The following is a 133,280-nucleotide window of genomic DNA, read 5'->3' as shown; positions in this document are numbered from 1 at the left end:
GGGCACCAAAAGCAGCTGACTTGGGCCCTTGGGCCCAAAGCCCATGCTAGTGTTAACAATGTAATCTGCTCAATCTTACTGAGCACCTTTGTGCCAAGCAGACAACCTCAAGTGCGTTTCAATGGAAATGCTAAAGAGACCCTGGATTAAAGCTCTCTCTCCTCAAAACCACAGGCAGGGACACTATTGACTTCCTCAACTGCTGCCTCAGGATATTATCTGGGAGAGAGAATACCTGAGGGTGTGAGTCATTAAAGGGGCCCTGAGAGAAAGGGTGGGGCTGGGAATTTACCAGAAGGAAAAGCTCGCTATTTCACTGAGCAGCATAAATCATTTTTCTCTGCTCTACAACTAAAGTGAGAGAAATATTCTTCAGATTGGAAACACAATTGTGGTTATTGTGTTAATGCCTATCCTTCATTGAGCACGTGATATGTGCCTGGAAATGTTCTGTGTTCCTTCATGCCTTATTTCATTGCATCCTCACAACAACCCATTCCAGCAGGAATAATTAACTGACTTATAATTAACTGAAGCTCAGAGAGATTGAGTAACTTGCTAAATGTCAAACAGCTAGTAATTTGTAGAGCCAGAATTCAATCCCAGGTCACATGACCTGAGAACCTGTACTTGACCGTTAGGCTCTGCAGCTAGAGAATCCATTTGAAGCAGTGGCCTTTCCCACTGGGAGGAGAGAGGCTGGGAGAGCATATTAACTAGACACAAAAAGTGAAGAGAGAAGGGCTCCGTATTGATAGAAGGTACACAATGGTTTGTTGTATCTGTGTAGATACTTATCATTTACAGCTGTTCAAAATCTTTTTAGTCCCATCGTGCAAAGGTAGAATGAAAAGCCTTCCCAGCCTCACTTGCCTTGAGTGTGCCCACAGGCAACTTAAGTTCTGCCAGTGGGCACCATTTCGAAATGTGCTCCGTAAAGAAACAGATGACAAGCAGGGCTCCATTTTGCTGGGGCCACTGGTCCTAGGGGCATCTGCTTCTCTGTGAAAGCATCCGCCTTTCAGCTTTGCTAAGGAAAAACAAGTTAAAAGGGTCTTTAGCAGGCTTGGGGTGCTAAAGGGGAAGAGCAAGCCCTGGGCACTGGAAGGGACTCCCAAACAGGGAACCCTAACAGTTCTAAACCCAATTCCAGTGGATGAGCGTGGTGGGGGGATGGTTCCCACAACACCAAGAAATTCTCCAACACCAGCAGGGTGTCTGACAATTCACCTCACTCTGACCCTATCTACCTGGAGGTGGCATCAGATCCTACAGGTTAAGGGCTTAATCCTACAAGACTGACACCCACCTTCAGATATCAATCATAAGTCCAGATTGTCACCTGTACTTCCGACCAACTGACTATAGATAGGAAGTTCCCACAATCTTTGCCCTGGGTCCAATTAATTTGCTGGAGTAGTTCACAGACTGAGAGAAATATTTTACTTACTAGATTACCAGTTTATTATAAAAGGATATAACTCAGGAATAGCCAGGTGGAAGAGATGCATAGGGCAAGGAGCTATGTGGAAAGGAGCTAGAGCTTCCATGCCGTGTTCAGGCGTCACCGCCCCAGCACCTCCACCTACCTGTTCATCAACCCGGAAGCTCTCGGAACCCCATCTTTTTGGGTTTTTATGGAAGCTTCATTATATAGGTATGGTTGATCGACAGTTGGCCCTTGGCAGTTGATTCAATCTCCAGCTCCTCTGCCCTCCTTGGAGTGGGTAGGACTGAAAGTTTCAACTCTCCAAACACAGGGTTGTTTCCCCTGGCGAGCTGTCCCATTCTTTGGTTACCTAAGCATTTTCCAAAAGTCACTTCATTAACATAAAAAGATACTTCCCCCACCCCCTCATCACAGGAAATTCCAAGGGTGTTAGAAGGTCTGTTGCCAGGAACGGGGTAAGACCAAATATCTATGTTTTATCATAAATCACAATATCGCAGATCCCTTCCCCAGTGGAATGTCTTCCCCATGGCTCTTCTCTGCTCCAACTCTGGGTTTTGTTTTTTGACTATTCCAAGTTGAGCACAGTCTTGAAAAGCGGCAGTTCCTTTGCCCATAGTTGCACCCTTTCCTTTTCTGGTCAGGGTTTGTTTTTCCACAACTGGGAGTAGAGATAAGGGTTTCCCTGATGAGTAAAGCAGATTTGCGCCAGTGGGTGGGTTTTGTACGACCACAGTAAAAAAGTTTCTTACCACTCCAAGTTTGTCTTTCACATCCAGACAAAATCCAGACAAAATGCAACGCCTTTTTATTTCTTCATCTGCAAAACTTGACAATTGGTCCAACCCTCACAGGCTCATGATTACTTAGCATGAAAGTGTTTTGTGAACTATCAAGTGTTAAAAGACTAGCTTTTATCGTTGTTGATGACATGATGATAATAATGATGCATATGAGGGGAAAAAAGGGGGTCACTCCTTACTTTTCCCAAAGTTCACACTGTGAACTTTGCACCTTGGCTCATGACTGAAATCATCTCTCCTAAGACTAATAAAGTTCTACTCATCATTGGACCACCAACGGCTAACCAATCAAGTATCAAAGGTGAAGACGGCAGGCCTGCAAGAAATCCAAAGGGAAGAGCCTGGAGTAGACTTCCCATTAGAATAGTGGTAGATGCGACAGGGAAGCTGCTGCGTCTATGGTAACGCCCTGGGGAAAAAGGGAAGGCTACAAAACTTTCATCAAGTTTTTGGGGAAGTTAGAAAATAAAGATAAAAAATATGAATATAAAATATAAGAAAATAAAATCACTTGTAAACTTAGCAGCCATTATTTGAAACTTTTTTCTGTTTGTTCATTTAAATATTTTACCAAATATAGGAGAGACGGATTTGTAAACCCCGGAGCAATGTTCTGCCTATCGGAGACTGCCGCTGTACGGAGACCCCAGGTGAAGCTGCCATCCCCATGTCTGACCAGGAGGCAAAACCTTCAACTGAGGACTTAGGTGATAAGAAGGAAGGAGAATACATTAAACTCAAAGTCATTGGACAGGACGATAGTGAGATTCACTTCAAAGTGAAAATGACAACATATCTCAAGAAACTCAAAGAATCATGCTGTCAAAGGGAGTTCCGACGAATTCACTTAGGTTTCTCTTTGAAGGTCAGAGAATTGCTTATAATCACATTCAAAAGAACTGGGAATGGAGGAAGAAGATGTGATTGAAGTTTATCAGAAACAAATGGCAGGGGGTCATTCAGCGCTTTAGATATTCTTTTTACTTTATTTTCTTTTCCCTCAGTCCTTTTTTATTTTCAAAAATAGTTCTTTTGTAATGTGGTGTTAAAAATTCAGTTGAAAGCTAACCCCCCCACCATGTCTTTAAAACATCTGGTAATTTGAATTCTAGTGCCTATTTATTATTGTTGTGTTTTCATTGGGCTGATTTTTGGTGATCAAGCCTCAACCCCCTTCATACTGCCCTCTCCTTTTTAAATATTACATGTGTGTACAGGGAGGCCACCTTTTCCTGGACTGTGCATTTTCAGGCTTGCGATAAATGAGGTCGACCAATGCAAGTGTTCATAATGACATTTCTAATTGGCCCCAAAGTTCTAGCATGTGATTGCTTCACTCCTGGACTATGACTTTTAGTGGGAGATGGAAGTTTTTCAGAGAACCAAACTGTGGAAAATGACCTTTCCTTAACTTGAAGCTACTTTTAAAATCTGAAGGTCTGGACCAAAAGAAGAGGAATGTCAGGTTGGAATCAAGATGACAGATAAGGTGAGAGTAAAGACTAACTCCAAAGATGGCTTCGCTGAAGAGAAAGCATTTTAAAAGTAAAGAAAAATCTTGTCAGAAGATCCCAGCAAAGTTCTAATTTTCATTTGCAGTTAATAAAGTTATTCATGCAGAAGTGTGTACAACAGAACACTGCTTTTTTATTTTATTTGTACTTTTTAGTCTGGGATATGGGTTTTAAATGGATATTGTCTATACCAGCTTCATTAAAATAAACAAAATATTTGTAAAAATCAAAAATAAATATTTTACCAAATATATATATAGAACTTTCTTTTTCCTAGTAAAATTTAATGTTTGAATCAAATAAAGAAATATTTATTAATACAAATCTCCACATCTCTGTATCTCATACATGGAATTTTTAACAGTTTTTGTTGTTGTTGTTGTTGTAAAATATACATAAAAATCTACATTTGACCGCTTTCAGGCGTGCCTGTTTAGTGACATTAAGTACACTCATACTGTTGTGTAACCATCACCACCATCCACTGCCAGAACTCATTCGTCTTCCCAAACAGAAACTCTTTACCTGTTAAACACTGATGTTCCCTTCCCTCCTCTCCCTAACCCCTAGTAACTACCATTCTCCTTTCTGTCTCTATGAATTTGATTATTCTAGATACCTCATATACAAAGGAAATCGTGCAATATTTGTCTTTATGTGACTGGCTTACTTCACTTAGCATAATAGCTTCAAAGTTCATCCATCCACATTGTAGCATGTGTCAGTTTATTCCTTTCTAAGGCTGAATAACTTTCCATTGTGTGTGTGTGTGTGTGTGTGTGTGTGTGCGTGCGCGTGCGTGCGTGCGTGCGCGCACATCCCTATTTTGTATATATCCATTCATCCTCTGATACACATATTTGGCATTTCTTCCACCTTTTGGCCATTGCAAATAATGCTCTATAAACATTGGTGTATGGATTTTTGTTTGAGTCCCTGCTTTCTTTGGGTATATACCCAGAGATGGAATTTCTGATAGCAGACCCCTTTTAAAATCAGTGAGCCACCCCCTCTCTTTTCTATGGGTCTAGTCTGATGCTAATTGGTTTTGAGGTTGAATTTAATTGGAAAACTGCTATTCTTCTTGCATTTCACATGTTACATCTCTGGTAATTTTTCTTGATTTTCTTGATGCACATCCATTAGAAATTTCTTTACGGAAGATTCTGTTGGTGATAAACTGAGTTTTTATTTATTTGAAAATGTCCCTTTTTAAACTTTTGTACTTGAAAAAATTTATCTGGGTATATGATTCTTAGTTTACAGATCCCCTCCCTTTTTGTGGGGGGCATTTTGAATCATTCCAGTGTCTTCTGGTTTCCACTATGACTGTTCAGAAATATGTTCCTGGTTTAGTTGCGTGCCTCTGTAGATAAACCGTTCTCTCTAGCCTTTGAGGTTGTTTCTTTGTCTTCATTGTTCTGAAGTTTTATTAAAATGTACCTAGCTGTGGATTTCTTTATATTTATCCGTCTTGGTATACATTGTGCTTTCTATATTTGTGGATTCTTGCATTTCATCAAATTTTGAAAATTCTCAGCAATTTTTTTTTCACATATTGTCTGGCTCCCATTTTTTTCCTCTTCTCCCCTCATAGGAATCCAATTTGATAGTTGTTGGATCTCCAGAGTCTTTGCCTCTTAATTTTTTTATCTGTTTGTCTCTGTTTGCTGCATTCTAGGGCATATCTTCAGATCCATTTTAGCACATTATTTCTCTCTTTAGCTGAATCTTCTGTTAACCAAGGATTGCAGTTTTAATTGTAATGCTTACAAACAATTGTGGGGGTTTTGATGTTGTGTTTTTTTCCTAAATCTTTCTGGGTATTTTTAATAAACTCTTGTTCCCTATGCAGTTTTTCTGCCCCATCATTTATTCTTTAAGCATTTCACAATAGTTTATTTAGATTATCTGATTATTCCATACTCTGAAGTCCTTAGAGATTTAAACCTCTTGATTATCGTTCCTATTTATTCACCCTCACAGTGATTTGAATCCTTATATATTTAGTGATTTTTTTGGTAGGTTTATATTTGGCTGAATTTAATCCAGAAGCCTGAATTGAGGTTGCTTTCCTCTAAGAAGGATTCAGTTTGCATCTCCTGCACTCCAGGGAGCATTAATAATCTGGGGCCTCCTAAATTTTTCAGTGTATGGTTTATTTGATCAAAGGGACGGAGAGCGGGTCTCACACGGAAACTAACGTTTTTATTAATTTTAACATCTAGTGCTGCAGCCTAGACAAGCTTCCTTGTACGCTCCCTCTGCAAGCAGGTGGACTTTATTCTTTCTACTGAGAATGTAGCCTCTTTGAGAGCTTGGTGGGGAATAGGGGTGTCTCTCACATTTAGCTCTTCAGTCCTCCTAGCCCCTAGCACTTCCTCCCTGGTTCTCCTCCAAACTTCCATATCCCCGCCCAGTCCTCAAAGCTCTAAGTTCCTAGGTAGTTGACCTTTCTGTTTACTTGCTATCTACCTTTTGGGGGTTTTTTTAATTGTTATTGTATTTTTTTTTACCTTTTGTTTTGTATTGTTTTATTTTGTTGGTTTCAGGCGGACGCTCTTGGGAGATTACCTTTATTTTGGGAGAGCTCACTAAGGAATTTTTTAAATATTTATTTGTTGTGTTTCATACAGTATGGCATTTAAGTTTTCTGCTATGGGAGGCTTTTGATAAATCGTGCTACTGGAAGAGAATTTTAAAACAAATAAAAAAAGTGATTATATGGTACATGTTGTTTTATAACTTGCTTTTTTCCCATTTGATATGTAAAAATCACCTGTCATATAAATGAATATAGGTCTAGAGCACCATTTTAATGACTATATAGTCTTCTATTACATAATTTATTTCATCTTTTTTCTTATTATTGGATATTTCAGTTTCCTTTTTTCACTATTTTAAACAACACTTCAGTGAATATCCTCATAGCTAAATTTTTGTGTAATCAGGATTTTCTTCCTTCTTGAAGTGTTTATAAAAGTAATATATGCTTCCCTGGCCAATGTGGTTCAGTTCATTGGAGCATCATCCTATAAACTGAAAGATTGTGCATTCGATTCTCAGTGAAGGCACATACCTAGGCTGTGGGTTCGATCCTTGGCCAGGACACATGAGAGAGGCAATCAATTCATATTTCTCTCTCACATCAATGTTTCTCTCCCTCTCTCTCCCTCCCCTCCCCCTCACTGGAAATCAATAAGTATGTTGTCCAGTGAGGATTTAAAAAAGTGATATATGCTAATATAAAATATTCATATGCTAAGGAAAATGAAAATTCTCCATAATCTTTTTCACCATCACCTTAATGAATAACATTTGGTCTCTAATTGGAATCTCTTAATGAAACAACAGGTGAGAATTACTAAGGTCTAAAATATGAAGGAAAAGAGACTTCACCCTCTGCTTTCCACCCCTCACCCCAACAACTGGGCATAGGGAGCCAGAGCAGGATACTAGGGATGGGCTGAAGGTAACCAAAGACAATCAGGAGCAAAGAACTAAAGGGATGACAGACACCCAAATAGAATCCAAAAGCCTGGGACAGCTGGGGTCAGGAGTGCCAGGCTTCAGGAAAGACCCACGCTTCAAAACCTAGGAATCAACTCTGCCTTGCTAGTCCCCTCCTGCTAGAAGCGGAGGGTCTTCTCAGGCATTCATTCCAGGCTCCCACCCCTGCCCTTCTTTCTTTTAAAGGGACTTGGTTTATTTTGAGTTAAAAAACAGTATAGACTCTAACCCTATCCCCAAGCATATGCTCTACAGTGGCTCACTCGTGATTCTCAGGGTCTTGTCCCAATCTAAGAAATACATCCAGGTCTTTAAACACCCCTCTAACTCCTTTCTCCCTGTTCTCCTCAAGTGGAGCCAAGATGTTGAGCTCAGGATCTTCTCCCTAGAGATACTCCTGAAAGGAATGGTGCTCTCTCTGATGGCTCATAGCTCCTGACCACACTTTTTTGAGAACCTGCTGCACTTGCCTTCAGACTCTATGAAATACCGCCCTACCTCTCCAATAAAGTCTACTTCAGATGTATTCCGTCAACTGTGCAAGGGAAAGCCCCTGAACCACTAAGAAGCCCAGCCTCCTCTTTTCTCCCAAAGAGTGTGGAGCTCCAGCTGGGATGATCAGCATCTTAAAGAAGCCCTAGAAGTTGTGGTTGTTCATTTATTAATTCAATTCAACCAATATTTGGTGTGTGCCATGTACTGGCTTTTAAACAGACTAAGGTCAAAAATTCCTTAAATAGCTCCAAAATAGCATGGACTGACTCCACCAGAATTCACAGTGTAGATTCTGGAGTTCTCAGTTGCTCTAAAGATCGCAGTTAACTACTGGCCACTTGTACTCTGACCAGCAAAGCCCAGGGACCACTGAACCGAATGGGAAGTGCATACCAAGATGAGTGCCTTCCGGTGAGAGCTGGCACAAGACCTAGAGGTATGGATCTGTCTGCGAAGGACCGAGAGCCCAAAGCTGGCTGTATCTGCTTTCCACAAGCTCCAGCCACGATCAGGCCTCACATGGGTAAAGTAACTTTTTGTCTACCCTAAAACCTTAAGACTCCCCAAGCTCCTGAGTTCTGAAAAGCCCTTGTTCGGAGCATATACTTGTGGGAAAGGTGTTTTAACCAGGGAATGTGCATGGGAAGAAAGAGCAGGGAGGCTCTGAGGTGTTTGCCCTGCAGCGTACACCACCGTGTCAGCAACCCTCCAGCGGGGCCATCCATCTAGACAACCACGGTACCCCCGGAGTAGCTGTTGGTCTTGACAGCAGACAAGTCACTACCAATGCCAGGAGTTTGCCTCTGCAAGAGCAGCTGCCAGAGGCTGGGCAGGAATGCAGACAGGGGCCCTTCAGCACACTGTCGGGCTCTTCACACCTTCCTCAGCCACTTCCACCACCAACTGAGCGGTACAGTCCTAAAGCCTATGTGAAAATAGGAAGGCCTGATGGTTGGAGCTGGGCTCTGAAGTCCCACACTGACTTGGGCAAGGTAAGCTATCAGTGCCTGCATTTTCTTATCCATAAAGAACTAATGAAAGCAGTACTTATGACTTTAAGGTCGATGTAAGAATTAAATAAGCTCATATATGAACCTGGCACATGGCATGCATTACAGAAGTGTTAGGTATGATCTTAGGGTGCCAGTGGGAGAGCTGAGCCCTCGGACCATAAAATCCTCCTCAGCACCATGCCAGCTCCAGCTCGGGCCTGGAAGGTGGTGGAGCTGGGAGCCCTGTGGGAGGAGAAACACCAGCTGCTGGAGTGGGTTCCTGGAAAGTGAGGGCTCCTCCCTGGCATCCTAAATGCCAGTGATGCCTAAACAGGCTGTGGTATATAGCAGGTTGCTCGAGGAAAAGCTAATTAGAAAAGACAAACAATTGCTGGGAGGTGTGGGAGATAAAGGGACTAAATTGTAATGGAAAAAAATACAATAAAGATTACATTAAATAAGAGGAAAGAAAAAGAAAAGACAAGCAATAAGCTTCCGTTCTGCCCAGCCCCTTTGGGGCGGGACTACACAGACAGGCGGAACTTTAGAGGCTCCAGGGCAGTTCTTGAAAAAGAAAGTTGTTCAGTCACTCAGGGTAAGGAAGTAGAATCTGTGAAGGCGCTTAAGTGGCCTCAAGATTGACCTTTCTCCCCACCCCAAGACCCCTCTCTACCAGAAACCCCATTTCCAGAAGTCAGTCATTTCCTGTGAACTCACACGTTCCAGCCTGATGTCCTGCAGCAACTTATGGTGAGTGGGGAATTAGACACAGGATGCCCTTTGGACTTGCTCGGGGACCTCCCTGTGCCTGGGCTGAGGCCAGGGGACAGCGGGACCCACAGGGGAGGCTGTGGATTGTACAGACCCTGCTGAGTCACAGGTGTCACGGTGGGGAGGGGTGACAGGGAGCAGCAGGAACTCAGGGCCAAGGCCAGCTGGTGACAAGGCCCCCTCTCTCAGGCTCAAGGGTGCCCAGGCCCCCCTGGTGCCCACTGAAGTGTTAAAGAAACTGAAGTTCATTGGAGAAGGTGGGTTCGGCGCAGTGTTCCTGGCACGACATGAGAAATGGGGTCGTGATGTGGCGGTCAAGATCGTGAACTCGTGAGTGCCCCAGCTGTTGGCTGGCCAGTGTCTCGCCTTGGGGGCGGGCCACTGTCCTTGGGGGCCTGAATGGGGAAGGGAGGGATCAGAGCGGGACCCCAGCTCTTTCCTGGAATATAGGGAGGGAATATCGAAGGAGGTGAAGGCCATGGCAAGTCTGCACAGCGAGGACGTGCTGCCACTGCTGGGGGTCACTGAGAGGCTGGAATGGGACTACACGTCTGGGCCAGCTCTGGTGACTCGATTCATGGAGTATGGTTCCCTGGCGGGGCTGCTGCAGCCCCAATGTCCTCGGCCCTGGCCACTTATTTGCCGCCTGCTACAAGAGATTGTGCTTGGGATGTGTTACCTGCACAGCCAGGATCCTGTGCTGCTGCACCGGGACCTGAAGCCCTCCAACGTCCTGCTGGACTCAGACCTGCACGCCAAGGTCAGCCTACCACACCCCAGCTCAGCCTCTGGGCAAGGCCCTGGCCCAGAGCTGTTCCAGCCCCACCCACTGTAGCGTCTGCTACAATCCTGTCTACTGGCTACCCTCAGCATCCTCCTCTGGACAAAGGGCTGCCCAAGTGTCAAGGCCCACCCAGAAGCATTAGCCTCTACCACAAGGGACAGAGGCCCTGACCACTCGACTACACCTTCCAAAGACCCACGGCTGACAGCTCAGGAAACTCAGACCTTGACCCAGCCCAGTAGAGAGGGGACCCAGACCCCCAAACCAAGGCCCCCATTGGTCCCACTGTTCCCCTAACCCTCCACACCCCCTTCACAAGGCTGGATCTGGTTTGGGGTGAGGGAGAGAAGGAGAGTCTGGAAGCTGCCTAACTCCATCCTTCCCTTCCTTTGCAGCTGGCAGATTTTGGCCTGTCCACATTTCTGGGGGGCTCAAGGTCAGGGACAGGGCCTGGGGTGTTAGCGGGCACCCTAGCCTACTTGGCCCCAGAACTGTTGGCTAATGTGAATCAGAAGCCTTCTATGGCCAGTGATGTCTACAGGTAACGTACCCATGCCAAACACAGGTTCCCAATTTTTACACCTCTCCGGGGCCTTCTAGGGAGAGGTGTACTAGAGAGGAGTTTCGCCAGATTGGGCTTGGCCTCACCTTTGTGTCTCCTGCAGCTTCGGGATGCTGATGTGGGCAGTGCTCGCAGGAAGAGAAGTTGATGGTAAGACATTAAGCAGACTCTGTGGTCCTTAACCCCAGGTGCCTTTCTCCTGAAAGTCCCCAAGCCCTCCTCTTTCTGCTCACCTGCTCAGACCGTCCTACTCCCTCTTCACCTCCCCTTGGACTACACTCTCTGCCCCTTTCCATGATAGAGCAGGTGGCCCCTCCTACCCTAAATGCTTTTTCTTTGTGCCCCCACCCCAAACATCAACAGCGACCCCGACATCACTGGTGCAGGGAGCCGTGTGTGACAGGAAGGTCCAGCCCCCCCTGACAGCGCTGCCCCGGCCTGGCCCTGAGACTCCAGGCTTGGAAAGACTGGTGGAGTTAATGAAGCGCTGCTGGAGCCATGAGCCCAAGGGCAGGCCTTCCTTCCAAGGTGAGCTAGCCATTTAACTGGCAGCTGAGCGGAGCCTGGATCTGTCAACAGGACACTTTCCCTGGGAAAAAAGTTTTGCTCACCAGCCACTCACTCTGCCTTCTCTCCAGAATGCAGACCGGACACTGAGGGAGCCCTCTGCCTGGTACAAAGTGGAGATAACGATGGTACAAAGATGGATGCTGCCGTCTCCACGGTGAGTGGCCAACACCAAACCCAACCTGAGACCTAGGCGGAAACGGCACCTCACGGCTCCCTTAGCCACCCAGCAACTCCCTACTGACCACTGTTCTTTACGCCTTGACCCTCACCGCAATCTCCCCACCGCATTCCTGAATTCCTAGGCAACAGATTATGGACCAAGAGACTCCGTCCTTGGGTTTATTTACTCTGGCTCTCCCACCTCCATGCCCAGCAAGTTCTCCCTGTCCTTGCAGGTAAAGAAGTTCCTGTCTGAGCACCGGAACAGCAACAGCAGGTTGTCTGCCCCTGAGCCAGGCCCAGTAGAAACAGAAAATGATGGTCCCGGGGGAGCCACAGAAAACCTTGATTCCATCATGGCCTCCAACATGCTGGACAAACTGAATCTGAAAGGGTCCCCCAGTTCTGTTCCTGAAAAATGTGCAAACCTTCCTGAGAGGATTGAGGCATGGAAAGAGCAGGTTCAGCGTACCTGCACAGCAGGAATGTCTTCTGAATCAACAACCCAGCCTCCCTCAACTTCAGAGACCTCATCATTCAAAAACCAGATGCCCAACCCCACCTCAGCTAGGACGCCAGGTCCTGGATCCCAGGGAAATCAGGTGAGACCTTGGCAGGACTAGGGGATGCAAAACCTGTCCCCTTTCCAGGGAAAACTTGGGGCCTAGGGGCTATGGTCTGGAAACAAACCCCAGGACAGTGAGCCTGAGAGCACTGTGTCGTTCACAGGGGGCTGAGAGATGTGGCACCAGCCGGCCTCCCGAGGAGCCAGAGCCAAATCCAACACCAGGTACCCACCTCCCACTCCTTTTCCCCAGCCCAGCTCCTCTACCGGCTCTGTCCTCAAGACAATATAGAGATTCAGGGTACCTTGGGGGAAAGCAGGAGAGAAAGGACTGGAGGCCATCTACCCCACACCTTCTTATTTAATAAATGAAAAAACTGGCACCCACGGGGATTGGATCCTGCTGAAGTCACAGTAAAGCCGGGACTTGTCCCTGGGCCTCCCGGCTCCCCAGCGCCAGCTCTATGAACCCCCCCAATTCCATTGTTGCTATGTTAGTCCAGAGGGCCTCCCAACAGAAAAGAACCAAATGTCAGGGTCAGAAACATCAGCTGCCACCACTGTTGAGCTTCTACACACCCCGTTCTGAAGGGGCAGCCAGCAGGGGAAAGGCAAAGGCACATCCGACACCTTCACTGGGAGGTTCTGAGACCCCATCTTTGCATTTCCCCAGGGTGAACACGAGGTGCCGCTGCCCCTCCACTCTGCTTCTCCCCTTAACTGAGTTGCTGACCACTCAACCCTCACAGCAACACCGCTGTTTCTCTTAAAGGGCCATCGCACTTTAACATCATCCAAGACAGCAAATGGGTGCAGATTGGAAACAACAACTACATGCAGATACCGAGAGAAACTGCTTTTCCCACATGGAAACTGCCACCTCAGGGCAGGGGGAGGGGCAGTCAGTATGCCCCCCACAAGTAGCCTTGAAAGAAGTGCCACAAGAACTTGACGCCTGGACTGGGTCACAGGGCCAGTATAATAACAACAGAATTGAGGAAGCCTCTAAACTGCCTCCTGGACTTGAGGCAGCTGACCAAGACTTTCTCTGAGGGCCATGAGACCCTGCACTGGAACTTTGTGCCCTCAGCCATCAATAAAGCAGGGCAATTTTAACCAAAGTACTATGCAGGAGGCTAAGGGTGGAGGAGGCACTGCAGTCTCACTTACACAGGAAGAGGAGTGCAGAGGCCTGGGGGTGGGCAATGTCATGGCACATGAGGTCAGGGCCCAGCCGGTGGCAGGAAGGAATCCAGGAATCACAGAGGCCTGGCTCCTGGGCCCCACTCTAATCTCAGGGCAGAGCACTTCCTCTAGAGCGGGCAAGCCCCCACCCTAAACCCGAACTGTGGGGATAGATGCTGTGGTACCACTATGCCCCCTCCATTTTCTCCTGGGCTACAGAGACTCCGCAGTGGGGTCCTAGGGAGGGAGGTACCCATGGAAATTTGCAGACCCCAGCCCATCTTGCGCCCTGCAGGAGAGACCCCTCCAGTCTCTCGGAATTAGCCCCCATACTATCACACTTCCTCCACCACACCTACTTTTGAGGTAGGAGCCTTTTGGCTCTCAGCTTGTGTCTGGGAGTGGAAAGCTATGGCTCCCCAAAGCAACCACAGGCATGTCCCCTCCCACGGAACTGGAGATGGCGGGAGAGTGGACAGTTCAGCTGGGGCCGCAGCTGTTGCTGTCCAGGCACTTGGGGTGGAGGAGGGAATGAGCGCTTGCCCCCATCCTGACCTAGGTCCTACCCCGCATCTAGTACCACTGTTGATCCCTACTTTCTCTCCAGCCTTCACTCCAGCGCTCCCTCAGCCTCCCCGCATCCACGCGTTCCACTTCTGTTTTAACACTTGCCACTGAGTAGGCCCACCCCACGCATCTCTCCGGTGGTCCACATTCTCCTTCCTCAAGTGGGCTGAACGGGGAAGGCGGTAGTGTCAGGAGAAACAATTAGAGTGGGGGAGGGGGCCTGGGGAGTCCCGCTCAGGCACGGGAAGGGCCGGGCTGTTTCGTCGGGGAAGTGGGAGGGGGCCGAGGCACCGGGAGGGAAGCGCCTGTCGCCCGGGGCTCTGCGCCACTAACTTATAAGCGAGCAGAGACTCCGCAACTAGCCCCCGGGCTCCTGCCCAGGGCCTAGCAACCTCAGCTGCAGCAGCCTCCCAGGCGGTGAGTTGGGGAATAGAGGGAACCCGGAGCTCGGTTGCTTCCCCCTTAAATCCTGTTCTCCTGGAGCTGAGGCTTTTGCTCGGGTACCTCCGCAGTCCGGGTTTGAGGGGTGAGGAGCGAAGGACTGGGCAGTGCCCGCACCGCCAACTTGGGAGAACACTGGGAGCTACAGGGTGTGCCTGGAAGGAGATGGGTTCCCGCGAGGCGGGGAGGGCAGTGGCTGGTACCAGGTGAGAGGGGCACACACAGCTGGGGCTGGCTGGGGCCTGCTGGCAGTAATCCGGCAACGGCCCTCCCCAGCCCCGGGGTCTGCCCTCCGGCGGTGCAGCGCGGGACCAGGGGAGGCCATGGCCCGACTCTTCAGCCCCCGGCCGCCGCCCAGCGAAGACCTCTTCTACGAGACCTACTACAGCCTGAGCCAGCAGTACCCGCTCTTGCTGCAGCTGCTGGTGATCGTGCTCTGCGCGCTCCTGGCCCTGCCTGCTGTCGCCTCGGCCAGCGGCAGGGTGAGCCAGGGCCCCTGGTGCCTGAGCTGCAATGCCGGTGGGAGGGACACTGTCCAGGGGGCATTTTCAGTGCTGAGGCTTGCGCGGTCTTCCTTCCGATGTGCCTTCTTTGCTGGGACCCGGGAAAGAAGTGCTGAACCTTTCTGCAGAGACCCTGAGCAAGTCATTTCACGTCTCTGGGCCACACAGTCTCTGGGTCAACACAGGGAGGTATCTGAGACCTGGGTGCTTCTGATTTCTCTCAGGGTACTGACAGACCTTATGAGCTTCTGTGATCTACTAGTTCTAGGATAAATCCAACACTCAACACCGGATTTTCCCATTTTCCAGGGTGGGGGGGAATTACACTGGGCCCGGTGGGAATCCGTTTCCTGGTTTTCTTTCCGTCTAAGGGGCTGCGGGGCAGTTGTACCCACAGACTCCCAGAAATCACCTTCCATCCACTCTCATTTAGTCCCAAAATAAACCAATCTCCAGTTTCTTTTGGAGGGAGAAAAGGAGTTTTTAAATCCGTTTCTGGAAACATCCTCCTTCAAGTTTCCTTTACACTCTTCTGAGGCAAGGTGGGAAAAATTCACTGGACTCCATCAGTCCTTGCTCATCCACCTCAAAGTCCAGGAAGAGGTGGGACTAAGGGCGAAGACACAAGCAGGACTTCTACGCCCAGAGGCTGTGGCGAGAATACAGCCCCTGGGGGCAAGGGAGGTTTCTGGCGCCCCCTGCTGCCAGAGCACTGCTTCGCAGGGCCCGGAAACTCCGAGCCGTACGCCTGGGGCAGGGAATCTCCTGAGCAAATTGGCCAGATTTGGATGCGCTCATTTCTAAGCATCTTCTGTGAGCTAAGATTTTTTCACTTGCTGCCGGATCCCAGGCTGGTGCTATGATTCCTGTTTGACATATGAGAAAACTGAGGCTCAGAATGATCACGGATACACAACTGGCCGGTATGAGGCTGGAGTCAGAACTTCTAGGTAGATGGCCGAGGGCTCCACCGCCTCTGCAGCATGCAAGTGAGATATCAGGTTGAACTTTATGAGAGTGCTAGTTCTGTAAATTAAAATCAGATGATCAGCGATTCATGTGGTTCAACCTAATATGAATGGCAAGCGGAAGTGCCCTGCCTCCTTTTTGTACCTGGGTTTGAGACACTTTTCAGAACTGGCATGAGGGGCTGCCCATTTTTTCTCTTCTTGAACGAGCTCCCCAAACTCCACACGCGCACCTCCCTGCAGGAGCTGACCTCAGATCCGGGCTTTCTGACCACGGTGCTTTGCGCGCTGGGTGGCTTCTCCCTGCTGCTGGGCCTGGCCTCTCGCGAGCAGCAACTGCAGCGCTGGACACGTCCCTTGTCAGGCCTCGTGTGGGCAGCACTGCTCGCTCTAGGCCACGGTTTCCTGTTCACTGGGGGCGTGGTGAGCGCCTGGGACCAGGTGAGAGGGGTGGCGGGTGGAGCAGGGAGTAGAGGGACGCCCGAACCTCGAACTTGCGCCCAGGACCGCAGCAGCAAGCAGCCCGGCAGTGTTAGCCTGAAGCTTCCCACTCCTCCTCCCCTAGGTGTCCTTTTTCCTCTTTGTCATCTTCACTACCTATGCCATGTTGCCCTTGGGCATGCGGGACGCCACCGCTGCCGGCCTTGCCTCGTCACTCTCACACCTGCTGGTCCTCGGGCTGTATCTTGGGCCTCAGCTGGACTCAAGACCCGCGCTGCTGCCCCAGGTGAGCACGCAGGAGTACCACTGGCTGTGCCCCAAGGCCAGCTCAGCTGGACACTACTTTGTTCTTCTGGTCATTCACCAGCAGTTTGCTGAGCTCTGACTCTATGGCAGGATGCAACGCTGGACACAGGGCACACATATGGATAGACCCAGACTATGCCCCCTTGTAGCTGGTACACTGGTGCAGGGCCATGTCTGCAGACACCAGAAAAGGGTTCTGCGCCCATGAGGAAGGAAGTTAGACAGGGGTGGTGGGAACAGATGTGCATGATAGAACGGTCACAGAGACTGCAAAAGTTGGAGCGTGAGTAGTTTTGTGCTGTTGTGTGTGTAGGGGTTGGGTAGGGGGCATAGGCTGGTATTCCAGACAGAGGAAAAGTATGTGCAAAGGTTTCTAGACCACGTTGGTGCAGCAGCCAAGAGTCTGGAGCTGGGGAAAGGCGGGGTGGGGGGCAGGGGGCGGGGCGCGAGGAAGGGTGGGTAGGAGAAGCGCCACCTATGGATCCCACTGTGTGGTGCTCACTGCCTCCAAAAACTTGGGTCTCTAACGGTAGTGTCTTCCCCAGCCCCTCTGGAGACCAACTCTAGCTACACACAGAGGTACCCCCACCCCTACCCGAGTCTAGCGCCCCCTGAGGCTGACCCTCACCCACAGTTGGCAGCAAACGCGGTGTTGTTCCTGTGCGGGAATGTGGCCGGAGTGTACCACAAGGCACTGATGGAGCGTGCACTGCGCGCCACCTTCCGAGAGGCGCTTAGTTCCCTGCACTCGCGCCGGCGGCTGGACACTGAGAAGAAGCATCAGGTCTGCCCGTCGGGGCAGGGGTGGGGGGCGCGTGCCAGGAGGGGCCCGGTCTTGGAAAAGGGTTACTTAAATCACACAGCCAGGCTCCTTCACAAGCCAAATGACTTTGAGCAGGTCACCTGATTTGTTTCCTTTGTCAAAAGTAGCTGTTGCCCAGCTTTGAAGGTTGCTGGCAGGCTCAAACATACTGAAGTTCTTCAAAGCCTTTTAGAACCTTATGACACTAAACGAATCCTAAGTTTGGCATTGGTGCCAGAAGTTCAATCCCCAAAGGTGATCAGTGCAGGATGGGGCACTGGAGCATAGCTATAAGTGGTGGGGAACACCTAGTGGGGCTGGAGAAGGGTGTGGGCCCCTAGGGGTTTGGGAAGCTGGGTTCCTGGCTTTAGGATGCAGGAGAGCTGGTTCTCATAGTGACCTCCCTCAGGAACACCTTCTCTTGTCCATCCTCCCTGCCTACTTGGCCCGAGAGATGAAGGCAGAGATCATGGCACGGCTGCAGGCCGGACAGGGGTCGAGGCCAGAGAACACCAACAACTTCCACAGCCTCTATGTCAAGAGGCACCAGGGAGTCAGGTATGGGCAAGGATGGCTGCCAGGGAGGGGGCATAGGCTGAGACCCTGGCCCCACTGACTGCAGTCTGCCCTGCCCAGCGTGCTATATGCTGACATCGTGGGCTTCACGCGGCTAGCCAGTGAGTGCTCCCCAAAGGAGTTGGTGCTGATGCTCAACGAGCTCTTTGGCAAGTTCGACCAGATCGCCAAGGTCAGAGGGGGCCGCCTTCCCCTGTTTCAAACCCCCCACTCTGGAGAGCCTGTTCCAAGGGCAATTCTTAACTTCTAAGACCCCAGTCCCACTTCAGAGCCCATGTGGGCTCCCGGATACACCACTGAAAATTAGGAAACCCTTGCGAACATCCCAGTTATGGAGCCACTCATCACACACCTCAAATCTAGAGACACCTCTCAACATCTCCACTGGTACCCTAACCACAGCACCCCGAATATGCCCGGAACCCCAACACAGGTGTCTCTGGACACTAAAACCAAATGTAGATATTCAGATGCACTAACCTTAAGAGGCCCCTCCAAGGGAAATCTCTGGCCCAGCCACCTGCTTAGACCCCAGGGATGCCCCCAAGCAACCTAATCTTGGGTGTCCCACCGCCCCCCAAAAAAAACACCTCAAACATGAGGCTACTTTTATATGCTCAATTCTGAATACACCCTACACATGCCAAAGCCGGGGAGAATGACAGACATCCCAACCCTTGAGAAACCCTCCTGAGGACAGTGCCTGCGTGAGAGGCCTCAGCCATTCCCCTAGCAAGTTAAAGGAGTCCCTAGATCTGCCCTAGACACTCCCAACCTCAGAAGTTCATCAGAAACACCACATTTGCTCCCTCTTTTCCCAGCTTCCCCCGGCCTCCTCTGGCTTCTAATCAGGTGCCCCTCTCCCCCCTGCACACACACACTCCCAGGAGCATGAATGCATGCGGATCAAGATCCTGGGAGACTGTTACTACTGTGTCTCCGGGCTGCCCCTCTCCCTGCCAGACCACGCCATCAACTGCGTGCGCATGGGGCTGGATATGTGCCGAGCCATCAGGTCAGCGTGGGCAGGAGGAGCACTGAGGGATGGATGTGGGAGATGAGCGGGCAGGGTAGTGAAGTCTTCCGGAGAAGGGGAGGGGTGTGGCCTAGGGAGGGGTGTGGCCTGGGTGGGGCTGAGGACAGCTCTCAGATTGTCCCACGCACACCCTGCTCAGGAAACTCCGAGCAGCCACCGGTGTGGACATCAACATGCGCGTGGGCGTGCACTCGGGCAGCGTGCTCTGTGGAGTCATCGGGCTGCAGAAGTGGCAGTATGATGTCTGGTCCCATGACGTCACATTAGCCAATCACATGGAGGCGAGTGGCGTGCCAGGGTGAGACCTGGGGCTCCGGGAGGCTGCAGCAGGAGACCAACCAAGCCTCCCCCTGGTTGCCCGCCTTTTCATAGTTCCTTAAAATGAGCAGTCCCATTGGGGCTCAAGAAGCTCCTCGGGCGCAGGGAGGGAAGCTGGGAGAGACCTCTTACGGCACAGGCCCTTGCTTGGCGTCGGTCTTCAGGAATGATCCTTGAAAGAAAAGAGAGATTGGAGCCCTTCCCTAACTCTCATGATCTCCTCCTTCCAGACGAGTACATATCACAGGGGCTACCCTGGCCCTGCTGGCAGGAGCTTACACTGTGGAGGCTGCAGCCATGGAACACCGGGACCCATACCTGCGGGAGTTAGGGGAGCCTACCTACCTGGTCATCGATCCCCGGGTAAAAACCTAACCGGAAACCCAAGGGCTGACCCACCCTAACCACTCATAGCCACAGGCCCAGTCTCTTCTCCAATGCCAGAGATTGAGTTCCTGTTGCATGTTGCAGGGAAGGGGACACAAATTTCTAAGGGGTCTGGGGAGGGAAATGGGGGAGGGTTTGTAGTCTTGACTGTCAACCTTCATATATCCCAGGCTGAGGAGGAGGATGAGAAGGGCACTGCAGGAGGGCTGCTGTCCTCCCTCGAGGGCCCCAAGATGCGTCCATCACTGCTGATGACCCGCTACCTGGAATCCTGGGGTGCAGCCAAGCCTTTTGCGCACCTGAGCCACGTTGAGAGCCCTGTGTCCACTTCTACCCCTCTCCAGGTATGTTCACCTCCATCATGAGCCCCAGCATTCACATAAACCCACCCCCGCGGCCCATTCCCCGCTTCCTTGCCCCTACCACCAGTGAGTCACCTGATGACATCCCAAGTCCTGAACTCTCTGGCCACGCAAGGCACCAGACCTTCCTTGCCCTCTGTCAAGAAAAAGGGCAAAGAGGACTGCCCTCTGAGCTCACTGCAGAGAAGTGAGAGTCCCATAGGCACCATGTGCATTGCTCCCCAACCTCCATTCAAGAAACCCCTCCCCCTGGTACCGCAGTTCCTCCTGACTCTGAAGCGAGGGCTCACACCCATTCCCCCCAGGAAGTGTCTCTTTTTAACTCAATTCCAGTGACTGCATGATCTCTTCTTCAGTCCCCTCTAGGACTGGGAAGGTGGGGCAATTGGTTGTTGCCCCTACTTTTCAGCACTCACACACAGATAAAATGAGGTGACAGTGAAAATCTCCCCTGGCTCTGAAGAAGGAAGTCACCATGAACAGGCAGGCGTGAGGGAGGTAGGGGAGGGAGTGGGCCTGCCTCCTGTCTAGGGACAGCGAGGGCAGGGCCGATTACTGGCAGATCCTAGGCATGGAGCTTTCCCGTAATCACTGACCCCCAGCTGGTGGAGGAGCCTGGATCTCCCCCTCCTCTAGCTCTTGGGGTTGGTGTTTGTTGACGAGTGACCAGAACCTTCATGCAGGAGCTAGGCTATGACCCCAGAGGCTTGCCTGGGATTAGGTTCCTCAACCTGTTCTCCATCTTACTGATCTTCCCCACACCTGATAGGCATTCCCAGCTACCTTCCTGCAGATCTTCCCAGAACCTTCTCTACTGGTAGACCTGGTCGGATTTATGGGGTGACTCCTGGTATCCTTTCTGTTTCATCCCCCTCCTCTCCCATTGAGCAGGAAAGCAGGCGGAGAGCGGTGGCCACTGGGGACTGAGGGGACCATTGGCAGCTGTGGGTCCTGAGAGTATGTAATTTCAAGCCCTAACATAGAGTAGGGGAGAGGTCAGAAGAGCAAAGCTCCCAGGAGGGAGAGGAAGGAAGAACCCAAGACCCAGCTGATTGTTTCAGGATGAGGCCTCCAGGACGGGGGTAGAGTAAAGGGGGTGTTGCTGGGAGCCGAGGGACGTGAGACAACATTGAGTGCCACCCCTGCATGGGGGTGCAGCCCCGAACCCACACCAGACCTTCCCAACCCTGACTAAAACGCAGGCTAAGAAGTATCATGGTGGAGGAGTAGGGGCCCCTTGTTTTATAGACAGGATGTGACCAGCCCAGAAGTTCACCTCAGCCCCTGAACGTTCAGGGTCCCGGTCACATGTTAGAAATCCTGAGAATCACAATCGGCTTACTCTTAAACAACGTGGAATTTTCAGTAGGTGGGGCCATGTTTGTGTTGGTGGATCCCATTCGTCTAGTCATTCCTTCCATAATTTTGAGCACCTTCTATGTGACAGGCACGAGGCTAGTTCTTGAGAAGACAGAATTTGGTGCTGATGCTCAAAGAGCTCTTTTTCCCTCTTTTTAAATAACTTACAGGCATTGTGGCGTTGGGGAGGTGGGGAGGGCGGGCAGGTAAGGAGTTTGAAAAAACTTAGGTCCCAGCATAGATGCATAGATGGACTCATACCTAGAACGTACCTCTCAATCTTTCTGTCTCTGTCTCAGTCTCCGCCTTGGCTGCTGTCTCTCTCCCGGTCCTCTCACATACATAAGGTTTTTGTTTGAGGGGGATGAGGTGGCCCCTATGACCCTGCTTCCTTCACAGGAGCCCAAGGGATCAGGGAAGAAGGTCACCCCCTCTTGCCCAGGGCCAGGACTGCATCATTTCACCCTCTTCCTTAGTGCTTCTCCTCACCCGCTTCACTTGCCATTTGTTTTCTTAACTCTGCACACACTGTGCAGTCATTTTAGCACAGAAGAGAACAACTGAAACCAAGTTTGTTTCTCTTCCTCTTTTCCTTTCTCCTCCATTTTTTTGTTTCCCGTCCCCACTACCTCCCAGCTCAGCCTAACCATCACAAAAGGTTAGAGGGGAGTCAAAATGCTCTGTATTGTCACTTCAATTCACACCAGTGAGGGTTTCTGCCATTCTAGGGTGACAGGAAAGTCCCTGACTTTGGTATTATGTGTCTCAGGGAAAATGAGACACAAAGAACCAACAACCACAGAAACCTATAGAGAATACAGGGTTGCCTTGTGATAGAAACTTTGAGGAAATCAGAGTATGAAGACCCTGGGAGTCTAAAGAGTCAGGAGGGAGAGCATTTCAGATTTTGTTCCCCCACATATTTGTCAGTTTGGCTCAAATAAACCCTTACAATTTTTTTTAATAAATAAAATAAAAAGAGTCAGGAGGAATCCCTAAGGAGAAAATGTGATTGGAACTTCCCCTGAAGAGCAGGTGGAATTTGGTGAGAGAAAAATCATTAGAGGCAGGGGGAAACAGCCATATCAAAAGCTCAGGGTCAAAGACGTGCGTAGATATGGAATGCCTCGCTCCAGGGAGGTCCAAGGACCCTCATCATCTTCCCGTCTTCCCTTCCCTGTGTTCTCCCAACAGGAGAAGGCCTTGGCTTCCTTCAGCCCCCAGTGGAGTCTGGACCGGTGAGGAGGCCTGAGCAATTTTGACAGTGGGGTTGTCTGGGTGACCGACCTCCATCCTCGGGGTGGGGGCGGGGGTCGCTTCTGCTTTGCCCAGATGCTTTTGAGAGTCTCCAAGGTGACAAGCCAGGCTTTCACTGTGCAGGAGCCGTACACCCAGGGGCCTAGACGATGAACTGGACACCGGGGATGCCAAGTTCTTCCAGGTCATCGAACAGCTCAACTCTCAGAAGTAGGGAGAACGGGAGAGCGCAGGGAGGGCTGGAGGGCCTGGGCTCCTGTGGTAGGGCAGGGGAGGTGTTCCCCTGGCGACTGCGAGGGGAGGGAGGGTCTCTCCTGTCCAGCCTGAGGGAAGAGTTGCCTAACCATTCCCTCCTGCCTTGCTCTTTCCTCTTTGGGGCTCACTGCTATCCACCTCCTGCCAGACAGTGGAAGCGGTCAAAGGACTTCAACCCACTGACGCTGTACTTCCGAGAGAAGGAAATGGAGAAAGAGGTGGGCTGCAGGGGTTGGGGGGGCGCATCAGAGGATGCCCTGTGGTCCCATGTCCCCCCCGCCCCCCAGGACTGCTCAGTTTGTGATCCTGGGAGTGAGGGAAGGGCTTGTGCCTCTCTCTAAAAGAAAAGGCACACGGTAGATTGAATTACTGAGCGGTGATGGGAGAGAGGACAGCTGCTTGGAGAAGCCACAGCGGCTACCGAGAACTGAATGAAGGGTGGGGCCATGAGGCTGGGGACCAACTCTTTGCCCGGAATTGACACCTTCATGATGATGAGCAGCACAGGTGACCCTGTCTCCACCCTGACCCCCTCCTTCCAGTATCGACTCTCTGCCCTCCCCGCCTTCAAATACTATGCAGCCTGCGCCTTCCTGGTTTTTCTCTCCAACTTCATCATCCAGATGCTGGTGACAAACAGGTGAGACAGCCCCAGAAAAGGGACCCGGATTCTCAGAAAATGAACCCTCTGGCTCTTTCTGATCCCTGACACCCACTTTCTTCTTCTGCCTACTTCCCCTTGGCACCGACCCACAGAGGAAATGGAAATGTGCATTCTGGGGAACCATGATAAATAACCACAACTCCCACTTATTATTGTACATCCTGTGAATTTTCTACATCCTGTGGACCCATGCATTTTCACATGCCTTTCTCTAGAGCCTAACATTCCCATGAATGAGGTTTTGTTTCCACTAGGAGGCCCAAATCTCATAGCGAACAACTGTAGAAAGTAGGTCCTCACTCCTAGTCCACTGCCAGGAGGGACAAGGACTTGTTTAAAATTCAGCCAGGTGGAAGAGCTTTGGCCTCACGCCTCAGAGACCAGTCTGATGCAGCCTCAGCCACTCTGTGAGCCCCCCACCCCTCCCAACATTGTTCCCATCCTATTAGTTCCTGTCCCACCCAAACACTCTCCTAGACCCCTCAGCTTTCCCATTTCATCATATCATGTCTTTTGTCAGCCCAGACCCCATCAGCAGCCAGTTCAGATCCCCTGAATCACTTCTCATTTTTTCCAGCCAGAGGATACAGCGCCCTCCCACACACAGGGAGCCTATTCTGGTTCTTCAAAGCCTCCCTCTTGCCTCCCTTTAGGCCCCCAGCACTGGCCATCACCTATAGCATCACCTTCCTCCTCTTCCTCCTCCTCCTCTTCGTCTGCTTCTCAGAGCACCTGACGGTGAGGTGGGCTGTGGGGCGGGAGTGGAGAGCTGGGGTTATGACCATGACCTGGGCCCCGCACCATGGCTGAGACTCCCATGCTCCTTCCACAGAAGTGTGTCTTGAAAGGCCCCAAAATGCTGCACTGGCTGCCCTCCCTGTCCGGCCTGGTGGCCACACGGCCCGGACTGCGAGTCGCCCTAGGCACTGCCACCATCCTCCTCATCTTTGCCATGGCCATTGCCAGCCTGGTGAGGGCAGAAGGGGCCCTGTGCACCCCCATCGGGGCCTGCTGGACCTGCCACGGCTGAAAGGGGACCTCCGGGTTTGGGAGGGCAGCGAGACTAAGGCTGTGGTTTGCTGGGAAATTTGAACAAGTAATGAAAAAAATGACAATCACTCATGATCTACCACCTGGGCATAATAATTGTTAACACTTTGGTAGACATCCTTCTTTTTCTTTTTCGTTTTTTAATGTAAACAGCTCATCATTTCTTAGCTCGCTCGCTCAGATTTTGCGGTGGAGTTTGGCTGAATTTTCAGAACTCAGAATCACTTCTAGAACCCTCTTCCTGCAGGGCACCTTAGGGCTCATACCCAGCCAGGAAGAGGGAGCCCACGCCCAGAGAGGCTGAGTGGCTGGCAAGAGATCACACAGTGGCTCTTCGGCAGTCTGGTGCTCATGACACCCACTCCCCTAATCCCTGCTCCCTCCGCCAGGGAGGGCCCTCACCAGCCCCAAATAGTGAAATCTGCTCCTTTGGAGGAGTCTGGCCCTGACTTGTCCCTGGCTCAGCTGAAACCCAGCACAAGCCACTATTGTGCCCAAGGAGCCGCCTGCCCACCTTAGCTCCTCATCTCCTTCTGCAGTTCTTCATACCGGCAGCGTCAAGCTGCCCTTTCCAGGCTCCCAATGTGTCTTCCACGGCTTTCAACCTCTCCTGGGAGCTCCCTGGGTCCCTGCCTCTCATCAGCATTCCAGTGAGTGTCCTGAACAGCCCTGAGTCTCCTCCTGAACTTTCCTCGGCTCCTCCCCAACATCCTTAATTGAAGAACACTCTGCCCTGTGGATTGGGACAGACATAAGTCACACGTGGTGTGTGTGTCTGTTTGCGTGACACCCCCTGCCCCCCAGATAGGACCTGGGAGGGGAGGACAGGAGCCCTCAGGCGGCCCCCCACCCCTGCCTGTGGACATGGCCCACCTCCTGACCAGCCTGTCTGGCCCCACAGTACTCCATGCACTGCTGCGTGCTGGGTTTCCTCTCCTGCTCCCTCTTTCTGCACATGAGCTTCGAACTGAAGCTGCTGCTGCTCCTGCTATGGCTGGCGGCCTCCTGCTCCCTCTTCCTGTACTCCCATGCCTGGCTGTCCGACTGCCTCGTCACCTGCCTCTACCAGGGCTCCTTGGACTCCAGGTGCGCATGGCCGCTGGAGAGGGGTGCCCAGGCCCTCTAGGACTGGGTGAGGTGCGACAGGGCAGAACCGCCCTCACTTCACTGACCTGACCCAGCTACAAGGCAAAGCAGGCGGGAGGCTGAGGACTCCATGGGCACTGGGGGGAGGGCGAGGCCATCATGAAGGGACAAGACGAGACACAACCCTGACCCCTGGCCTCCTCAGGCCGGGGGTGCTGAAGGAGCCCAAACTGATGGGAGCTATCTCCTTCTTCATCTTCTTCTTCACACTCCTTGTCTTGGCTCGGCAGGTAAGTCACCCAGTTCAGCCTTCCAGGGCCTCCCTGTGAAGGATGAGGTGGGGGTCCTCATATTTGTGACTTGGTCCCTCTTACCATTTCCTTACTCTGGTGTCTCCAGGGTTGAGCCCAAGTGCTGTACCCATTGGAAGCTTCTAAGTGAAATTTTTTTGTTCCCTTTCTTTCTCTTTCACTCCCCAAGGAGAATGCTCTCAAATTCTCACTTCCCTCTACCCACACCCCCGCCACCACCAATCTAGGAAAGCCCATGCTTAAGAAAATATTTGCTACCAATTCTGCCTACCTTAATCTGAATCTAGTTTCAAGGTAGTCTCCCCACGCTAGTTGCACCTGAAGCCTTATCTCTCAGCTGTGAAGTGGTATGGTTTTAGGCATCATGGAGCTGGGGGGCAAACGCTCGGGATGTGGGGTTTCCCCTTCACTGTGTCTCCCCATGGCGGCCCGGTGACCCTCCCCAGAATGAGTATTACTGCCGCTTGGATTTCCTGTGGAAGAAGAAACTGAGGCAGGAGCGGGAGGAGACAGAGATGATGGAGAATTTGACTCGGCTGCTCTTGGAGAACGTGCTCCCTGCACACGTGGCCCCCCAGTTTATCGGCCAGAACCGGCGCAATGAGGTGACTCCCCATCCCTGACTCCTGAGCCCCAGACACCATGGGGACTTATTTCAGATGAAAGTCTTGGCCCTTCACGCAGCCTCTCTAAACTCCCCCGGGGCACACTGAGCAGCCGCCCAAGCCCCTCCGTATCCCTGTCAGGTGCCTCCCATTTTCACAAGATCTTAGGCTCTGTTTTTGGTGAGCACAGAATCTCTGCATTCCAACTTCTTAGAAAGAGTGCTCTCTCCAGCTCAGGATCACTCTAAACCTTTCAGAAGCCTTTTGAATGTTGTTGAGAGTTTTGTGGAGGACAGAGTCCACTCACCTCTCCAGACCTGCACTATAATAGTATGGTAGCCAATAGCCGTGTGTGGTCATTTAAATTTAAATTAATCAAATGGAAAATTCATGTGACAGCATGGATGGACCTAGAAGGTATTATGTTAAGTGAAAAAAGTCAGACAGAGAAAGACAAATGCCATATGATTTCACTTATATGTGGAATCTAAAGAACAAAATAAATGACAAACAAAACAGAAACCGGCTCATAGATACAGAGGACAAATTGATAGATGCCAGATGAGAGGGGGTTTGGGGGGCCTGGGTGGAAAAGGTGAAGGTATTAAGACATAAAAATCAGTAGTTACAAAGTAGTGATGGGAATGTAAAGTACAGCATAGGAAATATAGTTAATAATATTGCAATTACTATGTATGGTGCCAGGTGGGTACTAGACTTATTGGGGGATCACTTCATAAATTATATAAATGTCTACACTATGCTGTACACCTGAAACTAATAATAGTGAATGTCAACTGTAATTGACAAATTTTTTAAAAGGTGAGACTGAGAAACCATAGGCCCCCACTCTCAATTCGTGACCTTGCTGTGTTGCCTTAGGTGTGCTGTGTAATTTTCAAGTTTCGTAAGTAAACCTGTAGCTTAAAAAGAAGAAGGAGGAGGAGGAGGAGGAGGAAGAGGAAAAGGAAGGAAGGAAGGGAAGGGAGGGAAAAATTCAATTCCACAACCACAATGGCCACATTTCATGTGCTCAACAGCTGCATGTGGCTAGTCGCCACCATATTGGAGAACACGTCTACAGAACATTCCCATCATCACAGAAACTTCTGTTAGATGACACTGCTCTAGATCCTCAAATAATGTTGTTATAGTCAGACCATCAGAAGTTCAGAAGGCCACCCTCATATTTGTAGCTTCTTATTCGTACCACCACCACCCCTTCATCCTCTGCTATGGAAATACTCTTGTCCTGTATTGAGGGGTGTCAAGAGAAATAGTCCAGAGGTTATTTTACAACCTTATGTCCCCACCGGCTGCTGTCTGCTCTCAAGACCAGAAGTAGCTCTACTTCTGGTTTTTTCTCTTATAGACGCTGGGAATCTTGTAAGGGATCTTGTTTCTGTCTTCACATTGGCTACTCGGAAGCTCAGACACAGAATCTAGGACTAACATGGGTTCCCTAACCCATTAAGTGAATCAGCCTCAGATCTGATTCCATTTTTAACATCTTACCCTTATTTTCCCTTTGCCCCATTTTCCCTATTATTGCTTTATTTTATCTTGCAAATTGTAGATCTTTATAAGCTGATTTAACTTACTTAACACATTTCAGCAATAGATAGGATATAAAGATAATTCCAGTTGTGTGAGTCCCCTTTCAAGAAGTGATTTCCTTCACATTGCTACGAGGTGATCTTTACCCCAAACCTGTATCTTTCCTGGAATCACAATGAAACCCAATCTTTGACTCCTGAGTCACTTCCCTAGGGTAAACTAGCCCTCCCCCACCCACTCCATGCTAATCTTTCTTAAGCGGAGGTGGAGGTATGGGGACACAATGACAGGAGGGGAAGAACGTGGCCAGCCTCATTGGAGCCTCTCACCCTCCAGGACCTCTACCACCAGTCCTACGAATGTGTCTGTGTCCTCTTCGCCTCAGTCCCAGACTTCAAGGAGTTTTACTCCGAATCCAACATCAACCATGAGGGCCTAGAGTGTCTGCGGCTGCTCAATGAGATCATTGCTGATTTTGATGAGGTGACAACTCCAAGCGTTCCTCACATCCTATGTCCGGGACCCTAGAATTCCCCACCAGTCCCTCCTCCTAACTACTTTGCTCTTCTGGCCGTGAAGCCCAGTCTGCCTCCTTGAGCCTCCCCACCCCTCCTCTGATGCCCCAGCTCTGCCTTCTTCAGCAGTTCTGTTCACTACCAACTCTCCCTCCTGCCACCATCCCTGACCCCACAACTAGCCCTTTAGCCTCCAAAGGCCTGGGGCTGGGCTTTGGGGAGAGAGGAGGGAGAGAACAAGGAAGACTGGGGACACAGCCTCATCTCTATACAGCTGCTCTCTAAGCCCAAGTTCAGTGGGGTGGAGAAGATCAAAACCATCGGCAGCACCTACATGGCAGCTACGGGCTTAAATGCCACCTCCGGACAGGATGCACAGCAGGTACAGCATCCCTTCCTTACCTACCAACCCTCACCCGGACTTTCATTGGTGGGTCGGTAAATGGGCCTTATTCCTGTGCCCTCACTGACCCATTCTGGTGGCTGGCCCATTGCCAGGATGCTGAGCGAAGCTGCAGCCACCTTGGCACTATGGTGGAATTTGCAGTGGCCCTTGGGTCTAAACTGGACGTTATCAACAAGCACTCGTTCAACAACTTCCGCTTGCGTGTGGGTAAGAGCCTTTCCTGGCTGGGACAGTCTGGGACGTCCTCCTCCTCTTCCCAAGCTCTCCCCACCATGTCCTCTGTTAGCTGCTCCCAGCAGCTCCACCCTGGACCTCCCTCCAGACTCACCCCTCAAGATGGAGCATGAAGCTGCTAGGCTGAGAGCTATGAGGTGCACCCTCTCCCCTCCCCACACTCCTCCAGCCCCACACTCTTCTCCTCTGAGTTCCCCAGGCCCTTCTTCCTAGTTCCTTGAGCTTTTTCTTCTCCTTAAATCTCCCCCCATCTTTTCCATATCTTGTCAGGATTGAACCATGGACCTGTAGTGGCCGGAGTGATAGGGGCCCAGAAACCACAATATGACATTTGGGGCAACACAGTGAACGTGGCCAGCCGCATGGAGAGTACAGGAGTCCTGGGCAAGATCCAGGTGAGGGAGCCGCATTGGAGGCATGGGGGCAGTAGATAAGGTTGGGGCCATCCCCATACTCGTCACCCTCCTCCAATTGCAGGTGACAGAGGAAACAGCCCGGGCTCTGCAGGCCTTAGGCTACGCCTGCTACAGCAGGGGTGTTATCAAGGTCAAAGGCAAAGGGCAGCTGTGCACCTACTTCCTGAACACAGATTTGACACGAGCTGGACCTCCCTCAGCCACCATAGGCTGAGATCCCACTTCCTACTCTTCATCTCGAAGATCCTCAATAAAGAGACTGGTATGTCTGGAGTAAATTGATGAGAAGCTGCTGGTATCACCTGCACGCCTCTCAGCAGGACTGCTTTTTCCCAGGTCAAACTGAGTGTGAGTGTGAGTGTGAGTGTGAGTGTGTGTGTGCGCGCTCACAAGCACGAGCCTGAGAGCATGGGAGGGAATGATTCTTTTTCATAAGCTCAGGAAGAAAACTGCCTCAGCCCCCCTGCCTGCCTGCCAGCCTGATTTCAGTAGTTTATAAACCTGGGAAGTACGAAGAATTTTAGCTGCATGACTCAAAACAAGGATTTGTCCTTTCCTGCTCGCCATCCACAAATATTGGAAGGAATCTCCAGGAAGAATGTCATTTGACCTTTATTCATTTGGCAAACACTAAATAAGCTCTTATTATGTGCTTACTATGCAGCATGGATAAGAGGCCTTGGAAATAATCTATTAGATCCCTCCCCATGTCAGCTGCTCTTCTAAAATGACCTACCATGCTTTCCAATGAGGACCTGTAGACAGTTTTGAGGTTCTCCTGTTCGCAGGCCCCTCATATGTCCCCTTGCTTCCTTCTGCATCCTTCTGTTCAGATGCTAATATTATGTCGGTCTTGAAGCATTCATGGTTCATTCCCCTGCTCATATTTTGGGGTCCATGAGGGATATCTTGACACCCTAGCATTGTTGCAAAACAAAAGCATGGCTTTTTGGTTGCTCTTTTCTTTCTTTTCTTATGGGAAATATTCAAAAAAGTACACCACTACTGCTGCTGCTGCTGTTACCCAACAATGGACCTGTGGTGGGGGTGGTGTCCAGATGCTGTCACCGAAACAATGCCCCCCTTCCCCTGCGGTTCCTTGGTTGTAGGTCCTTTGCCCCCTATCCTTAGAATTATGGCTCTCAATGGCAGAGTTTGGTGAAAAGGAAAGAAACTATTTATTCAAAAGTTATACAGGTTTGATTAATGGCTAAATGTCGCTCTTAAATCTCTAAACCCCTTTAAAGCACCCACCTTTTAAAACACCCACCAACATACAGTCCTGCCTTCCCCCTTTGCCCAGTCAGGCCAGTCAAGCGAGTCAGGGGTACCGTCCTTCAGACGAAAAAGAACAGAAGTCCGGGGCTTGGCTAGGCAGGCCTCTGGCGGTTCTCAGCACCATCTGCTGCGTTGCCGCGATCTCCAGCTCTTAATCCATAACTATGTGGCGCCTTCTCACGGCCCACTAGCAAGAGTCCTTTCTCTCCTCTTTTCTTCCCTCATGGTCTTCATTCTGTTCCCCAGAGGTTGTATCCCTTCTTCCCTCCCACAGGCCCTGTCTCTCCTCCTCCCTCTCCCAAGTTACATTCTGTATTATAAATTTTTCAGACCTTCCTGGTTAGCCTTATTGAGATGTAAAATAACCTTTTGCAAATGCGATCTGAAGCTATTGTGTATTGACATGCAAAATAACTCAGTGGCCCTGCTCCAGGTCTCCCATCCCCCATGGTGGCCGCCTTGGGGTGAGGAGAATATCTCATATTTTTCTTGGACACCCCAATTTCTGGACCCTGTTACAGATACCCTTTGGGGTCCTGGCTGTACCCTGTTACATTACCATCTTCCTAAAATATTGTCAGAACAGAGGCTCTCCAAGACAACAGCCATCCAGAGGAAAGAATGACTCATCCCTCTGCACTTTGGGGAATCTTCATTTCCTAAGCACGACCATAGTCACAGAGTACCCTCAGCTCCACCCGGTGCCAGAGTGCGTTTGGGGGGCTGGCTAAATGCTGATGAGAATTCTAGGGGACAAGATCTGCTGACTTGGTTCTCAAGTGAGGCCTCTTTGGGAGATGGAGGGAAGAAGGCCAGTCCCTTAGAAACCTGCCCCTGAGAGGATGAAGGTTAGTGGCAGGAAGTTGGAGTCATGCCAACAATGATCGCTATCGCTGGCTTCGGGGTAGAGGTCCCAGAGCAGTGCTAAATTTTCTCAGAAAGTCAGCTGAGTCAAGGCGTCTGGAGTGATGAGCCCACATGGGTGGTCTTCCTTGGTCATGTCCTTCAGGAACCTGCAAACGTGTGTTCTAAGTATTACCTGCAGGCTACCTGCCTCAGAATGGCGGAGGGGGAGTTGATTTCTACGTCTGTCTTTGTGTCCCTTCAAAAATTGAAAACCATGGGAAACTAGAAGACGTGCATCTCAGCTATGGAGACAGACCTCCATTAACACACCCAGGAGCACCCCAATTCCCCATAATACACATGCCGCACACGCACAGAGGGTTAACTCAATTTCAGACTTCGGTTTTAATTGCAAAGCTGCCCAGGGGAGCCAGGATCTCACTCCGCCCTTACTTGTCTCTCCCCTCCCTCTTCTTCCTCTCCTCCTCCACACGGTGTGCAGAATTGGGTCAGGCCAGCGTCGGGGCATTCGCCAGGAGGAAATCAAGTGTCCTTCCACCACCGCTCTCCAGGCCTGGTTGAGTTCCCGTCACTGGAGAGGTTCGCTGGAGACAGTGAGGCTCTCGGCTGGGCTAGACTCAGGAGGCGGGGGTGGGGCGTCCCTCACGGTCTGGCCCAGGGTGACCCCACGTCGGGTGCTGGACGCCTCTGAGCCAGTGGCTTCCAACAGCTTGGCAACGAAGCCCAGGCCGGCTGAACGAAGCAGGCCACCTCCTGCGCACGCATACAGCAGGGGGTTCACGCTGCTGCTCAGGAAGGCCAGTGCGATGAGCACAGAGCGGGCCAGGTGCAGCTGCTCCCCCACGGGCCCCTCTCTTGCCTTCCTGCCGGCCAGCGCGCGCCCGGCCTCGGCCAGGTTCACTAGGTGGTAGGGTAGCCAGAAAGCAGCGAAGGCCAGGATGATGAGCGCCACCAGGCGGCCTGTGCGGCGGCTGCGGCGGAAGCGCCGGGCCCGCAGCCTGCGCCCGATGTCTAAGTAGCTGGCCACCACGGCCAGGAACGGCAGCAGGAAGCCGGTGAAGGCCTCGAAGAGCAGATGGAAGGCCATGTGATTTTTGCTGGAGTATACCGGGAAGCAGATCAGGCGCCTGTTTTTCTCTACCAAGGTGCGGTACACGATGACGGGTGTGGCCAGCAATAACGCCACCACCCAGATGACTGCCAACAACCGCCAGGCACACGCCTTGGTGCGCATCTTCTGGGACACAAAGGGTAGGGCCACTGCCAGTGAGCGGTCCAGGCTCATGGCTGTGATAAGCAGAACACTGGCATACATGCTGACTCCGCAAACATAGTGGAACAGGCGGCAGCCAGCCACTCCAAAAATCCAGGTGCCTCGGGCCAGGGAGTGGAGGAAAAAGGGGGCAGTGAGCAACACGGCCAAGTCAGCCAGGGCCAAGTTCAGCACCAGCAGGGCAGTAACAGAGCGCTTTCGCATCCTTACCAGGATGCTCCACATCACAAAACTGTTGCCAGGGAGCCCCACAGCCAGAGCCACTGAGAGCAGGATGATAGCCAGCAGAGAGATGAATGTGACAGCTTGTGAGGAAGGTGGTGCAGGAGATGTAGTGTTCATGGCCATTGCAAAGATCTGGAGGTTAAGGTGGACATGCGCATGAGGGTAGGGGTCCAAGAGTTTCCTAGCGCCCTGGACACACATAGCCTGAATCCTCTAGTCTTTCTCCAAATCAGCAACATCAGATGCACCCTTGCCATATACTGCTCTCATCACTGCCAACTGACCTGTTTTAGGGGATCTGGCTGAGAAGAAGGACTAATTTCCTAACTGGGCCACACCACAGGGCCCCTTCCTGCGCATAGACCCAATTGCAAAATACACAGTAGCAGCAGCAGTAGCATTTCCAGACCCTTTCAGCCTCTTTTCCTTAGGAGACCCTCAAACCCAAAGCCAAACTGGGGGAGGGGGACTTCCTTACCAATGCTGCACCTCTCAAAAGGCTAACTCCTCTGTCCCTTTCCAGGGTCTTAGCCCCCTCAGTCCCACTGATGTCTCCCAATTCCCTACCCACTCTCCCCAGAGATACCCAAGGTCCACCAGGAATAACAGGGATGGGAAGGAGTTCGTGAAAAGAAGAGAAGTACACACCCTCCCAAGCCCTTTTACCACGGGTCAGGCTCTCTTTAGAAGTTCCTCTGTACCTTCTCTCATGGCTGCACCCCACCCCTCCACCGCCTCTTCTACTCCCAGGATCCTTACTTACAGGTTTTGCTGGGTACTGGGTGGAAGCTAGTGCCAATCCCAGGGTCAGGGCAGAGTGGTGTAGCCTATCCCCAGATCTGTCTCAGTGCCAACGGTCTGGCTCCAGGTCTGGATGCTGTCAGCTAAGTCAGCCAGAGAGGAAGTACCACGAGCAGGGGAGGGGGAGGATACATCTTGAGGGTGGGGCTTAAACTTCTACCCCTCCCTTCACTAGAAGGAGGGATGTTCTTTGTGTTCCAAAGGGGCCAGCAGGGAGGACCCTCAGGGGTGGGACCAGATGAGAAGAGCCCTAGAAGGGGCAGCGGGAGAGAAAAAAGGGGTGCAGGAGTGAGCAGGCTGGGGTGTGGCCTTATATGCAGGTCTAGACTGGATAATTGAACAGAGTAATAAATTGTGTCATATAGGAGGAGGAGAGAGGGAAGCCAGAGAGGGGAAATGGGCTCAGATTGAGAAGGCAGAATGTTGAATATATTTTGTGTAAACAAGGAGATTTTTAGATTAATAGTAAGTATAGGTTAGAGCTGTGGTTAGGTTCGAGGTTTGGGTTATGAAATCATGACTTAACGAGGTCAGCAACTTGTCCCTGGCTTGGGTTCAAGTATGAGTGTAGTTGGGGGAAGAAGTCCCTCTCCCAGCACCCTGGCCCTCCCCTCATTTAAAATGATTGGTGCCATTCTAGGTTAATCAGTGTTCCTTTGTCTTGATAAAAGCCAAAGTCCAAAGGGTCTCCTTAACTATCACACAGAATGTCAGCTTCTTCCCCTTCCCCCAACCATTTGCCTTGTGCTTGCCCATGTGGCTCCACTGACACACGAGTTTGGATTTAAGATCCGGGCACTGGGCAAGGTCAGGACCACATTTTTCCTACCTTCCCACAGCCTCCTCTCCAGTCCCACCTTCAACACACAAAGGAAATAAAGGCTGAACATAGGGAATAGGAATGAGGGAGTGGGGGGCGGTGATGCTTCTTCATACCTGCTCTGCCAAGAGGGGAAACCAGAGCTGTGGAAAGGGAAACAGCCCCCGCTCCCCCCGCAAAGGGCCACTCTTCCCTTTCCTCCTTTTCTTGAACTCTCCTGCAGAAGCTAAGAACTGGAAAGTCTTTCCTTCAGTCTGACTTCCTGCTTCCCTTCCAACTCTGTCACTCTCAGGAAGTTTGCAGAGTGTAATGGTGCCTCCCACTTTCTCTGCTTTGAGAAAAGCCAAAGCAGAGATCACCCAACAGCTGCTAGGTAGGAGATATGATGAAAAGAAATGGTCTGAAACTACAGCGAGCAGCCAGGGTTGAGAAAGGGCTTTCTGACCACAGATGGTGTGTGGGACATGGAATATGTAACAGGAAGTTAGCGATCCTCTCCCACAGTGCATGAAGACAGGAAGGAGCTTCAGCAGTCGATGCAACAGTATAGGAGCGTCTGACTCAAAGCTCTGGGGTCAGTCAGAGGTTCCTTCTGACACAAAGTAGACTGTCTTTGCTTCCTCACCCAAGCTGCTCCCCACATGCATCTGTCAGTGACCTCCCGTCCTCCACCCCAGGCTAGACACTCTAAGCATCCTCACCCCCAAGTCCAGAGCTCTACCTGCAACCCATTTTTGGTGGCCCTGGTATGACCCTGACCCTGAGGGCTGGGTTTCCCTTGCTCTCTCTTGGCCTCTGTCTGGGTGGTGTGAACAGTTACTAAAGCAGAACTGGGGTAATGGTCAGATTGACCAGAACTCAGATAATCAGCCATCTAAGTCTGCCAGGGACCGAGTGGACTGGGATAAGAGACCTCCACTGCTAAGACAGGGGAAGTCTTGGGCAAACCAGGGTGAGGTGGTCACCCTAGTGACCACATGTGTATACAAGTGGATGCCCCCTACAAAGAATCCCATCTTGCCTCCCCAGACTCAAAACTGTCAGGATCCAGAACAGTTTTGAGGCCTGTATGTAAAGAGGTTCCAAAAGGTGGGGGCTGGGAAGTGTGGGGGAGCGCCTGTAAGGAACAGCTAGCAGTGTCGGGAGGAGTCAAGACTTGGCAGAGAGAGAAAGGAGAAAGGAGAGGTGGCGCCTCCCTGAGAATCTCTTCCTGTCCTCCAAATATCCACACCACCCCTCACACTACCTCATCTCTACGCCCCGAACATCCTCTGGGTGACTGAGTCCCTGCCCTTGGGCTCCTTTTTGAGTCAGGGGACCTTCTAGGGAGAGTTGGATTCAGAGAGGAAGATAAGCCTCAGACTCCCAGGGCCTCTCAGACTTGTAGTGCCAACTACAAGACAGGCAGAGAAACTTTCCTTTCAAACTCCATAGATAGACTTTCCCCTTCCAGAGCCTGCTTCCTCCCACTTGGCTCTTACAGACCCCAGAGAATGGATCCCATCCCCACCCCACATCCAAGCACCCACACCTTTCCTTCCTCTTTCTCCCTTTATTGACAGAGTGGTTGTATGGGTTGGCCTGAGGGAACCAGGCCACCAGGTCTGGAGAGGACAGGTCAAGATGTCACTGAAGGATAGCCCTGCCCAGAGTTGGCCTGACCCAGCAGGGGAACCAGGTGGCTTCCTTGCAACTCAGGCTGAACCACCAGGGACAGCACACTGTTGGCCCTGCTGTAATGGCTGTACAACGTCTTTCACAACAGGTACTGGCAACAAGTTAGCAGCGCTGGCACATGGGCACATGCCAACCTGCAAGTGCTCACATTCATTACCATGAACCATCACCCCAATGCAATCCCTCAGTTTGCAGGAAACTGGGCCTGCCCCAGGCGTATAATAATTCTGCCCCAACAGATCCAAACTAGTCAGAAGATTCCCAAACTCTCAGGAGTGGTTCTCTTGCGTTCTGAGGGGTGATTGAAGAGGACAAGGAAGAACAGGATTTGGTGTCAAGGGTCCCATTCCTGACTCTCCTTTGCCACCCCACCCCCTGGGTCTCCATTGCCCTGAACCTGCCCCACCACTTTGAGCCGAGGGGTAGCTCGGAGCTCCAAGGTCCCCTCCCTAGAGCGGCCGCCTCCTCGGGCCTCTCCGGAGCCCTCAAAGAGCCGCGTGAGAAAGCTGGGACCTGCGCGGGGCAGCAGATCACCAGCCGTGAACAGGTAGAGCACTGGGTTGATGCTGGAGCTGAAGAAGGCCAAAGCCGTAGTTCCAGCTCGCGCTGCCTGGCCTGCGCCGCCCAGCTTCGCCAGGGCCCCTTCGGGTGGAGCCAGCGCGGCTACCGCCTGCACAACGTTGACCACGTGGTAGGGGGCCCAGAACAAACCGAAGGCGAGAACGATGGCGCTCACCAGCCGGCCCACCCGCGTGCCGTGCCGACCGGAGCCCCAGCGGGCACCCCGCAGCCGCGCCAGTGTCACGCTGTAGCAGCTGAGCACCAGCCCGAAGGGCAGTACGAAAGCGGTCAGAGTCTCCAGGCTCAGGTGGATGGCGGTGTGGACCCGCGACGGGTGGCACAGCTGGCACAGGCTGTCCCCCCAGAGGTGGCGGTACACGGCGGCTGGGACGGCCAGCAACAGAGCAGTCAGCCAGACGGCAAGCAGCAGGTGGCGGGCCAGGGCCGGGCTACGCAGCCGGGGCGCAAGGAAAGGGCGGGTCACGGCGAGGCAGCGCTGCAGGCTGAGCAGGCTGGTGAGCAAGACGCTGGCGTACATGCTAAGGGCGCACACGTAGTACACGGCCTTGCAGCCTGCCTGGCCCAGCGGCCATGCCTGCCTCACCAGGAAGGCCACAAAAACTGGTGTGAGCAGCAGGACCGCGCCGTCGGCCAGCGCCAGGTGCAGCACGAGAGTGGCCACCAGCGGCCGCCCCCTTGCAGGCCGCCAGCACGCCAAGCTCCAAATGACAAAACCATTGCCCGGCAGCCCCAGCAGTGCTGCCAGAAGCAGGAAGGCGGTGCCTGTGGCCCTTGAGGCCGGGGAGCTCAGCAGCGTCTCGTTCCCTGGGGGACGGTAGCAGTCCATCATCCTTCTGCACCTACAGGGGGCTGGAAAGAGCCATAGAGGGCATTCAGGAGGTGGGGTCAAAGCCTGCGGGATCCCTGATGCCAGATGAAAAGGAACTGTGCCTCCCTCTCCCACTTCCCTGCAGCCCACCTCTCTTCTGTCTGGGAGCCTTGACTTCCCCGGGGATCCCAGCCCCAACTCAAACACTTCTTGGAACCCAAATCCCCTGCTCTCAGTCAGCTCACCTGCCCAGTCCTCACTCTCAGGCCGCCAGCACCTCCACCTCCACTCCTCTGCCCTTCTTTGTCCAGCCCCATTCTTTGTACCTCAGGGCAAAAGTGAGTGGTGGGGAGTAAAGGCACTTGGGCAGATCTACTTACCGAGCTGGGAGCTAGCAGAATAAGGGGTCCGCGAAGGGCCTGGGGAGGCTGAAAGGCAAAGCAGCCATGGGCTCGGTGCCTACTCCTGTCCTGTGCCTGCTAGGTTCTCAGAGGGTGAGGCGAGAATGGGGAGGGACAAGGTGGGGCCTTTCTTGGGGGCCCTCCCTCACCCTACTCCTTCCCATCACTAACACGTCCAGGCGTGTGAGGTTCTGCCTCTCAGGCAACAGGAAAAGCTGAAGGGGTGCAGATAAGATTCCCCGGTCATGTAAGTGAAGGAGTAGAGACGCTGCTGAATCCTGACCCCCAGCTCTGGTCCCAGACCTCCCACCCCTGCAGCCCTATGCTTTCTTGCCCCCCTGGTCTTCACTCAGCAGAGAAGGGGACCCAAACTATTCACTTCCCCTGCTGCTCTTTCTTTGCCCGTTTCTTGGCTCCTGACCCTGCTGAGTCTCCTTTTCCCTCAGCTTCCTACCTCTCACCTCTTGCCTTGGGCCCTGCCCCAGTCATCCCACCCTCAGGTCTCTCACTGGGTTGCCAATGACAGCTTTCAGTGTAAAGCGTGGTGCCAAGATCTGTGGGGGAATCGGAATGAATGGAGGTGTAAGGGGCGTATAGCCTGCCCGAGGAGTTACAGCGCCCAACCATGAAGAGACCGCATTACTAGGCTGCACCAGGATACAAGACAAGGGGAAAAAAAAAAAAAAAAGGAAGGCATGCTGAAAAGAAGCCTTCTCTGGGTGAAGGGAGCAGGCAAAGATTAGATATGAAGACATTTGAAGGAACCTGGTAAACTGATAAAGTTGAAGGAAGGGGAAAGACCTCTGTCAGTCAACAGCCAAACTGGGGGTTCCTTGGCAGCCAGGACACCAATATCATCTCTATTTGGGTTCCCTCCAAAGCACCATCTGAGTTAATGGCATGGGTACAGGTAATCCTACATTTGGGAGATTGGCTTGGGAAGCAGGAGTGAGAAGAGGAGAAGAGAGGGAAGAGGAAAGCCAAGGAGAGCGGTCCGGAGCTCCTTCTGTAGGCCTCAGGAATGTCCAAGTACAGAGGACGCCTTCGAGAAAGAGGAGGCATTGACACGCATACCCACTTATAGCCTGCGTTTGTCAGGGTGCCGGCTGGACTGCCAAAGCCTCAGGCAAGGCTACTGGGCAGGAAAGCAGAGGGACTGGCACTCACGTGAGGAGTTCATTGCCAGTGAGACTCTGAGCTTCCACACAAATGTCCATCACAACTGCAGCTGAAATCAGAGCTGGGACACCAAAAGCTAACGTCCTGATGCCATCAAAGGACCCCTTCAACTTTCACACGTTCTTCATGCCCATTAAGTGGCCACAGGGGGAAGGTGAGAGAGAAAGTGGCTGATAATCCAGTGTGGCTGAAGCAGGCAGTTCTGCAGAATTAAACTGAAGAAATGTTGAGCCAACTGCTTCCTCTAGACCATGAAGGAAAGAGCAGGAAAGCAGGAAGGCCAGAGTCCCAGACAGGATCCTGGTGATCCAGGGATCAGGCCCCATCCTTTCCTCACACCCACCCAGACACTGGCCTCACCTCCCATTTCTCCAGGCCCTGCCCCTGATCCCATCCTCAATCCAGCCTCCCTTTTCCTAAAGCTGCAGTTTATGGATTTTTCAGTAGGTGGCAGCATGTACCGCGCAAATCACATAATGCAGCTTCCGTACCTAGAAATTCCCTCTGTATAAAGAAAAACACCAGAGATCACATTCCATCTTCTTACATAGTTCCCATTTATCTCACATCACATGCTGCCACCAGAGACACATCCACACAAAGCTTCCTTGGCTTTTGCCTGGCAAGTCTGGGCCTTTATCTTCCCTCCAGGACCCCATCTAGGCCCCTCCTCTTCTCCCTCCCCTTGGACTTTGCCCTCCTGACAGGCCAGACAGGGGGCCAGAGTCCGGGCTTGACTCATCCCCCCAACTCACTGGGGCTGACGTCCCAGCTCTGTAACAGAAATCATCACCGCTTCAGCCCAGCACAGCAGAGAACGACCTAGCCTAGGGCTCTCTTTCCCTCCACCATGGAGTACCTCTCTGCCCTGAATCCCAGCAGCCTACTCAGGTGATTACTCATCTTCCTCTCCACTGTCCAATTCTGGGGGTAGGAGCAGAGCAACAAAACTCCATTCAGCCCGAGGATGGAGTTGAGGGAGGGCCCCCGAGAATTCAGCCCGAGGAAACTCATGAACCTGTACCCCCCTCCCCCAACACCAACGTTCCACAGCGGGCTTGTCCAGCTTCTGAGCCACCAGCATCCACCTCCACCCCAGGGTCTCTCCCTCTGTCCCTAGGCTACTCTAATCCGAAGATCTAAATCCCTGCCTCCCTAACTCTCCAGCCACCCCACCCCCATCATTCCCACTACACTCAGCACACCCCTCACTCCTTCTTGACCTTTTTCCCGAACTACTAGGTCAGTATCCAGTATGAGCTCTGAGTTTGGCCGGAGGGTCTGGACCTCAGCTTCACCACCGCAGCGACCTTTCCGTGTCTGTGATCACAAGCGGACCACCCGGAAAGGTCTGACAGCTGCCACCCGACAGGAACTGCTAGACAAGGTGAGTGAGCCAAGCCCCTGGGTTCCTCTCTCAGGGGCAGCCTAGGGGCTCGAGAAGAATGAGAACCTGGAATGACCAGCAGAAAGGACTGAGATAGCGCAGCGCCATCCTCTCTGATAGCTAAAGGGGACTTGGGGGTGGGAGGCAATGATCCCTGCTGCATTTGGGTCAATCTATTTTTTTAGCCCAAGGAGTGGGTTTTTCTTTGGGGATAGGGAAGGAGTAGAGAGATGGCTGGAGAGACCGAATTTAGAAGTCAGTATGGCATGTGCAACTAATTAAGTTCAAATCCTGATTCTGCCACTTCCTAGTATCAAACCTTGGGAAGTCATTGACCCTTATTAAAAGGTCAGTTTCTTCATCTATAAAAAGGGAATAATAATACACCTTCTTAGGTGGTTGAAAGAAGAGGGTAATATATGTGAAGTGCGACATAGATACATGGCACCAGCGTAGCCTCAAAAGATTGTCATCGTTACTGCCAAGTGCTGTGGAGAACTCGGGAGGGTGGGAGAGGACAAGGTGTGACACTGGGGATGAGATGCCGTCGTGTCAGGCCCCATCAGCATGCCTCGCACCCCTGCATGCCCTTTCTTCAGGAGAACCTGCTAGCTTTTCTTTTTCTTTCTTTCTTAATCCTCACCTGAGGATATGATTACTGATTTAAGGGCGGGGTTAGGGGGAGGGGAGAAATATCAATGTGAGAAACATCCAACCCAAGAGTGTGCCCTGACCCGACAGGGATCAAACCCAAGGCCTTTTGGGGTATGGGATGGCGCTCCAGCCGAGCCATCTGGCTAGGTCCCCTGCCAGCTTTTCAATTCCAAAGCAGGAGTGGCTTGGAGGAAAGCAGGGGGAAATAACAATGACATGGTCGGAACAAAGCAGGAGCAAACAGGAAAAAAAGGTCAGCTCCTGGTGAGGGTCCCCCAGTGAAAGAACACTGAGCCCCGGAGCCATCTGAAGAGATGGCTAAGCACCAGGAGGTAGAGTTGGGATATCAGTGTTTTGGGCCCACCAATGGATGCCGGGCAGCTGGAGAGAGAAGGCGCACGGGACAAGCGCTGCCATTTCCCTCCTGCTTTGCCACTGGGCAGGCACTAGAGATCCTGCTGCTGAGTGGAGCGCTAACCCTGGTGCTGGAGGAGGATGGCACCGCAGTGGAGAGCGAAGACTTCTTCCAGCTGCTGGAGGATGACACGTGCCTGATGGTGCTGGAGCTCGGGCAGAGCTGGAGGCCCAGCAGGGTGAGCGCCTCGTACTGGGGCTGCGATAGGCCAGCGATCCTTCACGTCTCTCCCAAGCCTCTCCTCCTGCCTATCCCTGGGAGGCAGGGGTGATGAGAGAGAGGGAAGGATTTATCAAGGACACCTTATAGTGGACTAACCGTCCAGGCAAGGGTGGGTCTGTCCCACTGCTGGTGGGGATTAACGGTGGGTGTCAGTGGGTGAGGATCCATTGCACTCATGGGGGTGCCCTACAGAGCGGGGTGCTGTCATATGGCCTGGGCCGGGAGAAGCCCAAGCACAGCCAGGACATCGCCCGCATCACCTTTGATGTGTACAAGCAAAACCCTCGAGACCTCTTTGGGAGCCTGAACGTCAAAGCCACATTCTATGGGCTCTACTCCATGAGTTGTGACATTCAAGGACTCGGCCCAAAGAAAGTACTCAGGTCAGAGACCAACATGTTTTACTTCCCCATCCCTACAGTTGCAGTAATTCCTTCTCCGACACTCACCTAACCCATTAGTTCTCCCTTGTTGAGAGCCCGCAGCTCCCAGCTCTACGGCTCCCTCCTGGCCCCCTGACTGCCTTTTGTCTCTGCCCTTCAGGGAGCTCCTCCGATGGACCTCCACCCTGCTGCAAGGCCTGGGCCATGTGTTCCTGGGAATTTCTTCCACCATTCGCCATGTACTGGAAGGGGCCGGGCAGCGGCAGCAGCAGGGTCGCCTTCACCCCTACTGAAAAGGGGCTCAGAGCTTCTGCCCCTAGACTCATTCCCAGAGACGGCTGTCACCATGGTGACATTAGGCTTGGGACTTGCAGACACTGCAGACTAGATAACTCACCTGGTCTCCCCACTGTCCTCTGACCTCATCAGCGTAATGCCTTACACCACTAGCCTATTCCCATTTCTGAAGAATGCTGTCCCTTCCCAGCCATCTTTTCAGCCCCCCCCCCTACCCTGAAAGGCCACAGGCTTGTCCCAGGCATCTCAATACCACCCTGACTGCTGCCACCTCTAGATGTTCTTACAGCTCCTCTCCCTGAGCTCCCCAGTCAGCGAAGACAGCCCTCTCGGGCTTTATCTTGAGATCTCTACTTCTTCATACCCTTTCCAAGAATAGCAAAGACATTTCCAATAAAAATATAAAATTGTTTACCAATATAATTGTTTGACCTTGATGACTTCAATTTAAATTAATAAGGGGACAGGACAGACACTCCCTTTCCTCCTCCGCCATCAACACCCACTCCCAGACCCCAACGCCTCAATCTTCAAGGATTGAGTTCAAAATCCGCCTCCGCTTGGCCACCGCTCCCTGCTGCTGTTCCCAAGCCTCTCGACGCTTCAGGAAAGTAGTCAGGGCCACGTTTCGTGCCACGTGGTGGCCAAAAGGGTCTTTTATCAGCTCCTGATCCCGCTCCCCTGCAAAAGGAACCATTCATGTTCAGTATCAGAATGTACTCACCACCTGTGCCAAAAGAGACTCTACTTGGAGTGAGGGTCCCTCCGTTTTCCTTGGACCCTCGGCCTGCCTTGGGATAGAGTTAACCCCTCACTCTCCAAAGAACAAGCGGGGAGGAGGGGTGGGAGCACAGGGCTGCATGACCAGCAGAGGAGAAGGGGAAAGCAGGCTTCTAAGCACCACGGCCAAGACCACCCTTTGGAACTGAAGTCTCTGCTGAATCTAAATCCATCCTCCAGCCACCCAGCCATCTGGAGTGAAGAAAGGGAAAGCATGACAAAGTCAGAGAGACATGCTGCTACTTACCCAGCTCAGCAGCAATTTCCTTTCGGGCCCCCAACGTTGCTCCACCCCAGATGGCATCCAGTACACGGCTGCCATGGCGACTGCAAGCCAAAGCCACGTATTGTCCCTGCATTGAGACAAGCAAGATAGGTCCCTCCAGGGCCGGCCATGAAAGTGGGTCGGGGAAGGCAGGAGGGAGTGAAGCTTCAGAAGTTTAGAGGCTGAGTCGAAAGGGTCTGGAAAGGCATATCCTCCCCAACTCTGAGGACCAGTCTTGGGGGAAACTCATGTTTTCTAGATGGAAAATGGCAAGTAATCAAAGCAGAAGCCAGAAGTCTAACCTTTAGGGCCTTGAGCACACGGCGGCGCTGCTTGCGTGTCACAGAAGGGCTGGTCAGGACGGCATCGAGCACATGGGAGCCAGCAGGGCTTTGGGCCAGAGTCAGAAGCTGTGGTCCTGTCAAGGCGCCCAGACTTTGAAGTAGAAGGCCAGGAGTGGAGAAGTGCAACAGATGCTGAAGCAGAAGAGATCCAAGGACTGTCACTTCCCCCAGGGCCCTGGCTGTGGCCATTTCAACCTGAGAACAGAGACAGGAAATCAGGAGGCAGCCACCAAACTGCTACCTCCACTTGGAGGAAGCCAGAGATCTCGCCACCCTCACCTCAGCGGTGAGAGGCTTCCTAAGCCTCCCTGGGCCTGACGCCCAGTCAGCCACCAGCTTGGCCTCTCCCCTACCTTACCTGGTGCTCGGCAGGCACTGAGCCCTCCTCATCCACCAGTCCATAGTACACCTCATAAGCCATCAAAGTGGCAAAGAGAGGCACACAGGCCACTTGCCGAGAAGAGGGCTCTGCACAGTGGAATGCCTAGGTGAGAAGACAAAACATAATCAACCTGAGAACCAACTTTAACCCTGACTTTGCAGACAAGAAAAGACATTCAGGAATAGTGAGAATGCCTAAGTCCACAAGAATGTAAGCTGCATGAGGATACAATCTCATCTGCCCTGATGTATCCCCAGCCTCTATACATGTTAAAAGGGGTCGATAAATATTTGTTTCTTAGATAAACTTCTCTCTTTGTTCTGGGAGAGAATTTTCATTCTAGGGCTACGAGATGGCCTTGGCTTCATTCTCCCCCGTTATCTGTGAACTCCCTGGACACTGAGGCTCCTGGGTCCCCAGATACAATGACTAAAGATTCAATAAGTCCTAAGAGGTAGGATCTGAAGGGATGGCATAAATGGATTGTGTGTAACCCCCACTCACCTCTAACAACAGCTGCAGGATCTGGGCTTGGTGGGTTCCAACTCTGCGGCAGGCCCCCACCAGGGCAATGACTACCCCTGGGTGACCCTGTGCCAGCGCTGCTTCCAGGGCAGGGCTCAGCTCCTCAAACACGGGGGACAGCTACGGGGAGAGAGGGAATAAAGAATCGTTGGCATCCTGGTAACTGGGGGCTAAGTTATTCAGAGAAATCTTTCTGCCAAAAACAACTAAAAATGCTAGATAAAACCTAAAAACATTGCCAATATCAGGACTTTGGTTTGGCTGGAAAAGAAAGGTCCAGGACAAGGGGGGTGTCTTAGAGGAGCTGCCTCACATGGGAAAGGGACTTTAAGTGACCATACTCTCAGGGTAAAGAATTAGACTCAAATCTGTCCTTCCACCCCAACTCCCAACCCATGACGCCCCAGGGAAGCATGCCCTGGCAGTAAACAGCAAAGGAAAAGAGATGCTATGGCAACAGTCCCAGTGCTCATCTGGATTTATAGTCAGGTACCCAGTCTGGGTGGATCATGGAACCTCAAGCTGCTGACATGGGTTAAGCCAGTATCCTGGTGACATCGGCATTTGAGTGAAGCCAAAGCAAATCCTTTCGGGGAAGAAGGCACCTTTACCCTAAGTTCTGGGAAACTCCCTGGAATAACTTTTCAAGGGGAATAGCCAGCACACGGTAAGAGATACAGAGGGGGGCACACCATAAAATAAGGCCCAGGGAACAAGAACAAATAAAAACAACAGTATACAGAAAGAGACCCAGGCAAGTTCCCAACTCACCAGCTCAGAGGTGGTGATAGCATCTAGTAAACGCTGTAAAGGGAAGTTGGCAATAGGATGTGCAGCCAAGGTCTGCAGCTGCCCTTGGAAGTGATCCTCAAAAAGGCTCTGGAGCCTTGGGGGCTCCAATACCAGCAGCACCTGCTCCAGGAGTCTGGAGCTCGTCTGATCCCGCAGAAATAGCAGCAGGGGGCTGGAGACAAGCAGAAGGTGGTCTTAACTCCACTCCATCCAAAATACCTACATCACATCACTCATTTCTCACAGCCCCATCATCCTTGGCTAATCCTGAGGCCCTGACCATACCTGCCATCTGCTGAAGAATTGCGGTTACTCAGATAGTCAATGACAGCAGTACACAGGTGGGCACAAAACTGGGGCAGTTTGCGGTGTAAGATCTGTAAGGCCACTTGAAAGCAGAAGCTGGAGATCTTGTCAGTGATAAACACTGTGGAAAAAGAGCAACAAAAAATAAAAGCAACTTTCCCAAAATCCAGACGACTTGTACAACCTCAAACAACAAGGTAGAAGAGATCATGGACAAAGGATCTATAGAGAATCTTTGCAACACCAAACCAGGTCAGATTTGAAAAGAAGACTGATCTAAACAAGGGCCTTGTTTGAAGATAATCACCTCCAGAAAAGTAGATCCTAGGCCCTCCTCCTATTTCTCTCCTTACCAGCAATGTCCTTCAGAAAGCAGGAGCTCAGACTCTGAAGACAATTCAAGAAGGATTCAGGAACCTCGAAATCAGCTGGTTTACATTCCCGAGTTGGGGCCCTTCGTGCTTCTGAAGGAAGATCAAAAATGTGTGCACTGGTGAGATCACAAACCACCATCCAGGAAGAATTCCACAGATTTTCAACCTTTTTCATCCCATGGCACACAAACTAATTACTAAAATTCTGCAGCACACCAAAAAATACATTTCTTCCCAGTGTGACAAAAAATAGGTATAACTTTGATTCCTTCACACAGGACAGCTATTGTTGTGTTGGCTGTTAGCATTTTTAAATTTGACAATCTAAGGGAAAAGAGACCAGTGCCCCGACTAAATAGTCAGGTACTACATGTTTGAAAAAGTCTTGTGGCACACTGGTGTGTCACAGCACACCAGCTGAAAATCACTGCCGTAGATGGACAAGCTTAGAGATGCAAAACACAACTGAGTATCTCTTCTCATCTAGATGACTAAATTGAGACTACGTTTGTTTTAATTTTCCTAAGAAACTGCCACCAGTTCCCCCATGGCCCATGATGATAGTCCTAACTCCCCAGCCAGGAAATCTAGATGTTCCCAAACCAGGCCTTATCTAATTCTCTAACCTTATTTCCAAGAGTTTTTTAAAAGTTAGGTCACTGCCTATGAGTGCATCATGCATTCAACTTAGTGGGTCTCAACCAGCACCTTTTTAATATAACAGAATTTTAAAAAGGAAAGAAAATATCAGAGTGGGTTGTATGTAGTAAGGGTATTATTCCCTGACCTTTTGCTTTAATCCAGTATGTGCATAAATACAAATGTACAGAGTCATGTTTAGCTTTCCCTAAACACACCTTACCTCAGGGCCTCTGTGTACACTAATATTTGGCCTGCTAAGCCCCGTCCTCGTTTCTAGGCTAATTCTTCAAGGTCATAAAGAATCTTTCTTCTGCTTACTCTCTCCTTCTGGACTTCCCAAACTCTCCTTTCCTCTAGGTCCATTTCCCTCTCTTGTAATACTTACCAGGTGACTGGGAGCCACGGGGTCTGGCTCTCTCAGACTCCAGAAGAGTCCCTCCTAACACTTGCAGTAGAGTTCTGACCACGAAGCTGCCATGTGTGTCTCCACAGTAGAAAAGAAAATCATCACACACCTCAGAGGCTAGTCCCAGGACCAGCTCCTCCAGGGTGTCCAAGGGATCATCCTTCCCATCCTCCTCCACCACCTCCTCTTCCTCCGCAGGGCTCCCCAATAATCGAGGCAGCTGCAGCAGAGCACTTTGCAACACATGGACCCCGCATCGATGACAGGCCACAAAGCGCAAGTTAGAGCGCAAAACAGCCAATACTCGACACAGAGGTTTCAGGGGACTGAACCCCAACAGTTCCTGCAGCATCTCGCTGCCAGTCCGGTTTGTAGCCAAGGCGAGGGCCTGAGCCTCCACTTCCTTCAAAACATTTTGCACCATCAGCTCTAGAAAGACAAGGAAAGAAAAATTTTAGAGACACTGACAGGAGGATAAGATTATGTTCCATCACTTAACCAAGGGGCTGGAAGTGTGGAAAGAGGATACGGGAAATGAAACTCAAGTCTCCACGCCCTGAGAACCCACGAAAATTTCCTTGCCTGTATTGGATTTTATAGTCAACAAGTCCCTCTCCTGGTCCCACTGGAAGGTCCTCCCTACCTCGTTCTTCCCCGGTCTCCGGGGCCTCTTTCAGCGCCGTCAGCGCCCGGCGGAAATACCCCAGCGCTTCGGGGCTCAGGTGAGGGTGCGAGTCTACAGCCGGCTCCGAGCGCCCCTCCGGAGGTAGGCTGAGTGGTCGCTGGCGGCCTGAGGCGGAACGCCCTGACCCTTTGGCCCCGCGCCCTCGTTTGCTGCCAGCTGGGAACCGGCGCCCAGCCTTATGGGGGGAGCGCGGACCCAGTGCCATGCGCGCTTAGTTCCGTCTCGGCCCCCGAAATCTGTCTCAGCTGCCGTCGGCAGCACTCAGCCAGGTGCAGGCCAGCTCCGCAAGTTTAGAAACGGCGGCGCGCTCGGGACGCGGAGTTCACGTCATAGTCCCGCGACGACCTTCCGGTGCGCCGGGGAGGACTGGTACCCAGATCGCCCCGCCTCCCGTGTGCCACCTCTCTGACTCCTCCCTCCGCGTGGACTACAAAAATCCCCACCCAAACATCGACTTGCACCCCAATCCTGTACTCTGACTCAGAGGTAGTCATCTGGTCTCTTCCCCGCGGCCAGGATCAAAGCTCGCGATTCGGAGCAATCTGCGAGCCTGGTGGGGCCAGGAATCCAGGCACAGGTGGCAGGTAAGGAACGCGAGCTCCTCCCACTTAGGGTTCAGGGTCCGTGGACCTTGGTTCACAACCCAGCCCAGAAGTCGAGCCTCTGGGCTCGACCTGACCGGGCCAAGCCAGGGGCCAGATTTCCAGGTAGCCCTATGCGTGGACGCGTCACGAGGGAGTGCCGCACCAGAATCTCTCATCCAGCCAGCCTCACTCGGAGTTCTGGTAGGTGTCCCGCCCTGGACAGTCCCACCCAACCCCTTTTTCCATTTCTGGGCATCCCAAAGCGGACGGCCTGCCTTGCCCTGGGACCTACACCTAGTTGTCCCCCTCTGAAACTTCTCTCGCCTCACAGGATCCCAACTCCTACCACTGTCGGGGGTCCCCCTCCACATACACAATCTGCAGCAGGCTCTCCTCAGAGCAAATCTTTGCTTCCGCAGATCTGACCCCTTTGCTTGTGAGTTATTCATGGCAGCTCCCATGAAGGGCCAAGTGTGCGTGGTGACTGGTGCTTCCAGGGGTATTGGGCGCGGCATCGCCTTGCAGCTCTGCCAAGCAGGTGCCACAGTTTACATCACTGGCAGACATCTGGATACGTTACAGGCTGCTGCTCAGGATGTGAGTGCTTCCTCTGAGAACACGGGGCAGAAATCACCTGCAGGATCCCTTCCTATTATTCACTCCTCCCAAGCCCTTTCCAGAAACCATAATACTCCTCAATAAAACCTGAGTATTTTCTCAAGTGGGATAAATGAACCCCATAAATAACTTCAGGTCACATTTGCCACCAAGTGAGTTTTATGAGAAAACGTTCTGTTTGAGAGCTCCAGGAATTTTGGAATTGCAACTAGAGTTATAGACCTCTGTTTTTCTCTATTTTCAACAAGACTTTATTGAGCTGTACACTTTTACTTGACTTTTCTACTGGTTTTCAGTTACATAAATACTTGGGTACACTTAATTCACTGGGTGAAGCACTGGGGTTAATAAGGTGTAACTTCTACTCTTAAAAGCTAGAGTCTAGCTAGAGGCAGAAATGGTTCACTTCAATGTATTTGGTAAGTGATAAGAGGCCAACGTGCACAGAATGCTCCGGCATCGCAGGGTGAGTTTTGATATGACATGGGAGGGTAGTTGGGGAAAGCATTCTGGAGGAAGTGGTTCAGGAACTGAGTCTTGAAAGGTAAAAGTTATGTCAAAGAAGCTAAGACCACCATACCAGCTAAGGGAACTTCACAAGCAGAGGGACAACGGTGAAAGAGTGTGGCTATCGTGATGGGCTGGGATAGAGTAGGAGTTCCACATGAGTCGTGAAGGGTGGGAGCTAAGGGCACGTGAGATGAAAGTGGCCAAGGACAAGGAAAAAGATAGATACTCATTGCTCCAGAACAGCCTCCATGCCCTAGTTGTCTCATTTCCTCCACATGCAGAGTACAATGCCTGGCATGTGGTAGGGCTCGGTGAATGTTTGTGTTTTTTACACCTGAGATCCCAATCCACCTTGCTCTATAAAGAGAGGATCTCACACTCCTGAAATTCCTCACATACACATCAGAGGGTGATATTGCCAATCATGTTCCCTCGGCCGCTGGCTTTGGTTCCTGTGATGGCCTTCTCAGCTCCCAAGCTGGGAATTAAGGGAAACTGGGTTAAATCTACTCTCATGAGCGACTGTGAGCTCATATCCTGTCTGTCTCTCTCCAGGCGCAATCCCGTGGGGGCCGGTGTGTGCCTGTGGTGTGTGATTCAAGCAAGGAGAGTGATGTGCGAAGCCTGTTTGAGCAGGTGGATCGAGAACAGCATGGGCGTTTGGATGTGCTGGTCAACAACGCCTATGCTGGCGTCCAGGTACTCTGAACTTTGATCCCAGCCCCACACTCCTAACCACCTACTGACCCGAGTCCTTATCCCCATTCGTTGTCCCTTCCGTGATCCAGCCCCTCATACCTTCCTGCCTTCAGACCATCCAGTTCATCACTCTCTCTTTGCTTTCCAGACAATCCTGAACAATAAGAAGGCATTCTGGGAAAGCCCTGCCTCCATTTGGGATGATATCAATAATGTAGGACTCAGGTGGGTGTTTCCATTGCCCCGCTGCAAGGGCCTGGGCTCCTCTCACTCACTTAGCCAGGCCAAGGGCTCAGATCCTTTCCTTTTCCCTCTGATGTCCCATCTCTTTTTCTCCCATTTGTCCCATTTGTTCCACTCAACTATGAAGAAGTTCTATCCACGTGAATCTGTACCTGGGATTGTCAACTTTTGTCTTGTTTCTGTCAGTAATTTTCATCTGACCTTGCCCTTCACCTCTCTTCTGCCTTACTCTCTGCCCATCCAAATGAATGACCCAAAGGGGGCCTCCTTACCTCAATAATGCACACCACCCACAGTCTAAAAATAGTTAGAGGAAGACATGGTTGGGTTCATTTTTTTTTTAATTTAATCTTTATTGTATTTTTTTTTTCCATTACCATTTAGTTCCCTTAAACCCCTCTCCCCCCGGTGAAATTGTTTTGTTGTAGATCAGGAGAAGGACAATAACAAAGACTGAGTGCCAGCCATCTTAGCCTCCAGAGCCTCACTCTGGACCTGCAGGCACGGGCACTCCCAGGTCAGAGCTGGGAGGGCAGGGGTGTCCCAGGCTTACGTGCACAGGTGGTACAGCCGTGATATGAAACACAGCATTTAACGTTCGCTCAGCATGATATACGTTAGTCACGTCTGTGTTTATTATTTTTGGAACTATGGTACTCTGAGAAACCACACTCCCTGAATATGATCAGCCACCTGTGACTGTAACTAAGATATTATCTGCAAATCTAAGATTAAAGAGTTTAAAAACACCTGTGGCTTCTAGTGGCAATCCCAAGAGAGTAGAATGAGAGTCCAATTGTGATTGCCAGAGTAGAAAAAAGGTTATGAGGACAGAGAGGGATGGTAGCCAAGAGGCAAGAAAAGAAAATCCAAACAGCTGGAAATAGGCAATGCCACATCGTTAGTCCTCCAAAGGGAGGGACCTTTCACACTCATCTGTTGCAGGTCAGGGTTTTCAGCCTACAGGACAAAGTCTCAGCCCTGATGAATTCTTAGGTTAAGGTCACTTCTTCTTGGAAGCCCATCAACACTGCCTCCCCCACAGATATGAACAAATACTGTGCCTTTGCTCTGCACTGCCTTAGGCTGGGCTTCCTTTAGAAACCATAGCTTCCTGTACTTGTTTTCACTCGGAGGTTCTTGTTTCCTATGCAGAAGACATTTTTTTCCAGTTACCAAGTTCATGTGTATTATTTTTTTAATTATGGAAAAATATGAGTATCAGTATGATCTTACTCTCTCATCACCACCCAGTTTTCCCCTTGACTGAGATATAGCTACTGTTGATAGTTTAGTATTCTACCATTCTTTTAAATATCTGACCTGGAGTAGGTACCATAATTTATCTAACCCTTTATCTATTGCAATAGTGGAATTCTTGGGGGGAAAAAATGTACTTCTTAAAGATCTAATAAACATTATAAAACTGTCCTCCAAAAAGACCGCACCAACTTATAAACTTGTGACAATAAAGGAGAATATCTTTTCCATGTCTTCAACTCTGCTAAACAATCAGACCACTCAGTCAGGCCACCTTTGCCAAAGGCCAAAGATATCCAAAGGTGGTTTTAATTCATACTTTTTATTATTTGTGAAGTTGAGCTTTTTATTCATTTATTTATTGGCTCTTTATTCTTTTGTGAGCTATTTGTGTTATTTATTTATATCAATTTGGTCTTTTTCAATCCTCATGCAAGGATATGTTTTTTAATTTTTTTATAGAGAGAGAGGAAGGTAGGGGAAGAGAGAGGGAAAAAAAGTCAATGTGAGAGAGAAACATCAATCAGTTGCCTCCTGTAGGCACCCTGACCAGGGGTCGAATCTGAAACCTTCTGGTGTACGGGACAGTGCTCCAATCAGCTGAACTGCCAGGGTCAGGGCTATATTTACATCAATTTGTAAGGGATCTTTTTGGAATAGGTTCTTCTGATAAATGTTTACAAGTATTTTTCCCAATTTATTACTCATTTTTTGCATACATGCTCTCCCTAGCTCTCCCGATATACATAAACATGAAGATGTATGTATTTGTACATTTTTATATATGTCTTACTTTTAAGAAGTCAAATAGTCAATCTTTTATAGTTCCTATCTTGGTATGCTGCTAAGACAAGCGTTCCCCACCTCAAGTTTATGAATACGTTGTCATGCTCTCCTTTAGTGCATTCATTTTTAAATATTCAAATAATTTATACTTTTGGAATGCACTTAAATCATAAATGAGGCAGACAGCCAGTCCCACCCACCTAATAAGTGGCCTATTGTCCCAAATTCATTTACTGAATGATCCCTCTTTCCCTGTTGATTTGAAATGTTCCCCTTATAATTCATTGAATTCTCACTTACACTGGATCTAATTATGGACTATTTTGTTTCATTGACTCTCTGTATATTGTGATGCTAGTACTGCATTCTATTTTAACCATTATGTCACCGTACATGTTAATATGGAGTGGCAGGATCGGGGGCGCATGTGCCCCCCCCATAAGATATTACTCTTCCTTTCTCAGAGTTTCCCTGACTATTCCGTGTTTATTCTCTTTGAGCTTCAGATTATTTTGTTAGTTCCTCTGAAAATATTATTGGGATATAACTCAAACTGACCGAATCTGTGTAGAATTGATGTTTTACATGTTGATTCTTCTGAATAAATTATGCCTGTACTTTTTTTTTAATAAGACAGATTTTATCGTTTTTCCACATAGACCTTACATGCTTTTCCCCCTGTATTTTAGGTTTGTTACTCCATTACACCTTCTAGAGAGTGCTATTTCTCATCCTTCAGTGGTTCATTTTACCAGTGTTCTCTCAGAAGGTGGCCTCAAGCCCTGGATCCCCCAGGTCTGCAGCCACCTGTGCCGCCTTCTCCTGGCCGACTACAGCCACGAGAAGGCAGAGGAAGCTGCCCAGGCTCCTGCGCCCAAGCCAGCACTGAACAGGGCCCATTCTTTCCTTTCCCCACCTTCTAGAGGCCACTACTTGTGCTCAGTGTATGGGGCACGACTGATGGTACCAGCTGGCCGGGGACTCATTGTGGTCATCTCCTCCATTGGGGGTCTGAAGTATATCTTCAATGTCCCCTATGGCGTGGGCAAAGCTGCGGTAAGGGCCCAGTGGCACAGGGTTTGGGGAGGTATAGGACAGTGGCGGTACCCATTTAGCTTGGGAGGTAAATCCCCAGTGGTCAGAGTGGTAAGACCAGCTGGCCGTCAAGCTCTCCCTCTGCCCCTCCATGAACAGTTCCTTCACCTGGGCTCCTCTCTGCTGGCCAGAGTCAGCAGTGCACTGGGAAAGGCAGACAGCTGACCCAGAGCACCTGGGAAGGGCACGGGGCTGGGACATCCTCAGAGCAGAAGCAGGGAGGGCAGGGGAGGAATGTGGCATGGCCAGGTGCCCTGGCTCTCACTCCGCCTTTTGTTCGTCTACAGTGTGACAGGCTGGCTGCTGACTGTGCCATGGAGCTGCGGCGCCATGGGGTCAGCTATGTGTCTCTGTGGCCAGGGTTGGTGCAGACAGAACTGCTGAAGGAGCATGTGCAGAGGAGTGACAATGCTGAGAATCCCCTGTTTAAGCAGGTTGGCGAGGGGAAGCCGAGGACAGCAGAGTGTGCAGGGGAATCAGCCTCTCCCTCCTTAACATCAAGACAGTAACAACAGCAAGGAGTAAATGCTGGGGATTTTACCATGGCAGTAAATTACATGGCTGAGCACTGTGCACATATTATGTCCTTTAATCCTGTAAGGAGATGGTATCTCCTTTTTATAGTGAAACTGAAACCCAGAGATGTAAGAAACTTGCTGAAGGTCAGCTCATGGTCTTGACCCCTATACTGCACTAACCTAGAAGGTCAACACAGTTGGCTTCCCCAGATCCTTCCACTTAGGAAAGACAGTGGGTCCTGCTGCTGGGGTACAAGACTCACACGAAGGTGGGGAGGAGTGGCCGTGGCACCTTCGAAGATGCTGAGTCTTACAGGTGGGGGGATGAGGGCCTCTGTTCTGGAACCGAAGCTGAAAGCAGGGAAGACACTTGGGCAGTGCTCTGGAAAATTAACCCTTCACTTTGTTGCTCCTATGTTTCAGCTCAAATCTTATTTTCCATCGGGGGAAACCCCAGAAATGAGTGGCAAATGTGTGGTGGCTTTGGCAACAGGTAAAGAGATGAAGAGCAGCAGGTAACAAGAAAAGGCCTAGAGGATCTGCAGGGTGATGGCAGCCTGTTCTGGGTCTTGGCTCAGGAGGTAGTTGAGGAATAAACCCTTCTCTTCTCTGGCTTCTGGAGACCCAAAGGGTCAGGATTCCCATTTTGAAGACTGGGAGCTTCAAGAACTAGCTCCTAGGATGTCTGGCCAGAAGCCAGAGGCCCAGTAACCTCCCTAGGAACAGACAGAAACAATTATGGGCTCCTAAGCCTGTCTCAGTGGTGCCCTGTCCCATTGGGCCCAAATCTTGTCACCCTGGACCACTCCCATGCCATCTCGGCTGCATGTGTGCCCACAGACCCCAATATCCTGAGCCTGAGTGGGAAGGTGCTGCCATCTTGTGACCTTGCTCGGCGCTACAACCTCCAGGATGTGGATGGTAAGAGCTCTAGTCCCCCAGCCAGCCTGGACCTCTCTTCTGTTTCCTGCTCACTCCTCCCTCACTCTCTTCCTGTTCTTTCCTCCCTCACATCCTGCTCAGTCTCTTCAGCTCAGGTGGAGGTTTCCAAGGAGTGAGAAATGAGGGTCTAATCCTTCTTTTACTTCCTGTTGTCCTCAGGCCGCCCTGTTCAGGACTATTTGTCTTTGAGTCAGATTCTCTCCTATACCTTTCGCCGGGACTGGCTGGTCTCCTACTTGCCTGGCTTCCTCCGTGTGCCCAAGTGGATTTTGATGCTGTATGCAAGCAAGTTCTAATCCTCCTGCCCTGAGGTCACTGCTCTGCTTATCTTTTCATTGGGATTGGATGGCTGGCCCTATCTCAGTAGAATAAAGCAGCCTTCCCCATGTACCACATGCCTACAAAGAGAAGACCTCTGCTGTGTGTGTTTGCTGAGCCTTGGGGCCCTGTTGGTCCTTCTTTGTACCTTGGTTTTCCTTGCTCCTACATTTTACTTTTAGCCTTTGTATTGAAAAATGATCTGGGTACTAATTAGGTCTCATTTCTCCTTCAACACATTTTTTGAGTGCTGATTCTGTACTGGGCCGAGGGTTAAATACTTGAGAGAAAGACTCGAGGATACACAAAATATGTGGGCTCCCCAGGAGCTCCATCACTGGGACAAGGTCCCTTTCCTCCAGAGCTGTTCCTGCTCCCCCCTGGGGAACGGTCCATCTCAGGGGCACTTGCCCTTGGGCAGGAAGGCCCGTTTCTCATACCCCGGCTGGGGCTCGGCGCCCCTCCACAACCAGAAGCAGGCCCCTCTTGGTCTCACGCTGTTTTCCTGCCCCTTCACTTCACCATCTCTTCAGGGATGCTTGCTGCCTTCTGGCTGGGCCTGATCCAGTGAGGGCGCTGTCCTCGGTATTGATGATTTCCTGGAATTTGGGAGGAAAGGACAGCCCAAATTCAAGCGAGGGGCATAGGTATAAGTGATGGTACTAACACACTCTCATCCTTCCTCTCGGGATGATACCACCTGAATTACTTTGTGAAGAACCCTTTAGGGCAGCCTTGCCTGCTCCGGGGGCTGTCCCAGCCTGAGGCAAGGCAGCAGAGGGTGTGCTCCAAGAGGAGCCGAGGGCCGCTCTGGGAGAGCCTTCCAGCCAGCAGCCTCAATGGCCATTGCAGTAGTGGGAGGGCTGCTGTAAGTCAGAGGCCTGAGACCATCTCCAGTCTTCAAAAAAGGCAAGGCAGGAGGGGAGGCTTCCCAAGGCTGCCCGGAGTGCCTTCAGCAGCTGCAATCTTCCTGTGGCTTTCTGGGGACAGCCCCACTGTTCCTTCAGCATGCTGGGGCAGCCCACTGGCTTGTGAGAGCCAACCATGCACAGTTCTGCGAAGTCTGCAGTCAGTGACTTCACGGTAGTTGCTTGAAGTCAGCCATGGTAAGAGCGTACATACCAAAGCAATCAATAAGAGCTACCAAACAGGGTGGTTGTTTTTTCGGGGGGGGGGGGGGGTGAGGTGGGGGCAGGATTTGAGAGAGAGAAAGAGAGAGAGCAAGCACATGCTGGAGCTGGCTTATCAGCACATGACTAGAACTGTATACCTAAACCCCACCATTTGCCCGGGCAACCCATTCGGATCACAGTAATAAGATTTCCTCACCACGCTCTCACCCCTTCCACTAACTACCATAAATTCCTGCTGTCTCCTGAGGTTGGTGAGGGGCAGAAGCAGTTGTCTGTATGCTATAATAAGAAAAATAAGCGTCTCAGGATCTCCCACAGCTTTCTACAGCCACCATTAAAAGCCATCAATAGAACAAATCTTGTGTGAAGGCCACAAGGTATTATGGGAAGAGCATGTGCTTTAAAGTCATCCAAATGTGCATACAAATCCTAACTACCACTCTGGGGATTACATGGAATAAAATAATTACATGAAATAACTTTATATAAGCACCAGGAAATACATAGCTACTGAAATAGCCAAATCCTTCTCTCGACAAACATTTAAGAGCATCCTCTGCACTGGGCACCATTCTTGGTCTTGGGAGATCAGAGGATATGACAGACCAGACCCCAGCCTACAAACAACATTCATTTCAGCCCTGGAATATCTCAGGAGTCATCTACACTTTCCACTTAGTGAAAGAAGTGAGCAAACTGGTCTTCCAAGACTCCAAACCACATGCAGTTAGACCTTGAGTTTCTGGTATCCCAAGATACCAGAAGGAACAGTGTTCTTTATAGTCCACCATCCTGCTTTCCTCCAACAAGACTGAATTAATCTTGGCAACATAAGCAATAAAGAGTACAGAGCTCTGAGACAGTGAATTTTGATTGGACGTAGGAGAGATTCGAGAATGAGAAGCCCAATAGTGGAGACTCAGGACATGTCAGGGATCGATATTCATTGAAAAAAAAAACAAAACAAAACACAACCCGTTTATTTAATGCCTATTCTATGCCCAGCACCATGCTAGATACCAGAGAAAACTAGTTAAATTTGGCAAGGTGAGTCTTATAATAAAGTTTACACAGAGTATCCTGAGACTACAGGAGGAGACAACTAGCTCCATTAGAGAACTGAAGGAAATGATACTGGCCAGAGATGTAAAACATGAGTTGAGAGAAGAGGTTTCATTTTTTATTTTAATTAAAAAAGGCAGGTACTAAGATATAAAAATGTGGCGAAACAGAACAGGTAGAACTTTGGTATGGCTTAAATGGAGATGTGATACGGAATCGATTTCCAGGAAGATGAGTAAAGACAGGTGATTGAAATTTAAGTCCTGGTCAGTAGGTTTCCACGGAGGCGTTCATCTTAGATGCTGAGTGACATACAATTAAGGAAGTACTCCCAGAGGAGGCCAGTGGGTGGGTTGGGGGTGGGGACAGATAAGCAAGCTAGGCCCCCAAACAACTCTGCAGCGTGAGGCCTCAGGGCAGCCCCAGCCTGGGGCAGCCGCCCATCATGCTGTGCCCAGCGATGAAGCAGCTCCAGGGAGCCCAAGGACAGCCATCCAAGAACCGAAGGTGTCAACCTTGAAAGCACCCTGAAGGGGGCGCCATGCACAAAAATGTAAAAGGGCTTGCAGGGGGATGTGGGCAGAGCACCGACACTGTCAGCTACAGGAGAATTAAAGGGGGAGGGTAGTGTGGTAAGATCTGTCCTTTAGGAAGCTCATTGGGACTGAGGTTTGGGGAGGATAGACCAGGAAGCGACGCAGACATCAGAAGAGCCAGTATATCACATCCAGGATGCGGTGGTAGGGGAGGTGTGGGCTAAGAAGAGATGGTAGGTGTCGAGAGTCAACAGACTGGGGGCCTGTGGGAAGGGAGGTGGGGCTAGAGCAGGACTACTGTGGTGTCACCACTGGCTTGGGAACCATGACACCAGCAGCGGGCACAGAGGAAGGAAGACTGTACCTGAGCTGTGAAGGAGGTGCCTGCTTGCCTGAGGGAAGCCCTGTTGGGACCCTGCGGGGCTGGCTGAGATGCATGCAGTCCCTCCCCTCCCCAGCTGGACTAGTCCCCAGAAGATGGTTAATCTCCCAAAGAAGCCCAGGGAGGAATGGAGAGATTTTTTTTTATTTGCATTTTTAACTTACATTTTTTAAAGGTCACATATTCATGTGGCTCAGAATCCAAAAGGTAAAGGAGGCTGTACCATGAAAAGTCCCCTTCCATCCCTGCCTTTGAATACCCATCCCCCAACTCAGAGGCAAGGCAACCAGTGCTACCAAATTTATAGGTAGCCCCAGAAAGAGCCCAGGCAAATAGCTATCAGCAAATAGCTAAGCATGCTCAGAGAGGTGATGTGACTGTGCAAAGGGGGGCGTCTTTCTCCAGCTAAGGGTAGGGGGAGGGTTTGTATCTTCCAGTCTCCGAGTCCTGTTCTGACCCTTGCGTCCTTACATCTAAGCTAGGAGCTGCCCCGGGCCCTGAGGCCCCTCCCCTTCCCAGGTCCTTTGGCAGCTGCTCCCACCACGGGGAACTTCCTGCCTCTGCCAGCAGAGAGGGTAAGAGACTGACGGATGGCTTAAGGAATGGAGCATAGTGGCCACAGAGAAAGGGTGTGAATGCCGAGGAGCCCGGCCCAGGCCTGGCCTCCTCACAGAAGGGAACCCACAGTGCAACTATGAGATGCATGTCACACCTGAAATGGGACTCCCCTTTCTAGAGCAACTGCCCAATGGTTAGGGTCGCCAAAATGAAGCACACTGCGGAGCATTTGTCCCCATTGATGTGAGCTCTGGCCAACATGAAACAGGAAGTTGATAGAAGCAAGGGATCTCAGATTCCAGCTTTCGGGACAAGTCACTGAGGAGGGGCCCTGAAGGCCCACATGTGAGTGACAGTAGGGTGGGGATTTAGGCACAGGGAATGAGGGTCCCCAACCCAGTAGACAAATCAAGGGGAGACGGTTGGACCCAAACCTGTCCCTTTTCCTTCCTCATCCGGGCTGCTACCCACCACGGCCCCCGAAGGCCTTGGCATGGTCTCTGAGATGTTGAGCGAGTTCCCTTCAGCTCCTTGGCCTCCCCTGGGCAAGGGCCGCTTTGCCACCGCCTGTCCCCATCCAACCTTGTCCCTGGTCCTCACCCCCCTAAGTTGGCCCACTGAGCCACAGAGCCCCTCCTCCCTGGAGCCTTCCGCCTGTGCCCTCAGGCCTCCCCTCCTGCCACTGTTCCTCCTTGCCCCTGAGCCCACCCTCGTCTGCCCTCCAGCCCCACCTCTCCATAGGCTCTTCCCTCTACCCTTTCAACTCCTGGTCAGCTGTGGCCTTCGTTGCAGCCTTCTGCTGTGTCCTGGGCAGGGCAGGGCGGACAGGCACGGGCCAGCCTGATGAGACAAGGGTCCAGCTCTCAGAGTGCTTTCAGTCATTATCGTGACACAATTAGACAACCCCGGGGAGACCCTGGGTAGGGACTCAAAGGAGCAGGAGTCAGTGCAACCAGGCTGCTCCCCAGGTCACACGTAACTTGTTCCTTTCAGGTTTCCCCTTCCTGGGAGTGTTACCACATTCTTATCCCTGCCTTCCTCTACAAAACCTCACAAGTCAGTCTCATTCCTGCCTCCAGGCAGCTAAGGGCATCCTTGCCCATCTTGCTCTGTCCCACCTCCAGCCGAGCTGAGCAGGCTCACTCAGAGCAAGGTCAACAGGCCACAGGGCCAGCCTGGACGTGCGTGCCAGCAGAAGAGAGGAACTGGAAGCCACCTGTGCTTAACTTGATAATCGGGAATCTGAGAGAGAAAAGGACCCTTTCTTAAACCTTGGAAATGGAGACCAAAAAATGCTGGAAAGGAGGCAGAGGGAGGAAGTGGGGTCAGCTTTATGCAGTTTCTCTCAGCGAGTACAAACACGTATGTCCCTATTCTTGGCTCACCCTTCCTTGGAGAGGTCGTTCCAGAAAAAACAGGCAAAGCTGAAACTCCACAAGCGGACACTGCCCCGGCATCCCCAGAAGGGCTTGTGCAAGAGGAAGCAAAGGTGAGTAGGCTGTGAGCGTGGGCATCACTGTAACACAGCTGAGCCAACCAGAGACTCTCGTTGTTGCAGGGCTGACAGAATTAGAGTCTACTGAGCGCCAGCAATGACCTGAACACTCTGTCTAGATCCTCCTTAATCTTTCTTCATCTGCCATGTAATGTGAGTACTCTCCCACGGCTACGGTTCAGGCAAGCCCCCTGAACCTTAACTCCAGGTCCTCCCTGAGCCACCCCCCGCCTCAGAACTCAAGCCTGAGTCATGACTGGGTGCAAAGGGGACATAGGGACAGAGTGTTACTCCTGGCAGGAATTCCAGGTGTTCTTCTTTACTGAATTTTGAGGTTCCACCCCTGTCCACTCCCTCTCCACCTCGCCCTGGCCGTGAGGCCTGGAGCGCAGCCACCTCAGACACTCCTCCCCACCTCACCCCAAGCTCCCCGCCCTGGGATCTAAGAGCCCCCCACTTCCCTAATCCCCACTCCAGCCCAGGGGTGCAGTGGAATCCGTCTTTGGCCTCCATTGCTCACCATCCATTCACTCATTCATTCTTTCCCAGGACACCCCCGCCCCCGCCCCCGCCCCCGCCCCCACCAGCACTTATTTCAACACCCTGTTTAATTTCCTTAGGGAACTTAGGACTCTGAAATCACCTTTTGTGTACACTTGCTTCCACAAGCAGAAGCTCTACGAGAGCAGGGGCCTTGGCAGTCTGGGTCATTGCTGTGAAGTGAGCTATACTGGTGCTCAATGATTATTGCTTGGTGATTGGCTGAACTATGTAAAATGCTTGGTGAGCAACCACCCTGGTGAGGACACCAGGCCAGGTGAATGGAGGGGCCCTCCAACAAGGCGTCTTGGGCAGTTCACAGCCGGCTGGAGTGAAAGCGGGGGTGCTGCCCGCCATGGGATGAGCTGGGACGCAGGCGCCGCAGGCCCCAGGGCTAGGGGGGCAGGGAGGACAGCCTGGTTCCTCCCCTCCCCTGAGGCCCCAGATCTAAGCTCACTTCCCTGGGAGACTTCCCCCACCCCAGATACCGGCAGAGCTGTCATTTTACATTTGCTTATACAATTACTTGACTCCTTCTCTGCATTATTTCCTTTTCTTTTTTTAGGATCTTATTTATTCATTTTCAGAGAAAGGGAGGGAGAAAGAAAGGGAAACATCAATGTGTGGTTGCCTCTCACACACCCCCTACTGGCCCACAACCCAGGCATGTGCCCTGACAAGGGCTCGAACCAGCGATCTTCAGGTTCACAGGCCAGCGCTTAATCCCCTGAGCCACACCAGCCGGGGCTGCAGTATTTTCATCACCTAGAGAGTTCTACTGGACAGCTCTACTGTGAACCATAAGCTCCATGAGGGCAGGGCCTGTGTCTGTGTTTGGTTCACCTGGTTCCTGTGCCCAGCACGGCATTCAGTACAGAGGGCACTCAGTCCCTAGCTGTTGAATGAATGAATGGGACAGGGATGAAGTACAGGCCAGGCCCTTCCCCAAGGGAGGAGCTCTTCCTTCCTGGGCCTGGTCCTTTGTCCCCTGTGCTCATCTACCAGCAGAGAATCCCTGCTTGCCCCAGGCTCCCACAGTCCTACATTGTTCGAAGGCTTTTGTTTCTCACGTAGGCTTAGAACCTCACGAGGGCTGCTCCTCCTGGCACCACTCACATTGTATATTCCCTAAACTCCAGGTGCCCGCCTGAGTTGTGCAGCAGTGGTTGCTACTCTAGCCCTGCCAGGCAGCAAGTTCTTGGCCAAGGGCCCAGCCCATGGCTTAAAAGTGCTCTCAGCAATTTTAAGGCAACAAAAACCACTGTGCAGGGCCTGACTCCTCTAACAGAAGCTCCAGTTCTGACTCAAGAAGTTTTACCAGATCTTCAGCCCCACTTCCTGGTTGCTTTTCTGGCACCTCTTTTCCCAGAGACACCAACCTGAGTGAGCACCCTCCACACCCTGGGCAAGATCGCACATTCTGTTGTGGGGACTTTGCCTCTGGAGTCCTTCTGTCTTTTGGGCCCAACCTTGGGTCCCTGCCCTCCCCTCTCACCAGCCAGCCTATTCTTTCCCCTTCCCCAGCCAAGAAGTGTGCTACGGGCACATGGTGGAACCGCTGGCCACTGAGGAATTTCCCCAGCCTGGCAGAGGAACTTGGGAGTGGGGAAGAAAGAAAAGAATATCCAAGCTCTCAGACCAAGTGCTCAAAGAACTCCAGGACCCTGGGGGACAGACAGTGTAGAAGATCCTCTTGCACTTTTGAGTCATTCTGGCCTCCTGGTCCATCCCAGGAATCAAAATCTTGCAGAACTTTGGGGTAGGGAGACTCTGATCTTTGAATGTCCTCTACTACATCTCACAAAGTGGTTGACTGGCACATCCTTGATTACCTCCCATGATGGTGAGTTCACCACCACTCACTGAAACCCATTCCACCTTTGGACAGATTTAATTATTAGAAAGTCTTTCCTCATGAGTCTGTATATCTACTTCACTGGTATTTGTCTTTGCTCTCAGACATACAGAATCAATGTAGTTTCCGTTACAACTAGCAGTCCTTCAGGAGTTTGGGGACCACTATCATCTGCCCCTTGCGTCCTTTCTCGCAGTTCAATATTTCCATGTCCTCCCCTCGGGTCATGAGCTCTCCTCACCATCCTGATTTCTCCCTCTGGACCCTGCAATTTGTTCCTGTCCCTCTTACAATAGACCTTACCCTCCTAACCCGGTCTGCCTATCACAGATCTGGGCCCCATGGGCCCCATCATTCTGGGTCCTAACGCTGTCTTCATGGAGCTCAAAGTCACGTCAGTGCTTCTGGCAAGCAAATCACAGATTCGAGTCTGACCAGCCCTGCGCCAGCCAGTCTCCCTGTCTGCCCACACTGTACTTACTCCATCTCCCACAAATCTTGCTCTTGTGCAGATGACTCTTTGGGGACCAAAGACCCAGACTCTACCTCTATCCCTATTCAATACCATCTCAAATCTGGCCCCTCAAATTATGTTTAGGTCAGGTTCCATTACCAAGTATTCCTCCCAAAGACATGTTGTTTATTTTTTAATATAAGAATGGCACCTATGTGATCATTCAACATGTCACTGGAAAACTGCCACCACTAGGGATTTCCCTGCAGGTTGACAAAGACACGTTTTATCACCTTTATTTGGAGATGAGCATCCTATCCGTTCTAACTATACCTACTGTCCTATCATCCCGCCCACAGTTCACCATTTTGTTCCTAAACCTATCCGGAGATGGGTGCGAAAGCACTGAGACACTCTACCACATCTCACAAAGTGGCTGACCAGCACATGCTTGATTATCTCCCGTGACTGGGGAACCTGGTTTCTAGCCCTGACTCTGCTACCACGTATATCAATTTCATGTCGCCAAGTATCTCTGGGCCTGTGATATTGTGATTTATAGTAAGAAATGTATATTTGGTCTCCATCTCCAGTTCCTGGCATAGAGTCCCTAAAACCCTTGTAATTTCCTAAGTGATAAGAACACTAGGAGCATCCCTTCTTCTAATATTTGGTCTTTGACGCTGGTTCCTAACACAGGGCTCCTGAAACCCTTGTCAGTTCGTAAATGATAAGAACATTAGGAGCATCTTTTGTTTTAGTGAGGTGACTCTGGGTGGGCTTCTGGATGGGGGACTGGTTGCCAATATTAGAAGCTTGGAATTTTTAGCTCCACCCGCCATCGTCCAGAGAGGGGCGAGGGGCTGAAAATGTAGTTATAATTGACCATGCTTATGTGATGAAACCTCCATAAAATGCCAGTAGTATGGGGTTCCGACAGCTTCCAGGTAAGCAAATACATCCACATTGGGAATGTGACACACCTCAACTTTATGGGGACAGAGGCTCCTACACTCAGGACCCTCCCAGACTTTGCCCTATGTATCTCTTCATCTGGCTGTTCATCTGTCTCCTTTATCACATCCTTTAATAATAAACTGGTAAGCTGCCCTGGCTGGTATGGCTCAGTGGATTGAGTGCCGGGCTGTGAACCAAAGAGTTGCTGGTTCAATTCCCAGTCAGGGCGCATGCCTGGGTTGTGGGCCAGGTCCCCAGTGGAGCGCACGCGAGAGGCAACCACACATTGATGTTTCTCTCCCTCTCGTCCTCCCTTCCCCTCTCTCAAAAAATAAATAAGATCTTTTTTAAAAAAAAGAAAAAAATAAATAAACTGGTAAACATAAGTGTTTCCCTACGTTCTGTGAGCCCCTCTAGCAAATTAATCACACTCCAGGAGGGGGACCCTTGGAACCTCCAGTCTGTAGCCAGTTGGTCAGAAGCATAGGTGATAACCTGCGCTTTCAGTTGGTATCTGAAGTGTATGTGTGGGGTGAGGGGTGAGTACCCTTGCGGGACCAAGCCCTTAACCTGTGGGATCTGGTGCTATCTCCAGGTAGACAGTGTCACCTGGAGACAGAATTCAGTTAAATTGTAGGACACCCAGCTGATGTTGCAGAGAATTGCTTGCTGTGGGGAAAAACATCCACATATTTGGTGACCGGAAGTGTCAGAAGTGTTCTGTGTGTGTAGTAAAGGAGACTCACTGGTGAAAGACTCAGCAGGGAAAGACTCAGCTGGGTTTTCCCCTGCAAAGATGGTGGAAAACTGAGTTTTTCCAATACAGATTGACTGGAAATGAGCAGGGGGCCAGGTGATCTGTCAAGCCTTCTCCAGCTCTGACCATCCTGTTCTTGGAGGTCAGGGTTAGAGGGTCAGGTAGCTAGGGCAGAGGCAGGCCCCTGTTACAACAGATAAAAAGTGGGCATTTCCACCCAAGCCTTGAGAAAGCCTCACTTCTGCCCTTCCTGCTGTGCACAGACACATGGCTCAGTTCCTGCACTTGCAATTCTTTTACCACAACTTAAGCTGACCCTCCAACTTCCCCAACAATTGTTTTTCCTTCTAGTGCCTGGCTGCCCCCATCCAGATGTGTAACCACTGATCATGTGATAACCTGCTGATCTAGGGCTCCCAGAAAGAAGATCTGGACCATCAGGCCCAAGTTCCCCTGGCTGGCTCCTCCCTCGCCAGGCCCTCGAGCATACTTACCCTAGCTTCCCAGAAGTCTGAGGCATTTCCACACTCTTCTCACACTCCTCCACGCACTCTGTCTTTGTCAGGTAGAGTAGACAACAGCGGGCAAGGCTGGAGGGAGGGGAAGTGAGTGCATGTCTTCTGGAATCAGACGGCCAGGACAGAGACCAGTCTCTACTGCTTGAGTGGCCTGGCCTTGGACAGAGTCTCAGCTTCTTCTCATCAGGGCTATAAAGCATTTAGTCATTATTTCTCACTGATATTAGCTTTAGGGCCACAGAACCTCTCTTCGAAGTGCATTTCTTCCTTTGCCCCCCACACCGAGGCTCTTCTGCCACGCACTCCTAGCCCTGCGCTCACCATGACTCTACACACAGCTTGTCCGTGGGTTTCCCTGTGTCCCCTCCTGGAGCGCCCATTCCCTGTGGGGCCCAGTTACTATCTGCACCCACACTAACACCTTCTGCCTTGACCTCTCAACCCCTCTCCAGGCAAGTATTCCCTGCTGCCTCAGGACACCTCCATGGCAAACCAAACATGTTAGAAGTAGCCTTCCTCTTCTCATATAACACGCCCTGCGCCCACCCATGTTCCAAGTCCTCTAAGGACCCCACAAATTCTCAAGTCCCTCAGCTTTACCACCTGCAGGTCTGCCTCAAAGTCACCTTTGTTCCTGCATCTCAGTCCCAACTGCTACCAAGTCCCGCCTACTGTTCCTCAAAAATAGCCCTCCTCTCACCAACCCCCGCTTCAACTCCACCCCCGTTCCTAGCAAGGTTGAGGGAACTCAGATCTGGATTTCAGGTCCTGCCTAAATATCCCTGAGAAGGCCTTCTGACATTCACCACCATTCCCTGTATTCTGGGACCTGCTAACCCCCTTCCGCCATACCTATGGCTGGAGAGTTTAAATTAGGAGGATCAAAGCTGTACACGTATGATTTGTGCAGTTTTAGTATACCTGCATATGTGTACCTCATTGACAAGTTTTGCAGGAAGATAAAAAGCACCAGGAGCTTAAGGAAAAAATTGTAAACCATTTCATATCACCAGATCTAGAACAAACTCTTCCCGACCTGAGCCTGGGTCGAGCTGGGGCCTGTCCCGTGGGCCCCTGTTTTACTCTAGCTTATATGCTGACACATCTATCTCACCCATAAGACCTGTCCTGTCCAATACGAGCCACTAGCCCCAAGTGGTTGTTTATATTTAAGTAAATTCAAATTAAATTAAATTTAAAACTCATTTCCTCAATTGCACTAGCCACATTTCAAGTGCTCACCAACCACATGGAGCTAAGGGTGACCACACTGGATGGCGCAGATACTATTTCCACATCACAGAATGTTCTAGTGTGGCACAATGCTGCACCGCACAGTAAGCTCCCGAGTCTTTGCGGTTCGGCACTGTATCCCTGGCATGCAGTAAGCAGGTCCTCAGGCCCAGTTCTGATGCTAAATACCTCTCAAGTGATTTAATGCACACACTGCCACACTCCACCAGCCCCACACCAGCTCCAGTACTGCCTCTTCCTTACTCTCCTTGCCTCCACAGCCCAATCCAGGGCTCATGGTCTCTTTCTTCCCTCCAAACCATCTCTGGTTTGTAATTCAGGGTCCTAGAGGCATTGTTGCAGTGGGAAGGCACCCAGGGTTAGTTAGGGTTGAATTCTGGTTGTGTTTCCTCCAACCCGTGTGCCCTTGGGCAAGCAACTTAACCTTGGTAAACCCACTGTATGCATTGCTTTCTCATTGTAAAATATGGATAATAACACCTACTTCACATATGTAGTGAGTACACTAAGATGTCTGAGGCTCAGCTGGAACTCAGTCATTGCTTGTTCCCTTCTCTACACAGAAGGCAATAAAATTCTTTCCTCAAACATCATTCAGATCATGGCCCTCAGACACCTGCATGTTTCCCACATATCCCATACAGGAGGCTAAATATATCTCCTAACAACTTCTCTTGCCTTCAGGCACGAGGCTTGTCCTTGGTTCCACTGCTCTTATCTTCAAAGGCACCTGGCTCATCTTCTGTCTGCCATTCAGGTAAGTCTGTTTGGTTTCTCTTTCCCACCTTCATATTATAGTACATGCCTGAAATGCCTTTCCTGCCCTCTCTTTCCAAAAACAGGCCCTACCTTCTTGGAAGCAGATTTGTTCATGACACTCACTTCCTCCTTTAAGCCTGGCTGACTCAACTTTCCCAGTTTCAAGATTGCCAACTACTAAAAAATATTTCATGACTGTTTCAGCCTACATCCACCCCTTTCCTCTTCTCTTAGTGGATGATGTAAGACCGTACTGCACCTGTTGGCACCTGTCTTCCCAGATACCTGGTTATACACATGAGTGTGTATAGAACAGGAAGCAAAAGCTGGTGGTGACAAAAAAAAAAAAAAAAAAAAGCAGTTGATGAAGTGGAAGGGCTAGACCAGAACAGACACGGTTACTTAATCTTTCTGAGTCTCAATTTCCTTGCCTATTTATGACAAAAATGAGGAAATTACTACTATTACTAAGTCCTTACTCAGTGTAGGCATTGTTCTAAGCACTTTACCTACATAATTGTATTTAACCTTCACTTCAACTCTAGCAGGTAGGTATTATTTAAAAATGTGTAGAAGAACCCTAGGCGGGTGGTTCAGTTGGTTGGGGCATCATCCCATGCACCAAAAAGGTTGCACGTTCAATTCCTGGGCCAAGGCATATATCTGGGTTTCAGGTTCGATCCCCGATCAGGGGCGCATAGAGAAGGCAACGAATTGATGTTTGTCCCTCACACTGATGTTCCTCTCTCTCTCTCCCCCCCCCCTTCTCTCTCGGAAACAAAAAAAAAATCAATAAACATATCCTCGGATGAGGATTTTTTTTAAAGGTGTGGAAGAAATATAAAGAATTAAAAGCCACACTTTCTTACCCAGATGTGAGTTATAAATATACACATGCTACATGGACATACACTTCTCAAAAATACATCACGTACACACTGAAGGCTCCACTTTGGCTTCACTTTGAAGGCTCCACCAGGAAACCTTCCTGAACTGGTCCAGGCCACAAGAATTCTCTCATCCCTAAACACCAACAATACTATTAGTCCCAGCCAAGCCAGGCCACACCCTATGTGGTGTTTTGTTCATTCATTCAAATAAATACCCAGTAACTCCTAAGAACCAAGGCTAGGTTTTGGAGAGGTGGGATCAAAAGTGTTTTCCTGTATTCCAGGAACTCTGAATCTGATAGGAAATGCTGGCATACCAACCAAGGCTTACAGTAGACAAAGGAAATATAAGCACTCTTCTAACAACACACATGAAGGTCTTCTAAATCAGGCTGAGGTATTTTGGAGAACTTCCTGGAGGTGATACTTGAGTTAAATCTACAAGATGAACAGGAGTTACCCAGCAAAGGAAAGGGAATCAAGAAGTAGAAGCAGATTAATATGTTTAGGAAACTGCAAATAGTGCTATCAGCTGTGATGAAGAGTTTTTAACAGGGATAAGCAGGACATAAGGCCAGAGGGGCTGGGCAGGGCCCAGTGGCAAAGGCCTGATGTGCTAGCCTGATTCAAAATCTGTCCTGAAAATCCGTCAGGAGCCATGGAAGGCTTTTAGGCAGAGATGTGACATGATCAAACCCACATTTTATAAAGACTGATCCAGCTGCACAGATGAACTGATAATAAGAGGGGAGAGGGTGGAAAAGGGGGAACACTGAAAAGACTTTCAACAATGCAGGGGAAAAAAATGAGCTTAAATTCTTAGGGCAGCGGGAATAGAGATGATTTTTAAGAAATATTAACGAAAAGTGGGGAAGGAATAGTACAATTCACTACAACAGGGAAACATAAAAGCCAAAGTTTAAATTGGATGGAGAGGAGACAATGATACCTTTTGACTTTTGGAGTTTGACGTGTCTCTGAGACACCCATGTATTATCTAATAGGCTTCTGGATATGTGTGCACACATATTGCACGCACACATATATTTTCATTCATTATTAAAGCTTGCAAGACATCTGGGCTGCAGATATAAGCTGGAGTGTCATCAGCTTATGGGTAGCCATTAAAAACAATGAATGTGGATGAAGTCACCCAGAAGCGTGGGTCAGAGGATGTGGGCCCAGGACAGAGGTCTGGCTTGCATCTGTTAAGGTTCTCCCAGCAGAGTGTGTGAAGTGAAAAGGGGACTGGGAAAAAGTCCTAACGATCAACTTTTAGGACAGAAGAGGAGAGGGGTAAAGGTGCAGAAGAAGCCAGGATAAAGGGTTAAGTTTAAGAAAGTAGCGTCAAATGCTGCAGAGGTCATGGTAGATGAAAACAGGAAACTCCATCCGTTAGATGTAGCAACTTAGGAAGGAGGTGGCCAGTGCGGCCTGAGTGAGGTCAGTGAAGTGGTGAGGGAGTGTTGTTAGGCTGTTGGAGAAACCTCTAAAATTGAATTGCTTTCTGTTGGAGTAGGTGACACAAACCACAGGACTCCCTACTTTCACGCGCGGGCCATACCCGCGCATGCGCACTCGTATTCACTGGAGGCCTGTTTCCGGACTCCGCGCACGCGCCTTCCAAGCCCACCTACGCCGTTCGGGCCCCTCCAATGGCCTGCAGAGGGCGCTGCGCCTTGGAGAGCCGGGGCGGGGTGCCACTCTAGCCAGCGTCCGGGCTCTGTGGCAGGCACCGCAGCTCCGCGTTCCCCACGCCGCCTCCCAGCGCAGGTGGGTCCGCCCGCGGAGGGCGGGAGTGCTTGGTAGCCGTGGGGAGGGCGGAGAGCGGTAACTCACGTGCGCGGAGTGGTCCCCCTCCCCTAAATGCCCGGGCTTGGGCCCGGCCCTGGCGGATCGGGGCGTGGGCGGCACCGCACAGGTGCAAGTCCCAGTTCGGTGGGCACATCCTGGAAGTGCAGTGCCTTTCCAGAACTCCTTTACACCCGGGGGTCCCTGGCCAGGTTCGCGTGCGGCTTCCGGAGGAACTTGGGGGCGGGGCTAGCAGGGGCGGGGCTTCCATGATTGACGCTTCTTTCCCCAGGTTTCACAGGCTACCACTGGACCCCACCCCTGGCTTGAACCCTGAACCGGCATCATGGTGAGAACCCTGAGCCCAGCCTAACTCAACGTGTCCTTGTCCTTTCCTCTAGTGGTCTTGTCACTCCTTTTACCTTTGTAAATCTGAGGTTCCACAGTGGGTTCGGTGGATCTGCCCCTGCAAGGCAGCCTGCTCCTTTCCAATCCACCTATCCCTGTAGCACGGGCGCCTGAAGGTGAAGACTTCGGAAGAGCAGGCGGAGGCCAAAAGGCTAGAGCGGGAACAGAAGCTGAAGCTATACAAGTCAGCTACCCAGACTGTCTTCCAGAAGGTGGGGCCCTCAGACCTAGCCCCCTGTCCACGTGGCCCCCTTAGTATATAGCACAGAGGCCAAGAGCTGGTCCTTATAATTGGACTGCCGGGATCTGTATCTGGATTCTGTCACTTAGTATTGTGTCACCTTGGTCAAGTCACTGAATCTCTTTGGACCTCAAGTTTGCTCATCTGTAAAATGAGGCTACCAACTGCATTTACTGCACAAGGCTCTTGTGAAAATTAAATGAGAGAATACATGTATACGCGTGAAGCACTTTACGTACTACCTACTGTATGGCATGGGGTTTACAGAATGGTGGATAGTTCTGTTTATGGTATTTAGCCCTGAGGTGGAAGAGTGATATGATCTCTAACCCTGCTACCTATTTTCTCAGCGCCAGGCTGGTGAGTTGGATGAGTCAGTGCTGGAACTGACAAGCCAGATTCTGGGAGCCAACCCTGACTTCGCCACCCTGTGGAACTGTCGACGAGAGGTGCTCCAGCGACTGGAAGCCCAGAAGTGTGTAGGGGTTCAGGATCCCAGGAAGATGACCCTAGCCCTACCTCTCTGCCCTGCCTGGGTCCAGGGATAGAGGAGGAAAGGGCTAGCCAGAGGCATTGGCAGAAGGCAGCAGAGAATTGAGGCAGAAAGTCAGGGGTGAGCTGAAGTTGGGTGTTGAAGGGCCCTGACCCCCATTCCCCTCTGGGTGCAGGTCCCCTGAGGAGCTGGCCGCTCTGGTGAAGGCAGAACTGGGCTTTCTGGAGAGCTGCCTGAGGGTGAACCCCAAGTCCTATGGTACCTGGCACCACCGCTGCTGGCTGCTGAGCCGCTTGCCGGAGCCCAACTGGGCTCGGGAGCTGGAGTTGTGTGCCCGCTTCCTCGAGGTTGATGAACGGAACTGTACGTGCCTGCAGATTCTGTCCCCACAGCTTTCACATGCCCCACATCCTGGTAATGGGCCCCAGTAAGGCCCAGAGGGGAGGGAGGACCAGGACAGGCCTACTCTGCTGATGGCAAAGGGATGATGGGGCCAAACTCTGGGATCCGTAGGATGCATAGAGGTCTTCCTCAGGGTCTTTGAGGGAACTCTTGGGGTACAGCCAGGGAGCTCCTCTTGCCCTGCTTCTGAGATGTGCTGTCACCCCTCCCCCCAGTTCATTGCTGGGACTACCGGCGTTTTGTGGCTGCACAGGCAGCTGTGCCCCCTGCAGAGGAGCTTGCCTTCACTGACAGCCTCATCGTTCGAAACTTCTCCAACTACTCTTCCTGGCATTACCGCTCCTGCCTCTTGCCCCAGCTGCATCCCCAGCCAGACTCTGGACCACAGGGGCGCCTCCCTGAGGATGTGCTGCTCAAAGGTAAGCAGGGTCGGGTGCTGGGGAGGACTCTGTAGCACTGCCCTTCCAGCCTTGCCCTGTTTCTGAACCTGCAATTGGGTTTATCGAGCAGCTATTTCATGCCTGGCTCTGGGGGTGCATAAGATTCAGCCCCTGCCAGAAGGGAGTTCATGTCCAGTGGGGAAAATAAAACTGATACTTACAGCTGCTGTACAAAGCTTGCATACAGGGAAACTGAGGACTGGAGGTACACCAAGGAGAGGGTGGGATGTTGGGGCAGCCAGGATCCCACCAGGCTCTTAACCATGGCCCTGTGCCTCCTTGGCCCCTGCAGAGCTGGAGCTGGTGCAGAATGCCTTCTTCACTGACCCAAATGATCAGAGTGCCTGGTTCTATCACCGCTGGCTCCTGGGACGAGGTAAGCAGTGGGGGAGGAGGCTCGGTGTTTAGGGCTTGGAAGGAATAGAAGAGGATTTAGGGAGACCCAAGGGCTTTATCTCCACCCCAGCTGACCCCCAGGATGCTCTGCACTGCCTGCATGTGAGCCGGGATGAGGCCTGTCTGACTGTCTCCTTCTCTCGGCCTGTCCTGGTGAGTCCTCCAGCTTTGCCAGAGAACATTGTGGATTGTGGGCTTCATAATGTTGGGGCTGACGGGGATCTCTCTTGTCCCCTGTGCCAGGTGGACTCTAGGACGGAGACCTTGCTGCTCCTGGTGGATGAGTCACCCCTTCCTGTGGAGTGGAGGACTCCAGATGGCAGGAACCGGCCCGGTCATGTCTGGGTATCCTGGGATTAGTGGGACATAGTCGGGGGCTGGGGGCAGACCTGGGGTGGGACAGTCAGAAAAGTTGTATGGCTGGACATTTCCTTGACCCAGTGCTCCCAGCTTTGTGACCTGCCCGCTGCCTCCCTCAATGACCAGTTGCCCCAACATACGTTCCGTGTCATTTGGACAGCAGGCGATATCCAGAAGGAATGTGTGCTCTTAAAAGGTGACGCAACCTGCAGCAGCCCCCTGCCCCCTCTTCCTCACATGAGTGTCCCCTCCTGCCACCTACTTTTTCTTTCAGGCCACCAAGAGGGCTGGTGCCGAGACTCAGCCACAGATGAGCAGCTCTTCAGGTGATGACAGGGAAGCTCACCTGCAGGAGAGGACTCTGGGCATCAGGCAACTGGGATGGGAGGCAGGGGGCTCAGGCAGATGGTCTCAGCCTGGATAGGGGGATGGCCAGTACCCCAGGGCCGTGTGCATCATCCCTCCCCCACCCCACCCGCCCTCAGGTGTGAGCTGTCAATGGAGAAGTCCACGGTGCTACAATCCGAACTTACATCCTGTAAGGAGCTCCAGGAGCTGGAGCCTGAGAATAAATGTGAGGCCCTGTTCCGTGGGATCTTGCTTCGCTCAGGAGGCCCCTTTCTGTGTGTGTTGGAGGGGATGGGGAATAGGAAGGGTCTCAAGAGTATGGGAGCAGAAGAGGAGGGTCCTTTTCCTACCTTCTCCTCAGGGTGCCTGCTCACCATCATCCTGCTGATGCGGGCCCTGGACCCCCTCCTGTATGAGAAGGAGACACTGCAATACTTCCAGACCCTCAAGGCAAGCTGGGTCTGCAGGAACGGACAAGGGGGAGGCCCCGTGGGCGGGAGGAAGGCAGCTGACACAAATACCTTGCCGGCCTTGTCCCTGCCAGGCTGTGGACCCAATGCGGGCAGCATACCTGGATGACCTGCGCAGCAAGTTCTTGCTGGAGAACAGCGTGCTCAAGATGGAGTATGCAGAGGTGCGCGTGCTGTACCTGAGTCACAAGGTATAGACTGCGTGTTGCCTTTCCTGGGCCCTCATCGTGCTGGTCCACCCCTCTTCCTCATGGCCCGCCAGCTTTTCTGTTTGTTCCCTGGGCTTCAGCTGAGGCCTGGCTGGCCTTACCTGGCTGGCTTTGCCTTCAGTCTCCGGTGCCTTTCTGGACACTCCCTCCTCTGCTCATTGGAGCAAGCTAACACCTAAGGTCTGAATAGTTTCCAAAGGTTCCTGACAAACTTCCCAGACTCTGTTTTTCCTCTTTTTGTCATCCGTCCTAACCAGTCTTCCCCACCCATACAGCTTTATCCCGTCACTGCAGCGCACCTCTGCTCCCACCAACTGACCCCCCAGACTCAACCAGGCCCATTCCTGCCACTGTCTGTTTCCTGCCCCATTTCTGCCCCAGTGCCCTCCTCGGGCCCCTGTACCTGCTCCCACTGCACTGGCCACCTCACCCATAGCACTCATGTCTGTCCCATGTCCTTGACTTGTAGCCTGTACTAGGGTAGGTGGTAAACTAAGCTTCCCACCTGCCCCATCCTCTCCTCAGCTGGGGCTCCCAAGGGCATGTGTGGGCGCAGAGGGCAAGTGCCTGATAAATGATGGCTGAGTCCCCACCCTGTTGAATATCTCATTCCCTCTCCTCAGGATCTAACGGTGCTCTGCCATCTGGAACAGCTGCTCTTGGTCACTCATCTTGACCTGTCGCACAATCGTCTCCGAGCCCTGCCCCCTGCCCTGGCCGCCCTGCGCTGCCTTGAGGTAAAACATTCACTCCTCCATCAGTGTCCTGGGTGGTCCTTTTTCCCCTTCCTCTGCCTCAGAAGCCTGTCCACCCTACAAAGAGATGCCCTCCCAGCCATGGCAGATGACCCCTGTCTGCCCCCTTTCATCACCCAGCCTGGCCCCAGGAGCCCTCCCGTGCGCTGTAAGCTAATCACCCTGGGCACCCCGGTTACTTGTACCAGTCCCAGGCTGACAGCTGCCTGCCTGCCTGCCTTGTCTTCCCTACCCTCCCTGCTCTTCAGGTGCTGCAGGCCAGCAATAATGCCATAGAGTCCCTGGACGGTGTCACTAACCTGCCCCGGCTACAGGAGCTCTTACTGTGCAATAACCGTATCCTTCCTTCTGGGTGCCTTTTAGACAGTGGGTAGGGTGAGGTGCCACCCTGGGAAAGGACAGACAGCAAGCAGCGTGGGTGTCCCCCTGAAGGGGGAAGGGGAGGGAGCTCTAGCAGTCTAAGCTAAGGAGGGGGGCTGTGTATGCCTGTCCTTGACTTGCACTGGTGGAGTTCTGCAGGGAGCAAGTGACTTCCTCAAGCCAGAGTTCACAAATGGGCAGCCTGCAGGTGTTCTTGGGTACGAGGTAGTATTTTAAAAGTCAGAAAGTTTCATATTTTAAAAATATGGAATTCTGATTCCTCTTAAAGATTGGAAGTTAAAGCAATCTTTGACCTGCATTTTCTTTCTTTCTTTCTTTCTTTCTTTTTTTAAGATTTTATTTATCTTTAGAGAGATGGGAAGGGAGGGGGAGAGAGAGGGAGAGAAACATCGATGTGTGAGAGATACATTGATCTGTTTGATTGGATGCCTCTGCACCCCCCACCTGGGGACCTGGCCTGCACCCCAGGTATGTGTCCTGACTGGGAATCGAACCGGTGACCTTTCTGTTCACAGGCTGGCACTCAGTCCACTGAGCCACACCAGCCAGGGTTGACCTGCACTTTCACTCGACAGTCTTTGGTCACCGCTGAGTTCGATGCCTCTAGCCATGGCTAGCCTTCCTCTTGGCCACAGTCTCCACCACCTCTACCACCAACCCAGCCTGCCCCCTGTGCTTCCTGCCTGGCCCCTGTGGGCAGGTGTTTGCAGTCCCTGCCCAGAGCCTTACTCCCTCTGGGGGAGCATGTGAGATGCCCACCAACCAGGCTGCCAGGGAAAAGAATGATAGGTGCATAGGAGCAGATGAGGTCTGGGGGAACCGGCCAACCTTTCCTTGACTCTCCTGCCTAAGGTCTCCAGCAGCCTGCAGCACTTCAGCCTCTTGCCTCCTGCCCCAAGCTGGTGCTCCTCAACCTGCAGGGCAACCCCCTATGCCAAACAGTAGGCACCTTAGAACACCTGGCGGAGTTGCTGCCCTCAGTTAGCAGCATCCTCACCTAAGAGACCCCACCCCCATCCTGCCCTCTAACTTATTGGAACTGAATAAAGAATGGGGAAGCCTCGTAGGCTGCTGAGCTGCTGCTACTGCCATCACTATCATCACCATTGCTACTGCCACCTTTTTGGAAAAGAAAGGGAGAAGTTGGGGTGTGTTGGCTCACCTCGTTTCCTTTATTTTATGCTCAGTCCTGCTCTTTCCTGTCATGGAGAATCAAAGCCTCTGTCTGGGCAGAATCAGAGTGAGGGCTAGATTCAAGTTTACCTTCTTGTTGGTCCGGAGCTGGGTCTCAGATCCAGGCTGCGATCCAGTTGAGGGTCAGGAAATGGTTGGGTCTGGGCTACAGAGCAGCTATGTCTCCAGCTGGAGGGGCTCATGAAAGCTTCTCCCTTTCTCCCATGACCCCTGACCCTTCCGGATGCCCTCTGCCCAGGAGCCCTGGCTCTCATTCACCACAGCCGAGAAGGCTGTTTCCTGGAGGAGCGGGTCGGGGCACCCATGCTCTACCCTCTTAGAACAGCCATATCCTTCCCCATGAGTAGCATTATGCAGTTGAAGAGCCCTTGAAAATACTTGATCCCCTTTGATCATCAGAAGCCTTCAGAAATATGATTAGGCCCATTGAACCAATGAGGAAACTGTTGGTAAGACATGCCCAGGATTGCTGAGCTTGAGTGCTGGAGCCAAAGCTTTCTGTACACCTTGCTCTGGGATTCCAGACTCCTGTCCTTGCTTCTCTATGAATATGGAACGATTGAGCAGAGCCTGGAGTCAGGTGTCCGCTTTCATGGTGACCCCAACACACGTGAGCATGCGCACGTGCACCCTTGCACATTTATGCCCTCACACACACACCCTTGTCCTGACTGAAAGCCCTGAGGCACACTCAAGCGTCCTAGGGAGGAAAAGGGAGAGGCTCAGGTTAGGCCACTGAGTCAAACCTGGCTGGGTGGGGAAAGAGAAAGATTTACTGAAACAAGAGGGAGAGAGTGTGACACGGCATTTTGCTGGTTCCTTGGGAATCTTCCTGGGCTCTTGTTTGCTCACACAGATACAGATCTTCAGGGTCCTGCCGCATTATGTATCCATAGTGATGTACAAACAGCCCCTCCATGAAGCCCTTTGGCTGACCTCCCCTTGTATCTGCCTGGGATTTTGATTTCCACTTGTGGGTTGTCTGAAAGTGTTGGAGGTGGAAGCAGACCCCCCTACCAGACTGAGGCTTAGAGATGGACCAGAAAAGGTCAACGTGAGTGTGGAGAACTCCCTGCCTCTGCCCCACTCCCTGAAGCACCTCCCTGCCTGATGCATCATCAAACTCAGCCTCTCCTCAGTAAGTTTCCTTGTGTCTCCTTGGCAACCCTGTTTTCACTGTCCTCCGTTCAGTGGCTGGTGGCCAGAGCTGGACACCAGTGGGATGGAGGGGAGAGGCCCTAAGAAGAGGGCCCCAGCATTCCTGTAGAACTCCCAAGAAAGCCTCTGTGAAAATGCCTGGCCTCCTCTTTCCCTTGCTGCTCTCTCCACGGCAGCAACTGGCAGCAGCTGGTGTTTCCCCTGTGCCAAGGTGGAGTCTAGATGCACACGGGCAGGCACCTGGAGCCGGTTGGTCAGGATTCCCAGGAAGAATTCAGGGTTGGAGAACCCAGGACTCCAGCTGACCAGACACTCCTCTCAGTGAGAGAGGGGGGCACTCTGCAGCCTGGGGAGGGGACTCAGTTCTGACCCAAGCCTCAGAGTAAGTCCTCAGCTTCCCCCAAGCCCCCAGGCTAGGGAAAGAAAAAGGATTGCCCCTACTTTGACCACTCCCTCCCCCAATCCCAAACTTAGAGGGACACCGGAAGCTGAAGGTTGTTCACTGCTGCCAGAGGCTGTGGAACAGCTGGAGGAAGTGGAGGGACACATGGGTGGGGGGTTCGGAGGATCTGGTAAAGCTGGCAGGTCATGGGTTGGCTGGTGGAGCGAGTCTGAGGGCTGGGCTGATGATGTCAGCAGTCTGCACCCTGAGACCCATGGACCTCCCTGGGCAGCATCAGGACGAGGACCAGGCCAGTGTCACAGCTTGGTCTGCACAGGAGCTTGGCAAGAGGGGCCCGAGACCACAGGCAGGCAGCCTGAGCTTGGCAGCAGAGGGTCACCCAGATAAGGGTGTGGGTGAAAGGGGCTCCCTGCCCCATTGCCCTCAGAAAAAGGGGCTCCTTAGGCACCCAGTCTGGGCCCTGGCTGGGTAGCTCAGTTGGTTAGAGCATTGTCCAAATATGCCAAGGTTGTGGGTTCAATCTCTGGTCAGGGCACATACAAGAAGCAACCAGTGAATACATAAGTGAAATAACATAGATGTTTCTCTTTCTTGCATGTGCTCTCTCTAAAATCAATAAATTTTCTTTAAAAAAAAAAACAAAACCATGCAGTCTGGCAGGAATCAACCTAGTGTGGTGGTCCCAACAAAGCCTTCCACTTTCACCCCAGCTTCAACCCTAACAGACTTCGACCCCCTACCCCGAGCACGCCCAAGTGCTAGCCCCAGCCGCAACATCCCGTTTCTAAAGTTCCTCAGTTCCTCGAAAGGAGAAAGAGGTTTCAGCGGAGCCTCATTTCCCTCCCCTACCTGGTAGCCCCAGGGGGCCGGGCCTCTCCCCAAACAGGGATGGAGCAACCAAGCTTCCCCTTCTCAGCAGCAGCCCCGCCCTCCCCCCTCATAAATCACTTACCAGCCAGCTCCACACCTTCCACTTGTGCTGCGGCGTCCGGCGCGTCCGTCCTGTCCCATCAGTCCTAACCTGTTCCACCCCGACTGTGCCACCCAGCGCTGCCAGCACCGCCGCCAGGTGAGGGGCCCCGACGGGCTCTGGGCTGCTGAGCCCCGCGATGCTGTCTGGGATCTGCGCGCACCCAGCCGGCCCCAGCGAGGTGGGGTGCGGACCAGCTCGGGCCTGTGGGGCCAGCAAAACTGGCCCCATGCCGGGACCTCACACGGGGGAGTGCGGGCTTGGGCACAGCGAGCAACTCCTCCCCGATGCTCTGTGCGGGGCTTTGACCAGAAGTGGAGAATGCCAAGGACCCCAAGTCCCGCGTCACCCGCCTGTCTTTTGCAAGGAGCTTTGGGTGGGGAATCTATTAAGAAATGGGTCCTAAAAGCGGTCAGCTGGTCGACCTCTAGGGATGGTCTGTGCAGCGGGGGCTTGAGACTGTGGCAAGTGTCCACACATTTCCTGGCATGGGTCCTTGAGCAGGTTTCTTGGTTGGGTGTCTGGTTTGGTGGATGTCTATGGGGTGGGGGGCGGGGAGGGGGGATGCGCTAGAAGGAAAGACTCTCCTCTGCAGTGCGGGAAGTTTCTCTAGGTAAGTCTGAGAGGAGTCTTCAGAGAGTGTCTCTGGATGGGTCTGGAGTAATCTCTGGTTCAAGATAAGATCACCTGTCATCTGGCTGAGATCAGATCAACCCTCTGAATGGAGGTTTGCTGGCTGGGCTGGCTGGGCTGGCTGGGGTGTCCTGGGTAAAGAAGTCTGAGAAGGTGACCGGAGCCTCCCTGCCTCTTCCATACAGACATGATGGAAGGTCCTCGTTCAGACGTGGGCCGCTGGGGCGGGAACCCCTGGCAGCCCTCCGCCACACCATCCCCAGAGCCAGAGCCAGAGCCAGACACATGGTCACGCAGAGGGAGCCGTTCCTTCTGGGCTCGCTGCTGTAGCTGCTGCTCCTGCCGGAGTGGGGCAGATGACGACTGGGGAACTGAGCCCCGCAGAGACCGAGGGTCTGGCTCCAGGGGTGGAGGATCCAGGTCGGGGGGCCGAAGAAGGCCTGACTCTCGGGGCTCAGGTTCCCGCCGACCTATCTCGCGGGGCAGCGGTGTGAACGCAGCTGGAGATGGCACGATCCAAGGTGAGACTGGCCTGTCCATCTTAGCTGAGAGCCAAAAGGCCTTAATGGGGACTGAGACTCATCCTGGCATCTCTGGGGGCCTGGGAAGCTAGTGATAGCCCTGGGCTCCCCATGAGGCTTCACTGACCAGGAGCTGTGACTTTGCAGAGGGCATGCTGGTGGTGACCGGTGTGGACCTGCTGTGTTCACGCTCGGACCAGAACCGCCGAGAGCACCACACAGATGAGTTCGAGTATGATGAGCTGATCCTGCGCCGTGGGCAGCCTTTCCACATGGTCCTCTACCTGTCTCGGCCCTATGAGTCCTCCGACCGTATCACCCTGGAACTGCACATTGGTCAGTGGGGACTGTAGTGGGAAGGGTGAAAACTTGGGCAAGGGACCTGGCTAGCAGGGCCTCCCAGCCTTGGTATTAGGGTCAGAGGGGTGTCTTTGGGTTCCTCCCTCAGCTCGCTCCTCGGCCTCTGCCGGATGAGGCAGTTGCAAGTGTGTGTCCCTAGGGGTGTGTCGCAGGGAGAGTCTTGGTGTCCCCATTTTCCTAAGCTCACCCACTTCAAGCCTCCAGGAGCATCTCTCTCTATTCTTTCTTCTCGGGTGTTTGCTTCGGAGTTGCTGCCTCTGTGTGTCTTTCTGGGTCTGCTCTCCTTCCCCAGGGTGTGGCTGGCTCTCTACTCTCTCTGTCCAAGTTCATCACTGCGTTTCCTCTGTCTCCATGGCCCAGGGCAGGTGCCTCCCTTACCGCGTTGCTTGGTGGCCGTAGACTGAGCAGGCTGGTGATTACCCTGCTGCCGGGGGCGGGAGACTCCTCGTACCCTTTGATTAGAACTTGACCTTGTCCACCCCACCTCTCATTTCCCAAGTACCCCACCACCTCCACCAGGGATGCCCTGGGCTCTAGAAGCGGCAACTGCAGGGAGCAGGCAGGTTTGGCCCTCAAGATCTGGACTGCCCATTCACATGAAGTGGGGCATCTGGACCCAGCCAGGGCTGGTACAGTCAATCAGGCAGAGGGTGACGGTGGCCTGGTCCCTCCTGCCCACCTCTGAGTTCAGTGTCAGGGAAACAGGTTTGGGATGTTGGACTGGGTCCCTGCCCTGGCATGTGGGCAAGCATCAGGCGGGGACAGAGTTGCCCTCAGAGGCGATGTAAGGCGATGGCCCAACTCAGGGACACGCACACACTGTCTCATACGCATTCTGGGTGGGGCTGAGAGAAGTCTAAGGCTCCGTCTCCTCTACCTCAGGGAGGCCTCACCGGCTAATTACTGCTTTCCCCATTCCAGGAAACAACCCCGAAGTGGGCAAAGGCACCCATGTGATCATCCCAGTGGGCAAAGGGGGCAGTGGAGGCTGGAAGGCCCAGGTGACCAAGTCCAGTGGACAGAACCTAAACCTACGGGTCCACACCTCCCCCAATGCCATCATCGGCAAGTTTAAGTTCACAGTCCGCACACACTCAGCGGCTGGCGAGTTCCTGTTGCCTTTCGACCCCAGCAATGAGATATACATCCTCTTCAATCCCTGGTGTCCAGGTGAGCCTGCCGGAGTCAGGAGCGGGGGGATAGACAAGAGAGGAGGCAGGTTGGGCTTCCTTTCCTAGGATCCAGCTAGGTGCCTGGACGCCTGGCCCTAGGAGAAGCCAGCTTCCCATTGTCCAGGTGAGGGGATCTAGGTCCTATGTCAAAAGATGATCCCCTCAGGTCACACAGCCTCACCTCTCCTGGTTAAGGGCCCTAGTTATAGCCACCCTCCTCTCACCGCCTCCGACGTGTTCCCTCTGCCCTTCCTGGGAGCAGTGTTTTTAGGCTAGTGGTGTCCCTGTTCGTCCTCTGTGCACATGAGTCCTGCAGAATTGACCGAGGGCAGGTGGGGCCCAGAGAAAGGGCTGGAGTGAATCAGGCATGTGTATTTTGGGGGCGCAGAGGACATCGTGTACGTGGAACATGAGGACTGGCGGCAGGAGTATGTGCTTAATGAGTCTGGGAGAATTTACTACGGGACTGAAGCACAGATTGGTGAACGGACCTGGAACTATGGCCAGGTACAGCTGGCCAAGGCCTCAATGCGCTCGGGGGTGCGAGAGGCGGGTGGGGTGGGGTGGGGTGGGGTGGGAGAGAAGATGCTGGCCGAGGGGTCCAACTTGGCTACAATGGGCTGTGGTCACCTCTGCCCTTCCTCCTTCCAGTTTGACCATGGGGTGCTGGATGCCTGCCTGTACATCCTGGACCGGAGGGGCATGCCATATGGAGGCCGTGGGGACCCAGTCAGTGTCTCCCGGGTCATCTCTGCCATGGTGAGCACCCTCGTGGCTCTGAGCCCTACTGTGTGTATCTGCCTGCTGCCTGCCTTGCCGCCCACTCCTGGCCTTTCTGATTCCTCCAGGACCCCAGCCCTGACCTGCCCTTGCAAAGGGTATGGTGGAAAGGGGCCTCACTCCTCCTCTCTCCATTGCCTGCCCCCCACCCCACCCTTCCTGGCTCCTGTCCCAGCTCTTATGGAATGTACGGCCAAACCCGATACTTGGCACACCCAGGATACACATTCCTGCGTCAGACCAGGGGTGGGAGGGCAGATGGCTCTGTGAGGGCTGGGCGGGACACAGCTAGATCCTGAGGCATTTAGGGGTGAGGGCTGGTTGCAGGGCCGGGGGCTGGGCTGGTGACCACAAGGCAGGCCCTGAGCCTCTCCTCCAACTCCTCACATCCCATTCTGTCCTGGGCAGGTGAACTCCTTGGATGACAATGGGGTCCTGATTGGGAACTGGTCTGGCGATTACTCCCGAGGCACCAACCCGTCAGCGTGGGTGGGCAGCGTGGAGATCCTCCTCAGCTACCTACACACCGGCTATTCTGTCCCTTACGGCCAGTGCTGGGTCTTTGCTGGTGTGACCACCACAGGTAGTGGAGGAACTGGGACAGGAGTGGCCGGGGCCCTACAGGAGGAGGGAGGGGAGCCAGGCCCCACCTTCATGAGCCCCGCCCAGTAGTCTCTATGGTGCAGGGGCAGGTGGGGGCGGTGGATGGTAGGCTGGCCTTAATTATCATTAATTAATGTTAACAACCACAGAGAGGCCCGGGGGGTAGGGGGAGGGACAGGCAGGGGCAAGGCCAGGCAGGTGGCCTGGCTTCCCCTAACCCCCAACACACCCTGACCCAAAGGTCTCCTGACCCTACTGACCCCTGCCCGAGCTTGGCAACCCCCGTCGCCCTTCTCCCCCTGCTGTGCCTCACCTGCTGCCTCACCTCTGCCCAACGCCTGCCCTGGCCCTGGGCCCTGAGCCCCACCCTACCTCCTCTGCTGCAGTTTTGCGATGCTTGGGCCTGGCCACCCGGACTGTCACCAACTTCAACTCAGCACATGACACAGACACATCCCTCACCATGGACATCTACTTTGATGAGAACATGAAACCTCTCGAGCACCTGAACCATGATTCCGTTTGGTGAGGCTGGGGCTGGGGCTGGACTACTCGTCCCTTGCCAGGAACAGTGACCTGAGACCTGGCTACCGAGGGGGTACTGCGGAGGCCCCGGACGGGCTGCTCAGACCCAGCACTCCCTCCGTGTCTGTCCAGGAACTTCCACGTGTGGAATGACTGCTGGATGAAGAGGTCGGATCTGCCCTCAGGCTTTAATGGGTGGCAAGTCGTGGATTCCACACCCCAGGAGACCAGCAGTGGTGAGACAGGGCCCTGCCTGGCTCCTCTACCCCACTTTGGCTTCTCCCCATATCCCCAATCTATACAGACTCCAGGGTCGGCGCTGAACTGGGCCTTGGAGCCAGGTCCCTTAACCCCATGGTTCCTTGAACCAGCTTATCAGCCATGTGCCCTTTGGTTTATTTTTACTTTTCTGCGTAACTATGTGCCTAAGTTTTATTCATGTGTAGTGGTTAATATACTCCGATGGCTCGAGAGTCAAAGGATTCAAGAGAATTCAGTGGCAGGTTTTCCTCCCCCAACCAATCCACTATTCTCATTTGCCTGCTTCTATATTCTCATTTTTGACTTCTATATCCTGGGGATAATTAATTGAAGGACCCTTTTATGTATGTATTTTTAAAGTTTAAAAAATGATTATTATAAGTACTACAGGCTTGAAAGGGGAAAAAATGCAGAATTGAATAATGTAAAATGTAAATATTTCCTATTCTCTCTCAGGAGGTTTTTGTTTTGTTTTGTTCTAAGTAGATGTCTAGGTCCCACCACAGACCTGATATATCAGACATGGCAGGGATGGATTCTAAGAATCTATGTATTTGAATGTTTCCCTGGGGATGCTAAGATCAGCTGGGTTTGGGACCCACTCCAAGCCCTTCTGAGACACGTGGTAAATGGTGGCTCAGAGAGGTGGAGTGACTTTCTCTAGGACACGGAGCATTAGGTCAGCAGCGGAGCGAAGCCAGTCCCTGACTTCCTTCCTTCTTGATGTGCCTTCTCACTTTCACCAAGTCCTCTTCTGTCTGTTCCATTGCTCACTATGAGTAATATGTCTAGTGTAGAAAAAATTAGGGTTCAGACAGGTTCAAGGAAGAAAGCAACCCCTATACCCAGCCCTGAGAGATAACTACTAATGACATGACCTACCGGTATCTTTTCCACAAGACACATGTTGGCAAAAATTAGACCTGCCCTATACTGTGTTCTCAAACAGGTCCCTCCCCTTCCCACCTAACACTGCAGCCCCAGGCAGCCAGCCTGCCCCTCAGGCTGCCTTCCTGCCGCCTCTCCCCTCTTCACCCTGGGTACGAGTGTCCTCACTTAGCCCACATTTCTCCTCTGGTCTCTGGACAGACCCTTCCCTTTCAATCATCCCTAAGGACAGTGCCCCCCCCCCCCCCGAGTTGTGCGACCCAGCGATGCCTGTGGTGCTGGAAAAGGCTAGCCCAGGTCCCTGGGAGAACTGAGTTCTGGTCCCCATGACCAGCAGGCAGGGGCTCTGGGGCCAGCCAGCCTCAGGCTTGTGTCCAGCTTGCTTACTTCTTAGATATGTCACCTTGGGCAGGTTCTTTGCCTCATTGAGCTCTGATGTTCTTTTTTGTAACATGAGGATAATATGTACCATATAGGGTGCTTGGGAGGATCAAATGAGAAATCAAATATTAGAGAGACTAGCAATATGCCTGGACCACAGTAAATATTAGCTCCTTAGCTCCTTCCACTTGCTTACATCCAGCTGTCTTGTGAGATCCAGCATCTACCTGGCCTCTCTGAGCCTCAGTTTCCCCATCTATGAAAAAATACCATGGTGTTAGGTGTTTTCTAAGATTCCTTCCTGTTGGATGCCCCTCACTTCCTGTCCCGTATCTCTCCTGCCAAGCCTCCTCCCTGTCAGCCATCTCGTCTAAAAAACCCTCCTGAGCATGATGAGGTCAGACTATTTTCCACCGGTCCCCCTCATGGCCGTGGTGTTATTAATCTCCCAGCCAGCAAGCAGAGTTACCATGGGCTCTGGATTTGTCCTGACATAGAGGGTCCTGACCTCTGGGGATCACAGCCAGCCAACATCCAATTTTAGCCAGTGTAGGAAGAGTGTGTCAATGATTTGGTTAACAATGCAGGCTTGTCCCCAGGGTTGGCCCTGCCACCCACTGACTGAGGCCAAACAGAAACGCACTCTTCTGTTTACCCTCCCTGGATCGGATTGGGTGGCAGCTGACTGCCAGGGAGAGGGCACGAGGCCTGGATGGGTGGGCCTCTCCACAGGATCTGAGGGTCCCGCTTCGGCCTCCATGGATCTCTCACCTCCATCCTGCCCTGACTCCCCCAGGCATCTTCTGCTGTGGCCCCTGCTCTGTGCAGTCCATCAAGAATGGCCTGGTCTACATGAAGTACGACACACCCTTCATTTTTGCTGAGGTGAGGGTTGCGCTCCACATACCTTCTTGAACAGTCTGGAGGGCCAAATAATGGCATAGTCCTGGGTTCTCTGGTCCTGACTTCACCGCTGACTGACCAGCTGTGTGTCCTTGGGCAAGTCATTCTAAGAGTCTTCGTTCTCTCAACTGTAAAGGGAAATAATAATGTCTGCTGTGCTTCTCGTACCCAGGATCAAAAGAAATAATGGGTATGAAACGGCTTTACAAGTCATAAAGTCAGCGAACGAGCATAAGGGATTACTGTTATTAATGCCAAAGTGCTTTGCGAGGAGCCTCCCAGACCAGCCTCCCTGCTCTCTGGCTTCATCTGGCTCAGTTTGGAAAAGTCTCCCTTTTGGCTCTGCCAGGAAGCTCCCGGCCTTTAGACCTAGTCCTCCCTGCTGCTCTGAGGATCAGGGGAAGGTAGCTGAAGTCAGGTCCAACCGCAGGCCCTGTGGCTTGCTCACACTCCCCTACCCTCTCCCAAAAGGTAAACAGTGACAAGGTTTACTGGCAGCGACAGGACGATGGCAGCTTCAAGATTGTGTACGTGGAGGAGAAGGCCATTGGCACACTCATCGTCACAAAGGCCATTGGCTCCAACATGCGTGAGGATATCACCCACATCTATAAGCACCCAGAAGGTACCCAACCCGGCCAGCTCAGGCCCATGCCAAATGTTCTTGCTGAGCATGCACCCACCCTCACAGTAGCTGTCGTCTCAACTTTGACCCTCAACCCCCAGGCTCAGAAGCAGAGCGGAAGGCAGTGGAGACAGCAGCTGCCCATGGCAGCAAACCCAATGTATATGCCACCCGGGACTCGGCTGACGATGTGGCGATACAGGTGGAGGCCCTGGATGCAGCGATGGGGCAGGACCTGGTGATTGGCGTGGTGCTGACCAATCGCAGCAGCAGCAGCCGCACTGTGAAGCTCCACCTCTACCTCTCAGTCACCTTCTATACCGGTGTCGCAGGGTCCGTCTTCAAGGAGAACAAGGAGGAAGTGGTGCTGGCTCCAAAGGCCTGTAAGTGCTCCCTCCCCATCCCTGCTAGACACCGGGCACCCAGGGCTGTGGCCATGGAGACTCCGGGAGGCCAGGTCTGGGAAAGCAGGCCTTCGTGACACCATGCCTCCTCTCCCCAGCGGAACGCGTGACCATGCCTGTGGCCTACAAGGAATACCGGCCGCAGCTTGTGGACCAGGGGGCCATGCTGCTCAATGTCTCAGGCCATGTCAAGGAGAATGGCCAGGTGCTGGCCAAGCAGCACACCTTCCGTCTGCGCACCCCGGACCTCTCCCTCACGGTGAGGGCAGCTGGCTAGAGCGTGAGGGGTGGCCAGGGGCTGAGGGAAATCGGAGTGGAAGGGGCCAGGGCACTATGTCAGGAACAGGCTGGCCTGACAAGCAGTTCCAGGAGGAACAGGTCAGGGATTGGCCCTGGGCTCCCATACTTCAGTTTTCTCATCTGTAAAATGAGATCTCATCTTCCCGATTCTGTGGTGACTTCGGATGAGCACTGGCTTGGAGTTTCGTCTCTGGTTTACACAGAGCCTCCTCTCAGGGGCAGAAATGTGGGAGTCAAGCAGGTTTGCATCCCTCTCTGTGCAATGTATGGACCCCATGTGTTTGGATAGGATCTCTCATGTGGGGATGTGTCTCTTTTTCTCTCAGTTGTTGGGAGCCGCTGTGGTTGGCCAGGAATGCGAAGTACAGATTGTTTTCAAGAACCCTCTGCCTGTCACCCTCACCAACGTTGTCTTCCGGTTGGAGGGGTCCGGGCTACAGAGACCCAAGATTCTCAACGTAGGGTGAGTTTGGCATCTCCTTGCCTGCCTCCTGGTCTGCCCTGGGCCTCACATTGCTTCCTCACTTGGTCAGGATCGTCAGGGTGGTACGGTCTGTCAGGGTCCAACAAGGCAGCTTGGGGCCAGCCAGCAATACCTCCTGACTCAGTTCAGCCCAAGCAGCGAGTTTAAGGAGACCTGCCGCATGTGTGGTGTTGTGCTGTGTCCCCGCCCTGCCTCACCATCTCATTAAGGAGCTAAAACGTCAGGTAGGAATCATTAGCAACTCATCCCTAATGTTGTGCAGCACTCAGAAGTTGACCATGCACTTTCAGGAATATTTTCTCATTTGGGAGATCACAAAAACCCTTTAAAGTACATTAGAGACCATCATATAATTAAAAGCAAAGCTTTGGGATCCTAAAAATGTGGATTCAAGTTCCACCTCCATCACTCACTGGCTATGTGCCCTTGGGCAAGTGTCTTTTCTCCTCTGAGCCTCATTTTTCTCACCTGTAATGTGGGGACAACAGTAGGACCTGGTTCTGAGGGCCATTGTAAAGATTAAATGAGATGATGCACGTAAGGCATTTAGCATGTATTTGGTACAAAGGTAGTGCTCTGCTGGTAGTTTCTATGTTGATTTGTGCCACCATCAATCCGTCTTTACAGAGGGAGAACCTAATGGCCACGTCTTAAGGGTCTCACAGTTCATAAGGGCCAGACTCTGCTCTGCCCATGTGGCACACACCATGTAGACTCTTAAGCCTGTTGCTTGGTTGGTGCCATGAGGGCTGAGCAGCAGTTCCAGAGGAGGGGCGCTGCACCCCAGGCCTTTTCCAGAGCACCTGGGCCTGGGCCTGGGCCAGGCGAGGCTCTGTGAGGGCCTCACCCAGTGCTGTGTTCCTGGGCCTGTGCTGTCCTCTCCGACACAAACGCACACAAGCTGCCCTGTCACTTCCCAGGAGCAGCACAAAGGAAAGCCTGGAAGGCCAGAGGCTGACATTTAAGGTCAGCAATCTGGGAACCCGGGCATGCATTTTCTTCTTTAGACAGAGAGCCAGAGGGAAAGTGATGGCCCATGTGGAGGGGCTGGGTGGGGGAAACAGATGGTCCCTGTCCACCCTGCTCCCCACCCCCGCCACACACACACACACACACACACACACACACACACACAGTCGCAGCAGGCTCTGCCTTGCTGGTGGCCTCCACTTTTCCCAACTGGACAAAGCTGAAAAGGTTGTTTTCCTGATCTTTGCCCAGCCTGAACCTTGAATGGTGTCATATGTCACAAAGGAGTGCCTTCCCTTGTTTCCCTGCCAGGCGCGTGCAGCTTAGAGAGTGGAGCTGGGTCTCCCCAATAGCTCCCCCTGCAGGCGTCTCTCACCTGCAAATGATAGAGGGAAGTTCTGTTCTGAGGGATCCCCAGAGCTGGACTCCCGTCAGCAGCCCTGCCAGACCAGACCTTTGAGTCTTGCCCCCGCCTGGGAGTAAGGAAAGGACCACTGAGCTGAGCAGGGAGGCCTGGCCCATCTCTTCACCTGTCAGCTCGTAAAAATTCCCCCCTTCCCACTTAAAGGCCCCAGTCTCCCCACCAGTAAATTAGAGTTGGATGATGGTTTCTCAAGGCAGGCTGGCCTCACCTGTGGCTCCTCAGCTGCTGCTAGCCCAGGCCGGGGACACCAGGACAATTGAGAGCCCCAAGGGGGGAGTCCCTGGTCTTCTGGTTCAGATATATTGGATTCCAAGGTGGGTGTTACTTTGCTCTCATTTGCACATCAAAGGCTGTGGTAAAGAACCCCATTAGAGCATAAGGTGTGCCACCCAGGGTGGTAAAGAGCCACTTAATAAACATTCCAGAACTTACTCCTCCAGATGGCTATTGTCACCACCAAACCAGTCACCAGGAGAGGCTGAAAGTCTGCTCCAAACCCTTCTCGGGAATTTCCCCCAGAGCCTGATTCATATTCTCTAGTGAATGTCCCTAGGGTGGCCTTCCTCAGTCAGAAATAAAGTTTGGCTGTAGAGGAGGGACCAGATATGCATGTGTGATTGGGTGCTCGTGGCGCACGCGTGCGTATGTGTGTGCGCGGTTTTCATTGACTCTGAAGAAAAATCCAAGAGGAGTTTTAAATAATGTTTCAAGCACTGGCAACATGGCTGAACAAGTACAGAACTGAAACTGACAATGCTAATTTTGGATGTCTAAATTCTGGTGTCCGTGTCAGGGGGTTGGTTTCATTGCCTGAGCTCATTGTCACAGGCACATTCCAGCCTCAGCAGCTGATGTGCTCGGCTTAAACTCACAAACACGGGTGTGGCAAACGTCTCACCTGACACTAAGACCAGGGCAGGGAGAGATCTTGACATCCCATGCTGGAACCTGGAAAGCCATTTTCCCTGGAAGTAACATAAATAAAAGCCATGTGCTGAAAAAAACACAGTGTGATTATAGAATAGGACAAGAAGAACTATGTCTCTGTGGAAAAGTGGGCACAAATTAAAAACACAAATTTGTAACCAGCCAGGGTACAGGATACAGGGTATAGACTTAATTTCTAGTTATCTGTTATGATAGAAAATCTAGAGATTAAGTCTATAACTTAACAGTTAGGCTTTATGTATTTCCCTGCCTCCCCCAGCTTCCCTCCTTCATGGAGCTCGAAGACACTTTCAAGACCATCTGATCCTACCCCCTTATTTTATATTCACTTCTGTTTCACAGACCAGAAAGTGAGGATCAGAGAAGTTCAGTAACTTGTCTTAAACCACACAGCTAACGGTGGTAGAAGAAGGAGTACAGAGTGGTCCAGGGACGCCCCTGGCAAGCAGGCTCCAAGCAGGGAGAGCTCGTCCCTGAAGTTGGGGTGTTGATTCATTCCCTTGGAGGACTGAGGTGTCCACACGGGGTGTGGCTCCAGAGAGGGTCCCCAAGGCAGGCTTGGGTTGAGTAGGAGGCCAGAGGTAAGTGTTTAGGCATAGGCAGGAAAGGCTAGATGCTAACAGGCCTGAACAGGTGCTCTATAAATGCAGTCACATTCAGTGTATAAAGCACACGTGCAGATTGCTGGAGGAGCTCAGAGAAAGGCCAGATTCATTTTCCTGAGGGTAGGAGGTGCTCCAGGGAGCCCTCAGTGAGGAAGTGATGTGGGCCTGCACTGGCAGCCAGGGCAAAGCATGAAAAAGGAGGTGTGTTCAGGGAAGGGAAAGAACCCATCAGGGCTGGTGGGCAGGAGGAATGGTGGGGGATGACCAGGCTGTGCAGGCAGGCAGGCTGAGTCAGAGTGAGCCTGTGCGGCAGGTTAGGGAGCTGCAGTCTCATTCCATGAGCACCAAGGAAGCCAGGCCCTTGAAGGGTTCAGTTCAAGTTCAAGTGGTTAGAGAAAAGAATGGAAAAATGAGATGGGAAGCAAGGAGGTCATTTAGAGAGCTGGTGAAACTATGATTTCCGGGAGGGTGGCCTGGGAATAGATTTTCGAGATCCATGAAGAAGGGAGAAAATAAAAGCACTGAAGTGTGTGTGTGTGTGTGCGCGTGCGCGCGTGCGCGTCTCACACACAAACATGTATGTCAGTTTAAACATGCCAACTATCTGTTCTTGGGAAGGACTTCCCTTTTGTTCTGAAAACACTTTTTCAAAGTTTTGGGGTATCACAATTCTTCTTTGGAAAGATTATTGTGGCAGAGGATAATTAATTTTCCTGCACTTTCTTTCTTGGTAAAACAGGAAATATTTGGCAGTACTGTGTTGAACTCCAAAGTCTCCAAATGAAGTTTGTTGGTCTTGGAAACCCTGTGTGGGGCGGGGATGCTCTGGTTAGGCAGCAATGGAGACGAGAGGGTGGCAGTACAACAGTTTTGTCCAGGTGTTCGTGGGAGGAGAAGGACAAATTTCTAGCTCAGGCAGCTGTGTGGGTGGCTGCTGATCTGGCCGAGTGGAGGCGGCCTTGGGACTCAGGCTTTGTCCTGGTCTCGGGTGTGGGAATTCCAGCTGAGCCCAGAAGTGCCTGGAGGGCTCCACCTCTGTTCCTGTCCTGCTCGCCCCATCAGTCCTTCCTCCCCACCCCACCCCCAGTCACCCCAGGCCCATGACCCTCTCTCTGCCCACAGGGACATCGGGGGCAACGAGACAGTGACGCTGCGCCAGACGTTCGTGCCTGTGCGACCAGGCCCCCGCCAGCTCATCGCCAGCTTGGACAGCCCACAGCTCTCCCAGGTGCATGGTGTCATCCAGGTGGACGTGGCCCCAGCATCCGGAAGTGGGGGCATCTTCTCAGGCACTGGAGGGAACAGCCGCTCAGGGGAAAACATCCCAATGGCTTCTCGAGGTGGGGCTTAGCCCTGGGCCAGGAGCAATGGGACTGGAGTCAGATGAACAAGGACACTGCCTCAAGACAGGGGTTCGCTGTAGAGCGGCTCTCCAGGGGCTCAGGTGGGGAGGCCAGGACACCTGGGGAGGGAGCCTATCTTCACTTGCACTGGGCGACACAGAAGGTAATAAACTGTTTTTTAATGAAGCTGCTGTTCTGTCCATCTATCAGTCCATGCTGGGCCAAGCAGTGTTCTGGGGATGCACTTGGCATTTCTGGTGCCCCTGTTTCTGAGAAACATGGCTGGCAGGTCCGATGCCACCAGCTCAGCAGCTCTTGAGATTGAGCCTGCTTGGCATCAGACAGCCTCCTGTGCTTATCTGACCAATCTGCCCCCACCCCAGGGTGCTTCTACTGGCCAGAGGCCTTTAGAAGTCCCCTGGGTTTAGGTGGGACTGCCCCTTCCCATGGCACCCACTGTGAGAGAGAAGGACCTAAATTCCCTTTTGTAGCACATGTTCGAGGTAGAAATAAGCTGGAATACTCTGAGTAGCAAAAGCCACTTTCCAATATTTGTTTCCAAATATCTTCGACTTTTTATAAAAGTAACACATGTTCCGAACTGTAAAGAAGAAATTGACAATAATCCTCATCTGCCACCATGTACAGATAAGAACTGTTAACACCATGTTTCTTAGGCTACTTCCCCGCCCCCCTCCGCCCCCCGCCCCAAGTAACCTTGGTTGAGCATTTTCTCCCAGCATTGAATACTGGTTGAAAACATATTTAAAGACTGGAGGACAGCCCTCGCTTCCAGGCTGCCCCCCCCACTGGCCCTCCAGAGTCCAGCTGTCCTCCTCACTCTCCTTGGCCAGGGCCTCTGCCCCTGCCTCCGCTCAGCCTTGGGTGTTGGGATGACCGCAGCCTCCGCCCCAGGCTCCCTCTCCTCCAGCTGCACTCTGCCCAGGTGAGTCCTGCCAGACTTGGGGTTTAAGGACCACTGGTTCCCCAAATGTGGCTCCCCCAATTGTACCTGTTTTCGTTGAACCTCAAACTTGTATATTTATGGCCGCCTGCACATCTCTGCTGGGTGTTTCATAGCCTGTCCCACCAAGCAAAATAGATCGAAGATCAAACTCCTGTCTCTAGCATGTCTCCCTGCAGCCTCCCCCATATCGGTAAATGGCAACTCTATCTTTTCAGTTTCCTGGGTCCAAAATCTTGGAGTCATCCTTGACTCCTTTCTTTCTCTCACATCCCTCATTCAGTCTGTCAGCAAATCTTGATGGTTTATCTCCCATTCCTCTGGCTCCTTGTCATCTCTACAGCCACCACGCTGCCGAGCTGCCTTCATCTCTCACCTGGATTATTGCCCCTGCTTCCTAATCGTATCCCCACACCCACTCTTACCCTTTGATACTCTGCTCTCCACAAAGCAGCCAGAATGAGCAGGTGAATTTGATCTTGTCAGTCCTCTGCTCAAAAAGCTTCTGCTGGCTTCCCCAAAGCCGAGGTCCTTACAGTGCTCTGTGACTCGGCCCTCGGCTCCCCTTCCTGCCCCCGGCTCAATCTGTTCCAGGTCCCTGGCTCCTTCTTTCCCACAGGGCCAGATACATCCGTGCTCTAGCGCCTCTGCAGGGCTCAGCACTCTGCCGGAGAAGCTCTTCCCTAGACATCTCTGCGGTTTGCACCCTCATCTCCACCGTCCCATTCTAAAATTGCAACATCTTCCACTTGCTTTCCCTCTGCAGCGTGTGAGCCCCGCCTTGCCCTTTTCCCTCTTCTTCCCCTCAGGCTTGCGTTCCCTTTGCCCTTTTTCTCTCCTAAGCTCCAAGGGTCCTTCTTTTGCTTCTCTAACTTGTTTCCTGAGTGTGTGCAGCCCAGCTGGCTCACTTTTACTACCTCTGCAACTTTCTAAATTACCACTTGAAAAAAGTAAAAAAAAAAAAAAAAAAAAATACATTTGCAACATCCTCCACACTCCCTATCCTCCTTGTGCTTTATTTTCTTTCCTAGCACGTATCATCTGATGCTGTGTATGTTGAATTCTTTGTATAATTTGTTACCAAATTTTCTCTAGTGGTACTGCCCCATCCTAGCCCTCCCCCGCTTGGACTGAAGCACTAGCCCTTCTCAGTAGCCCTCCCCCTCCCCCGTCTATTCTCAACTTGGCAGCCAGGGAGATGTTTTTAAATGTCAGTCAGATCACGTCACTGACCTGCCCACACCCCCCAGTGGCTCCTCACCTCTCAGAATAATAGCTCTGGTCCTCCCTGTGGCCCTCAGGGGCCTCCAATTTTACCCCCCTACCCTCTTGTCACTCAGCTTCGCTTTTCCTGTTTTCTTGAAGCCTTCACCTGAGGGCCCTTGGACTTGCTCTTTCCTCTGCCTGGCACGCTCCGCACCCCTCCCCACCCCATATCTATGTGGCTGGCATCCTCCCTCCTTTGAGCTCTTTTCTCAACTATCTTAGTAAGGCCTTTTCTGGCCCTCCTGTTTGAAATTACAATCCATTCTGCTTCTCACTACCACTTTTCCCTGCATTACTTTTCGCCATAGCACTTCTCCCCATCCAACATACTAAATATTTTCACAGTGCATTTGCTTATTGTGCATCCCCTCCCTCAGCCAGAATACAAACTCCACAAGAGCAGTGATTTTTGTCTGATTTGTTCTCTGCTGTGTGCTCAGAATTTAGTGCCTAGAGATACTAAATTTTTGCTGGGTGAATAAGAATGAAGGCACTAATCTGTCTATAATAATCCATGTCATCTTCACAAGAACCTCTTTAGGCAGGCTGTACTGCTATGCCCCCTCCACAGATGAAGAAACTGAGGCACTAAGGGTTAGGTAATTTGTCAAAAGTCATTCAGCAGTCTAGAATGGGGTTAGAACCCAGGTAAAACCTATGGGATTAGAACTCTGGCTCTATAGCCTATATTCTCTCTCAGACTAAAAGGAGCCCCACAGAGCTCTTAATTCCACCACCAAACTGTTCTTCCACTAATTTGTTCCATCTCATTGTTACTATAGTGGCCCAGTTGTCCAAGCCATAAATATGCAAAGTCACCTGATTACTCGCTTTTCTCTCCTCCCCTATTAAATTCATCAGCAAGTCATCTCGGCTCTACCTCCAAAATATATCTGTCATTTTCTCCACTTACGCTGTCACTGTGCTCTCTCCCCAGAGAACTGCCATATCCTCCTGGTGAGTTTCCACTCTGTTCCTGAACAATCCAATTTATGCACAGCCAGTGAGTTTTCTAAACTCTAAATTGAATCCTGGTGCTCTCCTACTTAAAACCTTCATGTGTTTCCCCATTGCCCTTTGCACAATCCAAAGTCCTACCCTGATCTACCTGGCCCTGCAGACCTCTCTGACCCCATCTCCACCCCATGCCCTGGCTCTTCTGCCTCAGCCCACGGTCCTTCTGCTTCTCAGCTCCACCACCTTTTACTTAAGACTTATTCCCTGCTCTTCCTTCTGGATGAACACTCTTCCCCCAGGTGGTATGGCAAGGAGGTTGGGAGGGGACCCTCCTGTTATCAGGTCTCAACTCAAATGTCACTTACTCAGGGAGCTCTTCCCTGACCATCAATCTGATTTGTTTTCCTGCCTCCTAGTCTCCTTAGCATATTATCGTTTCATTTTGTGTCCTACCTAACACTTACTATTTAACATTAGTGTGTTAGTTTATTTATTAAATGCTGTCTCTTTCTCTAAAATGTGAGTTTCATAAGTGCTAAGACCTTATCTGTTTTGTTCACACACTATCTCAGGACCTAGAACAAGGTCTAGCATAGAGCTGAGCAAAAAAATGTTTGCTACTTACAAATTTAAAAGCAATAATTTGCAAAGTATGGCATGTTTAAGATGATTGATGTATTTTATTAAATTGGTTCCCAGAAAGTCTGAGCAGTAATACAACAGTATTTTTTTTTTTTTATTGTACACCTGGGAGAAAATGTGAGACTTTAAGGTTTCCAACAACTTTGTAACTTGCTTCACATTTGTTCATTTTATCCTGATCCCCTGTATTTATTAGAGGCCAAAAATGCTTCAAATCCTCAAAAAACAAACGAATGAACAAACAACAGAAAGGCAATGCTATCCTCCAAACAGTTAGAAGGAAACAAACAAATGTATGTTGGGTTCCTCCTATGAGTTAAGCTCAGATTGGGTGCTTTGTGGGTATCATCCTTTATTTCTCTAGACATGGAGATTAGAATCCCTGTTGTCCCAGCTTAAACTGTTCTGACCTCAGGCCTCTAGTTCCCCTCCTGCTAAAATGTAAGCCCTGCCAGGGCAAGGACCTTCTCTGTCCTACTTGTGGCTGATTCACAGTCCATGACACGTAGTAGGTGCTCAATAAATATCTGTTGAATGGAAGACGGACTAAATCAGAGGGTGATGGGGAGTCTGGAAGCTTGGAGGAGCAACGAAGGATTGTGTTTTGTAGCATTTGTAGGAAAAATGCCTGAGAGATGCCAAGAGCAACTCTAGGAAAGAGAGAGATAAATGGGCAACCCAGGGGGCTCTATAATGACCATCTAAGCAGAGCTCTTACTCTGTTTAGATGTGCCTCAGAAAACTTACTAGGAAAACCTATTTTATGCCATTTATTTATATGATTATTTCCTTCATACCCTTTATATAACAAAATGTGTATTTTTTTTTTTTAAACAAAATAAAGGTGTTCTTAGTCTTAGTTTCAAGAAGTCCACAAGAGTTGCTCTCTTAGTTGGCGCCCATGGGCAATGATGAGGCAGTCATTTTCTCTGAGTCCTGGTAACCTGTTTTGGTTCTCCTGGGACACCTGGTATACAAAGTTAATCCCTAGGGAAAAGGTAGGTTCTTTGCCTAGGGTTTCCTGAGTGTAAAGAACTAATATTTTCCTTGTTTCTTTCTGCCTCAAGATTTAAAGTTGGAAAGATTAGTGTGGATTATGGTAGCTTCATCTGAAGCTTGACCATAATCAGGGCCAGGACAGCAGGGAAGAAGACCATCCTAGGCCTGGAAAACTGGCCTGGATTTGAGGGTCCCTGAACTTCATGTTGGTGTGTTTACTTTGGCAAAACCTGAAGCTCCTGCTGCCTCTTGACTCAGGGAATAAAGTCTGGATCTGGGGATGGAATCCTGAGAGTTCAGGTAACAACCTCTGCAGGTGGTTTTCTACGGGGATGCTGAGTGGGTGGAAAACGTATGGCAGACCCTGAGAGCAGCAAAGCTCTCCCCAGCAAGCATGGGGGCTGCAAGGCCTGCGCCGGTGGTCAGGTTTCTTGGAAAATTCTGGGAGAGATAAAAACACCAAGAGGAAGATTTTTATCTTCCTGATAAAAAAATAAATAAGGTGAAATTAATCACAAATTTGAAAACAAATTTTTAGGGGGTCTGGGTGGAGGGGAGCAAAGGGGGGAAAATGGGACAACTGTAATAGGATAAACTATAACATTTAAAAAATTTTATAAAATATGACATGTTTCTCAGGTTTATGGATTGGACTATAGTGATTCCACATCATTTAAATAAAGTTAATTTTTAAAAATGGCTAGCTTCAGCTGTTCTAAAGTGCACTCCAGAAAGGGATTTTTGTCCACAGTTGGACCAGAATTTTTTTGGAGCCTCTGACTGGCAGGGTCCAGGTACAGTGATGGCTAATGGACCGATTTCTTCACTCACTTAACAATTAATGACATATGCCAAGCACTGGACTAAGTGCTAGAACACAGGACAAACCTAGTTCCTGCCCTATGGAACTTAGAGTCTGAGAAACATTAAATGAATAAATGCATGAGACAAAAGAGGGTAGATAGCTCTGAAGTGAAGGCATGTGAGCTAGCCTGGTGGTGGTGGTTAGGAAAGCTTTACCTAAATAGGTGACCCGGAGGATAGGCAGAGAGGGAAGGGAGATCACTCCAGGCAAAAGGAACAGCCTGTGCAAAGATCCTTGGTGAAAGGGAGTCTAGAAGAGTAAACAAGACAACAGTCATATGCCACATAGTGATGTTTGGTCAATGAAGGATCGTCTATATGACAGCGGTCCCATAATATTATAATGGAGCTGAGTAAGAAATGGGAGGATATAGAGTACAAAAGAAATGTGTTTTTTTCTAATGTAGCAGCATCTGTGGGGTTTGGCAATAGATTTCCTCTCACTCGCAGCACCTCAATTTTGACTGAGCAGATTACATCCCATTCGACCAGCCACTTACCTGTTTCTGCCCTGAGGAGCCTGTCCCTGCAATGCTACATATTCAGAGGGCGCTACAGCCTCCCAGAGCGAGCTTGGACTCTACATTGGAATCTACATTGCTGTAGATTCTTCATTGAGGACCTAAGGTCCTGTACAAGACACAGGTCCCCAAGAGCTACCTTAACAAGCGTTAAATGTCACTGCCACTTTAGTGAAAGTTTTCTGTGCTAGTGCGAAGCCAGGCTGTTCCTGTACTTTGGAAATATCTTTAGGTTGTAATGATGTAAAGCATAAGTTTTATTTCTTCCTCAGTACAATGCCAGAAAGAACTGTTTATGCAAGATTGGGTCAATGGAACTAAAAACACATTTCCAGAGTCAAAATATTGAATGCCCAGGCCCTGGTCGGCGGCTCCGTTGGTCAGAGCATTGTCCCATACATCAAAGGGTTGCGGGCTCAATCCCCAGTCGGGCATGTACAGAGGCAACTGATCAAGGTTTCTCTCTCACATTGATGTTTCTCTCTCTCTCTCTCTCTCTCTTCCCCCCTTTTTCTTTCTCTAAACTCAAGAAACACATCCTTGGGTGAGGATTTTGAAAAAAATGAATCCTCAGTTCTACACCAACTTCATGTTAAATATCCTCTTTAAAAAAAATACCAAAAAATTCCTTAACCTGACCGTTGCATCAACACATAATAGTCAAAATCACATTACCATGACAATCCCCTTTGTTCCTTTACCTCTCCATCTTGATTTCTTATTCCTACTGATCCTCAGGCCATGTTTCACTCCCTCCCGATAGTCACTATTCTGGCAATCTACCTGGATAGTCACAGGGGAATACAATGGAAAGACCCGCACATCTCAGATCTTATTAAAGACGTTGCTAGAGAACCCCCAAAACAACAGGGAAGACAATATTATGACACCAGAGGAAATTTTAGCGTCTGACACCTACAGATACAACACAGACTAATTCCTAGACAGGTAAATACAACACTAAAGGCTTATTTACCTCAGTTCCTTTTTACCAGTACACCCAACTTTCAACAAAAAAACTACAAGGCACACTAAAAGATAAAAAATACACTTTGAGGAGATAGACTAAGTATCAGAACCAGACTCAGATATGGCAGAGATATTGGAAATATCAGACCAGGAATTTAGAACTATGATCAATATGTTAAGAGATTTAATGAACAAAATGGACAACATGTAAGAACAGATAGGTACTATAAGCAGAGAAGTATAAACTAAGAACCAAAGGGAAATGCTAGAAATAACACTGTAACAGAAATGAAGGGTGACCTAACAGGCTGATCAACAGATGAGCATGCCTGAGGAAAGAATCAGTAAACTTGATTAAATGTCAATAGAAATTTCCAAAACTGAAATGCTAAGAAAAAGACAAATCAATATCTAAAAAACAAAAGGTGTAGAACACACATGAGAATACCAGAAAAAGAGAGGCACAGAAGAAACATCTGAAACAGTAATACCAAGAATTTCCCAAAATTAATGATAGACACCAAACACAGATGGAGAAAGCTCGGAAAACACCAAGCAGAAGAAATTTTTAAAAAGTAAATAAATCTGCACCTAGGTATATCATATTCGAACTTCAGAAAACAGAAAACCAAGAGAAAATCTTAAAGCATGGAGGTTAGGAGCAGGGACACCTTATCTATAGAGGAGGAAGGATAAGAATTACATCAGACTTCTCTTCAGAAAGCATGCAAATAAGAAGAGAGTGGAATAAAACATTTAGCATGTTGAAGGGAAAATGCCCACCAGGCTACTATTCTGTATCCAGCAAAACTATTGTTTAAAAGTGAAGGAGAAATAAAGACTTTCTCAGACAAGCACAAATTAAGGGAATTTGTCACCAGGTAACCTGACTTGCAAGACATGTTAAAAGAAATTTTTCCAGAAAGAAAGAAAATAGTATAGGTCAGGAACTCAGATCTACATAAAGGAAGGACTTTATGGAAAAAATAAAGGTAAAATTAAAAGGGAAATAGCTAGAATGTCATACATATCCAATCTGGGTACTTTTAGGACCTCCAATTAGATGTCCCACAGGCAGTTGAATATGTGGATTGCCTCAGACCTTGGATGGAGACAGGAAAGGATATGGGAGCCATAATTCCAGGGGAGGGGATAGCCCATGTAAAGGGTAGTTTCACGAAAGCCCTGTAAGGTAGTCGGGGCAGGTAATTCATTCAAATAACAAAGAATATACACTGTGTGCCTGGTTCTGTACTTGGTGACGGAAATAAGTAGACACCAGGAAGAGGACAAGGAGATTAAAATAGTCAATTACATTAGAGGATGTCCAGAGTAAGTGCACAACAGAAATTCGAAAAAAGAAACTATTTTATATTTTTTATTTTCAAATTATGATACCAAAAAAATACGGAAAAGCACATAAATTACGTACAGTGTCACCATCCAGAGAAAACCAGGTTAACAATCGGATGTATTTTTTTTTTATTATTTCTACTTTATTGTTATTTTTTTCCCATTACCATTTAGTCCCCTTATGTATCCTTTCAAACTTTTAAGAGGTGGCGCCCTCTCCTGCTTTGTAAAAGGAACAGTCGAATTCTTACTGGAAGCGGCCTGCCACCCGGGGAGGCTTTGTAGCGCCGGTTTGGGGACTAGGATTTAAGGAATCATATTTCAGTGGGTGATAATAATGGAGAGGACAAGCAGCTTTACAGACTAGGAAGTAAACCCTCAGAGAGGAATGCGACTTCTCTGCCGGCTCCGCAGAGAGGCAGGGGCCTGGAAGGCCCACACCCGCTGTCAGAGAAGCCTAGCAAGGGACCGAGGAACCTGACAGAGAGTGAGGGCGGGACAGTGCCGGAACCGCCGGGGCGGGGCCTTATGACGCTAAGTCACGTTTACCTTCGTCTGCAGCCCATTGGTTATCCATTACTACCCGTTTTTCGGAAAACTGGTCGCAGGAACGGAAGTGCTGTAGCTCTCAGGTTTGACACAACGGCGCCGCTTAAGGCAGAACGAGCGACCTGGTGCCATTCAAGCCAGCCAGATTCTCCGCTCAGGCTCCTGCCCAAGTTGGAGAAGATCTCCAAAATTCTGGTGGTCTATGGAAGGACGCGGAGTCGGATCGTGAAATATACGTCACCCACTGAAACGTCGAGCCACTGAAGGCCACCGGAAGCCCCGCCCCTAGAAGGAGTCAAACAGTTTCGCGGTGGAGAGGATCCTGAGTACTGCCCCCAGGGCGGAGCACCCTGGCAATGGCTACGCCCTCGCCCTCGGGCGCGGGTCCGGCTGCCCTTCGCTTTGCAGCCGCCGCCAGCTGGCTAGTCGTGCGGGGACGCTACGTGGAACATTTTCCGCGAGTGTTGCAGTTTCTTCAGTCCCTGCGCGCTGCTGCCCCTGGTTTGGTTCGCTACCGCCACCACGAACGGCTATGCATGGGCCTAAAGGCCAAGGTATTAGAGCCAGTGGGATCAGAAAAAGGACTGGGGAAGAGGTGGGATGTGGGGACCTGACTCCGCCGACCGCTTGCGGGGTGAAACCGGTTGCCAAAGAGGAGTTTGTCCCTAAGTGAGGACTGAGCTCAGTACCATTCACAGGTGGTGGTGGAGCTGATCCTCCAGGGCCGGCCTTGGGCCCAGGTTCTGAATGCCCTGCATCACCACTTCCCAGAGTCTGGACCTGGAGTGCGGGACCCTAAAGCAGTGAGTAATCCCTGGAATAATCCCCACCCCTAGTTAACCGTTGGTGCAACAAAATTGCTCCTCCTCCTAGTCACTGGATCCTGCTGCTCTTAACTTGTCTGTCTGCCTTCTTTACCTTCAACAGACAAAACAGGATCTCAGAAAGATCTCGGAGGCACAGGAAGCCTTTTGCCAGCAGGTGAAGCAGCTGGCAGAAGCCCCTGCGGATTTGGCTTGGAAGCTGCAGGTGAGACTGGCTGGTTTGGAAGCTATGATGTGGCTGTTATCTCTGGTCCCCTTCTGACCTGCTTTTTTCTGTTCTGCAGGAACTTGAACAAGAGTATGGAGAACCTTTTCTGACTGCTGTGGAAAAGCTATTTTTTGAATACTTATGTCAGCTGGAAAAAGCACTGCCTGCACCACAGGCTCAGCAGGTTTTCCTGGGGCAAAACACAGGGCAGAGTGCGGGCTGGTTGGATCAAGAACTATAGTGTTCATGCCTCTCTCCCTGCCCACAGCTTCAAGATGTGCTGAGTTGGATGCAGCCTGGAGTTTCTATCACTTCTTCTTTCGCTTTGAGCCAGTATGGTGTGGACATGGGGTGGCCACTTCCAGGTACCAGGACCATCTGGGAGAATTAGGAATTTTGGGGTGGAGTGTTTAGCCTGAGATCTTTGGAAATGGCCGGCCCATTAGAAGGGTTACATGGGCCAGAGACACAAGAAACCAGACTGAGTTGACGTGTTCTCTTTATAAAGAACATTGTTTTCTTTTTAGAGTGCTCTCTTACTAATTCAGTGAACATGACAGAGCCCATGAAGCCGAGTCCTCCTCAGCAACCAAGACCAGCACTCCACCATCCTCTACCAAAAGCCAAGTCTGGCCTGTACCTTCCTCAGGGACCAGCCTCAAGGAAGCACCCAGAACCTTTGGTTGGCCACCACTTCAATCTGGCCCCTCTAGGCCAGCGAAGAATCCATTCCCAGTGGGCAAACACTCGGGTAGGCAATAAGGAGCGCCCCACAGCCATGCTATTACCCTTTAGGAATCTGGGTTCACCAACTCAGGTCATATCTAAACCTGACAACAGAGAAGAACAAGGGACACACATGGCAGCTGCAGCAGGTGATGTCGGCACAAGGGCAGCCTCCACTGGGAAGTCTAGGAGTCCATCCCAGATCCTGTGCGGAAGGACTGTGAAGGAAAACCCAGTTGACACGTCTGCCTCGGAGCAAAAGGAGTGAGTAAAGAGTTGCTTCTCCCCACTAGCAGCACATCCCTCGCTTACTTTCCCTTCACCTGATCTTCTTTGCTTGCTCCCACCCCAGGAAGTGCTGGGATTGCCCCCTGGAGTCCCCGAGACTGTCATTATCATCTCCTAGGGCCAGGAATCCAGGTAGGTATACCGAGTCAGGACTGGATCCAACAGCCTCATCCCCTGAGGACTTTTTATTTATTTATTTATTTTTAGAGAGAGGGAAAGGGAGAGAGGGACAGAAACATCGAGCAGTTGCCTTTTACACAGTTCCCTTCTGGGGACTGAATCCACAACTCAGGCATGTGCCCTTACCGGGAATTGAACCAGCGACCTTTTGTTCTGCGGGAGGACACCCAATCAACTGGGCTATCTATACCGGTCAGGGTTTGAGGACTCTTAAGGGCCTGTGTTCACCTAGAACAGTACTTTGACTCTGGTTTACTTCTGCAGTGTGTCCTCTATCTCTGTGCAGCCCTGTCATTACCATAGGGGACTTGGTTTTGGACTCTGATGAGGAAGAAAATGGCCAGAGGGAAGGAATGGTGAGTAGGGAGGAACAGAAAGCTGGGGAAGGAAGGCGATGGGGCAAAACAAGGCAGAAATCCCTGTGCTCCAGAACAAGGCAAAACAGTGTTCTAGAGGATGATAGGATCTCCTTGCTCCCTTCTCTGCAGGAGTCTCTGGAAAACTATGAGAAGACAAAGTTTGACACTCTAATCCCCACCTTCAATGAATACCTCCCCGCTTCTAGCCCCAGTGCTGTGTCTGTCCTTTCCCGTGACCATATAGACTCCTCTGATAGGACTGGAATGCCATCTGCATCCTGCCTGTCTCCTTCCTCCTCACCTCTACAGGCAGTTTAGTGGAAATAAAGTGGATTCCCAAGCTTGGGTTGCCTGACTATATTGCCAAAATTACTTTGTAATGCTTGATAATTAAACTTTGGATTTGTTAAAACACTGTGTTGGTATGAGGGAGGGGGAATTAAGGCTTCCGTAAGGCCAGTGTAGATCATTCCTTAGAAGTGGCCTCTCAAGGTCTAAATGAATTCCTTTGCCCTTTTACTTCCCTTCAAAAGTGTTGTTCAGAAGTGCCAGGAAGATAACCAAGGCTGGGAACCTGGATGAGAAATTTGCTTTTGCTATTCTGAAAATATCTCTGTCCTGATACCAGAATGTATACTCTGTAAATTCTCACGTTGCCAGGTTATGGGGGGGGAGGGGTATGGGGGCAGGGCGGGGAAGACTAGAATGGAGATGCTTCATGGGAAAAGGACTCACTGTCCTTGACTCCACTGGGTCAGTGCCACCTCTACCTGCCCTGGAGCAGCACCCAGATGCCAGGCTTGTGCAGAAAGCCCCAGAATCTTTACAGTCATTGGGATCTCTCTTTATAGAGATAGTTAAATTCATGTAAATACTTCTTTTTTAGATATTCAAAGATCCTATTTAATGAAGCTGATTAGCAAAACATGATTCTAAAAGCTTACCTCTTAAGACCGTGGCCATATATAAAACACTTGTGTATGAATCAGTATCTTTTTCTTTCAATAATCTTTGGGAGCTGGGTCCCCAGATTCTCATTTGATTATCTTAACTTCATTTTCTAAGCCTGCCTTCCTTGCTTCCTCCCTAGTGAGTGTCCTGGGCATTTTGTAGGTGCAGATAAGAGAAGTATAGCATTACTGGAGGAACTCTCAGGGGTGAAACAACCAAGTAATAGTCATAGGTGCTGGGATGAGTGAGGTGCTGGTGCCTTGGGAGGGCAGAACTGCCAAGGCCTAGCACACATCACTGAAGATTGGATTCACCTGCTGGGTGACACAGATGAAGGTAGTTCTCCGGCTCAGCTCCTTCAGCTTAGCTGCTCCTACATAGGTACATGTGGAACGGATGCCTCCTAGTATGTCTCGGATGGTATGTTCTACATCCCCTTTGAAGGGCATCTCCACCGTCTTTCCCTCTGAGGCCCTGAGAGGAGGAAAAATTTTTTTACCTTTCCTTCTGAATTCCATAAGCCTCATGACTCTTCCCAGTCTCTAGCATTTAACCCTGGTTCACCTCTTTTCTCTCAAGAACTATACAATCTATCTCCCAGCAACCCTGAGTTCTGCCACCACCCTACTTTGTCACACCTTCCAAGAATCCTCAGCTCCTGGAGCTCTACACATACCTGTACTCAGCAACGCCCCCAGCATATTTCTTCATGGCTGTTTCAGAGCTCATTCCATAGAAGAGCTTGTACTTCTTGCCATCCCTCTCGATGAGCTCACCACCTGACTCACTGTGCCCAGCCAGCATGCCACCCAGCATCACGAAGTCAGCCCCTGCCCCTATCAATGAGGGGGGAAGGAGATGAATCTGGCCCAGGTGCCCACACATACCCACCCATGCTCAGAAGCAGCTCACACCAAATTCTCAGTCCTGACTGATTCCAGTGTCTTCTGAGTTTTGTTTCCCTACCTGAACAACAACCCACACAGGCCTGCTCTGCCCTGGCCTCTGTTCCTGACTCTTCTCCAAAAATTTTTAAAAAGCCACTAACAGGGGTGTCCAACCTGTGGCCGCAGGCCACATGCAGCCCAGGATGGCTGTGAATGCGGCCCAACACAAAATTGTAAATTTAGTTAAAACATTATGAGCTTTTTTGTGATTACGTGTCACAATGTATTTAATGTGTGGCCCAAAACAACTCTTATTCCAGTGTGATTCAGAGACGCCCAAAGGCTGGACTCCCCTGCAGATATTCCCTGCTTGGCTTTCCTCTCTCCTTTTGGCTGCTTTTGCCATCTTCTGGTCATTTCTTTTACTGTGCTCAGCTGAAAAAGACTGACTTCAAGTGCTCTAAGAGCAAAAGTCCCTAACTTTACTGTGAATAAGGATCACTTGGGAAGCTGTAAAAAAAAAATGCACATCTGCAGCGCCATTCCTCAGAGCTGGATTCTGTAAGTCTGAGGTTTCGCCGTTTACATTGTCCAGCAGTCCAGGGGATGATGCAGATGGTCCTGGCCCGCACCTGGGGAGTCCGTATCAGCCTCTCAGCTGACTTGCCCCAAATGACACAAGCTTCAGGGTCATGAGTTCATATTAGGAAAGAGTCTAAATAGCTTCCTCCGCCTTTCTTAGCCTGATCCTAGACCCTGAGAGGTGACTAGTCCTCTTCTAATAGGATCCTCCTGTGCCCTCCGAGCGTCCTTACCAAAAGCCTTGGCCACATCACCAGGACAGCTGCAGCCTCCATCCTGCAAAGTAAGAAGCAATGTAGAGAGAGAGCCTGGATGTCCCTAGCCCTCTCAGCCATGTCCCAACAGCACACTTCAAAGCTGACAGGAACCCAGGTCCCGATCCACCTCTATCAGGGCTTCCGTACCCAGCAGAAAACCCAGATGTTTGGCAGCCTCATATCCTACCCTGCCCTTGGGCCTTACTGAAATGATGTGGCCTTTGAGTCCATGAGCAGCATCTGCACACTCCATCACCGCACTGAGCTGTGGATACCCCACTCCAGTTTTCTTCCGGGTGGTACACACTGAGCCTGCGAAAAATGTGACAAGGATGAGAGTGAAGCTCTCCATAGGTGTTTGCCACTGAAGAGGTAGCCAGTGGCCCCCAGTGAGCCAGCTTACCTGGTCCAATTCCCACTTTGATGATGTCAGCCCCAGAGAGGAGCAGCTCTTCCACCATCTCTCCTGTTACCACATTTCCCGCCTGGGCAGAGCAATCAAAACAGCATTCTTAGGGTCAGAAACAAAGAGAAGCCCTGACTGGTGTGGTTCAGTGGGTTGGGTGTCATCCCGCAAACTGAAGGGGTTGCCGATTTGACTCCTGGTCAGGATACGTGTCTGGCTTGCGGGCCAGGTCCCCGGTTCGGGGTGTGCAGGAGGCAACCGATTGGCAGTTTCTCTCACACTTTGATGTCTCTCTCCCTTGCTATCTCCCTCCCTACCCCTGTCCCCCAAAATAAGTAAAATCTTTTAAAGAGAAAAAGAAATAAGGGAATAGTACAGAAAATGCTTAAAAAACAAAAAAACCTGAAGAGGAAGTTGTGTACTCCCATTTATAGCATGCCTGGACCAGGACCTTCCAACATTATTACAAAGAGGGTAGCTGGGTTCCCTCTACCGGGCCCTCTGAGAGCTTTTAGACTAGCTACTTCAAAGGACCCTGCCTTCCCAGCTGAGGTAAGGGGTTAGTGGCCAGTGTCACTGTGGCACTAGGGTGAAGCTGGGGTCCAAATGGACCAAGACTAATTTTGATTTACAGTGGATTTATCTCCGCAAGAGACCCAAACATATCTTGCCCTTAAGCCATTATGTCAGAAAACCTCTCTGGCTTAGGGAAAAGGGGAAGGCATAGTAATGTAGGGTAAAAATCCATTTACATAGCTGTGTTTGCTTCTAAATGACAGAAAAGAGAGATTCCTGCCCTGGCTGGTGTGACTCAGCGGACTGAGTGCCAGCTTATGAACCAAAGGGCCGCCAGTTTGATTCCCAGTGTAGGGCACACGCCTGGGTTTGAGGTCAGGTTCCCAGCAGGGGGACGTGTGAGATGCAACCACACATTGATGTTTTTCTCCCTCTTTCTCCCTTCTTTACCCTCTCTAAAAATAAATAAAAATCTTAAAAAAAAAAAAAAAAAAGATTCCTCAAAGCAGTAAAGAAAATGAGGCCTTGTCATCACTCCTAAGCTTGTAAAAAATAAATAAAGCATTGTTACATGGCATCCCTTTAATAGAATTATAGTACCATGTCCATTTCAGTAGGCTGGTGTATATGTATCACAGGTGTGTACAATACATAAACACATCAAGGTTTGGCGAGTGATGTCAGGAACACTGGATTTCCAAAGACTATACATCAAGGGTCAGAGATTACAATGACCAATAAACAAACGTTAAGCATGGAACCATGGATAATCGCCCAGTGAAATGACTAAGCAGACCAGGAAAATCATAATTCAGCAGAGGAGAAAGGAACTTATGTAACAAAAAATGGAGTGGCACAAAAGTGGAAGAAGGAAACGGATGTACCAACTACTGGGTAACAGAAACATACCATAATGGTGTGTTCAGGAAAGCGCTTCCGTACATCCTTCACAAATTCGACAAAGTGTTCAGAGTAGCCATTTGCCACGTCCAGGCATATATATTTCACCTGGGGAATAGCATCCAGGATTTGTTCCAGCTGCTCAAAGTCAGAAGAGCCTGTGCCTGAGCTGGCAGCCAGATACTGTGAAAGAAAACAGGGGTATTGGCATGTTTGAAATAACCTGATGAGCAGCCAATGGGGGTGAGGAGGTAAGGATTGAACCCAGCAAGCTTATAAAAGATTCCTAGAAAACTGGAATAAGGAAAGGATTAGGGAGGACCAGTATTACCTCAAGACAGTCAGGATTCTGGCTAGCAAACTCTTTCCACTGCTCGAGGCTGTAGTGTTTATGGACAGCAGTGAAGAGGGAGAACTGAGGAGAGGAAGAAACAGTCATCAAAAAGGAGAGAACTTTATTAGGGTCTCTTTTTCTAGAAACAGACCTTTATACTGTTTTATTGGAGGGAGGAAAGGACTGAAGTCTGGAAAAAGAAACTTGAACTCAGGGTTGAGTTGGGATTTTTAATTCAACCATTAGTCTCCTTACAAATCCCAGCAGCATTGTTTACCATAAGCTAGTACTGTCAGATACTCCCACCAAAGCGTTAAGTTATATGGTTTGGGTTTCACCTGTCAACACATACAGTGCTTCTGACCGACAAGGTGACTAGGACAAGCTGTTGGTGCAGTTAAGATAAGCAGTAGACAAGAAAGAACCATGCAGATGCTGGACAGAGCCAGAATCCCTACACTGGCTCAGCCCCTCCTTCTGTGGTAACCCAATAGAACACCTAAACTATTTTTGGTATCTTCTGGCCGATTTACCTGCAGTAATTCAATGAGTCTAAATGCTCACAAAAGGTTAGGCCTTAAGGTTAATGGAGACAGTAAGGTGTCACTCCATCCTTTGTCCATCTCCACTGTAGCAGAGGACAGATTTTCTTGAGACAAAGACCAACCTGAAAAGTGTCTTTTATTCAGGCTATTTCAGTCAACCAAGTTCAAGGATATAACGACTCATTGGACTTGTATTACCTATTTCAACAAATCGCAAACAGTACCCCAATACTTTGAGAAAGACATTCAAAGGCCACTGTGAATGCTGGTGTTTGTGTTTTAAAACTGCAGGCATGCACACCTGAAACTAATATAATAATGTATGTCAACTGTAATTAAAAATAATTGAAACATAAAAATAAAAGTGCAGGCATGCAAACAGACGAGACAGCAGTTGACTGAGACAACTCAAGCCTTGCAACTGGCAAGAAATCCAAGGAAGTCATGTATCAGCCAGCAATAAGGAAGTGTTATACTATACTCAGAGATCATTAATACTACCTAACTGATACTGAATTCTGCTTTCTCAGCAACATTCTGCCATCAGCGTGCTGACAAAGAAAAAAATCACTCTACGAGGTCAATAGACCTTGCAGATAAACTGGCATAGTGTGGCATGATAAGCATGTCAAATACATACCATGCTAGAGATATAGAAAAAGATCCATGTTTGCATCCAACCGTTTTATTATTTCTGTGAGACTTGGCTCTTTCTCTAAAATATGGTATCTTTGGCATGCATCAGCAGTACCAAAAAGCCAGTGTCAACATAGAACATCAAGACAGTGCCCACAAAGCCCTGGCTGGCGTGGCTCAGTGGACTGAGTGCCGGCCTGCAAACCAAAGGGTCGCTGGTTCAATTCCCAGTCAGAGCACATGCCTGGGCTGCAGGTCCGGTTCCTGGTGGTGATGGTGGGGGGGAGGGAGGACACGAGAGGCAACCCACATTGATGTTTCTCTCCTCCTCATTCTCCCTCCCTCCCCCTCTCTAAAAATAAATAAATAAAATCTTTAAAAAAAGACAGTGCCCACAAGTTCCATGTGTTACAGCATGTCTGTTAACACTGCAGTCAGATTTATCATTCCTCACCTCGACAAGCAACAGCAGGAGTCCTAGTTAGTTAGTTCGTGGCAAAAGCAATACACTACTGAAACAATAACTATCAACCTCAGAGAAATGACAGTGGACAGCAGACACAAAAACTTACAGCAATCAAAAATAGAGAAAAGGAGATGAAGTCCTTAAGGCTAACAGAGCCATAATCAGCAGCAGAATCCATCAACCATGGATTAACCAGGAGAGTGTGTGTGTTCTTAAAGTGCCCAGAATAACTATCTACCTTCTCAGTTGCAAGTATAGAGGCAGGTAACATTACTGACAAGAGTAGCATCTTCTATTTTGAAAGTGAACAATAACCTGTGTATAAGAAAAACACATTCCATTTGGGGCACATCCCAGAAACTCTCAGATACCTAGGACTGAAAGAAGATTTTTTTAAAAAATTAAAAAGACATAAAATAAAATTAATAAGCTGCTTTCTAGGATCTTCTAGTTAGGAATCTTTGAATGCTCAAACTGTACTTAGTTTCTGGACTAAAACAGTGAATGCTTAGTTTCCTAACAATGTTGTAACTGGAGAGAAGCATGTTATTTTGAGGGGGAGACCTTGGTGCTGGGAAAAGTTGGCAATGTGTATAAACTGCTGGACAGGAGAAAAGGGAAAGTTCTGTTTATATAGCAAAAATAATGGGGGCAAAATTTAGCTTCAATCTCATTAACTCACATGGCTCTTTGAACTAACCAGATAGAGGGGCCATAGTACTAGAGAAAATAGTAAATTGTAGCATCTGGACTGTTAATTGCTGGAGAGTTGACCTGGGATGGGGATGCGGATGCAAATAACTCTTCAGTCAGTCCACATAACTGGATACCACTGAGGAAGGAGCATAAGAGAAGTCCTACCTTACAGAGAACCTTGGCCATCTCAAAGGTACCCACAGTATCCATATTGGCAGCAATGATGGGGATCCCAGTGTACATCTGCTTTGAGTTGCGAAATGAAAAGGATCTTGTGAGATTCACCTGCAGATACGAAGAGGAAACAGGATTTCATTCATCCAAAAAACAAGTATTGCAGGAGGATAAGGACCAAGTATCTCTCTCAGTCCTGGTCCACCAGGGCAAGCAGGCTCACCTCACTTCGAGACTTAAGGGTACTACGTTTGGGCCTCAACAAGACATCCTTGAAGTCCAGTTTGACATCGCTATCGATGTGAGGCATGGCGGGGGCCTCGGGGTAGCAACGAATCTGGGTTGAAACAAAAAGACAATACATGAAAGAGGAGCTGAATCAATAACAAGACTTAATGCCCTGTTAAGGCTTTAAGCAGGGCTCATCTCTCTCGGCTAAATTGTGGAAAGTCAGGGCGCGGCTGATCCCTGAAGACGTCACCTCCGACCCGTCTCATGGTTACAATTACCCTCCGTGTCCCCATCCCAGGGGAGAATTCGGATAGAGTCGTGAGTGGCCCTAAGGAGGTACATTCCTTTCCCCACTACCCTTCCTTTTCCAGCCCCTGCAAAAAAGTAATCTGAGCTAAGAGGGTGATTTGGGGGCGCGAAAGAATGCGGGGGAAGTCTCATAACCAGTTTCTGTAACAGGAGTACTTATTTCCTGTCGTCGTGGTCAAAGTGGCAGTTGACCGAAGTGCCCCTTACTTAGTAACTAACCTCGTGCAGCCCCGCAGAGCCTTGAAGTCCAATCCAACAGGTTCCGCTAATTGCGGGCTAGAACGAATAACTGAGGAATTCCACCTTCCGCAGCGGCCGTGCGAGGGCTTCTGGTTAACAGAGTTCAAACACTGAGGTTGCCGTTAAGATCAGAGGGGCAGAAGACTACAACTCCCAGGGTGGAACGCGCGGAGCTGCCCCTGGCGTTATGGGAGCAGTTCGTTCCGCTCCGCCTCTCCACTAGAACCGGCTCGTTAGGGACTCTCAGAATCGCGAAAGAGTTATCTCTGCTGTAACTGAGCGGACCGCCTTCTTTTTCTTTACGACGCCACCTAAACGAAACGCGAGAGCATTTCTGAGGCTTTCTGGAACCCCGGGGATAAAAAGGGTGGGGGAGGGGGTGGAGCCAGACAGTGACCCGGAAGAAGAAGTAATTCCCAGAGGCGGAGTGCAGGGGAGCGGCAGCGGCGATCGCAGCAGTGGAAGCGGCAATTTATCTGTGTGCAGCCCCCATCTTGGAAGAAGATGCTAATTAAAGTGAAGGTGGGAGCACCTCCAGCTTTGCCAAGACGCTGTGGTACTGGGTTGGTCATTGTACATTACCGGAGAAGCGGGGAAGGGAAACCACGCCTTTTCCGAGCCTGGAGGGCGATGACAGCCTCAGGGCTGTGCGCGAGGGGTGATGGGAAGTAGGGGGACTCTGGAGGTCTTTAATTGCTGGGGGCTGGCCTAGCCAGACAACCGCGGGGTTTCTGCCGTACCGGCTTTCTCGCAAGAACAGTGGCATTACCCAGAAGGAGGCTTCCTTTGTCCAGGTTCTCGATGTATTCGAACCCTAGCTGTCAGGGTGGCAGCTAGGCTCCCCTCTCTCTTAGGTTCTTGGAATAATAAGATCTGATCTTCAGTCTTCCTGCGCAGCTTCCCTGCTTCTCCCAGCCCCTGCCATAGGGTGCCTCTGAGCATAGCACAAAAACGTTAGCCTGGGGAATGGGGGTCCTCCAGAGGCTATACTGTAAGCCTTTGCTGGTTCTCGCCAAGGTGTAGTATCTCAGGCAGCCTGCAGGAACCAAAGCTAGGAGTGTGTTCTGTCCGTACCTGCCTTTCTGAGCCAGGCATTCTGGACCACTCTCATTTCCTTGACTGAGGCAGGTTGGTTATCAGTGCCCTACTTCTTGGTAGTAGCAGTATATCCTTCATCTCCATCTCTCAACTTTCGTGGTTCTTCTGTTCCCAACCCTTGGTAGCCCTATTTGCTATTTTCTCTTTTGTACCTGCATACAGAGGTAAAAACCTGTTTTGTTTTTTTTTATTGATGCAGTGCAACATTAGTTTGGCTTCTTTACTGCTCGGTAAGTCTGTCGTTATTTCATCAGCTCCTGATTGTATTTACCATACATAATAGCCATTCTTAACCTCTTCAGTTCTTCCAGACAATCTCTTAGTCAAGGATTGAGGGCAAAACACATGGCCAAATACATTGTTTTTCAAACTTTGAGTAGTAACCTATAAGCGTTACTAATTGTGAAATCAATTTAATGGTTCAATGGCTTGCAAGCAACATTAAAAAAAAAAGAGGAAAATAGAAATAGCAAGATATACTTCTTGGTAAGAGTATTGTTTGAATTTTTTTCTTTTTATATGTGTATTACATGCACATATATGTTACTAGTTCATATGTATTTCTTAGTGTGGGTCACTGTCAAAAAAAAGTATCAGGAACACTAGCAGATGAATGCTTTTATCTTCTTTTTAATGAATAAGGTTTCTTGTGTCCCTTTAGTATTCGCTTAGTCCAAAGAACAGGTTATTACTATATTTGGTGTTCAGCGTGTTGTAAACTTTTAAAAAATCTCAAGCTACACTAAAAAATTTTACCTGATGCTCCAGACAGACACAAAAACACTATGTGTGATGTGCTCTGACATTTACAATTCTATTCTAAGTTGACTTCATAAGCCACTGATTGTTGAGATCTGCAATTTAAAAACCTGTGTTATAGATGGGCTTCTCAACTCAAAAGAGCTTAAGAATCACCTGGGGATCTTGTAAAAATACTGATTCTAACATTCATTGGGTCTGGGGTGGGACCCGAGATTCTGCATTTCTAACGTGATGCTGATGCTGCTTGAGTAGCAACGTTCTAGATTTTGCCTCTTTGAATTCATTTTTTTAGTACTTCTCTAAGATTGTCAGTCTGCTCCTCTGAAACACTTTCCTTTCTGCCTTTAAACAGGTTTCTCTGTCCTCCTCTTTTTTTGTTTGCTGCGTTTCTCGATATGTTAAATATATATGCAAGTGATTAGTAACTGTTAATTATTATATACATGATGTGTTTTATTGGCAGGACTCCTTTCCTCTTTTCTTAACTGACTTCTTCCATGTCTATTTCTGCAGTCCTTTACAAATCCTTCTGATTTAAATCTCTCGATACTTGATTGTTCTAAAATTAACTATATCATCTTCTGCTTTAAGCCATCTCCCTAATACTCATCTAATATATTGATCCTTCATATCTACCAGATATCTGGAACTCAGTTCTTTAGAGTCATTTTTCCCTTATAGAACCTAATTTTTCCTTTGATGCCTCTTTTTTGCTTGATTTTCTTTTCATTCCCATTAACCTTATTCTGGTCTTGGGTCTCATTAACTTATGTCTTTATTTCTGTGTGTTATCTCCAACCAGGTTTTCTTATGGCCATACTCCTTCTAAAGTTTAGAGTCTAAACCAAGGCATGATATACAATATCGTAGTATACAGATCTTCTTTAAAACTTTCTTTTTCTTTTTTTAAAATATTTTACTGATCTATATTTATAGAGGGAAAGGGAAGGAGAAAGAGAGGAAGAAAAACATCAATGTGTGGTTGCTTCTCAAGCGGCCCCTCCTGGGGACTGGGCCTGCAACCCAGGCATGTGCCCTGACTGGGAATCGAACTGGCAACCCTTTGGTTCACAGGCCAGCACTCAATCCACTGAGCCACACCAGCCAGGGCTTTAAATTTCTTTTGGATCGTATTGCTCTCTTACCCCAGATCCTGCCCTGGTACCCTCTTAGCAGATTACTTTGGGTAACTGTCTTTACTATCTAAACCCCATTTTTCTCATTCAAGTTGTTTTTTGTTGTTTTTTTTTTTTACCTCAGATCCGATGAGAACGACGGTTGGAGTTCTCACTCATTTTGTTCAGCTTCTTCAAGTTTTTTTTCTTTAAACATAGAGTGAAACACAAAGTTCTTAAGGCTTCAGTTCAGTGATTTTTTAACTACAGTACCTACTCGTGTAACCATAAGATTTAAAACATTAAAAAAATTTTTTCCATTACCATTTATTCCCCTTAGTACCCCCCTCCCCCCTGCAATCACCACACTGTTGATGTCCATGAGTCCCTTTTCCTTTTTGCTGGCTCCCTCTGCGCCCTACTTCCTCCACCCCAGAGCTGTCATCCTGCTCTCTCTCTATGAATCTGTCTCTATTTTGCTTGTTAGTTCAATTTGTAATTAGTTCCCATATATGAGTGCAGTCATATGGTATTTGTCTTTCTCTGACTGGCTTATTTCACTTAGGATAATGGTCTCCAGGTCCATCCATGCTGTCGCAAAGGGTAGAATTTTCTTCTTTTTTATGACTGAGCAGTGTTCTATAGAATATTTGCATTCATACCCTTTGAAAGTTTCCATAGGTTAGTTTTGCTTATTTTAGAACTTCATATGAATGTAATTATACAATATATACTTTTTGTGTCTGGCTTATTTCACTCAGTATTGCATCTGTTGTTGAGTGTGTCTGTACCTTACAACTGAGTAATATTCCATAGAATAGCTGTATCCCAATTTGTTTATCCATTCTCCTGTTGATGGACGTTTTGCTTGTTTTCAGTTTCTAGCCATTATGAATAAGGCTCCTATGAACATTGGTATACAAGGCTTTTGTGGATATAGGTTTTTCCTTTGAATTAGTGGATCATGTGGTAGATATATGTAGCTTGAAAAGAAACTGCCCAACAGTTCTCCAAGAGATGGTTCCATTTTTACATTCCGACTTGGCAATGGATGAACATTCCAGCTGCTTTGCACCCTTGCTGAATTTTAGTCATGTTAGTCATTTTTCTTTTAGCTACGATAGTGGGTGTGAAATTAATCAGCGTAGATTTTTACTCACCATAGCACTTTATCATTGCACCTTATATTTGGACAATATTCAATATGGCACTTCCTTGTGTTCTGTACAAGTTGGTTCTCTTAATTGTATGGGTCATTGTTTCTTGGTTGTAAATCTTCACTTGAAAAAGATTGTCGGCAAAGGTTGGGTCACTTAATTTCTTGTTATACCCCCTCCAGTGCCTAAAGCAGTATGTGGGGCTTAGGTGCATCATAGACTTGTTAAATAGTATTGAATGCATTCCTGGGTCACAATGAGCAGATCTTGAGGGAAGAAACCCAATATCACATGATATATCAAGAATGTCTTTTAAAATTGTTTAGATACTTTTTAATTACGGACATTTCCAAACATATACAACAGCACAGAGAGAGACCCTTTACCCAGCTTCAAAAACTACCATTTCATGGTGAATCCTGTTTATACTCACCAACTCTCCTTACCTGATGTTTTATTAAACAAATCCCAGTATATGGTATTCATACGTGTTTCAGTATTTAGCTGTAAAAAATAACTCCTTTTTTCTAAGATAACTATAATTATCACACCTAAAATATTTACAGTGATTTCTTTCTTACTATCATCAAATTTACTCTATAGTCTCATTTATTTTTTACCATTAGTTTGAATCTGGATCCAACTAAGATACATTGCAGTTGGTTGAAATGTATTTTAAGCCTCTTTAAATCTATAACCACCCTTTTCTCTATTTTTTCTTTGTCAAATAAACTGTGTTGTTTGTCCCATAGAATTTCATACGGTTTGGATTTTGTTGATTATATCTCCTTGTTTTTAATATATTCATCTTTGATCTGTTTTTCTTGTGAGTTGGTAATAAGATCTAGAGGCTTGATTAGTCTTTTCTGTGTGTTCATGTGTGAAAATAATTTAGGGATAGTAGAATGGTGTGTACTTCTGTTAGGTTATTTTGCTTTCTATGATGTTAGATCTGTTATTTCATTGGAAGTTACAAAATGGGGATATCCTTATTTTATTGTTGTTTGAGCTGTAATGCTTGAGTAGTGTCCAATATAGTAACCATTAACCACATGGGCTACTGAACACTTGAACTGTGAGAGAGAAACATCAGTGGGTTGCTTCCCATAGTGCCCCAACCTGGGATTGAACCTGCATCCTATGTGTGCGCCCTATCTGGGGATTGAACCCACAGCCTTTTGGTGTATGGGACAGCGCTCCAACCAACGGAGCCACCCAGCCAGGACTCAAGAAATTTGTTTTAAAAATACTTTTTTCTCATTACAATATATTCATGGTATATAAAATGGGGTATAGAGAAAAGCCAAAATAATATAATTAAAGTACTTGTAACTTCACAACTCAAGATAAAAGCACTGATGTATACATGTCCTTCCCAACTTTTTTGAAAGCAGATACATATACTTGAGGGTTTTTGTTGTTCATTGTTGGTGTTGTTTTTTTTTTAAATACAAAATTGGAATTATACCATTATTCTGAACATTGAGGACTGTGTAATTTTCCCTCTTTGTACCATAATTTATATAACCCTCAATTATTTGATATTTAGTTTGTGTTTCTAGTTTTTCAGTATCAAAAGGCTCAATGACCAATGTTAAAGGTCTATTTTTGTATGTAGTCATGATTATTTTTCCAAAACTGTTGTTGCTGGGAGACCATATTGCCAGATTGCTTTCTGCATACGGTCATGGGCTTCTACAGTCAATTTCAAAAACATAGGGCCAGTCCTAGAGTTTTAGATTTTTACAAACCAATTTTTTTTTTTTTTCTAAATGTCATAAAGTCCAAGCATCTCACTCTTGGGAGAACAGTCCTAGGCCTTCTCTTAGAATCATTTTTACTCTTTTTTTTAGAGCTTTAAGTGAAAATGAGTTTATTAGTGAAGCAGTGAGACAGAGGGGGCTATGCCACAGACAGAACAGCCCTCTTTCTGACTCTTTAACGTTTTCTATTATTAAGTCAGAATGAACATCTGTTTCTTAATATTCATGCAATAAAGAAATTATTATTAGAAATTTAGCACAGGTAAAGGGAGAGTAACCCCTGAAAAACCCTCCCTTCAGTGCTACTCCCCTTCTCAAAGATAATCACTGTTATAAGAGATATGTATACTTTTAATCCTTTCTTCTGTACATGTACATACATATTTACATATAGAAAATAATATATAATTATACATTATTTAGATATTTCCATGTTAGTGTATAAATTGTTGCATTAAAAAAAATCTATCATTCTGTGGATGTACCATAGCGTAATAGTTTTCTTATTATTAGGCATTAGGCTATTTCCAGTGTTCTGCTTTTGCAAAAGGTGCACATGGTCCTCTTTGGACACATCCTTAAATTTTTCCTCCAATTTACTTACCTATAAATAGAATTGTCTGGTTGAAGAATCTTCGCACTTAAAGTATTATGATCAATAAAGTGAAATAATTTTTGTACAACACAGAATTGCACACTTTTCATTTTGTCAGGAGAGGGTCTAAGAGAAGTTACCAATTATTTTCACTGTCATTTCACAAAAAGACATTTTAACACCTGAATATATTTGGTTTCATGAAAATCTCGTTGCTGTCAGTATTTTTCTCATTTTATCATAGACTATTAAAAATTTTCACACATCTCAGCTTGGGTTGGGGTAGAAACCTGAGAGTCATTGTTGTAATTTATTCTTTTGCGTCCAAACAAGTAAAGCCGAGGGAGCTACTCGTGCATTTTTGGAAATACTATATAATTAGGACTGAACCATTCTCATACTTGAAAAATTAAGCCTGAGTACTGTCTTCATGCTGGTCTATGTGAATACCATAAGTAGAAACCATACCTTATTTTATGCACTTAATCACAGGAGCGTAGATTGGGTCTCAGTGCTAGATCAGTCAGACTTAGGCAGTACTGAGTACAGAGAGCTAAGAGCTCAGGCCAGGGAGCCTGTATTTAGATCCACACCCTCCTTTTGATTCCATAGTCATGCTTTTTAACTTGCCCAAGCCCCATTTTTCTCATCTATAAATTGTCAATAGTAATAGTTCATATCTCATAAATACTAGCAAGGATTAACCATATTGATACATGTAAGACACTCGGCACAGTTTTTGATTCTTGTAAAGTGTTCAGTAAGTGTTGGCTGTGATTATAACATGATCAACAGTGCATTTAGCCCTCCCACAAATATTTTTTGATCGCTTATATGTCAAATATTGTGCTTTGTGCTTAGATTAGAACAGTCTCTGTCCTTTAGGAAGTTGGAGAGTTTGACACCTAAAATAGCTAGCTGTAATGGATATTAAAGTGCATTGGGGACAAGTCATTAATCTTATTTTAAAGGGTCCTTGAAGGTTTGAGAAAAAGTGGGGAAGGGTATGACAAAAAGGAATACAATAAAAGAAAAGAAATGCCCCTAAATTAGACCATACATTGTGTGTCTGTAGTCTGGATTACTGTAGACTGGTATAGATAGGAGCTTTCAGAGCAAGGATGGATGAGAGATTAGATTGAATGGAGGACAACATTTTAAAGTGTACAATCAGTACATTGTGTTTGGACACCAGTCCTTAGGCTATGGAAGAAGACCAGAGCTGAAATTTAGGATTTACAAAGAAGCCTGGAGAAGATACGGGAAAAGCTGGTCGGAGGTGATCTCTGGTGTCCTTGAGAATTCTATAAATTATCTCAATGTTAATTTCTGTTGTTGACATGTAAAACAAGGTGCTTCTAACTCAAAGGAATGCTTTCTTTTGGACACCTCTCACTGCTGTCTCAAGCAAAGGAATACCAGTATTCTCATAGTGGGGTGGGGAATGTGAAATGACCTCTGGGAGTAAGGTTGAATCTTTCCCTCTCAAACTTGTCCACAGCCTAGGAATGTTTGATGAATACAGGTGTGGTCAAAGCCTTTTGAGTCTTCAGAGCAGCTTTGCCAAGAATGTGCATCTCTGAGAAGGTGGTAGATCCCCAGAAACCAGGACAGGACATTTTACCTAGAAGATAAATTGTATATTGGGCTGTAGGATTCATGAAACACTTGCCTATTTCAGACGCTGACCGGAAAGGAGATTGAGATTGACATTGAACCCACAGACAAGGTAATGCCCAACACCTCTTCATGCTTATCTCCCTGTGTGTGCATTTGTTTGGATGTGCTGAGGAACTTAGTCCTTTGCTTTCATGCTGTCTGCATAGCGCTGTTGTTTCCACTTCCATGGTCCCACCCCTACCTACCATGAGTAGCCCCTGACTACTTGTACCCCTAAAGGTGGAGCGAATCAAGGAACGTGTGGAAGAGAAAGAGGGAATCCCTCCACAGCAGCAGCGGCTCATCTACAGTGGTAAACAGATGTGAGTTTCAAATGGGAATGAGGGTGTGGGAATCTTCTGTGAAGGTGAGGGAGCAAATACGGGAGATGAAGCAGGCCTGCTTCTTTTTATTGGTGGATGACACCCTTTGGAAATTTGGTAAAGCCTATGAACCCCTGCTCAGAATAAGATTTTAGCAGACATAAAATCCATAGAATTACCGAAGAAACTAATTACATAGAAATACAGTTATCAAAATATTAAAAAGGCAAATTTGTAATATATGTGCTTTTTTATTAATACATTTAGATCTAACAGTGGGTCTAATACTACAATAATTTTGAAATATTTTCAAGATACCTGCAAACAATTGTAATATGGTATGAAAATATTTAATTTCTATTGTTAATAGGTTACCCATATTGCTAAATGCCACCGTGGGGTTTTGCCTGTCTTCAAAATTTAAAGAAATAATCAGATTTCAGTTTGCAGTTATTAAAAATAAAGATGTTAATTTGTTTGTCATCTGAGTTCATAGACCCCCAGGGAGATCCATGAAACCCAGGTTAAGAGCCCTAGTCTGCGTGATATTTCTATTCCTTTTTGTGCCTCCTTTTCCTGTAGGAATGATGAGAAGACAGCAGCTGATTATAAAATCCTAGGTGGTTCAGTCCTCCATCTGGTGTTGGCTCTAAGAGGAGGAGGTGGTCTCAGACAGTGATGGACCCTCTCTCCATTTTACCTCTTTACCCTGTTCCTCGTAATGAGGCATCATATATCCTATCACTCTCTGGAACACCAGAGTGACTGCCCCCTCTCCTGGATGCCCAGTCTTGTGTGTCTACTGGTAGGAGACTGTGAAGACCCCAGGATGCAGTGTTTCTGGGCCAAAGGACCCTTCCTGGCTATTGGGTTTCAGTTTGCACACCTATGTACTTCCTTCTCTTGTGACTATGTCCCTGGTTCGCAATAAAATAAAATATAAAAGACTCCTGGCCTCCTGAAATCTTTCTTCTGTTGCACAAATATGACTGAAATCAAAATGGACCAAATGCACACCTATTTATACCAGGCTGAAGGAGTGGGACAAGGGAAGGGAAGTGCCCTTGGAAGATTACCAGACTTCGTGGCAGTGGTGTACTGGAGTCAGCTCTTACCAGATCATGAGACCTAGTTATTAGTATCTACTTCCAACCCCATGTTAAGAAACCTCATGTTGTAGTTTGAAATTGGCCGTGGTAGGTAGGAATTGGCAAACAATACAAATCAACCCCTCTCCCTAAACCGGTGGTTATATATCTATTATACTACTGACATGGGTGATAGAAACCAGGAGAGAATTCTCATTGTGGCCCTACTGGACATTTGGGCCTGATTTGAGAGAGGCCTGATAGGTTTTACAGACACCACATTCCTTATGGCTGGAATATTGCTGAGGCCTCTGGGCTATACACACTGGAAAGATGCTGATAATAACACAGTTTGAGTGAAGAGTCCTGGACTGGTAGCTCATTTGGTCAGAGGGATGTCATGACACACCAAGGTTGCAGTTTTGATCTCCAGTCGGGGCACATACAAGAAGCAACCGATGATGCATAAATAAGTGGAACAATAATGTTTCTCTCCCCCTCTAAACCATAAATTTAAAAAAAAATGACACAAGCTATGATGGGTCACTTAAGTGTCAGTAAGATGGAAGGTGAGACCAGTGCCGCAAGAAAGGGTTTCTTTTCCATGGCGTCTCTAATTTAGTAGAATCTGGGGAGGCTAGGAGGAGCAGAGAAGTGAGAGAAGGAGAAACTTGGAGACCACTGTGGTGTGCTGTACTGGCGCGGTGGCACTAGCTGCAGTCCTTTCCCTTTCCACCATCAGGTGGCGCTCTGGTGCGGTCTCCCGGCTTTGGCCGCAGCTCGCCGTAAGGACTCTCTAACCCTCGTTTCTCTGAGGCAGGCCCGGCGGCCTCGCAGCCGAAGGTGGGCACTCTATGGCCCTGAAGAAGGCCCCGCCTCCGTGTGCCTCCGGAAGCGCAGCCTTCGGGCACTGGTGATGGAGCGGCTCCCGAAGCTCGCTGTCTTCGATCTGGGTGAGGGACCCAACTGTGTAGAATTCCGTAGGGCACTCTCCTTTTCCAAACCCCACTTGCAGCTCTCGAGGCCCTGCTTCCTCCAAGCTGAACCTGCCCTCCTTTCTTTCTCTTGCAGATTATACGCTCTGGCCATTCTGGGTAGACACGCATGTAGACCCCCCATTCCACAAGAGCAGGTGAGGACGGGCGGGGGAGGACTGGGGCCAGGCGGGCCAGGCGGAGCTGAGCGTACTCTCACTTTCTCCAGTGATGGAACTGTACGAGATAGGCGAGGCCAGACCATCCGACTGTACCCAGAGGTGCCCAAGGTCCTGGACCAGTTTCAGGGCCTAGGGGTGCCCATCGCAGCCGCTTCACGGTAAGAGCGACTGAAAAAAACTGTCGATCTAATGTTGACAGATGCAAGCGTAAGATTCCTCGTGTTACAAAAATTTAGGTGGTGCAAATTTGCAAGTATCGTACGTTTTGAAACTGTGACCTCCTGTGCCTTTTATTTTTTAAACATTGGCTTGGTGCCACTTGTGTCAGACAGGAAGGATATGGAGTAGAATAAGGGCCCAGGAAGCCTACGCATCCATCCTGGAAAAACAAGTTGATTTCCCCCTGGTTATACATAACTTCAGTCGCAGCTCTGGCGCTCCACTCTCCTGATCCTATCCACTATACCTTTTTGCAGGACAGGTGAAATTGAAGGGGCCAACCAGCTACTGGAGCTCTTTGGCCTTGTCAGATACTTTGTTCAGCGGGAGATCTATCCAGGCAGCAAGGTCACACACTTTGAGAGGTATGCGCGGGACATGAGGGTAGAAGCAGGGGAAGAAAAGAGCAGAGAGACCGGAGGAGCTAAGAAGCCAGCGTGGTTACCACCTGCCCTGTCTTGCACAGGCTAAAGCAGAAGACTGGAGTTCCTTTCTCCCAGATGATCTTCTTTGATGATGAGAAGCGCAATATTGTAGACGTCAGCAAACTGGGTACTGAGTGGTGAGAATACCATTTGGGAAATGGGGAGAAAGAGTGCCTAGGAGGGAGTAGGTATAACATGAGGTCTCTCTTTCTAGGTGTTACCTGCATTCACGTCCAGAATGGAATGAGTCTTCAAATCCTAACTCAAGGATTAGAGACATTTGCAAAGGCCCAAGCTGGACCCTGAGGTCCAGTCCTGTGGATGAGCCTCATTTGAGGGGTATAAAACTGAAGGAAATCAGGAAAGCATTTTCAGGTGCATGTGTAAATTATTAAAGTGTATTTGTGTGTGACAGAAGAAACCTTACCCACAATGTGGGGTTGTTTGTTTTTCTTGCGTGTGAACCAGAGGTCAAGACCGGAGTGGGGGGCATTAGACGGCATCTGGTTCTTCCTTAGAACCTTGTGGCAAACCCAAAACTGATCCCTTTGTGCTCGCCCCATCCTCACTCCTGAGCTGTCAAGGACATAAAGAGCTAAATCTTCCACTGGCCCCAGGTAGCGGGGTGCATTACCCTGCACACTTCCAGGAAACAAATGCTTTGTTTTTGAGGCGGCATCCCTTTTTATACTTGAAAATGAAGCAGCCCCTTTAAGAGGAGCGTCTGGATTTGGAACATCACGTGATAGAAGTGGCCTCCTTGGCGCCTGTTGATGATGTCACCGCGGAAACCCAAGGAGGGATTGGCTGAGGCCCGCGTCTGAGTGACGAGATGCACTCTCCCAGAAACAAGGCGGAAGTGTGCAGGACGCCGTGGGCCAGAGGCGGAGAGGCCAGTGTTGCGATGAGTGGTCTAAACCGGCTCTTCGGGAGGGGTGAGCCCGGGCAAGACGGGTCAGCCCGGAGGCGCTGGCCACAGGGAGTGGGGGAGAGACCACGGCCCCTGGCGAAGAAACCAGGAGACAGGCTTCACCGAAAATCCTGGTGATGGACCAGCAAGGCTTCTGGTGTCAGGAGGCCCCACCTTGTCAGGGAACCAGGCTGTGCCTTCCCTCCTCTGCACCAGAAGGAAGAGCTCGAGGACAGCGAAGGGACAGGAGTGGTGTACTGTGGTGGCTCCTACTGCTTAGATTTTAGCGACCAGTTTCCAGTTTTTTATTCAAAAATTGGAGCTTACTTGATGCTGGGCAAGGGGGAATCTGTGGTGGCAAAGAAAGGAGCTTTCTCAAAGCTCCCATCTGGTGGGGGAAGACCAGCAGAAACTGGCTTTTACAGCGTAGTGTAGCACTATATGGTGGAAATGTTCCTGAGAACCAGGGGAGCACAGGAGAAGCAGGTGTCGGCGTCCAGAAGGCTAGTATACCAGGTGGAGAATTGAGGTACCCCAGGAAGAGGTAACTACGTGTATGTGCAAAACAGAGGCTGGGAAAAGGATGGTTTTAATGAGAAGAAAGAGTAGTTCTAGTTGCCCTGTGCGTGCTGAAGGGAAGAGGAAAGTAAAAGGAAGTATAGTTGGAGAGGTAAACAGCCAAAAAGAACCTTGTAAATCCCTTTTGAAAAGTTTTAGATTTGGGCCCTAGCCGGGTGGCTCAGTTGTTTGGAGCATTGTCCCGTAAACCGAAAAGGTTTAGGTTTCCACTCCTGGTCAGGGCATATTCCTTGGTTGTGGGTTCCATCCCCGGTGGGGGCGCATGTAGGAGGCAATCGACTGATATTTTTCTCTCCCTCTCCACCTTCCTCTCTCTCTAAATCAGTAACCTTGTGTGAGAATTTTAAAAAAAAAATGTTTTTTAAGTTTTGGATTTTGCCCTGGCTGGGTAGCTCAGTTGGTTAGAGCGTTATCCGGATACACCAGGGTTGCAGGTTCAGTCCCTGGCCAGGGCACATGGAAAAATCAACCAGTGAATGCATAAACAAGTGGAACAACAAATTAATGTTTCTCTCCCTGTCCCTCTTGCTCTCCCACTCTCCTCTCTCCCCCCATTCCTCTCTCAAATCAATAAAAAAAAATTTTTTTTTAAGTTTTGGATTTTATCCATAAACAGTAGAGAGTATGGAAGGATTTTAAGTAGGCAAGGGCCATCAGATGTGGGGGATGGAGGGAAATAACTCTCAAAAGTGCAGAAGATGAAAGAAAAATAAGGTCAGTTTTTTTGTTGTTCTCTAGCTCCCTGTACTTCATTCAGTTTGAACCTGTGATGTCAAGACCTTGTGTATGTCCTGCAATATGGCAAGTGGGACAGTGATTATAAAAAGCAACTGAACTCTGGTATGGGAATGATAATGGGGATGCTATGCATATGTGAGTGAAGATGGGATATGGAAAATCTCTGTACCTTCCACTCAACTTTGCTGTGAACCTAAAACTGCTCTAAGAAATAAAGTCTAGCCCTGACCAGTGTGGCTCATTTGGGTGTCGCCCCACAAAGCAAAAGGTTGCGGGTTTGATTCCCAGTCAGGGCGCAGGCCTGGGTTTTGAGTTCAGTACCCAGTCAGGATGCCTGCTAGAGGCAACTGATCAAAGTTTCTCTCTCACATCAGTGTTTCTCTCCCTCTCTTTCTCTGTCCTTCCCCTCTCTCTAAAAAATAAATAAATAAAATATTTTTTAAAAGAAAATCTATAAACGTTTTTTTTAAAGACTGGAAATGATTTGAAATTCCAGTCAAGCTTGGATAGCAAAGGAGTACTGGCTTTGGAATTCATGTTGCCACATTTCAACTACTGCTCAGTCTCTTACTGGTTGTGATTTTAGACAAAAAGTTTGGTATCTTTATGCCTGTTTTCACATTTGTAAAGATAATGCATTCATTGCAAACAGTCATTTTAAGACTAAAATAACAAGAGTCAAATGCCTAGCACATAATATGCGTTCATGATTGGTGGGTAACTTTATTTTCCTTCACACAATATGGGCCTTTTCCACTGGACTCCAGGGAAGAAGGAGAAGGGGCCAACCCCGGAAGAGGCTATACAGAAACTGAAGGAGACAGAGAAGATACTGATCAAGAAACAGGAGTTTCTGGAGCAGAAGATTCAACAGGAGCTACAAACAGCGAAGAAGCATGGGACCAAGAATAAGAGAGGTAATAGGGGAAAGGTACCGACAGGGAGGACCCAGGTACGAAGCAGGGGCTTCTGACTGATGTTCAAGGTGTGGACTGGGTCAGCTGCCCTACAGGCTTTACGGAGGAAGAAAAGATTGGAACAGCAGCTGGCACAAACTGATGGGACATTATCTACCCTGGAGTTTCAGCGTGAGGCCATTGAGAATGCCACCACCAATGCAGAAGTGCTTCGCACCATGGAGCTTGCCGCCCATGGCATGAAGAAAGCCTACCAGGACATGTGGGTATGGGGGAAGGGGCGGAGGGGGCCCAAGTACTGGGGATAGTAGCTTGGTATTGTACTTTGGATCTTAAAACCTCTCAATGGGAGTTTACAGTACAGACACTGATGGTGGCTAGACTTCTGTCAGCGTCCTTGCTTCCTGCAAGAACATCCCTTTTCTGGCTGGGGCATTCTAGTAAGGAAAGATGATTCTCCTAATTTTTAAAGATCCTTCAGAGAAGGGAGTGCAATCTTTCGCCCCCTGACCCCCTTCATCTCCTGCCCAGTGTGGATTCTTGCCATTTCTCAGCCCAGACTTGCCTAGTTACAATTTTCCAGGGATTTCTTCTACCTGGTGGCCATGGATTTATCAGTCTGAGGCCACAGACAGAAGCGGTGTCATTCATGTGAGATGAGAAAGTCAGGGGGTAATTGTCTGATTTCTTGGCTATATGTCTTTTTCTCAGGGACATTGACAAGGTAGATGAACTGATGGCCAACATCACAGAACAACAGGAGGTGGCCCAGCAGATCTCTGATGCCATTTCTCGGCCTGTGGGCTTTGGAGATGATGTGGATGAGGTGATTGGGGGTGTGGGGTTAGGAAGTCTCGGAGAAAGCATGGGAGCAGCCAAAGTCAATGTTGAAGAGAATCATGGGGCAATTTTAGAGGGAATTGTGAAAGTGGTATGTTTTTAAAAGCAGAAGTTTCCTTTCTTCGTCTTAAACAGTCTTGTCCCCTATCCAGGATGAACTGTTGGAGGAGCTGGAGGAGCTGGAGCAGGAGGAATTGGCCCAGGAGTTGTTACACGTGGATGACAAGGAGGAAGAACCCCCAATCACACTGCCCAGTGTACCCTCTACACATCTGCCGGCAGGGCCAGGTACCCAGAGCTGCTCTCATGTCTCAAGGACTTGAGAGGGTGGGTTAGATAGGAGGAAGGATTCTTCCTCATCCATCCTGCTTCAGAGGAACCAGGCAGAAAGGGCAGCTGCTAAAGTTGCACAGGTTGTTGACTGCATAAGGGCGCCTGGCTAAAGAGGAATGGGACCAGAAATCCAGCCTGTGCTCCACTCAGCATGCTGTGTGCCCTGACTTAGGGCTGCAAATGCTGGAAGAAACACGCAACTTTTAAAAAAGCTGCACAAAGATATGGGATTAGCAGCAGCCCAGCAAGCAGAAGGACCATACCTTTGGGCCCGTTGCTGGGGGGAGAGAATTCAGCAGGTTCTGAGTGTTGTAGTGGGGGTTGGAAGGTGCTGAGGCCTTAACACATCTTTCTCTGGATATTCTTGTCCCCAAAGCTCCCAAAGCGGATGAAGATGAAGAAGCACTAAAGCAGTTGGCTGGATGGGTATCCTGATGAGTCTGGGCTTATCTTCTTGATGCTGCCTTCGTTGGTCTCTTTTCCTTAAGTGCCAAGTGCTGAGCTAAAGGAACATAGCCTTTTTGGGAGGCCACGCTGAGGGTGGTGGTATAGCCCTGCCTGAAAAGTGTTTGTTGCCCTCCCATCTCTGGCTCAACTGTAAAGAAGGATCTTGGTGCCGGAGGAGCTTTGGAGCTCCCTTGTCTTTGATAGCAGTTACAGAGCCCTTGTCCTCAATAAAATTGGGCAGATGGAACCCTAGTGTTTATACTGCCTCATCTGTACCTGAAACTCTTCCCCTGGTCCTTGGAGCTTTTTTCAAGCCATGAATAATAACAGGAGTAATGAAGGGGCATTGGAATACAGAGCAAATGTTTCTAATACCTTACTTACTAGGTTCATCTTTCAAGCTGGTGTGTACTAGAGCTGCCTAGGACTGAAGTTGAGGAAACTGCCATCTATTACCTATCGTAGAAGTGGAGCTGTCTCTGCATCTTCCCTCGTCATTTTCCCCCAGTCAGCCTCTGCCAAGACAACTTCATGATTTCAAGACAACTGCCCATTTTCCTTTTGCAAAGCCCATTTTCAAGGACAGGGAGGGAGACTACAGGGATAAATGGGCGAGTCACTTTGCGTTATTTGGAACCCATAGTTAATAGACTTGGTTTGAACTGTCACTTCTGTGTCTAGGAGCAATAGTGTGAGGTGCTGTGATTCACTAGGATTGTTCCAATAGTGAATTTGGATGAGGAAGAAGGAACCAAAATATTTCACATATCCTGATACCCATTTCTTAAAGAACAACCAACCAGGTCCTCTGCCCTATGGTTTGAACATTTAAAGTGCAAAGAGATATAAAATAATGAACATGTACTTAGCCAGAATAATGAAACTTCCCTAAAGCAGGTGTTCCTCTGAGCACTCCCTCTCCCGTGAGCCATGTATGAGCTACACTGAATGACACTGTGGACTTAAGAGCTGTCAAGATTACTGGCTACAGGCTCTGGGCAGAAGTCTACCTCTTACCCTCAGCAGTGTTCCCTGCTAAGGTTCCCCTCAGGAAAAAATGTCTTTGACCCCAGTTGATGAAACTAAATCAGACTGATTTATTTTTGGTATAAAAGATTTTTAGCCCGACCCCTTCTGCTTTGCTCTTCTCTCAACCCCCTGCCTCAGCCACATTCAAATACTGATTTCCAAGGATTGGTGACGATTTGCCGTGCTAGGTGGCTGGCACATGGCCTCAAGCAGCCTGATCTCGTGGGTGGGTTGCTCAGGCTGGAACTTGAGCACCCAGGGATCCTTGATGATGTCCAGGATGGTGGCACGCTTGGTGGCTTGGCATAGCGTCTGGAGGATCAGGTTCTAAGGCAGGGGAGAGAGAAGTCTTGGCTGAGCCTCCCATTGTGCCACACAGGCAATGAGCAGGGGACCTAAGAAAGAAGCAGGATAGCCCTTCACACAACTCTGATGGAAGGGGATGTGGCTTTGATTTTATTCTGAAGAGCCAGACCTTTAGCTCGCTGGAGGGGAAGAGAAGGAAGGATTCCTTAAGGGAATCCCTTGCATAATCCCCTCTGACCTAAAAAGAAGCTGAATCCTGCTCACCACTCATATCTAAGGTGCAGAGCCCAGTTTTGGTCCTTTAAGCCCTTCTATTCTAAGGCAGGGTTGGGAGGCCTAGGATGGGTTCCCACCCTATGGGTCATCCCCAAAGCCTCAGTCCTACTGGGGGAGCCAGCACCTTGCACTCCTGGGAGATGGACAGGTTACTTGGAAAAGTGACCTCCTTCTGAGTCTCTTTCAGCAGCTTCTTGAGATTGGTGTCATCAAAGGGCAGGCGGGCAACCACTAGAGTGTAGAGGATGACACCCATGCTCCAGGTGTCAGACAGAAAAGGATTGTAGGGCAAGCCTAGCAAGATCTCTGGGCAGGCGTAAGCAAAGCTGCCACAGTAGGTCTGGCTGAGGTGGGTAAAGCTGCTCATTTGGCCGTAAGAAGGGCTACTACGCACAGCCTGGTTAGAAGGCACCATCTTGGCGAAGCCAAAGTCCGATATCTTCACATTCTCCCGCTTGTCCAGCAATAGGTTCTCCAACTTTAAGTCCCTACCAGCAGCAGAAAGGCTGGGGGTCAGGGAGAGGGCTTAGTATTAGACCCAGAGCTGAAGAGCCAGAGGCTAGAGGTGAGGAAAAGCACAATGGGAGAGAGACGCCATTATGAAGACACAAGGCAGAGGAAGGAGAGCCATGGGCTTGTGGGCAGAGCCCAAAAAGGAGACAGGATGGTACCTGAGGAGCTCTGGGAGCTCACCATTTCGTGAAGTGCTCTGCTCACAGTGGGTATTTAATAAATGTTCTTGACCAGGTGACTAAAATAGAGTGAATGAATGGGCCTAGATACTGAGCAGGGAGATCAAAGGAGGAAAGAACAGGGCAGAAAATAGGAGACATGCATAAAACACCTTTGAAAGCCCAAAAGCCCCACTCTGGGTGGCAGCATACTCACCGGTGCACAATGCCCTTGCTGTGCAGGTAGGCGATGCCCAGGGTCATCTGGGAGAACCACTTGCCAGCAAGGGGCTCAGAGCAGGCCCCATGGCGCTGGATCCATTCAAGGACATCACCGCCCTGAGCCAGCTCCAGAATTATGTACACTCGGGATGTGGTCTCAATGGCCTGATAGAAGTTGATGAGGTACTTGTGCCGCAGGACCTTCATTACCTGGCCCCAGAAGAGCGACCCCCCAAACCTGAGAAGGGAGAACCCTGGCTGTGCTCCCAGCCCTTCTACTCTCCCAGTGCTGCTTTCACAGGGCTTTGCCACAGACCCGAACCCTAGAGGGCTGGTGGCCTGTGGGCAAACCCTGTCCTTTGCACTTTCACTTTGTTAGGGACTGCAGGTGAATGGGCAGGTGGAAAGAGGTTGAATTTACATCAAGTAATTTTCCTAGCAGCTTAGTGAGACATTCAGTTCTGGTAAGGGGGTTTCTGGCCCTGCCCCCTCCTAACCGTGTCCCTTCTGAGAAGCCTTAATCAGCTCGGTACCAGTTCCCTCTTCCAGTCCCCTTTCCAACCTGTATCTCACGGGGCAGGAACTTGCTCAGATAGTCCTCAGAGGCCTTCTTCTTTGAGATGATCTTGACAGCCACTGTGACCTTCTGCTTTGTATAGTAAGCCTCATATACTGTCCCATAGGAGCCATTGCCAATGACCTTGCCCAACTCATAACCATACTCCTCCATAACAGAACGGTAGGGTAAGGTGGGTGGTACTGTCTCCTGAGTGTCTCCCTTCCCCATGGTGCTGGGCTTGCTGAGAGCAGGGAACTTTGCTACTTAAAAGCCTCCTGTCTGCTCAGAGAGCCAACACCTTGAGCCACAGAGGGCTAGGGTACCAAAATGAAGTTAGTCTCCAAATGCCTGCCTGTGTAGTCACACAAGTCTGGGATGTTGGGTTCAGCTCTCCACTAGGAACTTGGAGGGGAGAAAAGGGAGAAGCAATTCTTTTGTCTCCAATAGCTGTTGTTACCTCTTTCTCCTCTTGGTTACAGAATTCCCCAGGTCCCATGTTCCGCACACATCACAATTCACCTTCTATCCCCCATTGGCCACAAGGCTTAAGAATGAAGTGCAGTTTGGAACATATTCATTCCTGAAGGCACCCTCTACAACCACTCACATTTATTGAGCACCTACTATGTGCTAGGCAGTATGATGAGTACTAAAATAAGCAATTAAGCCAATAGACCCTGTGCTCCTAGGTTTTATAACCCAGCATGGGAAACACTATAAGTGTAAGAATATTAAAGAGAATTACAAGGTATTGTAGAAGCATGTTCTAAGGAACCTAACTTTAAAATTCATACTTTTTTCCTTTTTGGCTTAGAGTAACTTTTTGGCAAATTGACCTAGGCTCATTTGAGAGGTTCATCTGATGGTCTCGTCTTCGCTGGGATGATTTGTTCCTGCTGCATGTGAATAATAATTCTTATTATCCAGCAGACTAGCCTCAGTTCCCTCACATAGTGGCACTGAATTTCAAGAGGAAAAAAATCACAAGTTGCATGATTATGCTTTGTATAGAAAGCCTCTATATAGGCCAGGCTCTAAAATCACAAAGCATAATTTCCATACTTTTTTTAAAAAAGATTTTTATATATCTTTAGAGGGGAAGGGACCGAGAAAGAGGGAGAGAAACATCAATGTGTGGTTGCCTCATGCACCCCCTACTGGGGGCCTGGCCCACAACCCGGGCATGTGCCCTGACTGGGAATCAAACCAATGACCCTAGGCTTCTCAGTCCGGCCCTCTATCCACTGAGCCACACCAACCAGGGTTATACTTTTATATGAATAAAGGTAATTACAAGGTTACAAGGATCAGGCCGACTGAAGGGGTATAGGAGTAGATTCCACCTCTGAACCTTGAAATGCATTCTTTTAAAATTTTTATTCAGTGGTATTTTTAGGGAGAAACATTATTTGTTCCACTTATTTATGCTTTCATTGGTTGATTCTCCTATGTGCCCTGACCAGGGATCAAA

At 49.8% G+C, this 133,280-nt stretch overlaps 16 protein-coding genes and 1 long non-coding RNA gene across 21 annotated transcripts; 11 read left to right on the top strand and 6 right to left on the bottom strand.

Moving 5' to 3' along the window:
* The first annotated feature begins 2,908 nt into the window (after positions 1 to 2,908).
* LOC129074066 (small ubiquitin-related modifier 1-like) lies at positions 2,909 to 3,224 on the top strand. The gene is made up of 2 exons (XM_054577762.1): positions 2,909 to 3,104; positions 3,151 to 3,224. The coding sequence occupies exons 1-2, from the start codon at positions 2,921 to 2,923 to the stop codon at positions 3,222 to 3,224; spliced, it is 258 nt and encodes an 85-aa protein (XP_054433737.1). The 5' UTR covers positions 2,909 to 2,920.
* Positions 3,225 to 9,337: 6,113 nt separating this feature from the next.
* On the top strand, positions 9,338 to 13,276 carry RIPK3 (receptor interacting serine/threonine kinase 3). The gene is made up of 10 exons (XM_054577761.1): positions 9,338 to 9,514; positions 9,725 to 9,865; positions 9,986 to 10,295; positions 10,715 to 10,860; positions 10,985 to 11,031; positions 11,245 to 11,409; positions 11,520 to 11,605; positions 11,847 to 12,212; positions 12,340 to 12,400; positions 12,948 to 13,276. The coding sequence occupies exons 1-10, from the start codon at positions 9,495 to 9,497 to the stop codon at positions 13,097 to 13,099; spliced, it is 1,494 nt and encodes a 497-aa protein (XP_054433736.1). The 5' UTR covers positions 9,338 to 9,494; the 3' UTR covers positions 13,100 to 13,276.
* Positions 13,277 to 14,263: 987 nt separating this feature from the next.
* On the top strand, positions 14,264 to 30,045 carry ADCY4 (adenylate cyclase 4). The gene is made up of 26 exons (XM_054577874.1): positions 14,264 to 14,344; positions 14,645 to 14,850; positions 16,083 to 16,280; positions 16,405 to 16,566; positions 17,221 to 17,370; positions 17,798 to 17,946; positions 18,025 to 18,136; positions 18,852 to 18,979; positions 19,140 to 19,298; positions 19,549 to 19,681; positions 19,876 to 20,049; positions 22,621 to 22,664; positions 22,807 to 22,893; positions 23,087 to 23,156; positions 23,481 to 23,578; positions 24,256 to 24,340; positions 24,435 to 24,572; positions 25,192 to 25,302; positions 25,554 to 25,738; positions 25,944 to 26,028; positions 26,496 to 26,654; positions 28,548 to 28,694; positions 29,001 to 29,108; positions 29,225 to 29,339; positions 29,637 to 29,761; positions 29,844 to 30,045. The coding sequence occupies exons 2-26, from the start codon at positions 14,692 to 14,694 to the stop codon at positions 29,994 to 29,996; spliced, it is 3,234 nt and encodes a 1,077-aa protein (XP_054433849.1). The 5' UTR covers positions 14,264 to 14,344; positions 14,645 to 14,691; the 3' UTR covers positions 29,997 to 30,045.
* Positions 30,046 to 32,495: 2,450 nt separating this feature from the next.
* LTB4R (leukotriene B4 receptor) lies at positions 32,496 to 33,548 on the bottom strand. The gene has a single exon (XM_054577760.1). It carries the CDS (start codon positions 33,546 to 33,548, stop codon positions 32,496 to 32,498), a length of 1,053 nt encoding a protein of 350 aa, XP_054433735.1.
* A 3,509-nt stretch (positions 33,549 to 37,057) lies between these two features.
* Positions 37,058 to 38,143, bottom strand: LTB4R2 (leukotriene B4 receptor 2). The gene has a single exon (XM_054577759.1). The coding sequence runs from the start codon at positions 38,132 to 38,134 to the stop codon at positions 37,058 to 37,060; it is 1,077 nt and encodes a 358-aa protein (XP_054433734.1). The 5' UTR covers positions 38,135 to 38,143.
* A 2,281-nt stretch (positions 38,144 to 40,424) lies between these two features.
* CIDEB (cell death inducing DFFA like effector b) lies at positions 40,425 to 43,452 on the top strand. Its single transcript, XM_054577873.1, has 5 exons — positions 40,425 to 40,584; positions 40,936 to 41,080; positions 42,178 to 42,327; positions 42,564 to 42,754; positions 42,915 to 43,452. The coding sequence occupies exons 1-5, from the start codon at positions 40,544 to 40,546 to the stop codon at positions 43,045 to 43,047; spliced, it is 660 nt and encodes a 219-aa protein (XP_054433848.1). The 5' UTR covers positions 40,425 to 40,543; the 3' UTR covers positions 43,048 to 43,452.
* A 33-nt stretch (positions 43,453 to 43,485) lies between these two features.
* NOP9 (NOP9 nucleolar protein) lies at positions 43,486 to 48,875 on the bottom strand. Its single transcript, XM_054577870.1, has 10 exons — positions 48,511 to 48,875; positions 47,847 to 48,296; positions 46,799 to 46,909; positions 46,425 to 46,566; positions 46,119 to 46,311; positions 45,327 to 45,467; positions 44,799 to 44,924; positions 44,399 to 44,635; positions 44,079 to 44,184; positions 43,486 to 43,732 (listed from the first exon to the last, which is right to left on the bottom strand). Exons 1-10 carry the CDS (start codon positions 48,755 to 48,757, stop codon positions 43,575 to 43,577), a joined length of 1,911 nt encoding a protein of 636 aa, XP_054433845.1. The 5' UTR covers positions 48,758 to 48,875; the 3' UTR covers positions 43,486 to 43,574.
* Positions 48,876 to 48,895: 20 nt separating this feature from the next.
* DHRS1 (dehydrogenase/reductase 1) lies at positions 48,896 to 56,327 on the top strand. Of its 2 annotated transcripts, none has more exons than XM_054577871.1 (9): positions 48,896 to 49,136; positions 49,556 to 49,733; positions 50,820 to 50,963; positions 51,112 to 51,188; positions 54,176 to 54,308; positions 54,635 to 54,781; positions 55,289 to 55,358; positions 55,706 to 55,786; positions 55,967 to 56,327. In XM_054577871.1, exons 2-9 carry the CDS (start codon positions 49,584 to 49,586, stop codon positions 56,101 to 56,103), a joined length of 939 nt encoding a protein of 312 aa, XP_054433846.1. In that variant the 5' UTR covers positions 48,896 to 49,136; positions 49,556 to 49,583; the 3' UTR covers positions 56,104 to 56,327. The 2 variants fall into 2 exon arrangements, with proteins under 2 accessions (XP_054433846.1, XP_054433847.1); XM_054577872.1 differs by lacking the exon at positions 48,896 to 49,136 and adding an exon at positions 49,162 to 49,337.
* A 14,630-nt stretch (positions 56,328 to 70,957) lies between these two features.
* On the top strand, positions 70,958 to 77,057 carry RABGGTA (Rab geranylgeranyltransferase subunit alpha). Of its 2 annotated transcripts, none has more exons than XM_054577758.1 (17): positions 70,958 to 71,048; positions 71,359 to 71,415; positions 71,576 to 71,686; positions 72,066 to 72,190; positions 72,384 to 72,571; positions 72,826 to 73,029; positions 73,343 to 73,426; positions 73,517 to 73,599; positions 73,690 to 73,791; positions 73,897 to 74,002; positions 74,081 to 74,132; positions 74,292 to 74,380; positions 74,516 to 74,604; positions 74,699 to 74,788; positions 75,457 to 75,570; positions 75,837 to 75,924; positions 76,822 to 77,057. In XM_054577758.1, the coding sequence occupies exons 2-17, from the start codon at positions 71,413 to 71,415 to the stop codon at positions 76,968 to 76,970; spliced, it is 1,677 nt and encodes a 558-aa protein (XP_054433733.1). In that variant the 5' UTR covers positions 70,958 to 71,048; positions 71,359 to 71,412; the 3' UTR covers positions 76,971 to 77,057. The 2 variants fall into 2 exon arrangements, with proteins under 2 accessions (XP_054433733.1, XP_054433732.1); XM_054577757.1 differs by having other exon boundaries at positions 74,699 to 74,815; positions 76,822 to 77,056.
* A 3,457-nt stretch (positions 77,058 to 80,514) lies between these two features.
* Positions 80,515 to 92,831, top strand: TGM1 (transglutaminase 1). Its single transcript, XM_054577755.1, has 14 exons — positions 80,515 to 80,848; positions 80,996 to 81,184; positions 82,130 to 82,378; positions 82,769 to 82,887; positions 83,032 to 83,139; positions 83,569 to 83,743; positions 84,150 to 84,288; positions 84,421 to 84,524; positions 86,615 to 86,703; positions 87,193 to 87,346; positions 87,448 to 87,729; positions 87,849 to 88,009; positions 88,377 to 88,513; positions 92,603 to 92,831. The coding sequence occupies exons 1-14, from the start codon at positions 80,515 to 80,517 to the stop codon at positions 92,829 to 92,831; spliced, it is 2,469 nt and encodes an 822-aa protein (XP_054433730.1).
* Positions 84,943 to 89,712, bottom strand: LOC129074061 (uncharacterized). Its single transcript, XR_008529504.1, has 3 exons — positions 89,665 to 89,712; positions 86,726 to 86,849; positions 84,943 to 85,337 (listed from the first exon to the last, which is right to left on the bottom strand). It is a non-coding gene; the product is annotated as an uncharacterized LOC129074061 (long non-coding RNA).
* A 9,063-nt stretch (positions 92,832 to 101,894) lies between the features above and the next one.
* TINF2 (TERF1 interacting nuclear factor 2) lies at positions 101,895 to 104,861 on the top strand. 2 transcript variants are annotated; one of them, XM_054577863.1, is made up of 9 exons: positions 101,897 to 102,461; positions 102,606 to 102,710; positions 102,835 to 102,936; positions 103,016 to 103,123; positions 103,208 to 103,304; positions 103,467 to 103,929; positions 104,018 to 104,085; positions 104,398 to 104,489; positions 104,622 to 104,861. In XM_054577863.1, the coding sequence occupies exons 1-9, from the start codon at positions 102,264 to 102,266 to the stop codon at positions 104,808 to 104,810; spliced, it is 1,422 nt and encodes a 473-aa protein (XP_054433838.1). In that variant the 5' UTR covers positions 101,897 to 102,263; the 3' UTR covers positions 104,811 to 104,861. The 2 variants fall into 2 exon arrangements, with proteins under 2 accessions (XP_054433837.1, XP_054433838.1); XM_054577862.1 differs by having other exon boundaries at positions 101,895 to 102,461; positions 104,398 to 104,861.
* Positions 104,862 to 104,984: 123 nt separating this feature from the next.
* GMPR2 (guanosine monophosphate reductase 2) lies at positions 104,985 to 112,738 on the bottom strand. The gene is made up of 10 exons (XM_054577865.1): positions 112,602 to 112,738; positions 112,066 to 112,179; positions 111,834 to 111,953; positions 109,323 to 109,406; positions 109,001 to 109,174; positions 107,573 to 107,654; positions 107,375 to 107,481; positions 107,146 to 107,188; positions 106,120 to 106,279; positions 104,985 to 105,917 (listed from the first exon to the last, which is right to left on the bottom strand). Exons 2-10 carry the CDS (start codon positions 112,150 to 112,152, stop codon positions 105,728 to 105,730), a joined length of 1,047 nt encoding a protein of 348 aa, XP_054433840.1. The 5' UTR covers positions 112,153 to 112,179; positions 112,602 to 112,738; the 3' UTR covers positions 104,985 to 105,727.
* A 100-nt stretch (positions 112,739 to 112,838) lies between these two features.
* Positions 112,839 to 122,060, top strand: NEDD8 (NEDD8 ubiquitin like modifier). Its single transcript, XM_054577869.1, has 4 exons — positions 112,839 to 113,144; positions 120,794 to 120,841; positions 121,012 to 121,094; positions 121,677 to 122,060. The coding sequence occupies exons 1-4, from the start codon at positions 113,127 to 113,129 to the stop codon at positions 121,771 to 121,773; spliced, it is 246 nt and encodes an 81-aa protein (XP_054433844.1). The 5' UTR covers positions 112,839 to 113,126; the 3' UTR covers positions 121,774 to 122,060.
* A 904-nt stretch (positions 122,061 to 122,964) lies between these two features.
* Positions 122,965 to 124,403, top strand: MDP1 (magnesium dependent phosphatase 1). Of its 2 annotated transcripts, none has more exons than XM_054577867.1 (6): positions 122,965 to 123,135; positions 123,254 to 123,314; positions 123,386 to 123,496; positions 123,815 to 123,922; positions 124,024 to 124,119; positions 124,197 to 124,403. In XM_054577867.1, exons 1-6 carry the CDS (start codon positions 123,099 to 123,101, stop codon positions 124,375 to 124,377), a joined length of 594 nt encoding a protein of 197 aa, XP_054433842.1. In that variant the 5' UTR covers positions 122,965 to 123,098; the 3' UTR covers positions 124,378 to 124,403. The 2 variants fall into 2 exon arrangements, with proteins under 2 accessions (XP_054433842.1, XP_054433843.1); XM_054577868.1 differs by having other exon boundaries at positions 122,968 to 123,135; positions 124,024 to 124,109.
* A 125-nt stretch (positions 124,404 to 124,528) lies between these two features.
* CHMP4A (charged multivesicular body protein 4A) lies at positions 124,529 to 128,991 on the top strand. The gene is made up of 6 exons (XM_054577866.1): positions 124,529 to 124,917; positions 126,977 to 127,126; positions 127,211 to 127,388; positions 127,838 to 127,952; positions 128,119 to 128,254; positions 128,676 to 128,991. Exons 1-6 carry the CDS (start codon positions 124,815 to 124,817, stop codon positions 128,732 to 128,734), a joined length of 741 nt encoding a protein of 246 aa, XP_054433841.1. The 5' UTR covers positions 124,529 to 124,814; the 3' UTR covers positions 128,735 to 128,991.
* Positions 128,992 to 129,919: 928 nt separating this feature from the next.
* Positions 129,920 to 132,040, bottom strand: TSSK4 (testis specific serine kinase 4). The gene is made up of 4 exons (XM_054577754.1): positions 131,813 to 132,040; positions 131,246 to 131,460; positions 130,482 to 130,863; positions 129,920 to 130,102 (listed from the first exon to the last, which is right to left on the bottom strand). The coding sequence occupies exons 1-4, from the start codon at positions 132,035 to 132,037 to the stop codon at positions 129,920 to 129,922; spliced, it is 1,005 nt and encodes a 334-aa protein (XP_054433729.1). The 5' UTR covers positions 132,038 to 132,040.
* Positions 132,041 to 133,280: the final 1,240 nt, after the last annotated feature.

The sequence above is a fragment of the Pteronotus mesoamericanus genome, unplaced genomic scaffold (genome assembly GCF_021234165.1).
Source record: "Pteronotus mesoamericanus isolate MK-2021 breed Mesoamerican mustached bat unplaced genomic scaffold, CSHL_Meso_final contig_46, whole genome shotgun sequence".
Classification (NCBI taxonomy): Eukaryota; Metazoa; Chordata; class Mammalia; order Chiroptera; family Mormoopidae; genus Pteronotus; species Pteronotus mesoamericanus.
This window is presented reverse-complemented; position numbering and strand designations above follow the sequence as displayed.

Coding starts and splice junctions, on each gene's coding strand:
- GMPR2 (XM_054577865.1), bottom strand. CDS start 112,152: ATGCCTCACATCGATAGCGATGTCAAACTGGACTTCAAGGATGTCTTG. Junction 109,175..109,322: donor AGAATCCTGACTGTCTTGAG/GTAATACTGGTC, acceptor TTTCTTTCACAG/TATCTGGCTGCCAGCTCAGG. Junction 107,189..107,374: donor TCAAAGGCCACATCATTTCA/GTAAGGCCCAAG, acceptor CTTACTTTGCAG/GATGGAGGCTGCAGCTGTCC.
- TSSK4 (XM_054577754.1), bottom strand. CDS start 132,037: ATGGGGAAGGGAGACACTCAGGAGACAGTACCACCCACCTTACCCTAC. Junction 131,461..131,812: donor TCCTGCCCCGTGAGATACAG/GTTGGAAAGGGG, acceptor TTCTGGGGCCAG/GTAATGAAGGTCCTGCGGCA. Junction 130,864..131,245: donor AGCAAGGGCATTGTGCACCG/GTGAGTATGCTG, acceptor CCTGACCCCCAG/CCTTTCTGCTGCTGGTAGGG.
- CHMP4A (XM_054577866.1), top strand. CDS start 124,815: ATGCACTCTCCCAGAAACAAGGCGGAAGTGTGCAGGACGCCGTGGGCC. Junction 127,953..128,118: donor TTGGAGATGATGTGGATGAG/GTGATTGGGGGT, acceptor TCCCCTATCCAG/GATGAACTGTTGGAGGAGCT. Junction 128,255..128,675: donor ACATCTGCCGGCAGGGCCAG/GTACCCAGAGCT, acceptor TTGTCCCCAAAG/CTCCCAAAGCGGATGAAGAT.
- NEDD8 (XM_054577869.1), top strand. Junction 120,842..121,011: donor ACATTGAACCCACAGACAAG/GTAATGCCCAAC, acceptor GTACCCCTAAAG/GTGGAGCGAATCAAGGAACG. Junction 121,095..121,676: donor ATCTACAGTGGTAAACAGAT/GTGAGTTTCAAA, acceptor CTTTTCCTGTAG/GAATGATGAGAAGACAGCAG.
- DHRS1 (XM_054577871.1), top strand. CDS start 49,584: ATGGCAGCTCCCATGAAGGGCCAAGTGTGCGTGGTGACTGGTGCTTCC. Junction 49,734..50,819: donor TACAGGCTGCTGCTCAGGAT/GTGAGTGCTTCC, acceptor GTCTCTCTCCAG/GCGCAATCCCGTGGGGGCCG. Junction 50,964..51,111: donor ACGCCTATGCTGGCGTCCAG/GTACTCTGAACT, acceptor TTTGCTTTCCAG/ACAATCCTGAACAATAAGAA.
- LOC129074066 (XM_054577762.1), top strand. CDS start 2,921: ATGTCTGACCAGGAGGCAAAACCTTCAACTGAGGACTTAGGTGATAAG. Junction 3,105..3,150: donor GTTCCGACGAATTCACTTAG/GTTTCTCTTTGA, acceptor CACATTCAAAAG/AACTGGGAATGGAGGAAGAA.
- TGM1 (XM_054577755.1), top strand. CDS start 80,515: ATGATGGAAGGTCCTCGTTCAGACGTGGGCCGCTGGGGCGGGAACCCC. Junction 80,849..80,995: donor TGGAGATGGCACGATCCAAG/GTGAGACTGGCC, acceptor GTGACTTTGCAG/AGGGCATGCTGGTGGTGACC. Junction 84,289..84,420: donor CTGAACCATGATTCCGTTTG/GTGAGGCTGGGG, acceptor GTGTCTGTCCAG/GAACTTCCACGTGTGGAATG.
- RIPK3 (XM_054577761.1), top strand. CDS start 9,495: ATGTCCTGCAGCAACTTATG. Junction 10,861..10,984: donor ATGGCCAGTGATGTCTACAG/GTAACGTACCCA, acceptor TGTCTCCTGCAG/CTTCGGGATGCTGATGTGGG. Junction 12,401..12,947: donor AGAGCCAAATCCAACACCAG/GTACCCACCTCC, acceptor TTTCTCTTAAAG/GGCCATCGCACTTTAACATC.
- NOP9 (XM_054577870.1), bottom strand. CDS start 48,757: ATGGCACTGGGTCCGCGCTCCCCCCATAAGGCTGGGCGCCGGTTCCCA. Junction 44,925..45,326: donor TCCTGCAGCTGTTGTTAGAG/GTGAGTGGGGGT, acceptor CTTCTCACCTAG/GCATTCCACTGTGCAGAGCC. Junction 44,185..44,398: donor GTGTGCTCAAGGCCCTAAAG/GTTAGACTTCTG, acceptor GTCTCAATGCAG/GGACAATACGTGGCTTTGGC.
- LTB4R (XM_054577760.1), bottom strand. CDS start 33,548: ATGGCCATGAACACTACATCTCCTGCACCACCTTCCTCACAAGCTGTC.
- ADCY4 (XM_054577874.1), top strand. CDS start 14,692: ATGGCCCGACTCTTCAGCCCCCGGCCGCCGCCCAGCGAAGACCTCTTC. Junction 28,695..29,000: donor TCATTGCTGATTTTGATGAG/GTGACAACTCCA, acceptor ATCTCTATACAG/CTGCTCTCTAAGCCCAAGTT. Junction 29,109..29,224: donor CCGGACAGGATGCACAGCAG/GTACAGCATCCC, acceptor GCCCATTGCCAG/GATGCTGAGCGAAGCTGCAG.
- MDP1 (XM_054577867.1), top strand. CDS start 123,099: ATGGAGCGGCTCCCGAAGCTCGCTGTCTTCGATCTGG. Junction 123,497..123,814: donor CCCATCGCAGCCGCTTCACG/GTAAGAGCGACT, acceptor ACCTTTTTGCAG/GACAGGTGAAATTGAAGGGG. Junction 123,923..124,023: donor AAGGTCACACACTTTGAGAG/GTATGCGCGGGA, acceptor TGTCTTGCACAG/GCTAAAGCAGAAGACTGGAG.
- RABGGTA (XM_054577757.1), top strand. Junction 74,003..74,080: donor GGAATGTGTGCTCTTAAAAG/GTGACGCAACCT, acceptor TTTTTCTTTCAG/GCCACCAAGAGGGCTGGTGC. Junction 74,133..74,291: donor ACAGATGAGCAGCTCTTCAG/GTGATGACAGGG, acceptor ACCCGCCCTCAG/GTGTGAGCTGTCAATGGAGA.
- LTB4R2 (XM_054577759.1), bottom strand. CDS start 38,134: ATGATGGACTGCTACCGTCCCCCAGGGAACGAGACGCTGCTGAGCTCC.
- CIDEB (XM_054577873.1), top strand. CDS start 40,544: ATGGAGTACCTCTCTGCCCTGAATCCCAGCAGCCTACTCAG. Junction 40,585..40,935: donor AATCCCAGCAGCCTACTCAG/GTGATTACTCAT, acceptor CCGAACTACTAG/GTCAGTATCCAGTATGAGCT. Junction 41,081..42,177: donor GACAGGAACTGCTAGACAAG/GTGAGTGAGCCA, acceptor GCCACTGGGCAG/GCACTAGAGATCCTGCTGCT.
- TINF2 (XM_054577862.1), top strand. CDS start 102,264: ATGGCTACGCCCTCGCCCTCGGGCGCGGGTCCGGCTGCCCTTCGCTTT. Junction 102,462..102,605: donor GCATGGGCCTAAAGGCCAAG/GTATTAGAGCCA, acceptor TACCATTCACAG/GTGGTGGTGGAGCTGATCCT. Junction 102,711..102,834: donor GAGTGCGGGACCCTAAAGCA/GTGAGTAATCCC, acceptor TACCTTCAACAG/ACAAAACAGGATCTCAGAAA.